The sequence below is a fragment of the Periophthalmus magnuspinnatus genome, chromosome 13 (genome assembly GCF_009829125.3).
Source record: "Periophthalmus magnuspinnatus isolate fPerMag1 chromosome 13, fPerMag1.2.pri, whole genome shotgun sequence".
Classification (NCBI taxonomy): Eukaryota; Metazoa; Chordata; class Actinopteri; order Gobiiformes; family Gobiidae; genus Periophthalmus; species Periophthalmus magnuspinnatus.
In genome coordinates this window covers 4,110,646-4,254,824 of record NC_047138.1, presented here as the reverse complement: position 1 = coordinate 4,254,824, position 144,179 = coordinate 4,110,646, and the positions used below count along the sequence as shown (strand labels likewise).

General features: G+C 41.3%; 4 protein-coding genes across 9 annotated transcripts; 2 read left to right on the top strand and 2 right to left on the bottom strand.

Moving 5' to 3' along the window:
* Positions 1 to 18,880: 18,880 nt before the first annotated feature.
* Positions 18,881 to 47,536, bottom strand: ets1 (v-ets avian erythroblastosis virus E26 oncogene homolog 1). Of its 4 annotated transcripts, none has more exons than XM_033976680.2 (10): positions 47,452 to 47,536; positions 45,938 to 46,036; positions 43,511 to 43,664; positions 29,119 to 29,238; positions 28,656 to 28,856; positions 28,295 to 28,372; positions 27,409 to 27,651; positions 25,298 to 25,558; positions 21,929 to 22,047; positions 18,881 to 21,413 (listed from the first exon to the last, which is right to left on the bottom strand). In XM_033976680.2, the coding sequence occupies exons 2-10, from the start codon at positions 46,013 to 46,015 to the stop codon at positions 21,198 to 21,200; spliced, it is 1,470 nt and encodes a 489-aa protein (XP_033832571.1). In that variant the 5' UTR covers positions 46,016 to 46,036; positions 47,452 to 47,536; the 3' UTR covers positions 18,881 to 21,197. The 4 variants fall into 4 exon arrangements, with proteins under 4 accessions (XP_033832571.1, XP_033832572.1, XP_033832573.1 ...); XM_033976681.2 differs by having other exon boundaries at positions 27,409 to 27,603; XM_033976682.2 differs by lacking the exons at positions 43,511 to 43,664; positions 45,938 to 46,036; positions 47,452 to 47,536 and adding an exon at positions 36,579 to 36,881.
* A 13,865-nt stretch (positions 47,537 to 61,401) lies between these two features.
* On the top strand, positions 61,402 to 97,173 carry fli1 (Fli-1 proto-oncogene, ETS transcription factor). 3 transcript variants are annotated; one of them, XM_033976807.2, is made up of 10 exons: positions 61,402 to 61,625; positions 62,733 to 62,805; positions 70,698 to 70,909; positions 71,979 to 72,130; positions 73,946 to 74,149; positions 86,256 to 86,324; positions 92,501 to 92,560; positions 93,123 to 93,185; positions 94,282 to 94,329; positions 94,415 to 97,173. In XM_033976807.2, the coding sequence occupies exons 2-10, from the start codon at positions 62,767 to 62,769 to the stop codon at positions 94,942 to 94,944; spliced, it is 1,377 nt and encodes a 458-aa protein (XP_033832698.1). In that variant the 5' UTR covers positions 61,402 to 61,625; positions 62,733 to 62,766; the 3' UTR covers positions 94,945 to 97,173. The 3 variants fall into 3 exon arrangements, with proteins under 3 accessions (XP_033832698.1, XP_033832699.1, XP_033832700.1); XM_033976808.2 differs by lacking the exons at positions 61,402 to 61,625; positions 62,733 to 62,805 and adding an exon at positions 65,942 to 66,109; XM_033976809.2 differs by lacking the exons at positions 61,402 to 61,625; positions 62,733 to 62,805 and adding an exon at positions 66,211 to 66,461.
* LOC117380357 (ATP-sensitive inward rectifier potassium channel 1-like) lies at positions 95,387 to 100,023 on the bottom strand. Its single transcript, XM_055226229.1, has 2 exons — positions 99,914 to 100,023; positions 95,387 to 99,378 (listed from the first exon to the last, which is right to left on the bottom strand). Exon 2 carries the CDS (start codon positions 99,362 to 99,364, stop codon positions 98,243 to 98,245), a length of 1,122 nt encoding a protein of 373 aa, XP_055082204.1. The 5' UTR covers positions 99,365 to 99,378; positions 99,914 to 100,023; the 3' UTR covers positions 95,387 to 98,242.
* Positions 100,024 to 110,600: 10,577 nt separating this feature from the next.
* On the top strand, positions 110,601 to 140,542 carry kcnj5 (potassium inwardly rectifying channel subfamily J member 5). The gene is made up of 4 exons (XM_033977605.2): positions 110,601 to 110,748; positions 124,278 to 124,360; positions 126,885 to 127,758; positions 138,583 to 140,542. Exons 2-4 carry the CDS (start codon positions 124,298 to 124,300, stop codon positions 138,969 to 138,971), a joined length of 1,326 nt encoding a protein of 441 aa, XP_033833496.1. The 5' UTR covers positions 110,601 to 110,748; positions 124,278 to 124,297; the 3' UTR covers positions 138,972 to 140,542.
* Positions 140,543 to 144,179: the final 3,637 nt, after the last annotated feature.

Genomic DNA, 144,179 nt, shown 5'->3' with positions numbered 1-144,179 from the left:
TTAAATAGCCTTTATCACGCATTTATTCAGAATGATTCAGGCTTAGTAACTTGTTAATTAAGGGTTTAGGAGGTATGATTAGGGTTATAATTAAAAAATCATGAATAATTTGTAATAAAAAACTGTGAGATCTTCAATTCAACAGGTTTACAAACTACTTCATCTTCCTTGTTTCCATAGCTATGCGTGCACAATATGGTATTTACAGTCGAACTATATTTGGAAGAGTGAGATAATACTTAAAAATGAAATATACTGTGATAATATGTGATTTTTGATTCTCCCTATCCATTTTCTTCCGCTTATCCGAAACCGGGTCACAGGGGCAGTAGTCTGAGCAGGGACTTCCAGACTTCCCTCACCCCAGACATGTCATCCAGCTCCTCCAGTAGGACCCCGAGGCGTTCCCGGGCCAGCCCAGAGACATAGTCCCTCCAGCGAGTCCTGGGTCTTCCCCGGGCCCTCCCATTTTGGCTATTTATATAATATTGGTAGCTTAATTAGCCTTTATCAAGCATTTATTCAGAATGATTCAGACTTAGTAACTCATTAATTAAGTGTTTAGAAGTTGTGATTATGGTTATAATTAAGAATCCTGAATCATTCTTAATAAACGATGTGTGAAAAGTGCCACTCAGATTTGACTTTTTAAATTCTTTCTTTCTTTATTCTTTATTTGACAAGGACCATGTACAAACTGATTCATCTTGTGCAGTCCCTGTGCAGGTGAACACACAATAAAATACACTTTTCATTACAATTACATTATAAGACATCTTTGATATTAGCAGTAAAACACAATAAATGTCCCCATGTCCAGTACAGTGTGTTTCTTACAGTCCAAACCAATTAAAAAAATCAATTATGTCTAAATTAAACTCTTGCTAATGTGAACTGGATAACCCCGAATGTGTTTCTCAGCTGTGCACTTCAGTCCTGATTTGCCTCGTCTGGTGTTTACTGAATGACCTTCTGCATTGCGCGGGACTATCTCCGTGTCCCAGACGGCTCACACCTCAGCGCTGGGTCCGTGGCCTTGCTCCTCTATTGTCTGCCGTCTCACATCGTGACCCCACGCAGCACTCTGCAGGGGGCTGTTCCTATTAATAATGAGGGGGCTTCCGGAGCGGCCATTGTGCGCTCTGCCAGCACTTCCTCCTTTCATTCACTGACCTCTCTTCTACTTCCTGTTTGTGTGGCGGGAGGGCTGGTCAAGACAATCATCTGTGTGTCAGAGACTGCTCCGAGCGGGAGTTTAAATCAAGTCACCTGGAGGGACTGCTGGTTTATTGGCTTTTACCATCATAAGTCATTCTTTTATTAAGGGAACTGTGGGGATCTTTCATTGTCAAACCCTTGCAGTCCACGTGTTCAAGGCAAAATCACAAATCCGTTTGCTTGTTCACAGCAGAATCATCTATTATTATAAAAAGATGAACTTGCAACATCAACGCAACAAACTGAACACAATTTTAAGACTCAATTAGTTCATTAATGTGATCAATTTCAGTGGAAACAGCTTGAAACACAACCATAAAACTGTAGATATCGATGCGTTTTCAAATCCAGATTCTTTTCATTGTTCCCGTCTGGAGTGATAACTTTTCTGATACTTTGTTCTGCCACTAAGGACGTGTTTTATATAGTTGACAGAGTTGCAGGCTGCCGGTGTGCAGTCAGAACAATCTGTGAGTTCCACTTCAGATCTTAAGTCCCCAGAGAATCTGTTTTTATAGTCGAACAGGAACCAGTCCTCCCCTGAGGCCTCGACTCATCTGTGTGAATGACACTTCATTACATTATTTATCTATTTTCTGCATGGTTTCATGTTCCTCATAATATAATATCACAATATGAGCTTCAAAGCACTGAGTGAAACTTTAAAGGGGCAGTATGTGAGGAGGGGGGTCTGCCACCTGCTTGTCTCTATGTATGTTATTGCATTAAACATATTTCTTGAAAACATGGATTTTTACTGTGAGCACGGTCACCTCTCCATAGATCTGACCTGTAACTTGACCTAGTGCAATCACCTGTCTCTATTTAGATCAGGGGTGTCAACCACATTTTCACCAAGGGCCACATCAGCAAAATGGCTGCTCTCAAAGGGCCAGATGTAAAATAAATCTAAGTACTTTTTTAACTTTTTAATTAACTGTTTGTGTATTTATTACTTATTCAAGTTACAACTGTTGCATATGCATTTGCCTAGATGTAAAAATATGGCTGTGTAACTGTGTATCTCCTGATAAAATGATGTTTTAAGGCTATCATACCTTTAATTTACCCTGTTGAGGGCCACATAAAATGATGCGGAGGGCCACATTTTGCCCGCGGCCCTTGAGTTTGACATGTGTGATTTAGATAAATAAGTTTAATGCCATACAGTGGAATATTTTATGCAAATGAGTAATATTTCCATGGAGCCAAGCAGGTGGCAGATTTAAAAAATAAAATAAACACAATTGAAATGCAAACATATTTTTTTTCATATATTTATTTTCCTTGTTGCAAAAAAACACAGATTTACAACAGATTCCCACAGCTGACATCACAATACCCCATAAAACAATCCCAGAATGCACCACGGACCAGCCCATTCAAACACACGCCTGCTGATGCATCGTGCACTTTGTTGACCAGACTGAAGTGGATAAACTTTGGGCGGAAATGATGTCATCGGTGACCCGGAGCGCCTGGTGCATTGTGTGGACGGGGTCTCGGGAGAGTCTGGGTAACAATAGATCAAAATGAGTGTGGGAACAATAGAGTCACAACATTTATAAAGTGGACACATGTCTGCTTGTGAGAAAAAAACAAACACATTTCATTATTTGGACCTTTGCACTGCAGAAGCCAAGGCTACGGCCCACCTGGATGTTAGCGAGCCTCTTCATTTGGGGATGTAGTGCTGCGCTATATGTTGCGTCTTATCTTTCTCCGACATCTGTTTGCACCAGGGCCTCCAGATGTTTCCTGCTTGGCTTCTGCTGGGGCTTAGAGACTGTGCACTTGCTTGTCCTCCCAGTCCAGTGCTAGTGCATAGACCTTTGGGGCCCATCAAGTGTGTTTACCTTAAGCCCCATGCTGATAGTAAGTTGGCGACAAAGCTAAATCATATTCCAAATGTCATCATCAGCTTATGGGAGAGGCCAGTTATTTTTGATACTCTGGCCTTCAGCAGACACGACCGGAATGTTGTTTGTTCTGATTGTTTTATATCTGACTTTATATAATGGAACTTATTAAAAATAGCCAATCAAATGTGATAATCAGCTTGCTGCGCTGAGCGGGGCTACGTGCCATTATTCAGTTTGTGTAGTGCTATCTATTGTTTTAAGAATATGAGCCAAAGTTGTGCAGCGGCTGAAGACAATAGATGTTTACAGGACCTAGACCTAACCTTAAAAGAGCGTATAAATCAGAGAGGTGTAACGTTTTCAACTCACAAGCTTTGGTGGTGGTGCGAGCTGTGTGAACTACCGCTAAAGCTACTCAATCCTTTAACCCTTTGAGGACTGAGCACATTATAGACCGGTATAGCTCGCCAAGACTTTTATTATTTGTTTAGCCATAAAAATCATGTTAAAGAGTATCAGAAAGTACTGCATTGTTCACAAAACTACCTCTATTTCACATATCCATCCGTATTTGTTCTTTGACGCATCGAATAAGTGACATCAAGGGGCATCTGCTTTGAGACGCCATTTGAATTTACATGGGAGCACAACTGGATGCAGAGTTACGGTGATGGAAAGTCCACAACCGCGCTCTGGCCCGTCCAAAACTCTGGAACTCTTTGCCCATTGAGTTACGTTCCATCACTGACCTGCCTTTGCTCAAAGCCAAACTTAAAACCTACTTATTTAGAATGGCTTTTAACACTTAGTGGCCCTGTATCGTGGATCATGTTTCTCGGATTTTACCTTTTTGTGCAGTTTTGCCTGAGTATGACCATGCATTGTGTTCTGCGTCCTGATTGGCTGTTGGACTGTAGACCATTGTCCATCAGTCTCCTCCGTGCCGTGTCTCCTGTACAGTACAGAATGTGTTCAGACAAATTTACATAAATGTCGGATCTCAGTGTGACTCTGAAGTGCTGTACGTTTGCAATTTGCTTTCTCCCCGACAAAACCCACAATGTCGATGAAACGTTCTGCACCGACAAAGACGCCTACGAAGGTTTGAACTTTGAGAGAGTTTAAACAAGAGAGAAATGTGAGAAAATGTTAATGCCTGTGTGAGAAAAGTGTATAAAGTGTGTGGTGAGGGGTTTTACAGCAAAAATATAAAGAATAATTGTAAAAAATGAAGCTGGTACTTCGCGGATTTCACCTATTGTGGGTTATTTTTAGAACATAACCCCCACGATAAACGAGGGACGAGGGTTTGTGGCCATTTTACGCAGTATGGATCAAGCACAAAGGGTAGAATGAGCCATTCCCAAACCTGCATAACCTCAAATTGTTTGGCCACGGTGAAAAAAGCCTACATTTTCATGAACTGGCTGACAGGATCCAGAGCCCCAATCTCGAGTGTTTCTTTACTGAGCCCCTGGCTCGAGATTATTGTTGTCTTGGCAACTGTATCTCATAAAACACAATAAATAAAGTGTGGTGACCTTGTTATTTTACAAGCCATTAATAACGATAGCGAGGCCTTGTGATTGTATCCAAAAGAGAGATCCACTTCCCCCAGATCTATACAGTCTGCAATATGTCTATTTATAGAGTAAAGTTTCCTCTGGTGAAGATGTGCTGATATGAAAAGCTCAGCGGACATGTCTTCACGTTATAAATATGTTGTCATTCATTGTCGTTTGTGAGTTATGTCAGTTTTTGAACACTAACTGCGCCTCCATCACTGGCACTCACATAAACAGGCTTTCAGGCAGGAGGATGTCTTTAATATCCTCCTAAGTTTCATTTGAATTGTAAGGATCAGAGCGCTGAGTGGATGTACTGCCAAGTCCTGTGATTCTTTCCAGACCGTTTGGCACAGTCTGCGGAGTGCCCTGCCGATGGTTCGTTTATTCACCTTATCTGTCTCCTCTTTCTTACTCTTTCATTTTTCTTTCATAAAAATGCTGTGCCTTTACTTTTTTTCATTTGCTTTTTTGGACAACCCAGTAGGAAATCCATCAGATCTACAGTTATGCAGTGTACCTCCTGGCTCATAAATTGTACATGCCTTGAAGTAACAGGAAGTACAGACCTAATAGGGTGTATCCTTTGGGTTTCCTGTTGGGTTAACCCATTGGGTCTGGGGTCCTCGGATGTACCGCTGGAGCTAAAGAAATAAAATGCTATTGTTATGGATATTCTTTGTACATGGTGTAATGGTGTTTATTTAAGCACATAATGAGAAGGAAGGTATTGTGTAACTTTTTATCTCGTAAACATAACAACTTTAGATGGTAATAATAATAATAAAAATAATAAAAAATAAATAAATAAAAAAAAATAATAAAAAAAAAAAATAATCATAATAAAAAATTAACATAAAATAAAATAATAATACGGATAGATAAATAATAATAATAATAATAATAATAATAATAATAATAATAATAATAATAATAATAATAATAATAATAATAATAATAATAATATTCTTCCATTTTGCAGTGGAGCAGAACTACTTTCAAATCACAAAATATATGTTTACACCTGATTTTTTTGATCATTTAAGAATATATTTTATGCTACTTTTCCCAATATTTTCTTGTTGAGTCAACAGGAACAGAAAGAGTTAAAAAGAAGTGCTGAATCCTCCACCTTTGAACATGGAGCAGATGATATGTGCCACATCTGTATCCAATCACAGCCGGTCCAGGACAAAAATAGACTCAGGGCAACAGGTCGTACGCACACGAGCTATCTGGTTTTATTGTGCTCAAATGTACTCTTACAATTAATCCCAAATATATATATATTTTATTTTATTTATCAGAGCAGAGGTTGTAGAAATCAGCATTGACTTTAAACTGTATGTTATAGAGATGCCACTTTGTTTAATTGGATGAGCAGTTCTTAAACACTGGAAACTTTTACTCCAGTTATTCCTGCTCTGATACTTCTGTCCATCTCTTGCAGTGAAGTTCATCAGATAATATACAATAGTAATGTAAAAGTGACCACCACCACAAACAAAATGAACCGTCTGCATTCTGCGTCTCTCTCCGTCTTCACAAATGAGTTACAGGTGTTTCACTACGAGACCTTTGCTATAAGTTGCCCATTGGTTCTGCTGTGGTGGATACGGCCACGGTTTCATCAGTGAATTGAGTTAGGCCTTTGAACTGTGAGGGTCATCTCCCATGTGCCTTCTTTTACAGATAAAACCCCCCGATAAGACTTGTTGAAAGGATATGTTTCCAATTTGACTCGTGCCACCCTGAACCCCCTCTACCCCATCATCTTTCTTCTTATCTACCTCTCGTGTCCGCCTCCCTGTTGGTCGCGGAGCATATGTCAGACAACTGATTAATTCTCCAGAGAAGAGAAGGCGAGTGAACGCAGGAGGGAAGTGGATAAATCTTCTCTTTATTCGTCCACAGGTGAATAGAAAAACATGGGAGTGCTCTGAAAAGCATAGATCTACATTTGACACAAACAGGTGCTTTGTGTTAATATCGTTTGAGGACATGGTAAAGAATTCATAAATTGATCCACCCTTCTGCACTTCGTGTCATGGTTTCAAAAGAAAATGTATTCAGGCTTTCACAGCACCTCTCTTGGAAAGTTTTGGTGTTAAAAGTTTGAACGTTTGTGTCCTCATAGGATTCAATGAGGCAGGTGCTTGGACAACTGCAACAAATGACCCTTCTTCATATTTTTAGCCAAAGAAATAACTCCAACTGACCTGTTATGAGTGTTACAGATGAGGAAAGTCAGGGAAGACCCACCCACTCACTGCAAACTCCACACATACAGCCTTCAGCTCGGATTCAGGTAAGTTATTTGACGTACAAATACCCAAACACCAGTAAATATTGAAAACAGTTGGTCATTTCATTACATTTTAAACAACCGTCTAAAGCTGGTGCGTCTTAAAGGTGCACCTCACATTCACTCTGTCTTATCTCTGCTGATGTACTTGGTTTGGTCCTGTTCTAGTCCTGGTTTAGTGTAGCTTAATCTAATGTGTCAGATTGTAAAATAGTAGTTCTTTCTATGGAGGCTGCATCTAAAACTGCCCCAGTCAACTGTCCTGACATTTGTAAGTTGTCACCTGATGCTCAGATACTATTATCAGCCTCCTAGGAAATGCCACCTGAAGTATCCCTGGAAGACGCATCAGAAAATGATCCTATTCTCGCTCAGGATGTTACAGTTGACAATCAAGAAGTTTCCCTGAATGGCTTTTCTACATCCCAAGACGACAAGCCCCAAACATCTGTCATCTGTAGCTGTTTTCTGCAGATGTGTTGCCCGTGTTGGCTGCAATAGGACTGTTCAATAACAGGACCCTGAAAGGAACTCCTGAAGAAAACCCAGGAAGACACAAAGGAACTGACCAGAATGATCCAGTAGAAATGACTGGTGAACAGGATTCAGACGTTTCCCAGTGTCCAAAATAGAAAAGGAGGTCTGAGAAACATCTGAATTTCCTCAAGATATTCAGTCACCCACAGTACTCCAACATCATTCTCCTGATGTCACCCAGGACAACAAATCACAGGTCAACGCAAATGATGAGCCCAAGGAGGATGTGACCCAGACCACATCAGTGAACTTACAAAATCTGCCAGCGGATATTCTGTCCAAGTTGGCCTTTATTGGGGATATTAAGGAGAACGATGGCATCATAGAGTGGAGTGACCCAAAACCAACCACCACACACCAAGAGGATTCTGAAGAGGACATTAGCCTGAGCTCTGATGGAAACTACTAATGGACCAGAGAGAAGTCAGTCACACACCAAAGGCACACTAACCACCAACTGTCGCTCATCCTGACACAAGCTTTGGTCAAAAACATATTGAAAATGATCAAACCAAAGATGATAGGAATCGTATCACTCTTGAGCTGCACAGAAAAATCGCAGAGAATCTTATTGTTGGAGATAGTGATGTCAGCTTTAAACACTTACAAAAAAAATGGTTAAACAGCAGCCGAGCATCTCAAAGTGGAGTATGGCTCCACTGTCCTCATGGCTCCTCATGCACCAGACGCTGCCGCTTTTGAAGCAGCTGTTGTGGCCCATCTTGATACTGAACTGAGAGCCTTCTATGGTCCTACGTCTGCCCTGTCCCGCCGCCTCTCCAGACTGAGGAGGGCGGTCACATTTAATTAGGCCCACACTTCGACAAGAATTTGCATTGCAACTATTTTAATGAAAAGAACATTTTCTTTGAAATGTATTAAAATGACTTGTTCAAAGAATAAAGAACACATACAGATTATATGGCTTATTCATGTGCCTCAAGAAGTACCTCACACATATTGTGTCGTATTGTATGATTTATGATGAGTGCTGCGGTACACATTTATGTAACCCTACATTTGATGAACTGAGTTAGTTTGCCAAGCTCTGAGCATGCGGTCCACATGTTGCGGAGGCGTGCTGACTTGTTAATACTATGCCGTTGCTTGATGAGTCAAACCAAAGACAGCCTTTTAGTTTAGTTTAGGATTTAGAAATATACAAACAACAAAAAGTCACAAACCACAATCTGATTTAGCCATTTTCTCTTCACCGCCACAATCGGCACATGATTCTCTTTTTGAGGAGGTTGAGCTGCTCTGTGCTGTGTCAGTTTCATCAGGAATCCTCTGTCCATGTAAATGACACTGTGTTGGATTTGTTGAGATTTACTCTAGTGTTAGTTACACTGTATAATATTTAGATTAATCACTGTAGAGTAAACAGGTTTAGTAATCAAGTTGCAGATAAGATCTGTGGAGAGGAAAGATTAAAATACCTGTAATTAAAAAAAGAACGGAAAAGGAAAAAAAACAATAACATCACAGAGATAAGCAGGTGACAGACCCTTCACCAGAGGATTTCTGAAAATGACTTAGATAAGGCTCAACATTTGCTCTACACTCATTATCAGAATGCAAAATGAGTGGAGTAACTGTGGTTATTGGTGCAAATAAACAGACTGGTGACAGGTTCTGTGACTCTGTGGCTGCATTACTCAGCAGCTATATACGTTTACTCATTTATGTGGACAGTGTAGGATTTTTTTTTATCTGCTTAGAGCGAGTTATTCTGAAGTCCACTTTCCAAACACGTCAGCTGTCATGTGACACACTTGGCCTGTCTCTCTCTCTCTTTCTCTCTGTCTCTCTCTGTCTCTCTCGCTCCGTGGGCAGTTGGTGAGAACACTGGGCCAGAGCGGTTCCCAGCCCCAGCCCCCTGGACCCCCTCTCTCCTCGGCCCGGACCCCAGTGATGTGGGAAAGGCCTGGGAGGGGGTCCTCGAAGTGTCCCGGGACCCTCGCCTCCACCACCACCACCACCACTAACACTGCTGCTGCAAGTCTTCAGTCTGCAACATCTGCACAACTCCACTTGTAAAAGACAGCTGACTTCACTATTGTTGTTCTTTTGTGTTTATTGAATTTTTTATTTTTAAACCATGACCAAGGACATACTGAGGGCCACACAAGTTGCGTGGCGTTCGAGTGTTCCATCAGCAGTAACACAAACACTATTGCATGTAGAGTTTTTCTGTCTAAAACACTTGTGACCTTTCTTAATTTAAGTTTTCCTTTGCCCACTTATTTCTGGACATATTTTTATATACAAGCATTTTCCCTCAATCCTTCTCCAGGACAAATAATCAGTTATGAGGAGATGCAAGCATGCAGAGTGAGTTTTTTTCTATGTCTTTTTAGTGCAAAAAATGAAAAATCATGCTTTTAGTTTAGTTTAGCATCCTCCTCGACATTTTTCCACTTGAGAGTTTTTACTATAAACTTAACTTTTCCCCAAAAATGTAGAAATCAATAAAGCTTCTTCCAAATCGTATTTCACCACTGCTTATGACTGTGTTACCAAAGAAACAGCTTTGTATTTGGCTGAACGTCATGCCAGATACTTTTATGAGTTGGCGTTCAATTTTGTCTCTGCTTTGACAGTTGTTTCTCATGGGTTTTAACTCACTGAAATGTATTTCTTTCCCTCAATTTGAGCATTACAACACTATTTAAATGTAATGAGGCCTGACCAGCTGCATGCCTCACAGTGAAGTTCACAGATTACTCAGGAACATGTGGTTCTTGAAAGGGACGAATGGTGGCTTAGTCAGTAATCTCTCAGATAGGCCTTGTTACTGTCCGGCCGATCCTGCACAGTGTCAGAGCCTAAAGCAAGCACGATACTGGATTTGTGCACATCTACACTGGTATAGCTACTGCAAACATCCCACAGAGGAAGCGAAAAACTGGGCTGATGTAAATATTATTGTAGAAAACCATCACGGCATAGCAGTACACTTTAAAAATTGAAGTCTTGGGTACAAAATGTGTTCTCTACTTTTATCACATGTTCGTGTTTGCAGAAAAAAGCTAATATTTGAATTAAGGTTATTGGTAAACACGCTGGTGGACTAATGGAGCTGCATGTCTAGAAGTCTCATAACATAAAACAAATCAGCCAAATCGATATTTTACACATAATTTTAGATTCTATTCAATTTATTTTTGTAGAGCCCAAATCATAACCGCAGTCACTTTCACAAAATGGCTGAAAATCACAACACAAACTTAGAAAATCAAACAATGACAGGGCCATTTGTAAATAAAAGACAAGCAGATTCATTCACCAAAAATGTTTTTCCAGCCAAATCATTCTGCTTCTGTTTTGCAGTGGCTCATTTTACAATGACTCTCTTTTTCTTACTATTATGATGTAACTTTGCTTTGATTGTGCTGTGCCAGGAAAACACTCAGGCTGCAAGTCATAGCATCCACAAGATTATGCAGAAATTATATATTTTCTCCCGTTTTATATGAAAAACTGGTTGTGTGGTGTTTATTTGTACAGTTAAAAATAAAGTGGTCGTGTTGCATATGTGGTCAGTGCTATATCTATTGGACTATTACAGTAAACGTGTCCCTTACACAGTGTCAGGGGAGCTGCCCCTTCCCTCCTCAATCCACGAAGCCCACAGCTCAGAGGAGACTAAACTTGTGTACAACTTTTGTTATTTTAATAGCTCATTTATATTTTATGCATTTTGCTTTGACACAATCCTTGGCTGTATCTGTCCTTTCCCACAAAATCCTAACCTCTGCAGAGTAAAAGGGTCTAAAACTGCTTTATTCAATCATCCAGATAGAATATTTCTTTTCCAAAATATTTATCTTTGTTCTAACAGAGCATTATATAACCAAAACATACAAGAACTGAAGTGAAAAAACAATTCAAACGCATTTGACAGTAATAGATTGTAACTTTGTGTCTTTACTTACTGTTTTCATGCAGATCACTTTTTCCATCTCTTCATTTAAAACTGACCCTACGTTAAATTTAGAGGACAGGACAAACATGCATTTGAATGAGATGATGTGGTTTGAAACTTAAACGTGACCCCTTCTGAGGCGTCACCTTATGGATTTATTAGCCCGACCTGACCCAGGATTTGTGCAGAAACGCAGTCAGCGCTACTGCCTTGTAAATCAAGCTTTTCACAGCAGGAGCAGTGCAGCAAAACCAATGGTGCTGCAGGTCAAAGGTCACCGGAGAGGAAACAAAAATCAGGCAGAGACTCGTTACATCTTTATCTCCTCTCCTCCAGTCGTTGGGTTGTTTTACAGTGTTTTGTGACCATAGATCTATACATCTACATCTGTATCAGAATTAGACGACTTTTTATTGCCATTGTCAGTAAACACAGCTGAAACTAGGAACTCTCTTTGGCGATAAAGTGCAACATAAAAACACTGAATAAGTACAAATAAGGGCATGCATAAAGTAAAAGAGATATGCTTAAAAATAAAATGAAATACTTAGAGGTAGATATATACAACAACAGTCTATATCTATACATCTATATATCTAAATCTCTATATCTCTACATTTTATAAAACAAACAATAGTATTAACTTAAAATCTGAATTGTGACTTAGACGCACATTTATCATATTTTTCTGCCATCATAAATCATGCATCTATTACACATTTGATGATTTCTCTGCGAGGCCAAAGTCCGTGAGGCCAAAACCCGCGAGGCCAAAGTCCGTGAGGCCAAAACCCGCGAGGCCGTCTTGGGCAGAACCTCCCGTCAGCCTGAGTGATAATGGTGCGCTCTGCTATAGGCGACACGCTGCTGCTTACTGAGTCTATTTTCTTTTGGCCTCTTCTGAATCACAGAGGTTATTTCTGAATATGTGTGGAAAGTACCTGCTATAATAAGCAAGGGTTTTATGCAGTTTGTTGACACGGTGAAGTCAAAGTTGTGCGATTGAAAAGGGATAATGGCCACACATGAGAGCTGGGCTGGGGATGAACACTAGAAAAGCAAATAAGAATCAGGAGGAAAAGTTTAGCCAAGGGTTATGCTCTGATAAAATATAAAAGGGAATTGCATAAAGATTCTTGGAAGTGTCAGATAAAACTGTTAACATTTAAACTGAACTCTGAGTGATCTGACAAAATTTGAATATGTTTTTCTGTCATCTTAAGACGCCCATTCAATTCACTAATTTACATTCAACAGACTAATCCAGTTGTCATCGTCTCGTCTTTTCACTTCTGATGATTGGTTTTAACTTCCTGTAATAGTTAAAATAGCTGTAGTAATGTATTTAATTCTTCATGAACTAAAGAAGCAGCGAAACGTTTTCACTCCTTCAACAATTTGTTCAGTTGACAGATTTGAACTTCATCTTTTGCCATTTAATTCTTGTTAAATATCAAACTAATCTAATAAAATGTGCATGTGGTTTGAATATATCTGCATACACATGTGGACAGAACTCGGGGAACAGTTTAACAATGTTTATTTTACAGTTTTTAAATGTGCAAATGAAGGTAGGTTGATCAGATAGTTGAGAGAGGGGTTGTTTTGCAGTAGTCCAGGAGTAGATCGTGGGCAGTAGGATCAGAGACGAGGTGAGAAGTACCGGTAGAGGAGAGCTGGGTCGGAGACAGAGGAGCTGAGCGGGTCCAGGGAGCGAAATCTGACGAGGAGCAAAAACATCCAGCTTAGAATTGACTGGCAAAATGCAAAAACATGAGACTGAGCCGAGTAGAGTTGTACCACTTTGGATACGCGGACGATCTGGCGCCGAGTGTCAGGTCCTGGCTCCTTTTGTCCTCCTCAGGTGCAGCTTGATTAACGATTAGATGCAGGTGTGTGTGGGAGGAGCCTGAGTCTCCACCCAACTCCAGGCTCTGACACAGAAGGGACGAGGAAAACAGCATAAAAACACGAGGCAAACTGGGATCTGGACAGCGTGTCGTTAGTATTAAAGTATAACATAAATCACTTTTACATTTTATAATTTGCAAACTGTAATATTGATCTAAAACGGCTTTGTAATAAAAACAAATCCAGTGTCGTCTTGTTCAAAACTACAAAACTGACTAGCCTGGTCTCTTCAATGCATTTCACAGATAGCGACTGAACAGTTTTTGTTACTTTTAAATCAAATATGTGCAAATCATTAAAGTTTTACACAATTGCAAGTACAGAGCTGTGGGCGGGGACAGGGGGTGTATGAAAGCTGACATTTTATGAGCACTTAAGCCTCAAATGCAAGATGCTTGAATCAATCAAAATGCAACTTTGAGTGAGCTAATGATGAGGAAACAGCATTGCCACACGGTTAAAAGCTCGTAAAAGTCCACTTCCCCTTTAAGTATGAGTTAAGTACTGTAGTTCTCAAATTTTGCACAAAAAAAGAAAAAAAAAGTGTACCCTGTTTACCACAAATGGCTTCTCCACTGTACAAATCAATGAATTTAGGGGAAGACTTGTGTTGCCTTTAGAATAATGTTCACAATACATGTTTAACCTCAGCCACGGTGTAAAAATCACTTGACAGTTACAACTACAGAGCTGCGTGTGTGTGTATGTGCGGAGAAAAAGAAGCAGTCTTTTCACTAACACTGATTGGAAACAGATGCCGTCCAAAGTCAAGACCGGGAAGAAAATGTTTCGGAAAATTCTCAGGGTTCAGCCTTCAACTTTCTGGGCTCTGTCTGCAGCGGCCAATCAGAACGCTGCATCTTCTGGCCCTAATAGTGGATGAGACACTATGATTGGGTGAACTTTTTGAAACGTGGGTGTTGGAGAGCAGATGTCCTGGGAAAGTTGCTGTATCCCACTCGCCTCACTGTAAAATGAAAGCAGAAACATTTTCTTGTTCAACTGGACGGTGCCCAAAATTAGTTTTAGTCCAACTCCCTCCCCAATTTGTGCTAGTCTCAGCGTGTCCCACCTATTCACGATACAATACAGTCTTTTGTAGGTGCACCAGGGCGAACGGAACAAATACTGAAAGCAAAAGCAAATATCAAAATTACAACTCAGTGTTTTGACAAAATCACTGACTCCGCGATCACTTTACTCCGCGACGAAGTAAAAATACGAACCCCAAACCAGCGCGGGACAATACTCTCGAGCAACTGCATAGCCTGGCATCCAGACTGAAACCCTTAGGACCGTTACCATAACAATTAACAATAATATCTGGAAGTGGGGACCCATGAAAGTGATTTACAGTCCCACCGGGTTAAACTCAGACAGAAACAGACTTGTTTATTTCAGTGACGCAGGAGAAATGGATAAGGTCATGGGTCTACTGGTCATCTGGCATTTAGTAGAGCAAAATCAGACTTATTTAACCTCAGATTAAGAGATTCGTCGTTAATTCTGCAGAAATCAGTGTTAGTTTGGTTTTAGTTTTAGTTTTTTTGCCAGTTGTAATCCGTTATTGGTTGATCTGCCTGTCAATCACAGCAAATCGAACTCCGTCAGGCCCAGACTATGCGTTTTTGTAATAAAGAAAGCATGTAGTCTTGTCTGGCCAGGCTATTAATGGTGTACTATGACTAAAAAAACTGATATTCATTTGTACTTATCGTTCAAAAACAGAAGACCCCGCTGCTTCGCCTTTGCCATAGCTTCCTGCAAACCTCTCCTAACCTTCCATTTCATCTTTCATTCCTCAGCCCTTCCTCCTCTGTCCTCTCTCTCTCTTTATCATCAGCTACTTGATTCAGTCACACTCCGGTTCACTCGGAGCATCACCTGCCCATAGATCTCCATCCTGCTCCTTCCATTGTCACGTCTTCTGCCTATTCATCACACCGAACCAACACAAATCAATCATCTCTACTAATGGAAAGTCCACATTAACATGAGAGCACAGTCCATTTCCTGTCCCAGAATGCCAGGTCGGCCCGGTACCAAGGCTGCAGCCAATGGGGCGGCCTGAAAGCGCGCGGGCAGGTGGGGAGGGGGCGCAAGGTTACCCAGTTAGGTGCAAGGGTGCCAACGGGAGTCAATGGTGTATTAACCGGAGATGCGACAACAGCAATAAAAATGCAAATCGTGAGCCAAAGCAGGGATGGCCCGGGTCTGCCCTTCATAAGCCGGGATAATACAGTCACCACGCACCTGCCAAAAAGTGCTTCAACATCTGAGCCGCAGACGACGACGGATGAGATGAATACGGGATGTAAGGAGCTCGTGCGAATCTTATGAACTGATGTTTTAAATTTTACAGGTATTTTTGGCTTTGTAAGATGAGTGTTGTGCAGAATATAGCACTTTATTTGGTGATTATTTTAGTGTTTTGGGTTATTCACAAGTACCGGGGTGACGGCGGCGCAGGTGGAGGGGCGGTTCTCTCGTATAAACAGAAGTTCGGTCACTCTGAGTCGTCATCCGGGGACGTGTTGTTGTGTGTCCTTCAGCAAGACACTTTACCCGTTTTGCGTATTGATGAACGCACAAAGGCTATTGTCACAAACTACAGAGTAATAAGTATCTGCGGGTGGAAAAACAGTACAGTAAATTTAAAATAATAAGATAATACATTCCTATAATTTAATTTAATAAGGAAATACATGACACTTACCATATTTTCTGGAGTATAAGTTGCATCAGCCAAAAAAATACATAATAAAAAATAAATATAATAATAATAACAACAATAATAATAATAATAATAATAATAATAATAATAATAATAATAATAATAATAATAATAATAATAATAATAATAATAATAATAATAATAATAATAATAATATAAATTGCATCTGAGTATAAGTCACACCCCCGGCCAAACTATGAAAAAAAAAATTAAAAATCTGACTTGTAGTCCGGAAAGTACAGTACTCGTAAGAAACTTGTTTGTGAAATGTTGCTTTGTTTGTATTTTACATTACTTAACAAATACAGTGATAATCAGCCTGCATCCCAACCATTTTTTTCTCATGTATTTTTACACTGTCTGGCCAAAAAAATAAATAAATAAAAGTTGCCACCTGGATTTAACCAAGCAAAAATGTTGGTGTTGCTGCAGTTGGTCCGGTCTAGGTTCAGCAACAGTCTGTGCTCAAACCTGAATATACTGAATGACCAGGTTGTTTCATCAATGGATTTTTTATGTTCCAAGACGACAATGCCAGGATTCATCGGGCTCAAATTGTGACAGAGTTGGTTCAGGAGCATGAGACGTCATTTTCACACATGGATTGTCCACCACAGAGTCCAGACCTTAACCCCATTGAGAATCTTTGGGATGAGCTGGAGAAGCTTTGTGCAGCGTCAGACTCGACCAGCATCAATGCAACATGTTGGTGAGAAATTAACGCAACACTGGATGGAAATAAATGTTGTGACGTTGCAGAAATGAAATCGGAACAATGCCACAGCGAATATTACAGTGTGTGATCTTTATTTTTGGTGTATCTTGCTTATTGATGAACGCACAAGGCCATTGTCACAATCTACACAATATTAAGTATCTGTGGGTGCCCAAACAGTGCAGTAAACTTAAAATAATAAGATAATACAGTCCTATAATTAAATTGCTGATTTAAAAGTAAATACATGACAGTTACTCGGAAGAAACTCGATTGTGAAATGTTGCTTTGTTTGCGTTGCTGACCAAGAACACACTTACAACATGTACTTTAGAAATACAGAAATAACCAGTCTTGTGTCCCAACTAATTATTTCTGATGTACTTTAAACGTATTTGTGTATCGTCATATGGTGATGTTAAAATATGTGTGCGAAAATGTGACAAATAATGACTCAAACTTTCAAAATTGTTGTAAACGCCTTCTTCTTTTGCAATGACATTATAAACTTGTGGTGTAACGAAAGTCGACCTGCACATACACACACACACACACACACACAAGACGGACTTCTGGCCTGAGTAAATCCCTGGGGACAGAAGAGCAGGGCCTTCAGGGACAAAGTGCTCATATTTCACAACTCATCTGCGTAATGGAACCACCGGCTCGGTCCTGTGCGTCAGAGGAGCTGCATTTGAAATAGGATGGAAATGTGATGATTGATACTTAAAAGCAAAAGCACATATCTGCGTACACTGATAAACTATTGAGTGTCGCTACTTATCCTACACAATCTAGTCACAGCCTTTAACCTCAAGGTACTGAGCGTAAGTGCGATGATTACCTGGCGATTACCTGTTTAAAAATAACAAATAATTCAGTATATTTTTCATTTTTCCACTTGACTCACCTATTGAGATAATGTAAACAGGTTGTTGAACATTTCCCAGGTCTCTTATAACGTCGCTCTGTAACATTTTATCTCTCTCACGGTTGTGTTAAGACTACACGCGCAGACAGACGTGGTTTAGAACGACCTTTTGGTTAAATATTTAGGTTTGAAATCAGACAAATCACCCACGTTCAAGTGTCCGGGTACAGCCCCCAACAACTTTTCAGGTCGCAGGACAATTTTACTGAGTCGGTTTTAACCTGATGGGCGTTTTTGGGTCTGTCTACTGTCGTTCAAATCCTGGATAAAAGATGTATTTACACGATGTAGCTGTCTTTGTTTGGGTGAGGGGTACGAGAGGTAGACTTTTGGAACAAGAATGGTCTGGAGAAGTATTTAAAAAAAAAAGAGCAGGAGCAGGTCTGGAGTGGATCAGCCCAGATTGGAGAAGTGAAGGTGGGACAGGAAGAGAAACACCTGTGTAACCTCAGTCTGCCCTCTGCACCGAGCACCAGCAGGTCCACGATGGAAAAGTGCTCACTCTTATACATTTGTGTGTTTCAGGAGTCAAATGTCTTGGCTGTATTCAAATGTACATGTTTGTGTCGTACCTCGGAGCCAAACAGCTGTGCAGTCAGGGCAGCCCGCCACAGCGCTGTGTTTTCTATCTACAATGGAATTTATATTGAGCCCGAAGTTTGGAGCACATGAATGAGCCACAGTGTGCTGCTCTGCTGACGTCACCCCATCGCTACGACGCACCGCGGCCGCCGAGACTTTCAAAGACTCCGAACGCCTTTGAAGAAGTGATCTGGTCGTTTGGACAATGAAGGGCTGTTTGGAAAGTGTGACATTGTAGGTCGTATCTGTAAAATTGTTTGTTTCGATTCATTTCGAGACACAATGTGTGAAGTTCCACCACATGTTCTACATTTATGTGAAGATCTGATCTGTAGAAAATATACTTCTGCAGATAAAGCAAATAAAAAGTGTTGACCTCTGAGCTTGGTTCAGTGGGAGTCGTATTTTTGTAGCATAAATTTAGCAGTAGTCATAAATTTAGCCGTAGTGTACAGATAGTGCCAGTACTGCGATTACTCACTGTTGACATCACCTTTTTATAATACTTAGGAACTTATTTATTATGAAAACAAATGCGTCTCTACCACAACTACTTGAGTTTCGTGATGCAGGAAATGAGAAAGACACACAGTTAAAAATTCTTTGTTCACATATATTTCATAACATTTGAAGTACATTAAGTACATTTTAGAAATAGAAGCTACAGTTTATAAAACTTTCCAGCAGAAATCATTGATGGGCCAGCATCAGCCTTTTCTCTAGCAGACAGGTTGAATTTACTATTAAAAAAATGAATAAAAAAACAAATAAAAAAATAACCAAAAAAAAAAGAAAAGTCATCGCTACATTAGGTTGTCCTGCGCTACCTTTATGAAATTCCCATGAAAGCACCAGCTGTCTGCGTCTCGTCTTTTATAAAATATAAATTATTGAACATATTCAAATGTTTGCAAACTAATACAATAAAATGATCTCATAACAAAAATACAAAACACTATAAAATATACAAAAAAAATCTAAAAATACTTCCTTCACAATCCATTCTGAGATATGCATATGCCACAAACTACCAGTAAAGCACAAGACCTGCAAAGGAGCGAGCGCTGTGCCACTCCACATTGTTCTATTTCCTGACATTTTCAAACAGATACAGAATATTGGCGTCTACGTCGTATGCGTGAACTGGATGAGGCCAAACAGACGGCCGCTGTGACATGTGCTTTGTCTCCATGGCATTAGAAACAAGTAAATATGCTAAAGCTCTTACATAAAAACACGTAATAACAAAATAAAAAGGGAAGAAAGACAGTGTGTGGCGTATGCTCAAGTACAGTGATGCCCAATAGTCGCATTAGGATTCAATTAGAAAGGCATTGGTCTGTTTCACTTCTTAATTATAGACAAATGACATATTTACAGGTCAACTTCTCAAACAGTACTCAAAATGAAATGTCAACTTTCCCCGAGACCTCACAAGAATTTTGGTTATTATTCCGCTTTGTGCCTTGCTTATTTGTATAATCTTGGTCTCAATACAGCTTTGTGAAATTCAGTCTGAACAAACACACAAGTTATTTTGACCCATATGGGCAACAGTTAGCCATGGCAAACAATCACACTGTACAATATTCAGCTTTGGAAATTCCCATAAGGCAAGCCATCCCGCTTTTCCTTTATGTATGGAATGAACATTCAGTCACAGACATAACGAATACATGTCTCTGTACTTATATTTTATGTTTTAAAGCTACATCCCTCAGTCAGCAAATCCATTTAATGCAAACTTTCAATAAAATCCAACTTTTCCAACTTTTCTCGCTTTTTGTCATTCGACGCCGGTGTCTTCTCAGTCTTCCACATCCACGCACTAACCATCTCGAGCCCTACTTTATACTATCCTGGGACAACTTAAAAAATACTGCATATACTGAACGGATTCAAAGTCATCTGGCATATCTCAAAAACACATCTAAAACAAGTTTAACATTGACAGTGAAGTGACAATAATAATATAGTTAATTCTGCATATAAAACAAGTCCTACCAAAGGCGTCTGAGTCTCTGCTCTTAGATTGTCTATAGTTTGCTAATACTGATGGTATATGCAAAACAATGCATAAGTTTCAGTCACAATATGTGTCTAACCAGGTGAAAGCTTGTACTGGGCGGTAAGTTTCAAAAGCAACGGCTACTTTCAGTTGTCTGTCGTTCTCTTTTACTATGAGTAATGTGCCCAACGCCTGCGAGCACAATGCCACTGCAGAACTGAGAGGTGCTGAGCAGGTCAGAGCTACAGCCATCCAGAGCGAAGCTGATTTGGTTTGAAAATACCTTCTGTGACAGGTAGATAAGAAAATAAAACACTTTCCAGTATATGCCTGACATTTTACATAAAGACAACATGATACTGGCACAAATCTAGGACAAAAACTGACATTTTTTTGGTCCGAGCTAAAACACTCTCTTTGTCAAACATAAAATTGTGCTTCACTGTATATAAATATGACATTTTTCCTTCTTCACTTCTGTTTAGACATTTTGGCAAACATTCAGAGTGGAAAGTTTCCACCTGCTTTCTGCTGCTACAAGCTTAAGTCCAATTCGTTTGGTTCGCGGCACTTTTTCCTCTATGCACCAAGGTCATTCCACTTTGCCTTGTTGTGCGATTAAGATAAAACAGAACCTGAACTCTACCCGTCTGCTGTGAGCTGCTAAATATCACCAGTTTACAGTATACTTACATTCCCTCGCTCATATGTTTCTCCAATGCAAAGGGTTGTGCATACACACATTCGGCTTGTGCCTTCTCTTTAAAACAAGCTCTGAGATTCAAGTGCTCAGAGTGGACAGTCCAAGTTAGTCGATAAAAACATTTTGGTCCCTAAAAACAGTTTGTTAAGACCACTTAATGAGACCCCAGTCCACTTGGCTCTGTAACTTTGTCTCTTTTCACTCATCTGTATCAGGCTTAACGTCCAACATTGCATGCAGCTCCTCGGGCGTGTAGCCAAGCAGGCTTTTTAAGTCACACACAAAGCGGTAGACGTAGCGTTTCCCAGAAGTCTTGTGGATGATGTTCTTGTCGTAGTAGTAACGCAAACCACGGCTAAGCTTCTCGTAGTTCATCTTGGGTTTGTTTTTCCTCTTGCCCCATCTCCGAGCAACCTGAAAACAACAAACGTCATTAGAGTACAGGAGATACTTAGAATGATCGTCTGCATTTTAGAGACTTAAGACAGAAGATTGCCCGTCGTGTCTAGTTTGTGCGATTCGAGATCAGAGACAATCCAAGATAAATCCCTTTTAGTCCATTTACATAGTCTCCGACGGGCACTCAAAGCACTTTATGGAGGTATGTGTGCATTCACTCGCACAAATACAAACTTATCTCCAAAACACATTCGTTGGAGCAGAGATTTACACACTCGCTGCACATCCAACTTACTTAACGTACATTTAATTTGGTATTTTTTGCATAAACTCTGCACTATTTCGATTATTTTTAAGATTATGGGACACGCATCTACCTTTTTCTGTAACTCAATCTGACAAAGCATTCGAAACGCTAGTACTACATGTCTGTTTTGTTGCTTTTAAAAGGTTATGTCTTTTTCATCTGGCTAAACACTTAAGACCTCCCAGTACGTGTGCCATCACCCCTCAGGGTCGTGACCTCTCACCTCGTCAGGGTCAGAGAGCTTGAATTCCCAGCCGTCTCCTGTCCAGCTGATGAAGGACTGGCACGACTTGTCAGTTAGAAGCTCCAGAAGAAACTGCCACAACTGGATGGGACCACTGCCTGAAGACCAAAAAAGAGACAGATTTGAAGATAAATATTAAAAATCCTGCGATATTTCAACATAAGGAAGGATACAACATATGATTTAATACATTGTCTATAAAATATTCAACGTATTAAACTTAAATACAGTAAAAAAAAAGAAAAAAGTATACCAAAATGACAGATAATTTAGCATTTTTTTCCTTCCGCAGTTGAATTTTATATGGTTTATGTTCAAAATAGTACAGAATTCCCCAAATGTCTTTACGTTTAACAAAAAAATGAAAATATAATTCATCTCCAAAGTGTTTTTCACATCCTACAAACACATTTCATTTACTCAAGAGTACAGATAACTTCCCCAATGCATGTAAATACTGTATTAATAGCAGATATTCAAATTTGAAGCTTAGCGCTCAAACCATATGCCAGTCTAAATATACCAGCACATTTATCATACATTTATCATACTGTGTGAAACTGGAGTCTGTATCTGTACGAGTTCTTTAGCGATGAAATCACTCGCTCAAAATATGTGACTGACTTTTGTATCTGGAACAGAGACTTGTGTGTTTCAGAGAATAAAGCAGTCTGGTCTCTGGCTTGGAGCAGACTAAACAAAAGAGATATGTGAATGGTAAATGTGCAAAATATGAACGAGCCAAACGCAAAATGTAAAGTGGAGGCAGTCTCAGAAGAGGTCGGTTTGGGCTGATCTAAATTCAACGCAGTCTTTTTGATGTTGTGGGTTCTCGGTAAACTAAGACACCCCATTTTTGAATATCACATGTCATAATCACACCTGCACACGCTGCACACCCGCCCGAGCAAAACTGAACCTGAGCAAAACCATAAGCACTTCTCAAACGCCAAAAAAGAGCTTCACGTTACACAATGCAAACAAACGTGAACGCGTGGGTTGTAGACTTGAAAATAAATGGCATTTCTCGCGGAGTAGCACGTCTCTGGAAAAGTGCATGACAAGAGCTAACTCAAATTTGGAAAATGAGCAGTCCCTGAACACTAGATCTCATTCAGCAATAGCTTTGACTTGAATTCCTCCAGTTGGCTATAGCTACTGTAACAACCAGCGCACATAAGGCCAATACAGTGTGCATTGACCAGGCCCACGCTCTCATGCCAGAACTTAAGCCACCCTTCACAAGAGAAAGTTTCCAAAAATATTTTACAAGTCTGCGTGCACAATGGGCTGCATTGAAAAACTATACATAGAGGCGGGTTGGGGTCGTTTGCATGTTAAAGGAGGGAACCAAACCAGAATCAAGATGTCTGAAGAGTTATAAATATGCATGTCATAAATGTGTCATTATATTTTACAGTGCTAAAGTTTAGGGGGGTGTTAAGAAGTTTACATGAACAGACGTGTTAGTGAATTAGCCCTACGTCGACTCAAACGTCTAATCAAAGTCAAGTTTTTTAGATTGTAGGTGAAATCTTTTTTCCAGTGAGACAAAATCCTTCCACAATGATTGAACTTTTGATCTTTTAAAACTACAAAATCTACAAAAACTTAAAGCTGTAGGGCACGTAACTTTCCTGGTGCGATATGTACTGTGGAACATTTCAGGCAAAGCAGTAACATCTCCATAGTGCACCTTTAAGCGAAGTTAAATAATGTAGTTTATCTTGTCATTATTATATTTCCGTGTTACTGTGTCATGGTCCCGGTTATAAATGATTAATATCAGTGCAAACAGAGGTGGAATGTAGTGACTTCTCACAGGAAGCCACAGAGTTGACGAGTGGAGCTTGACTTATCGGTGAGCTGCTTATCGGGCCTGTTGCTGCACGGCCAAGTGTCACCTGTCACTGCCTCTGGGACAGGAAGCTGAGCACAGCACTCTGCGAAGCACTCGGGTCAAAACAACAGCTTGTTACAGTTTGTGTTATTTTACTAACTCGGTCTGTCACGATATGATTGGTATGATTAAGCACGTGTTTTTAGACAATTTTATGATGTTACTGCAACTTATGGCATTGAAATTGGTGGTTTTAGGTCTTAAAAGATGTGCATTATGTTGTTTTATTTGCAGAATCATGCCATTTGTGTTGTTATAATGGCTTTTTAGTAGCTATTTGTGCATTAAAACAGCCAGCTCAGTATACACAATAAGCCTTGCATTGTTCTAGAGCGTCTTTTTAAAGAGCCAAACATACAGATGACCAAATAACATCTGCACACTGACTTTGGGACAGGATCTGATGCAAACACTGAGAACATTCCCAGGATTTCCCCCTTTTCCAGCCCTGCTAATATTAAGATCTTGTGACTATAATTCACACAGAGGTGAAAAGTCCCATTCAGTGGCGTCTGTGCTTTTAGTTGCAACAGTCATTTTGTTTTTATAATCACAGTTTAAGGATTAAGATTGCATCCATCTATGTGTGCTTGTTTTTTATTAATTCATGCAAAATTGAAATGACTATTTATCAAGAATCTACATAAAATAAAGGCATTTTTTCTCAACTCCACATAGCGTCTTCCACGTGTAGGCCTACAAATGTCAAACCTAAAACACCATGTGCTAAAATAGTGCATTTGCAGCTCCTATCTGCACATCTGTTTGAAGACGCCTCACAGCTACTTTCAGCAGGTTCGAAGAGGAGATGCTTTTTAAGATAAAGGGATAATTGTGCTACGGGGTTACGTCGCGAGGCAGAAGCGCATTTTCTGTTTTTGCAGCGTTGCTAGGGCGACCTGGAAAAAAAATCTGGTAAGAGATGCGGCCAGCAGATAATGAGGACGCAGATGAGAGGTAAAGACAGAAAAAAAAGAAAAAAAAAAAAAAAACAGAGTGCAGGAGAGAGGGGAGGGTATGCAGCGTGTACTCTATTTCCGGTAATGTGCATGACTTCGGCTGCCAAAAGGGTGTGTTTTTTCTCACCTCAAGCGAAGCATTTAAGCACCACCACATCTGGGGCTTTTGCAAGACATCAGCAGAATGTGATGCTGTCGAGACCCATTTAACAGTTTTGCAGGGTAACTAAGATCTTTTTTAGGTGGAATCAAAGACTAAAAAGTAATATAAGTTTGTTTTTTTATCCCTAAAGTTAAGCTACACTTTATTACTATATTACTATAAATCTCCTGCATCATAACTAACTAAAACAATACTTTGAGTGTGGGTTCAAACCTTCACCAGCATGTAAGTTTTCGTAGATTTAAGGATTGTGTAGCTCAAGAAAAAAGATCAATTAACCCCATTTAACTTCATGTCTCTTCACTTAACGTTTCACTGCGTCTCACCTGTGTACCCGGCCAGTGCTGCTGCGGGGATGACCGGCTTGTCTTTGCTGAGGTCCGAGCGTTCCCTCACATAGTCCTTGAATGTGCCTTTGGGTTTGTGCCCGTGCAAAGCCGTGGGGTAGTCCTCCGAGTCGAAGCTGTCGTAGGAAGGCACCCGCTGCAGACTGCTGAAGGAGGACTGGCTGCTCCAAGACTGCGTCAACCGGTCACAGCTCTCGAAACTCTCGATGCTTTCGAATGAGTCCTGGCCTCCGAGTTTACCTGGATGAGAGGATGGGAAAAGCAGGTCAATGCAAGAGTAAAAGAAGAATAAAAAGCAAAAGATAAGTGAGGTGCTAGTCTCAAGTAATGATAAATTAAATCCTGCAGAAAACTAATGCAACAAAATCAAAAACTAGAGCACACCATTGCACAACGAAGTGACTTATTAAGTGATCAAAAAACAAACATATTAAACATAAAATAATATCATCTACTAGATAATAGACCATAGGCTAGACTACTGTAAAGCTGGAGAGTATAAATATATTGTGCAAAGAGTGTTTACATTTTACAGGCCAACACATATCTGGCCTACAGACTGTTTTGTGTAGACTGTTAATTTTGATATCTTGATTATAATAAATTGGCCTTGGCCTTACTTTCCTGACAGCTTCAACTATAATCTTCTCAGAACAACTGCTTTTGATTGTAAAAAGAGACCTGCACAAATTGCTTTGCTATTTTTGGCGCTGGAGAGATAAGAGAAGTCAATGGTGAGTCATTAACAAATGACAGATAATGTAGCACTTCAATTGATGCTGAAATCTTCAATGGCGCAAATTGGATCCACATGTGGATAGTGGCAGAGCCGCAAAATACTTTCCCACAACACAACGTGCACATGTCCAGTGTTTAAGAGGAGCTAGGAGGCATACGATTAAGCCCAAATGAGTAGAAGAGACGCGAGATTCATTTATACAGCTGTGCAGAAAGTCCCAAGTTTATGACTGTGAACGTAAACAATGCTACTAATACTTGTGTAAACCGCTGCAAAGAGTGAAAATAAGCCTGTACGCTCAGAAAAGCAACCGGCTGCATGAGAAACCCCCCATGACCGTAGACTATAGACTGATGATGACACCTATACCTTTTTACCCAGAAGTCTCGGGGTGAATTGAGAGAAAGAGGCCAGAGGAGCACGAAAACAAAACTGCGCTTCGAGGTTGCACCACCTAACTCATTTACATAGAGGACAGCTCAGCACGTAGAAAACACAGCACTGTGGCTTTGTACGTGTAACACTCGCAAAAACAAAACCTTTTTTTCCAATCGCGAACTAAAGCGAGACAGACGTGTTGGTTTGCTCTAACCGCAAATCAACTAGAGGCTCTACAACGACTCTCTTTCTAATGTACGTGTTCAAATGTGGCATGACATTCTCTGGTAGCTTAGTACGATCATCACACGCATTTATGTACCCACAAAAAGCCCTCCAAAAAACTCAAACGCTCTAAAATAAACTTACATTCATCAAATAGGTTCATCAGATACAAACCATACCCTAGTTTTCCGTTTATGTTATGAGATTTTGGATAATGACAAGCGAAGAAATACTGGTATAACAGAAACTAAGCAGATTTTCTCACTGATTCAAGTAATAATGTGAGCAGCAGAAACATTAGTTGAAGTTGTGTTATGTATTCTGTGATGGTAGTGAAGAAGCAGGGGGTAGATATAGCAGCAGCATAAGAATAAATATTAATAGAAGCGGTAACAATGTGGTAACAATAGCTGAAAATGCAGAAATGGTAGTTACACTTATTTATGTAGTACGAGTAGTAATAATATTGAGCTTACAGTGTTCCTCAAAGGTTTATACAAGACTATGGTGGCAGTTTTGAAGTAAATATGTCACTTATTGTCCTTTACTGATCTAAAAAGTAGTAAAAATCATGTTTAATACCAATTTACTGCGCATCTTGGTTTAGATTATGGCGAAAAAGATTACAAGGAGCAACCGTAATCTCCTTTATTAATGCGAAAACCAACAAGTTTGCTTTTTTTTTTTTTAATATATATGTACATAAAACAGCGATTGAGTACTGCATTCAAAGCGTGTTCAGTCTAACCTCTGCTGAGACGTCCCACACACATGTTGTCGGGCGAGACCACCTCCTGTTTGATGCAGCAGTAGTCCCCCTGCAGCGGGTTGAGGGGCGTGTCGCGGAGGATGCTGGGGTATTCGCTCTCGTACTTGAGCGTGAGCAGTTCCTCCGAGCTGATGGGGTGCAGCGTCTGGTACGACTCCGTGATGAAGCCGGGCTCTGAGTATTCAGAAGGAGGGACACACTGAGCATGCTCAACACCATAGCCTGGAGACAAAAGTAAACACCAGCATAGAGGGTCATTTAAGTTTTAGGTTATTTTAGGAAGCCATGACTAATTTTAAAAAAGATACTATTTTATGTGGTGGTAATTTTATACACTGAGACTTCCCTTGTATCGAGGTTGTGTGTGAATTGTGAGTATTGCAGATAGTAAATGCAAATCTCACTGTCTATGTTTAAATGCACACCATAAATCTAAACATTATCTGATTTCTGGAGTTAGCAGATTATTGAAATGTCATGTAAACAGTTATATATGATGCGAGTAATCAGATTTTTTGATGTACGTAATCAGATTGTTCACACGTGTGCAGATTTTGAAATTCATTGCACTTTATTGTTATTTTATTGTTGTACACTGTAGTATTTTTGATTAAATGACACATATCACCAGGTGTTTTTGATGCTCAGATTTATTTTGTGCCTATAAATACACCCAAAATCTGCCAATTCTTGCTTCACAGTTTAAATCCAACAGTCCAACTCAGAATTTATAGTTTGTTTTGTTTGATATTTAATAATTACAACATGTTACTTACATTCTACGGTACTTAAACTTGTTTTTTGTGCACTGTAGTAAAATGCTCCCATAATGATGACGGCGGACGTAAATGTAATGGGTACTTACTGACAAAGTAGTCTGAGGTATAACGAGATTCCTGGAAGCTGGAGGTCAGTCCATTGATGGGGTAATGCTTTGTATCCTCTTCATGAAAAATAGATAGAGACAGAGCGTCAGTGACCTGCTCATTGATTTCATGTATCGTGTAACTGCATCCAGCATTATCAAAAATTAATGGCCCGAGCTAAATTGTGTCTTCCTGTTTGGCTCTTGTTACGGGGGCAAATGCCAACAGTGGTATGAGACGATGTGGACACTGAGATATTAATATGCACAGTTTCCATGAAGACATTGTACACATGCAACAAAAATATCTATATACACCGGTACTTTCCTCTAATTTCCACAATTTGAAATGTTGAGTTACCTTTCTGAAGCATTTCCAAATGTTCCCAAAGGATGTCACCAACAAAATCCGGGGCTAAGTCGAGGAAGCGGTCTTTTCCCATGGCACACAGGTTTGCTCCGTTCATGCAGAATTTGTCAAAGTCCACATTTTTAAGGCTGAATTCATTAACTGTCCACGTCAACCATTCTGCTACATGGTTTTCTGTCCACTGTCTGGGATCTGTAGGGAGCACAGATGGTTTGTAGTTTAGTAAAAGGCTAGAAAATGTATAGAAAGTATAGAAAAGTCGTACAAGAGTTTGCTCTACGGAGAAAAATAAATCATTACTTTACATCTCCGTCTGTACTCACTGTGTCCACCTCTTGATATGTTTGCTTTATATAAACATTCTTGGTGTCTAACAGGCACTTTTAAGAAAAATAATTCAAGATGGAAATGAACATGTTCCCGCTAAAAGATTTTACTTGAATGATGGCATTACCTTTGGGAATACCAAGTCGTTGCTGTTCCTTGGTGAAACCACTAAACGTTGCTTTCAAGGCCTGGGACATCATCTCTTTACTACCAGGTGTTAGAAGCGGGACGTCTCCACACTCTGGATCTGCAGAACAAAAGGAAAATTCTGTTAATTTAAGGTTCAACAACAGAGTGCATGTATCTTTCAATGACACTTTTATTATTTGCAGTTTGAGTTTTTTTTATTTTCAGCCATAATGGATCACCAGTATGTTTTGTTTTGTTTTTTTATTCCTACCTAGTGTTAAAAAAACGCCAAATTCTTAAGCAAATCAATACCCACAAAAGAAGGATTGAGCAATATTCCAAGAAGGTCATTTTTAGAGGACATTTTCCTTCACACATCAGATTCTTTGCATGAAAATAACACTTTTAACTCTAGTGAAAAATTAACCTCTTTAAATCAGCGTCTGGTGGCCATAAGTGACACCGTGACCCTCCCGCTCCGCTTTACACAGAGGTTTCACTGTCGCCAGGCTGCACAGGGTCAAACAGTGTGGAGGGTCAAAGGTCAGGGAATGGGGTGATGATGTCACCAGGCTGCCGGCGGGTGGCGAGCAGGATCGAGGGGCGGGCTGTCTCCAGGGTCCCGCTCGCACACAGGCCCCTCTGTTTTGTGTCCACCGCCAATGGGCACCCAGCGGGGAACAGGGCGCCCTTTGATGGCTTTAAACAGCACCCAATGACTCCCACTCATCTAATTAGATTGACCAGGCTGGATATGGGCTAAGGGCATAATGTGAGAGACGATAATGTGACCGAGGGAAAGACCCTGAAGACCAAACTAGAAAAGACGGAAAAACTGACCCGCATAATGCAATTGAAAAGCGTACAATAAAAGGTTTTGTAAAGTTTATCTACAAAATCTGAAAAGAATAATCCCTACTCTGATATTCTTCGCCACATCAATGATATTTTTCTGGCTTTTGAACATTATACATTTGGGGTTTAAATAAAAGGCGTTTTACACTGTACTTTGTCCTCCAGCAGCATTTGTTGAACCCAGATGTTGCGGCATTTCCACTGGCGGAGGTTTCATCTGCCACATACTCTGAGGCAGCGTACAGTTCATGCTTGTTTGCAGCCATTATTGACGTCTCGACCTCGTCTGGAATGCACAACAGCTGTCCCCTTTTTACCCAAGTACCCACTGTCTGTCTGCCCATTTGCAAAATTAGGTCTCCGAGTTTTTTTTTTTTTTCCTGGCTGCAGTTTTTCTTGCTTTTTGTGTGTTAGAAGTCAGCAGATGAATTAATCCTAAACTTACATATTCTCCAGTTTTTGAATGAGTAAACTAAACAAATCGCACATGTGAGGTTGTTCAGAAAAATCGACATGTTGTAAAGAGCCAAAACCACGATGAAGCCGGGATCAGACTGTCTGCTCTTTGAAGCAGAGGCAAAAGCAAATGTGGCAGTTTATTTAAGCTGGATCGAATGGAGTTTGTCTGCATTCTCGAACCATTTACACCCCTCCCCTCCACTGCTTTTATCAAGTAAAACCCAGACTGTACTTGGCCGCACTGAAATGAAACCACTATAGCATTAAATCCTGCATCAAAGACACTGTAGAGTATGGGAAGGCACTCACAGACACTGCAGAAAAGACTGATTAGTGCAAAGATGAACAGCGTTTGAGATAATTCTTGAACAATGACATTCATCACACTTTAGGATAAGATTTCATTGTCTATAGCCCCATTAGGTTGGTCAATGGTCGGAATATAGAATGGCGGTGCATTAGTAAGTTCATTTTCCACATTAACAGTGATGACCTGTCCACTAAGTGCAGCTTTGCCTCTGGCTCCAAGTCGGCCAGTGAATTGAAATTCAAGACAAAACATTATGACAAATTTTAATTCACCCACTTGTATTCCATCTTCAGGAAAAACATTTAGAATTCAAGATGGTGCAGTCGGTGATATAAAATGATCCGGTTTATGTGAAGGAAAATGATAAGTCCATTAGAATTCCTGATATAGTGAGACTAATGTTTTGTCTGGTTGCACAGTAAAAGCTATTGATTGGCCACTCCCCTCTAGCAGAGATAGGAGTAATGGACAAGCAGCTAAAAGTGACGATGTGTGTCCGGAGAGAGATTTACTGACAGAAGCTGCACCTCATGCAGTCCTGCCCCATGGTCTGCCCTATCAGCCCAATATAGTTTATTCAGCACAACCGGTGATGCAAAATAAAATCAATATGAACTACCATACCTATAATCTGTGGGTCATTTCAGATTTGAGACAATTATAAGATGCTTGGTTAGCAGGGTGAGGAGAAAGGAGCACCTTGAGGGGGGGACCGAGCGGAGGATGAGTCACTATCTGTAACATGATCCCATCACAGGACAGAGCAGGCTGGGCATTAGGAAGACCAGAGACAGGCCTGTGAATGGGAGGTCTCACACAGTCTGACATCAGCGCGGGATCGATGCCATCTCCTGCCTCTGGCAGAGAGGCGCTTCATTCATAAAGCTGGGACTGCCGCCCCCACTCCAGATGATGCAATGATAGGAGCAGAACAGGCAACAAGACCCGACAAATAAGGGACAATGCGCCTCTTATAATGTGATGCGGCTATAAATAACTTATAGTTTACTTAGTCGTTGCGTGTGGTGCTGTGAGGAAGTCAATGAAAGAAGACATGACATCCAAACATCATTTTCTATTTATAACTATGTTAAAGTTTCTGGTCTTTTCTGTTGCTCAGGAAAGTTTTGAAGTGAGTTAAAGTTTCCTGTGGCTCAGTGGAATCTTCCTGAGGGATCTAAGGTGAGCAGTGGGTTCAGGTGAGGGTCAAATCCAGAGGCATCATGGCCTTCTCAGTGGTGCTGCTTATGCTCGGGCCTATCACAGAGTCACTGCAGCAGCGGGAAAAACAAGCTGCTGGCTTTGAGCCAGTGGTTTATGATTAGAGCTTTGAGCTGGAGCAGCCTGTAGACCACAGAGCAGAGGTGACATGGTATCTGAGGGGAGCCTTTGATGGAGATCCATATCTGCTCCCCTGGTCTGAGAGCGCGGGTCATAAAGCTCAGCATAAAGAGGTCCTTCAGAGAGGAGGTGATAAAGTGTGTCTGAGGACTGCAAAGGCAGAGGCTGGGTGGCAGTCGCCGCTCAGAGGACTGCTTGTTCAGCCAGCTGTTGGACTGTTTAGATTTCCATTTCACTTCAAGGGCACACAAGAAAAGTGGGCTCGGATAAAGCCAAACCACAAAGCCAGACCAGAGCTCATCCAGAGCAGCACCAAAACACAACAGTGTTAGCTTACAGAGATCCAGAGGCCAATCCCTCCAACATCACTGCTGAGACACTGGTTTTATTCTGAGGGCTCCACCACTGACTCCTGGATGGCCTCACGGAGCACGAGCCTGTGGTAGTGTAAAGCAGCTGAACTCAACAAGCCAAATACAAGTTCTACTGCAACTACTGCTGACATCTGTCTCTGCCCATGAAACTGGAGTGGTCCAGGATCATAAGCATCACAGACTGAGCGGCGAAGGGCAGACAGTAAGTGAGACTAATGCCCCGAAGAACCGTCTAGTTGTCTTTCTCTCTTCCACCGACTCAATCTTTGTAATCACATTAGCCTGAGATGTGAACATCCATAACTTTACTATTTATGTCAGAGAAGAAACCCTGGACAAGATAGTTGATGGATATTAACCAGACGTTTTACAGCAGTGTCTATCCATACTAGCAGCAGACAGAGGAAAATAACCACAATGTAAAACAGCTTCAGTGGGCGAAAGTGCTGGTAATATTATGTGATTTATATGAAATTTTGAATATGATTGTGCAATGTAATCGTGTGTACAGTATAGTGCAGGTGCTGCTGGTCAAACTGTGCATTTTTCTGGCCTCCCTGCTCTCTTCTTGCTGTAAACACACAGGGGATGCTCCAGGGAACTGTTTGGGCGTTAAACCAAACACATGACATTTCTGACAAACAATTTACTCTCACTGCTGGATTTTACCCCAAAAAACACGGTGCTTGGACCATTTTACCAATACTGTACATACCATTGCTCTTATATCATTTAGCTTGTCATCTTCTATAGGCTGTATTTAATTAAACATTTGGCTTGTGTACGAGTTGCTTGTGCTAACGCAGGCTAAGACCAACATATGGATTCTTGATAAATAAATTCCCAGCAGACCACATTGTTTTGAAGTTACATGCTTCACATTCCACTCCTGTTTTACAATCGCTAATGTGCTTCTCGCAACATTCATGCTTTCCACTAATGTGACCAGAAATGTGCCGAGGTCTGGGTGGCAAATGGCTTTAGTCTGAAATCGAAATGTCTTTTTAAAGGGAATAAAAGTAAGACTGTCACACCATACATTTGCGACAATATCAAACGCGTTAGGATGAATGCCACATGTCTTTTTGACGAGCATAAGACAGTCGACAGTAAATAAAGATGAAAAGGATTACCAAAATGTGTATAACTTTGTAGACACGCAACTACACTGTGATCCCCAGACACACAACTCACGCACCGCCATGAGTCACCGGCTCAGGGAATGACTGGACATTTGAGAATTGGGCTTCTCCATTCCACAAATATGACTGTGCACAATGAATGAACTGACCGTACCGTGCGAATCATGACTGACTTTTACGTCACGTATTTAACAAAAGGCATTGTCAAGACATACAATCGGCTACAACAATACAACACCGTTTCACACAGTGTACGGTAAATTCATGGCTAATCTTTGTCGCTATCCCATTTTTCCTAAAGCATTAAAGCACGTTGTGAATTTGTTTTGTTTTGTTTGTCTGTTTTACTTTACTTCATTGACTAAACACTAAACAGACTGGAAGGAACAGAATAACAATTTTAAAACTAATTGATTGTATCTTTATCCAGAAAAACCTGTAGAAAGAGAAACATTTTAGGAAAGAAGTGTTGTTAAACTTGATTACAAAAGCAGAAGCGATGCATGCAAACTTGAAAAGCAGGTGCCTCGAGCAAGTGGATTTAGAGAAACTATCTGGGACATAAAACAGAGCAGTGGCCTTATTATGGACAGCCGCACATCTGTGGTAATACACCGAGATCTGCTATAGGTCGACTAGTTTGAAATGACATTTAGGTTTTTAGGACGATAATTATATTACAGCAGGTGGTTGAGAAGTCACTGACCATTTTTATTTACACATCGTAGTAAAAGGTAAATGAGGAAGTTCCTTGGCCATCAGTTAGGCCACACCTTGGTCCTGTTTCTTTCTAAAGCCCCCCACTCTCCCACTCCACTCGACATGTGCTTACCATTTAGCCAACTGCAGTTTCTGGTGCTAACACGCCTCACTTTATGACTAAGTTTTATAAGCAAAGATTAAGGCGTGTAGTCACCAGGGAAGCAGCGGGATAGGAACCACATAGTATAATGGTTTGGTGGTATACAATAAGGCTCGATGATGGACTGATGATAAAACTTTAAAATGGGGCTTAATTGTTTATACTTCTAGAGCTGTTTAAATTGATTTTAGATGATGATGTCTATTGTGTAATTTATTTATTTTTTTCCATAAGTGAGCACATGTGGGCGAGGAACCACTGGCCTGGTCCAACATAAAGATAATAGAGGTGGAACACTGAGCACTGGAGCGATCATGTCCTGATCGTGTTCTGATCTGCTAAACCCCATCACCCTCAGTTTGACACTAAACCCGTGAGATGAGAAATGGACTCGTTTGTGCTGTTTGGCCCAGTTCATTGACAGACCACATCAAGACTAGACCAGATCACCCAAACACTGTTTGCACAGCTGCCAGGCACCACGCTGCAGCACACTAGCATATATTATACAGCGCTACTGACGGGCCGCTGACATGACCAAAGCACAAACCTGATGCTTATGTAACATGCCAGGTCCTGACACCAGCTCCTCTGCCAGGCCAACAAGGGAGGCACCTCAGGAGAGAAAAACATTAAAAGTCTGTAGTCATCGCCCATGCAGCCTGTGCATGAGTGGGCAGGGAGCTCGCCATATAAGGGCCCTCTTACGAGCATCAGGCATGCTTGTTATAACAAACAGCGCGCCTCTGATCAGATAGTGCTGTGCCTCCCTCCTGTTCCTTTATGCCTCCATGCTCAGTAGGACATGCTCACAAACATTCCTGTCAGTAAGTGAACCCTGACCTACAGGCCCAGGGACAGCACCAGAGCCACGTCGTAAGAGACCTCTCCATCAGCTCCAGACCACTCCATAAATCTGTGTCATGATGCTGTCATTAAAGGCATGTCCTAATGTTAGAGGACAGAGATAACTCCATTGGAACTAGAGCTGTGTGACGTTTATCAGCGTAAACAAACATTAATATTTCTCAAAACATAAGATAAAGTGTGTTTATTTCTATTGGGATCATAGGGGACATTGTCTATTAGTAAACACAGATTCTGAGTCTAATAAAGTTTTGTTTTAAAATGCCATCCTAACAGCAGCAGTCAGGATTGATTCTGGCTCTTGTCACATGTAATGTTACACATGTTAGGTCTGTGAACAACATAAACTAATTGTTTGTGTGCTGTGTGAACTGGACGGCTCCTTGGCAGCCTCTGCTTGACCCGAGTGCCCCCGAGAGCATGAAAGTGGGAGCCTTGCGAAATGCTTTTGCAAGATAGTGCTGCGCCATGTAACTGCAGTTGTCAGCACTTTTGCTTACAAGAAAAATATGTCTAATGGGGTGTATCACTCTTAGTTTGGCCAAACGCTTCACCAACATCTGGAAAGGAAAGTTAAGAATGTTTCAAAGTACATAAATATAACACCCACCATAAGAGCAAAAAGCCAAATATGAATGAGAGGGGAGCAGATGTAAGTTTTGGGGCTTCCATGTCCTGGATAACCCTGAGTGCTGTTCTGTCAGAGACACAAGCCTCAGCAGTGCAGATTCATCCTCCAGCCTGCCCTGCCTGCCCTCTGAGACACATGGGAGGGAGACAAGACCAGGGACCAAGAGGGATGGAGAGGAGAGTGCACAAACACTGTTTATGTTACATAGAACAGAGTGGAGTCTCTGGAGGAAATCTGGTAAAACTTTTAATGATGATCAGTACATTTAATGTGGGCTGCTTCCCCACCCTCTGCTGTAGTCACACACTTTATTGCTTTAACTTGTATTTAACGTCATAGTTAGCAGCGTGATTCACTCTTGATAAGAATCAGAGCGCGCTGCTGCTGCTGTGGCACACTGCGTTACCCTGAGGCGTGATTTCCAGCGTGTTGCGTTGCGTATTGTCCATTATTGAGCAATATCCATCCTGATACTGTAACATGGTCAGAACGCGGTGTGCTGTCACAAGCAAATGCCGAAAACTGTTGTGGACACTGACGTAAAGCATCGATTAAACGCGCCGCACGGAACAGACACAGTGTTTAGATAAAGAGCAGAGTTTGTCCATGTTACTCACCGTCCATCTTCTCAGCCTTTATAATCGTTAACGTCGGCTTCATATCGACAGCTGCCGTCATGATCATCAGAGCACCGTGACAGATCAGCGCTGCGTCCTTCCTTTATTCAGACCAGCGTAGAAAAATGACCAAAATAGAAAAAAAAGAGCGTGTTCCCCCGTTGCGCGCGCGTCCTGGTCTCACTCACGGCGCGTCAAAAGAAACTTATCTGTGTCTGTGCTCTCTACTACACGTCTTTTCCTCGTTCTTTCGTTCTCACTCATAAACTCACTCACTCGTTCGCCGTATCTCTGGGCTTATGGGCGTAGCATTTGCCAAGACCGAGGAGCGACGACATGTGAGAGGGGTGGGGTTTGGAGAGCTGGAGCCGGGGCCGTTGATTCACAATTCAATTACAAGGCTCCGGAGCGCACTTCCACCGGGTCTACAGTCCTACACTACTATCAGAGCCAGGTTCTTTGCCTCAGAGCCTGTTCCTGCGGCTCCCCGGCTCCTCCTGAGCGTCATTACGCAGCCAGAGGTCCGCATGTTCCCGCAAATTACCACGGTTTTACAGAGATGAGAGAGCAGTTAAATGGCTCAAGAAAGAAGCTTAGAAAACACAAGAGTTGCCATAAGCTTATATATAAAAAAACAACAACTCAGTACTGCCAAATTGCACCAAGAATGTGCAGTAATTATTGCACTTATGGATGGAAAATGCGCTTTAATTATGTTGTTTTAAGTTAAACCATGCTCAAAGCTATAGGATATATGGTATGTGCCCTATATTCTACACATGCAGACGCCCTCATAACTTGTAACTCAACCTCATAAACACCTCAGAGTATTTCCTGTTCACCTCATCAATAAAAACAAGCCACCTTTGCACAGCCATGCTACAACACAACTGCAAAACTAAGTGGTTTAAATGGCACAAAAGCACAAAATCATCACCGGGACAATCAATGGAAATGGCATTTAGCCTTGGCACTAATTTGACACGACTGCAGCTGATTTTTTTATTGATTTGCATTGTGGAAAAAGTGGGAATATCATTTGAAAGTGCAAAAAAACAACTCCGTGGAAGAGTAAGGACGTGATAAACACAACCAAAATGCAAAAAAACCCTAAAAACATTTTCGTTTTTGTCTGTTTTTGTTAAAAGGTTGCACACCGTGGCTTTAAATCATTATACAGTTATCATTATTCTCCAAAAGGTTAGGTGCACAGGCGGTTTCAGCTACTCTAGAGCAAAACCAAGCTGTAGACGGGTACACCCTGGCAGTTACTCACAACGGATGTCGCATTTATACTCCAACTCCATAAATGAGTGTAATGCTCCCATATTTAACACTATTATGCAAATATCCTGTTTGTTTTTGTTCGTTAACCAGTTTTTCAGCTCCTCTGCCACGAGCCGCTCCTCCATCTACAGTATGTATTTCTAAATGAGATAATCTTGCAGGAGGCTGGGGAGCCAGAGATATTGATTACCCATGGATTTTCTAAACCTGTGGTACATCACTGGTTCCATTAGCAGACCCTGGATCAGGTTACACGCTGGCCTGATCGGAGCCTCCTCATCTGGGAAGCTACAGCACAGTACCGCCCTACGTGGTGGTGGTTGTTCTGCGGTGGGAGTAGAGCAAATAGAAGAATACACAAAAGCACTTCAGATTTGAGCTCCGTCAGTCTCTCCCACTCGCAGCCTTTTTTTGTTTTATGTAATGAACCTCCTGGTGTTTTTGTTTTTTTTACAAGGACCTGCCCCTGGTCCTCACAGTGAAGGAGCCTCAGGGCTGCACCTTCTAATGACACTGCTGACTAAGAAATGAGCAGCTATGGCGTCAATGTGGCCCTCCTTCTTTCCATATGGAACACCACCCCTTCATAAATAATTACACAAACTCATAAATGAGGAATTAGTTTGGGCAATTTGGTTAGAAATATCAAAATGTGATCTCATCCATGTGATAATGTTATTCTGATTAAAAAAGCTACTAGTTTTATCTTGAATCCAGCTCTTTTCTTCAGCCTCACATCTTACCTCAGCTCAATATAAAGACACTAACCTTTAGGTGCATTGTTTACACTGCTCACCCCTATGAGGAATTATAAAATTGGAGTCTGCTCTAATCTGTTTGAATAAATGTTGCTATGAGACAAATTAAAGTTGCTTCTGCTCTTGTCAGATCAAACACACATATAGGTTTCACAGCCTCTTTTCTTCACTGTTGTTGCCATGGTGTTGACAGTTTGTCGTTTTCTCTCATTTACTTGCTTCTCTGCAGCACTCTCTCGCCGCTCTCTCTCATTCTGCCACATCTGTGTTGTGGGCCTGTCTATAATCTTTAGATGTCACTATCACACCTGCTACTTTTCACTGAGTTAACCCAAAAGGTTAGCCCATTTAGAGTCACTCTCACATCTGTCAAGGTAAATCTTCAGTTTGTGCATAATATGAGCGCAGAAGGTTAAGTTTGCTCGAGCCGATATATAGTGCATGAATTAAATCCTTTACAGTGCACAAGTGGTGGAGGTGTGTGTTATAAGGCCAGTCTTAGAGGCAGACACAGTACAACAGTAAAACAGTGTCTGCAGCAAACGCTGTGAGAAGGTGCCACAGGCTGGATCTGTCCTGCTGAGATCAGAGGCTTCTCTGGGACAGTAGCTCAGTATTCTCCCTCTGTCTGTCTACAATGTAAATGCTCTTTACATAGACAGGCCGCACTCCGGACCAAAGTGCATGTATGTGTGTGCATGTGTGTGTATGATCATGTGTGTGTATGTGTGTGCATGTGTGTGTTATTTGATTGTGTGCATGTAAGTGCACGACTAAAGTAGCGGGCCTCCCTGAACAAAGGCTCAGCTCTTTTCTGAACAATTAGCTTCACTAAAAAGGACATCTCTTCCTCCATTAGCAGCACCACGTGCCCCCCATCACTCCATTGTGCAGATAATTCAATTATCCCCACCCCCCTCAGAGCCACTCAGCCTTTAGACCTCCCTCTGCTCGTCCTGCCCGCCTCGATCACTCCCACTCTGTTAGCACTCACTCACTGATAACACTACAGTCCCTGTGGGTGGAAGCAGCAGCAGCAGCAGTTTATTATAGAATAACTGAACGTACACTGATCATAACCTGGTCTTGTTGCGTTTCATATTATCTTATAATCTCTCCAATGTTCCACTGTAGTGTTTTAAAAGTCTGTAAATCCCACAATGCCAATGTTAAAACAATAGGCTCCCCTCAGAGGACTCATTAAAGCACCACCTTTCCTGATGAGCTGGCATGTGTTGCATCACTGGCCGTCAGTGATTGCATATGTTTCAGGACTCACTGTTCTCCAGCTCAAGTGTGTGTAATTAGTCACTGCACTATCAAGAGGAACTTACCACAGGAACACTTCCTAGAAACTAAGTACTACTTAAAGATGTTTATGGAGGGGAAGGTTAAAATAGCTCTGAGGCAAATCACAAGAATTTAGAGCAAAAAGTCAAAATTGCATTGTGAACAGATTGCATTATCTGAACCACCATGCTCCGGCCCATTCCTTCAGTGTTGTCTGTCTTCTCCATGTTTCCACTCTTGTTTTGTTTTATTGTTGGAGGGGGAAGTGTGCAGAGGCCTGATTAGCATCACTGTTTCCTCCTTTCCCATAACCCCACAGACCCCCGCAGGCTGCCTGTTTACTTTTAGAAATAAAAAATGGGCCTGCACCCGTGAGGACGTGCCCCTCATCAGAGCCCACAACCTCAGCCCGTGTCCCCCCTTCAAGGCTGCTCCGTTTGGGATCCTCCTCCGCCTGTCCCGCTCCCTCAGAACTGTACGCCCGCCCACTCCCCCATTACACCCCTCCTCTTCTCATTGTCCAGCTGTCAAATCACATCAAATAAAACCAATGGTCCCTGAGTGCCAGATCACAGCTGTGTCCGTAAATGGGATTTTTAAATGTACAGTGAACTTATGAGAGCTTGAGAGCAGGTCTGCCAAAGTGAATGGGAGGATGCTGTAACACAATACGCGTCGGAGAGCTGGGTGTGAATTTAGTGAATGGGTTTGCCTTTCTCCATAATGTCCACTGGGGGCTGTGCTATCTCAGGACATGCAACACTTTCACTATTAAACATCCACAGAGGGATTTACAGTCGGAAAGGGGGACAGGGAAGATGGAGGTTAGAGTAAACTTGACCCTGGCATGGTTGTTGTCAGGAAGTTTTGTGTGACATTGGGCTCTGGGCCAAACATGCAACGTCCAGACTGTAGCTGACATCTATTTCACAGCTGTAGTCTTTCTCCGCACACCTCAATCAAGCACATTTTAAACATCTTAAGTTACAGCGTAAGATCGTCATTCTCAAACTGGGATCTCTGTGTTTGGAGAACACCCTCAAAAAACATGAAAACAATGATCATTACATTGCGTTTCTACAATTTATAAGCAACATTCCTAAACATTTCATTTATTTCCTGATTGATAAGGGATCCCCAGCCTGAAAAAATTGAGAACCCCTGGATAAGACATCTTAATAAAATGGATCTTCACTGAATGTCACCCATGCAAAACTGTTTACAATGCATATGAGTTTGTTAAAAAAAAAATAATAATAAAAAAAATAATTTAAAAAAAGCCTATTGGCCATGACTCCAGTTTTACCATTTTATTTATGTATTTATTTATGTATTTATTCATTTATTTATTCATTTATTTTTATTTAACTCGTATCAGGTTGTACATAAATTTCTACCACGACCGAAAAGGTTTAGGCTGAAGTAAAAAAACAAAAAAAAAAACATACTTATAACGCCTAACCCATTTTAATAATAACACGCAAGAATCCAAAGAAAAGCATCGTCAGTTCTACAACATATGACTAAATATGTAAACAAAAGAAAAACTATAAACCACGACAGTTCACGTTAATCATTCCTGAGTCCTGTAGTTTTCAAAAAGTGATGTTTTATACTGTACCTCTTTTTAAATGTTTCTATTGTGGAGGAGCTTTTTAATTTATCATCGAGGTTGTTCCACACACAGAAACACAATGACGTTTTTTATTGGTTCTAGTCTTTTTTTTTTTTTTTTTTAATATACCTGTTCGTTTGAGATGATTTTGACTCTCTCTGTTTGAATAACATCTGTAAACAAGGGGGGAGCTTATGATTATCTGCCTTTTACATCATTATGGCTGTGCTCAAATCAACAAGATCCAGCAATTTTACTAGTTTTAATTCAACAAAAACAGGATTTGTTGGTGCGAGATCGTCTGCTTGGTGAACTATTCTAACGACCTTCTTTTGGAGTAGAGTTTTACGGAGTTTTATGTTAGATTTATAAGTATTACCCTCAGCTTTTTTGGATCACTTGTCCTAGGAGGCATTTAAAACCGTCTTTTTCCTCTGACAGTTCACTCTTCACTGTGATTGGCTGAATCAGCTTGTCAATCAAGTCTGTCTGACCAATGGGATGGGTGCGTGGGAAAAGAGGAGCGTGTGTTTGCGCAGAAAAGCAGTGAATAACGATAACGTGTCCACTTTATATTATTTATTTCGTCCACTTCAAACTGTTGTGACTGAATGAATAAAATGGCATAGTTCATCATTATTATTTTGTGTTTTTTTTGGCAAACAGCACACGTTACTTCTGCTACCTCTGTCACCCGAGTCAAACTAAATCAATCTCACGCTGAACGTCCAAACTCTGCATGTGTTACGAGGCTGAGAAAAGGGTCAGCGCTGGGTCTTTTTTTTCCACAAACCCATGTTTATGCCGACAGTTTTGCACTGGGAGCAACTTTCCAAAAGAAGTGTGTCCGTGGCAACAAACATGAGCAAATCTCATCAAATCCTCACTCGCTTCTTACATCCACACACACGCACACACTTAAAACAAATTTAGGCCCCTTGTATCTCTCCGGGGACCAAACTAGAAGCTTGGGAAAAAGATCGCTGTCTTTTGCATCCAACTTGGGGAGGTGACGGAAGAAATTCTTGTACCCCGTAACTCCCTAACAATGAATTCTATGTGCACCAGTCAATACACAACCGTTTTAGAGGACAAACTATTACACGTCAATGAACAAGAAAGTATGAAGGGAATGGAAGGGCAAGAATGTGTCCCAAAAAGAAGGACAGAAGCAGAGCGTAGGGAGGAGAGGTCTGCTGAAGACATTGGCCTCTGGGTCAGCAGCAGCCCCCATGCAGAAGACACACAATAAGAGTTTGGACTGAGGGCATGTGAGACTGGGTCAAAGGAGGAACTTAAGTATGTGTGTCCATTTAGTTTGAAAGCGTGCATGACTAATAATCCGATGCGTGTTCCCGTAAGTAACTCAATTGTGTTTATTCTTACTCATAAGTCTTTATAAAGAGAAGAGTTACTGTCTGACTTTTTTATACCCTGCCTGTAAGAAGACTGCAAATTATTATCGAGACAAAAGCCTGTTTTACAAATAGGATCCATTGTGTTATAGCGCACAATTGGAGGAAAATTACTACGTGTGAAGGAGCGCGTGTAACTTGTAACTCGTACCACAGTCTGGGATTAAACTTCAGGTGTTGATATTGCTTCGAAAATACCTTTAAAAACATGGATTCTTAGCGAGAGTGGGGTCGTTTCTCAGCTGTTGTGGCTTGAAACTTGGACATTATTACGTTTAATGCTACTGTATGATAAAAGGAACGTTTAAATCTGTCAACTGGACCAAAAGTCGTAGGAGTGAAGACGTTTCGCTCGTCATAAAAAGCTGGAAGCAGTAACATCTCCACGTGAACCTCCATTGTAAAAGTTATACCTTTAAAGATGTCACCACTTCATTTTTGATTCATTTTAGCTTAGACTTTGCAAAATATCGAACTCAGAAGCGACCACAGACTGTACGTTAGCTAGCATTTCGTCAGTACTTTCTACCTGTCCCGCTTTTTATTGTAAAGGCTTGTCTTTCTTACCTGTAGTGCACAAGTCGTGTCCATTCGGCACCTCCTGCGATGGGACGTCTGCCGGGGGGTAGAGGGGCTGTGAGGAGGGGTAATACTGCTGTTGGGGGTGCACCACTGCTGGCATGTGGGTCTGCGGTCCTGCTGCCACTCCTCCACTCTGCCGCTGAGAGAAAACAGGTATTTACTCAGCTTGTGTTCGTGCTTATACTCTGACATAGCTAAATACAGAACGTCGCTATTGCATAAAGCCATAAACGCGAAATAAATGCGAAATAAATGTGAAATAAACGCGTAAAAATCACCGGGATTCCATTCGTCCAACGCTAACAACAGACTGTGTTCATTTTTGCTCTTGTTTTGACTGTGTTTTATTGTCAAACAGATAACTCCTCAAGCTATTTGACGCACTGACTTTATCTCTCTGTATTTTGATTCTGCTTATCACGCGATTGACCACATTAGAGGTCGCAGAGGGGGAATTCTGAAGCCAACACAAGACCTGGACAACAGATACGAAATTGTATATGGATCGGAGCGATACTGCGTGAAACGATAGGGGCATATCCTGCAAAACAATAAACACAGTATTGAATAGATACTGTCGTTTATGTGGGGAGGGAGAAGCGTTTTTCTTATTAGTAAACGGTCTGTATCCGGGATTAAACGTTTGACCCAAATGAGTGATCAAAAATTGGGACGAGGTGGGTTAAAACGGCATTCATCCAACCACCGACCTGTGGGTAAGTGGATCTGATCGCTCTGTACGTCACTTAAGAGATGCACCAAGTTGTAGAACAAACTGTCGCAGGTCGTATTGTAAGTAAAAGATACCAACTGTGGCCACAAGGGGTGAGTATAGAGACAGATTATCATTATTCTTGTATTATTAGGATGTAACAGCGCTCACTAAACTCTTGGTTGTAGGTGTAATTCCTTATCTGGCCACAAGTCTCATGGCCCTTTCCATTGGTGAGATTTGGCCACAGTGAAGATCATTTACCCCTGAACCAGTTGGGTGTAAATCTGAGAACTTTTTGCTATTAGTTTTAACGATTCTCTCCCAACTGAGCGTATTGCGTGAAATGAAAGCTGCTGATTGGAGGACCTTGACTTCACAAAGCACAAAGCACGCATTATATTTCAGTTTCTGCTTTTTGCTGATAACTCATGTAAATTCAAAGAGAACGGCGCCACCAAGCGACCCAACTTCACCTATTGACCGACGTAGCCCTCGTACTTTGTCGTCTCAATTTTAAAGCCAAGCCCGAGCACCTGAGCCAATTAGGGGCTCTGGTGCCAGATCTCTCGGTGTTGTTCCAGGCTGCTGGGGCAGGGTCCGCATTTGCATATAACCCCGGTCTCTTATCCTAATGTGCCGCAGCTCTGCATACAAATGGAGGCATTTATTTTGCCGCTCCTTGGCCTTCACCTTTCGAATGCTCACCTGACAGGAATCCCAATGTTCCCAGCTACGGATGACTCTCTATTCAACCGATTCATTTGGAAGTATTTAACGTGGTGTATGGCGCTGGTGGAAACTGGCTGGTGTGAAGCACAGTGCAGGTGGCAAGGCTGTGAGGAGTATTCACAAGAGACAGTTTGTATCCAGTGGGATCGGCTGGCGCCAAAGATCACTAAATGTTCTTGATGTTTACATTTGTATGAGCAAAAGAGAGGTTGGTAGTTGCGTAACAAATAAAAGTTCAAAAGGGCAATTCCCGCTGCTTTTGGAGAAGCTTGTGTCACCTTTGTTTCTTAACAGGGCGATTACGATGAGGAACATGATGTACGGGGACATGATTTCTCGTAGGCTCATAGGCAAAAATAAAAAAACGTCTTTATATAGATGTCACCGTCTCTCACAAAGGTTGCATCAAGGGGATAGACGGGTAAGTTGACACATAGTTCTGGGTGTGATCACACTTGCACACAGCACATTACAGCACAGCACATACACTAAACCAAGAATTTAGCATGATCTAGACGAGGACTGACGTAGAACTGGACCAGACCAAGTTTACATCAGGAGTAAACTGAGCTAAAACACGACCAAACCAGGATAAAAGTGAATGCACCTCATATAAGCACATAGTTAATCTGTGTCCCTCTAAACCCACTAGAAAAAGTTAAAAAAAGAACAAAAAACAGTCACGTTTATTCACATAACTCAAATTAGGGTCACCAGTTCATCTACCAAATGATTCTGGACTGTGTGAAACCAAAGGACGAGGGGTAACACCTTGAGTTTTTGCAGACTCCTTGACAACAAAGTGTCCACAAACCAGTGACAGACACCAGAGGCTAAAACACGAGAACAGAAGCCTTCCACACAAGCGCACACATCCACACATTTACATGAGGATAAAGAGCTTAGTGCCCTGTGGTAGGTAGTCCAGTCCATGTTAAGATGGAGATAATTTACGAGGAGGGTCTTACCAGTGCACCAAGACGGTCGCAGGGGTGAAGGGCCGGGTAGGAAGAAACTGGATCCATGTAGTAACTCATGGTGGACATGTTGGACAGGAGGAGCAGCGCCTGGCCAAGGGATCAACAAAAGTCAAGTCACCTATAAACTATCAGTCACTCTGTGTTTACACTGAAGACCTGTGTGGCTCACGGTCATTTTAAAAGAGGCAAAATGCAGGTTTATTTGTTTTGTAGGATTCATTTCAAACTGTAATCAATACATAATCTTACAGTTTACTCTAGTTTGCAAATCCACTGTCTATTTCAAAGCATATTTTTATATTCCATTGGATATTTATGTTGAAAATATGTCATTTTGGGCTTAATACACGGTGCTGTTTTGACAAATTGATCATAAAAATGTGTGGAAAAGGGAAGAAATGTTTTTAATCTGGTGTTCCAGGTTTCCCAAAACATAAATAAGTAATGAATAAATAAATAAAAATATAATAAATAAATAAATAAATACACAAATAAAAAATAATTAATAAAAAATATATAAGTACATAAATAAAAATAAAATAAAAAATAAATATATATATAAATATAAATAAAAATATAAATAAATAAATAAATACACAGATAAAAAATAATTAATAAAAATATATAAGTACATAAATAAAAATAAAATAAAAAATAAATATATATACATAAATAAATAAATACACAGATAAAAAATAATTAATAAAAATATATAAGTACATAAATAAAAATAAATAAATAAATATATAAATAAATAAATAAATAAATAAATAAACAAGCAAACAGACACACTTGTAATGCCCTCACTTTCACCTCCCTCCCACAGACAGCTCCATAGCTAAACTTGGCTACTCCTCCCTCCTACACACCTCAGCCTTAAACAGTGTAAAGTAAAAAGACAGTGCCTTGCCTCCTTATAGCTCACAGTTCCTCCTCCTCCTGCCCCATTCATCTTTCATATGTTAAAGTAAAGACTCTGGGCAGTGCCATGCGTCCTTATATCATCCTACAGTTCCTCCTCCTTCTGCCCCATTCATATGTAAAGTCTTTTGGCGCATCAGTCAGTGGCAGCTGTTGACAGGCTGCAGAAATGATATGCCAGCGCCTCAATGCGTGCAGATGTTCAGCTTCTCAAAAACACTCTTACAGACCCGAAAAGCTTTGGCATACAACGTGAATAATGCGCAAATCAGTGTTATCATTCACATGCATGGCTCACGTAGCGGAAAAAGCGCCAAATGGGAACATAGAGTCAACTTATAACTTATAACTAATCATGCAGCAGGTCTCGCTTTACATTAATAGTAAGAAATAGTCAAAAATGAGGCTGTAATTGCGCATTTAACTGCATGTGGTTCAATGCCCTGGTAAATATAAGGCATGAGCGCAGTAAAAAGCGCACTCCAAACTTTATTAACTCCATGCATCTATCCAGCACGCATGCACACACGTATTGTCAGAGCAGTTCATACAAGCTCAAGCTGGAAAAACTCTGAACTTACCGAGTGGACTTGGAGAGAGAAGTTGGAGCGAGCTGGGAGCGCAGGGGGAGTGTGACAGCTGAGGAGAGGAGCAGTGCTGAGATGCGCCTACCTGCTCACAGCGAGTCCCACAAAGGAAGGAATTATTATGCACACTTTTAGTCCCTCCCTCCATCATAGGGCGAGGGTGATCCTTTCCAAATCCCTCTTTCCCCCAGTTATGTTGTCTTTGAGATTTAGGAGAAGTTTAGCAGCTTGTTCACTGCAGGTGTAAGGTTATTTTTAGCATTTTAGGTTCAGAAATACAGCTCCCAGTATAGATTATTCCATTCTGTTGATAGAAATGACACATAGAACTGAGTAAGACAGCAGTTTATTGATTATTATAAGGCTACAGTGTGTTCTGGGTTGAAAAAAACATAACAACAGATCAAAAAAATCCCTGAATCTGATGGGAAACTCAAGCCGGATCACACATTGTCTCTAATACAGACACTTTGGGCCATATGTTTTGTATTGGCTGCCTGTATCTTTCACTGTATGGGTGGTGGAGCAGTGCAATCTGGCTACAACAGGCTTAAAGCAACATACAGCAGCTGTAAACATCAAAATCAATTTACCTCATGTCTTACAAGAATGCACACTGACATCGTTGAATATGTATTTACTCTTTTTTTTTTTTTTTTTTTTACCTGGCTATCATATCATGCCACCAACACCAAAGGCTTAAATCCAACCTGCTGGTGCACGGGGATGACAGAAAAGGCTGAGCGTTCTTCTGCGAAATGAGATGTTCACCACCAGATCTACAAGATGCTGATGTCTATCCGGTGTTTATCTGTTCATTTGCGTTTATACCGCCATGTTTGTTTATTTATTTCCTCACGGTTGACTCAGTAACTCCCATGTGCACTGCAAAAAAACAGACGTACTGAGCAAAGTCGAGGGTGATGTCGACGCAAATGAATGAAACGAGCTAAAATAGATGATTTTTTTTGTTGTTAGCGCATTTGTTTACGCTGTTACTTCCTCGTGGACTGCTCTTACTGCTGTTATTTTTGTGCAATTTGCAACTTTTCAGCGCTAGGTCAAGTCGCAGGTCAGATCTATGATAAGGCAAGCCTGCTCTGAGTACGAATGCGTGTTTTTGAGCATTTAAACCGCCTAATTGAACAAAAACGCAAGCCAGTTATACACTAATATCTCCACTGAAAGAAGCAGTCGACAGAGCGTTAGCGCATCTTTAACCGAACTTTGACCAGTCGTTTTACAGTAAAGGTATTTCTGATGTCAAATATGCAAATTGACTAAGATTCCCCTTGATTTGGTTGAACTTTTTTACAGTGCAAAGAGCAGCGTGCGCCTATCTCCCTCCATATCAGCAGCACTCAACACTTGTGAGTTATCCGAAACACCTTGTGACTCCACGATAATGCTGTGCCCCATTTGTTTGAATTAGAAAGTGCACGGTTCAAACTACCTGTCAGCCACCGCTCTTAACAGTAAATCTTCAGCCCGGGGGTTACGAGTGTGTGCGTTTGTGTGTGAGAGAGTGCATATATATATATAAGAGAGGGTCCAGGCCAAGGTCAGAGGCGTGAAGAAGAACCATAAGGAGGACGGCGGTTGCTCGAGTCCTGGTTCGAGGTTCCTCTTCTGCGAACGTCAAAACCCTCGAGGGGACACAGATGGGCAAAGCGGACAAAAGCTGGGGGCAAGAGGGTCTGAAAGCAGTGACTTATGGACATGTGGTGAGGCGAAATTGAATAAACGCAAGATGAATGCGATCCACATCTGCAGCCGATGCCCTGCCAATGTTGTTTCAATTAGGTGGATCAGCGGTTCAAAGGGTAGACCCCGATACACTCCCCGCGCCACATGAGGCTACTATCATCACTCTGCCCCTTTGCCCTCTCTTTTCTCTGCCGGTGCCACCTTTTTTCCATTTTAAAAGACAAATTCTACGTCTTCATACTTGCGTTTTACATTATACCGATCGTGGGCCATTAGCCACACGTCGTAGGATGATTTAGGGAGTATGAGAATGGTTAGCGCGAGGGAGTCGTTAGTTATTTGTCGACAACGCAGATTTTTATTTTAGGTTGCGTTATGTTATGTTACGTTGCATTTTTTTGTTATTTAAGGACGAGGAACTTTTTGGACAGCCTGGGGAACAACTCTACTACATTTACTTGCCCATAAATAAGCTGTAAAGTACTGTATTTAAGTAGATATTTTAGGTATCTATACTTTACTTAAGTGCATTTTACAGTGGATACTTTACTTTTTCTTCACTATATTTGAGAGCAGAATCTGTACTTTCTACTCCACTACTTTTTTTTAACAGGACTGAAAAGTAAAAAGTACTTTTCATGTGATTTGAGATGATTTTGACCATGTTTGTAGTAACATCCTGACTAAAGTTTTCCAGTTCACGCTTCAGCTTTGAGCAAAAACAAATAAATGCACAAAATTCATAAGAAAAATGAAGTAACTGAGTCGTATTACTATTGTTGACCAACATATGCATCGTTTCTTTTATTTAATATGACTACATTTAACATTTTAACTAATTAACAACACCAACAATACTTTTACTTTCTACTCCTAAAGCAAAAGTACTTAGATACTTTTACTTAAGTTGATTTTGTAGCTTTTTTACCTTTGTATCTGTACTTTTACTTAAGTATCAGTGATTACAGGGCAGAGGATAACTAGATATTTAGAAGAACAGCTTATACTCAGTCGTTTATACCCAAAAACTGTTAAAATGATGGAGCGTTAAGAGGATGATGAGAATACTGAAGAGAGAAGTAATGCCAGGCTTGACTTGTGTTGGTGTTTTACTGTATGCACTACTCTTGTACTTCAAATACATCTGAATAAACTTGTTGAAATGCGGTTTGCAGTTACAGGAACTTTCTGGTCGACCTCTTTTCAACAGTAAAGCCCTTTTTTTTCCCCCATAATCTCAATTTGGACCCTCCAAAGATAGCCCTGACAGGTGAAATTAATGACCTTTTATTAGCATCATCCTGATTGCTGCAGATTTTTGGAAGAGCGAGAGACAGAGACAGAAAGGAGAAAAAAGATGGAATGGGATATAATATGGAAGTCCTCCGCCCACCACTTCTCAAGAGATGGCCTCTTTCTTTGATAGCTTGCCCGAATCTCTTCCCCCCATACAAACTGCCCCGCAGATGTTGTTGCTGTACGCCGACTACAAAGAAGGAGCCTTTATGAGAAGAACATCTATTTTGGGACCCAATGTTTCCGAGATGTGGCGCTGAGCAAGAGGAGCGCGGGCCCAGTCTCGCTGCTGCTGCTGAAAACTCCGTCTTATTCTCTGCCCATCATATTTTTAGATTAAAGCATCACTATTATGAATAAAAAGAACATGTAATAATTTATGACAGTATGAATAAGGGGTCTCAGTGGTGAGTCTGATGGGCCACGTTGATATTGGCACCAGCAGAAAGAGCACCGCTGTGAAATTACGGACTTAAGAAGAACTTTATTCATCCAGAAATGCTTATTATGCCTTAAGAGGGGGTATTTAGTATCAAAATATAACATACACGAATCGATATTTACATTTTATTCATTGTAAACCCCAAATACTGAGCTTAAAATGGTTAGAAATAGAAACAGGAGCGTTGACCCTTTGTCCAAAACTGTACAAGTGACTTTTCATAATGGCATTTTATCAGCAATGAGTTTTTATTGTTGACATTCCTCTCTATAAGTGTCATCCAAAAGTACAGAGTGGACATAGGGGGTAGGTGAGAACTGAAATTTCCTGGCTAAAAGCTCGTAAAAGTCAGTAATTTTACATAATACGCCGCCTTTAAGAACTATGGGACGAGTTAAACAGTGGCTAGTTTGTCTCATAAAAACATTAATGACCAAACACTCACTCACATGAATTCTCCGGCTCGTATTTGAGGTTCTTCGTTTAGGGCTAAGTGACCCATCTCTACCCAAAGAACTGTGACTTTGTTGTGCTGTTGACGATGAAGCAGGGGTCTTGGGGGCCATATTAGCTCTTGATATTATCTTTAATTAAAGCACCAATCCCTCAGCCGAGTTGTCCAAACAGCCCGGAATAGGCCCTGTAAATCAGACAAACATCCTCCATATTTGATGGGTTGAGAGTGCACACTATAGCCTCCAGATGGTTTGTGTTTCTCAAGCCTTTCACTGGGGATGGTATGGGACAGCGCTCTTCTGTTTGAGAGTGCCTCTTGACAGAACGAGCTCCTCCGAATCACATGGTGGGCCGCTGGACTGGTGCCTAGGTCACTCTCTCTGCCTTTTCCTCCTCTTCTCTGCTAAACTCTCCTCGCGAAGTGCACAAAAACATTATTATCTAGAAAAGGGGACATTCATTTGCAGTTTAGTAACACGCCAGAGCAGCAGGATCACCCGGAAACTGTCCAAGTTTAAGGTGCACTGTGCAGAATGTCACTTTTTCTGGTGTTTGCTTGTGTCGATGTGTTATCGCTTTGATTTGGATGTTGCATAGTACGACATTAAACTCACCTATCCCCATGGAGACAAGAAGGAGACACCACAAGACCAAGTTACAGGTCAGAAATGTGGATAGGAGACCACATATCAGTAAAAAAAGAATGTTTTCCAAGGGATTTTAATATTAAACATATGAATCCAATACCAGACTATGAAAAATGCATGTAAATGATGAATTCACATTATAACCTTTGTCATAAATGTTTATCCCCATGTCAAATTATTGTTTTTTGGGGGGTTTTTTTGGTTTGTTTTTACTAGAAACTGGTCAGTACAGATGGGATGGTAGGCTGGAGGGTCTATGTGTCTCAGGGCTTGGGGTCCCACCGGAGGAGCTGGAGGACACGTCTGGGGTGAGGGAAGTCTGGGAGTCCCCGTTTAGACTGCTGTCCCGCGACCCAGCCCCGGATAAGCGTAAGAAAATGGATGGAAAGATGGATGGATGGTGCAGTTTTCAGTTCAATCTTAGGAAATGATTTGTAAATTTGTAATCCGCCAGGTTAAGTAGTGCACAAATGTGGGGGGGAAAAAAAGAAAAAAGAATGAATATCACTTTTTTATGAGCTCAGTCTGAATTAAAACAGTTTCCTGATTGTTCCGTTCTCAGGAGAATGAGGAGATATGACATGACGGTGGAGATATGTGTAACAAAGCGTTTTTTAGATCACACGGACACGGCAACTAAAATGAGAAGATTAATCGCTTATGTTTTGTGTTTTTAAGGGGGAAAAAAATCTACCAAAAAACAACAACATCCTAAAGACGAGCTAATGTCTTTGCCCCAGAGCTGTGCGGTAAAGACAAAGATGAGCGTGCGATCAGATAAAAACGTCTAAACGGGCTGAGGAGGAAGGGAGACGAGATGCGAGGTCCAACGTGCCCTGGTTGATATGCCGTTGGCCCGATGCCAGTATCCTCCCCTCCCTCCGTCCCACAAACACACAAACACCCTCCTCCTATCTGACCCCCACTCCCCAAACACTACTCCAGCCCTCCAGTGGCGTCGGCTTTCCACTATCCCTCTTCATTAGCGACCTGAACAAGACGCTTGTCATGTAATTAGCCGGGAAGGTTTTGTGAATGCTCGTGGAACATGCTCTCATTAAAGAAGTGTTGGAGTGAGACGAACAAGAGGAGGAGGGAGAGGAGCTGGAGACACGGAGACACAGGCCTGGGAGGCAGAAAAGAGCTATCAGCAACACAGATATAGACAGAGTGAACGCAGTAATGGAAAGACGGGACTGGTTTAATGTGCTGGTAACTGGAAGAGTGAACGTAAAACAAAAAAGAAAGTGCGTTTTTAGAGATACCAGTAATGAAGTTTTATTTTTATTCAATGGCATTATGAAGTCTGCGTTTATTATCTGGGATTGTTGACCTTTTACGACTTGTCCCAACATCCTCCTGGTAGATATTTGTTAGTGTTCAAATACTTAAAGTCCAGAAAGAACAGTGAGGGTTCAAATCATCGCCTTGTCCGTCCAAACTGGTCGTCTCCATCAGCTTTTTGTCCATTGATTAAAAACTGAGGTTAAACACGCACAGGTAAAAGGCTTCAGGTGGTTGTGGGAAAAGTTCGCCTTTGTTGCTTTTAATATCAGAATAATTTAGTTTATTCTACATTATTTGTTCATTGCCATTATTTTTTCAATATCCAACTAATCATAACCATCCAGGCTTTGTTTGGTTTAGTCTTTCAGTTTATTTACTTTTAATTTAATCATCACATTTACACCTGTTACTTTAAAGATATTTAGGTACTATTGTTATTTCATTTGCATTTATATAAACTGTTAAACTCACAAAAAAACGTCTTATTTCTTGGGTAACAACCTGCGGCGTCGCCTGGATGACAGCGCGAGGCACAGACACAAACACAAAACATGATAGGTGCAAATATTGAGGTCCAACGCTTCATGATGGAGACAAATATTGGAAGGCTGGAGGACCCTCTTCAACTTCAAATGTCTGTCCTCATTTATGTAAGTTAGCAGTGGCATTCTTGTGTACACCTGCCTCATCTGAGCCCTGTGAGCGTGTGGTTTCCAAAGCAGGAGAAATATTGTCCAAAAAAAAAAAGAAATCGCCTGAGACCTGCCAGAGTGGAGAAACTTAAATAAAAACCAATGATGTTTCCCCTAAAACATAATCACTGTCCAAACCCCAACCCCTCACCTCACTGTAAAGGATCATTTCCATTTTCATCATTTCCAAATAATCATTTTTCATACCGACAGTAATAAACATATACATACAGTACACTGCCATCACTACACTATACATGTTTTTCATACTTTCTGCAAAATGCCACACACTTCAAATTCTTGCCAAATGATATTTTTGTGTCCAGTAGATGTCCCACTAGAGCAAATGAAGTTTCAGGAAGTGTTACGCTGGAGTGAACAAAGTGAAAGGCTTCAATGTTTCATGAAGCTTCATCTGCCCATCACTATCTTTATTTATTTGATTATATTTAGTCCATTCAGTTTAACACGTCCATCTGCTCTTACCTGACTCTCCACATGCTCCGAACAAGGGGGTGTGTCCTATGTCGGCCATTTTTAAAGTCTTAGGCGTGGTCGTGGGCCGGACCATGTGGAGGAGAGAACTGGGGTAAGTTATTATTTATTATTTCATTGTCTTTGCGTATTTGTTTCAATGTTTGTGCTTATAGTTTGGAGTTAAAGGGATTTAGACCCTCATACGTCCTAAAGTTTTACCTGCAGCACCTGAGAAGTAAATGGAGGAGGTGCTTCTGGTTTGAGAGGGTCTATAAGCAGGACAAGTGAGTCTTTTGGGAGGGGGGAAGAATCAGGTGGCTGGGTACATGTGGATTTGTCCTTGGTTTCTTAATTTCCGCTGCTTTTGTTTTAGTTGAGCACTGTTATTTTTTGTAAATATGTATTTTTCTGAGTCTGCCTCCTACTTCCCCACAGTGACATAAGCAAAAAGAATTAAAAAAAGTGTGAAATGAAATCAATAACAAACCTGCGCATCACAACAAAGTGCTTTAGCGAAACAATGTCACTCCTCTGTCCACCGCAGCAGCAGAACAATCACCCATTTCAGCCTTTATAAGAAGAAAAGCGTGTGCTGAGCCTGGTCCTACTGTACATTTATGTATTTCCCTCTTCACTCTGACTCTGACCATGTGATTTGTAAAAAAAAATGGTTGCTTCTGACAACTACTTTTGGCATGTATCCTCAGATCGCTGGACTCATCACACATAACAACTGGAGTGGCACTGGCAGAGTGGTTTGCCCGTCTCGTGTGGTCTTTGATGTGGTGTGGCACAGACCAGCTCCTATCACAGTGTGGAGAGTGAAGAGGAGCTGCTGTCAGAGTTTACCCTCCTCTGTCTTCTGTCCTGCACATGCTTCCCTCTTTTTTACTGCCAAATGTTACTTTCTGATCCAATAAAAGGTATTTTAGGAACAGTGTCTTTCATATCGGACAGATTCATTCAAAACTTACTCGAATGTGAAGGTGGAAAGAAAGAAAATGTGCGTGTCTTTTATAAACTTTTATATTAGCGCTTTAACCTGACATTTCGTTCAGAGATTTTTGTAGTTTTAGGGTAAGTAGCATCATCACAGACCTGTTATTTTACAGTGGAAAATGCACTTTTTTCTTTCTTTCTAAACCATCTCTAGACCTTTGTTTGCTGTAAACTTGGGCCTGGTGGATTGTCCGAGGAGGAGGCCTTTGGGAAGACTTAAGACCTGTAAAGACCCAAATAACTCCACACTTTTATTCCAAACATTGCTGCATGTTTAATTTGTTTGCATTATTATTTGTGCCACAGCTTGTTCTGGAAATAAACCCATCTTCCCAGTCTCAAACCTCACATCTCTGTCTCCCACTCACTGCTGTAACACATGATCACAATCTGCCCTACATTTCTCATCTTTGTTTCGTGTTCAGGAGCTTCTTTTGTTCTAACTTTGAGCTGTGGTCCTGTACCACCAGCTGCCCCCACTCACCCACACCTCAGCCCCTTCCCTCTGCCCTCCTCGCCCTCCTCTTCCTCCCCCCGTCCCACACAGTTATTTTTAGACCCACGTTGATGATTTAAGGATATTTTGCCACAGATTTTTGGTTTCAGGAAACAGTGTTTTTCCTCATTTTGCCCCTAACACTCTTTCCATTTCCTATGCACTACATCCTCACTTTCCGTTTCAGCAAATCCTCATCCTATAGAGTGATTTTGTCAAACACTTTCTCTGAGCTGAAAAGTGAAGAACAGCAGCGAGGTCTCGTCGCTCCTCACGCCCACACACGGCTCGGCGTAGCGGCTCTGCTTCTCAGGCCTCACATGTGTCGCCGTGGTTACACCAGCACCAACAGTCTCATGTTTGGGACGACACGGGTCAATGTGAGTCTCAAATGCACAAAGACTTAAGTCAGTTTTAATATAACCAGACACAAAGCTGTGGAGAAAGGAACATTCCCAAAGTAGTAGCAGATTCACATTACATCTGTGTTCAGATGCAAAGCATAAGTGATTTTTCTTTGTTCTACAAAATACCCATCTCCTTTATTCAGGAGGATGTGGATAAGATTTTTATGTTGCTTTTTATTAAAGGGATGCATCAGATTCCACTGGACTTAGGACAAACAGAATAATAAAAGATGATTAACCATACTGTTAAAACCACTCATCTGGACTCTATAAAATCGTTTGCATTTAAGCATTTATTCCAAAAACAAGGAGCATGCAAAGGAAACTTTAATCTACCTCAAAAATAAAAGCAGCAGTGTTTTGTTATCAACACTGTCTTTGTGGTTTATTGTTGATTTATGCTCATACTCTGCATCCAGGCAAATGTTGTAACAAAACTTGAAGAAGAGTTTGAAACAAACCTTTTAAACCTTTAAGTCAGGCCACAGTCTTTCTTGGCACAATGGCGCCCTCTATCAGCCAGTCTTAGAAATGCAGCCACATCAGGTGTAATTTTAGTTTTTCAGAGAAATGACAAAGTGACGCGTGTAAAAATAATGATGATGGTCAAAGTCGCATCTTATGATCCTAAACAGCCAAGTGAAATCAGAGGACTGTCGCAGCATTGTTGAGGTCTCTGCAGCTCATTAGAGACTTGGCACCTCTGGCTTGTGCGCGTGCGCCTCGTGGTCTCGTGCGTCTCGTGCGTCTGGACCAGTCCTGTCCAGATCCAGATGTTAACACTTTAGTTCCCAAATCCGCGCGATGACAGCGTCGCTCTGTCTCTTTAAGAGCCGGTGGAATGTTGTGGTTTGCCCAGGCGTTTGGGGTAGTGCCCTCACCCACACACAAACACAAACCTTAAAGTCATTCTGAGTCACTCTCCATTTCTCTCCTGGTGCATTCTGGGTGTTCATTTCACCTCTCTGTGCTTTTGAAACCTGATGACTTTTTTAGACTGTCCATTTCACCAAGGAGAATGTTATAATCAGCATCAAACATTTCAAAAACTGTCCCCTTGTTTGTATCAAGATCTTTACAGCCAAATAAAACTGGAGAAAATAAAAATATAATTACAGTAAAACTAATCTTTAATTCTAAAAGTTATGATGCTAAAAGTTCAAGACTAACACATATGGACAAATATATAACCTAAATAGTTGAGTCTATTGTCCCATCACAAAAGGAGCCACTGCAATGTTGAGCCACAGAGCCCCCTAGTGGCCGTGTAACGCAACACCACTCTATATGAACAGGATCAATAGGCGAGCCCCTTTATTAGATCCAGATTTGACCGTCTGAAGGCACAGATGAATGATTTTTGTAGTCTGCTGAGCAGCCCACATCGAGTTCAGCCTGTCAGACATGTCTGGGGGGACGTGGGGGAGGAACGGGAGACACGGGCCTCAAAGAAAAAGCCAGGAGAATGTGGGACAGGGGTAAACCCTAAACCTGAGAGCTCGGGCTGTAGCTGCCTTTCAGGGAACAACACTTTTCTTATGGAGCTGGTGGGCAGACCTAAATGAGAAGTGACAGCATATTCATTTCAGCCAGTATTTTGCTTTAGGAGCTCTTTAAAATGCTGCTGAATGATGAGCGGTCAGTGGATTTATAGAGCAAAGAATCAGCTCCGTTTTTTGCTTGGTGTTGCTTTCCTCTTGCTCTCACTTACCTTGTGTTTTCCACAGAACCAGCCGTTTCCAGAGGATTCATTCAGCCTCATGTTGAGATGACTGCTGCCGGGCTATAAAAACTCATTTAAAATCAGGACAGCGAGCACCTTAGTCGTACATGCCAGTGGAGTCAGGGTGTGTCCACAAAAACAAATGAAAGAATGAAATGAAAGAAGTCCATGCATAGATTATAAAACACAACCGTGGCTAGATATTGACTGGCTGTTTTCCATAAGCAGGACGACATCTGTGGGTGCAGCACATACCAGAGTCTATTGTACAGCGACATGCACTTTGTCTCGACGCCACATGTTGTCCCTCAAACATCCATGATCCACAGACCCATCTCTGCATCGGCCCCTGAGGCGAGAATACCAAGAGGATGATTGGGTGAGGTCATGCGCTGGACAATCACAAGTGACTGGATCCAAAAGTTCAACCGTAGAGGAGACAGTTCTTCTGTAAATAGAGCTGGAGTTTATGACAAAAATAGGTTTCTTTTTAGCTGAGACTTTGCTGAAGCTGTTCCTTTTCAACATTTTGATATAGTGTGTTTGTAAACTGTGTGAAACGCTGTTATAAGGAGTATCGTGGCCAGTATGTTGCAAGCTCCAGCGCGCACGTAAATGAATATTATACAGAAAAATATCTATTATATAAAACAACACAAAGGAGAATTAATTGCTTTGCCAACCTGAGGGAAAGATGAAACTTATAAAACACAGTAAAAGGCTAAAATATACAATAAACTTAAAATAATGGCACCAAAATCAGTCTAGAACAAACATGGGCAAACTACGGCCCAGGGGCAACACACGGCCCTTTAGGTTGATTAATCCGGTCCATCGAGCACGACCAAATTATATTAAAATAGGTAAGCGTAAACCTTGTTCAAAGTGTTTATTTAACTGAAATTCAATACATCAACTATTTGGAAAACAATTTGTACAATGAGTCTTGCGTATTCCTGCTTTGTTACATGTTACAGGCCAAATCTCTAAAACAAATATGTACATATATATATTTTCTGGCCCAGCCTTTTTGTCAAATTTTAGAACCCACTGTGGCCCGTGTGTCAAAACGTTTGCCCACCCCTGGTCTAGAGGTTTTGTAGTTCAAAGCATCCTGTTGTTTCGTTGAGCGTAACACCTCAAGTACCTTACAAAAGTAGCTTACCCCAAGTACTTACAGGTGCCATTTTTGTGGTTGAGGGCCCGCCACCTGCATAGCTCCAGTCAAACATTATTGCTTTGCCAAGAATGTCCCGCAATATATAAAAAATATCTCATTTCATAGGGACAAACGGGTGGGGCGAGCTGGACAAGGTGAACGTATCGAAGCACTGAATAAATATAAGATCGTTTAAAGACATGTGGAGGAAAAGCAGGTGGTGAACTCGAGGTACACAGTGTTCCTTCAAAGAAACTGCAAATAAAATGAAGATCACACATTCCAAATCAAGTGTTTGTGCCTTCTGACGTAAACCCGTTGCATGTTTAGCCGTTGCGAGTTTGAAGTTTGCGTGAAAAGATCTGAGTCGTGCCCTGCCTTCCCTGGTGCCACACTAACATTTTCTTTGTCCCCACGGAGCAGGACGCAGGCTGGAATGGGCTCGGTCTCCATCTCCAGATCTTCTTGGGTAGCCCCCATTTAACAAAATAAATAAGTCATTACAGTTCTGAGTTGGGAGCTTCATTTAGTCAGAGCGATATAATCAAAGATGTCTGTAGGTCGGCCGCAGCATCTCAAATGTGACCGTTTTTGGGTTGAATCCCCCCTGAGACGTCAGTTCTGAAGTGAGGACACACTGGACTGCATATATTACTGCTGATGGGAGATTAGTTGGCATCAGCGGAGACATGAAGGCTGAGAATGTACCTCCAATGGGAACACAGCACACTTTTTAACACATGTAAAGCTAATTAAGGTGAAAAAAAATCATAATAATAAGATCTGCATTACCACAGATGAACCAAAATGCCAAATGTTTCACTTCAACTAATATTTTCACAACCATTTGAGACGGAATAATGTAAAACAACACAGAGCTCTGACAAGAACCAGCTCTCCTGCCCCCAAACATGTGACTTTATTATAAAATCTAACCCATCCCACACTGCAATGAAGGTTAATGTTCAAATTTCAAACAGCAAGTATTAGTTTTTGAACTCATTTTAATAACTGTTGTACATATGTGTTAGAAACCCTCTCCTACTGTATCCTGTGGAAGGCAAAACACCATGCGCCTGAATGCCATTTTTCAGTAAAACGGATGTAACCATTTCCGCCCATTGTTTTAGGCTGGGAACGCTATTATCAGTGCTGTTGTTCTTAATCATTGCATTAGGAAACTGTGCAACAAACAAGCTGTCCAGGGTGATGAAAGGCAAGCATTTCACCAGATGACCCCAGCTTGTATTGTAAAATGACTGGATACTAATTGTGCCAAGGAATAAACAAAGGATTACATTTATAAAGGAACTCATTTTCGGTTAAACACACGGGCAGAAGTCTCACCCTGTTCTGGAAAGCTGCAGTATAATTGAAAAGTTCCTCACTACTTGTAAATTTCAGTTTTCAGAGTGTGAAATTGCGACCTTGATGAGGCTGTAAAGTGCCACGGTTGGGTGACTTTCCCCAAAGTGTGTTGGCCCACATCCTTTTGGGGACTCCTCGTTTACGAAGGAGACAAACATGAAGGAAATGAAGTTAGTGAAGTGAGAGGGGTCACCCGAGCAGGAAAAGACAAACTCTTCAGAGGGACATTTGTTGCTGTTTTATTCCTGCGGGAAAGTGCAAATTAGAAAAGACACGAACATGCGTGCGTAAAAGAGAATTACGCACAGGGGGGATGCATTATTGGGATCTGGCAATGCTTCATTCACAAATTTTAACTGTACTTTTAAATAACTAATAGTAGCAATAAATTAGACCAAAATAAAACAATGTGTGATGTTTATTTATTCGTATTTCTGCGCTGGAACAAAACATATAATTGCGTAAAAGTGGAAATGAACGTGTCCATGGACTAACATTGCCTTATGTCTCTTCTTGTATTAGCAGAGGTTTATTTAATGTCTGAAAAGTGTTAAAACATCCAAATAACTTAAGAACCACCTTCCTCTGTCAGTCTTATTTTACTGTACACGGGGAAATACCTACATGTTAATTATCTGCAGCCGTAAACCAATAAAAATATCTTTACCATTTTTATCGACACTTTCCTTCTCTAAACACTTTATAAAGCAGATTTATGACGCGCTTTCTCTGTCTGCGTCCCCCTTATTTCATGGTTCAGTGGCCTCACAAAGCAAAGCGAGGGGAGGTTTTTCTCTCCGCTCATTGGTCGCCTCTTTCCCATCGCTGTAACATTTCCATTCATACAGCTCTGCGCCTTTTCGCTCCTTCAAAAAATAACTCACTGTCATCATCGTCTTCATCATCGTCTGGAAACGGCTTGAGCTGCACGGGACTAATTACTGCGAGATCTGAGGAGGAGCCGTGCGTAAAAAGGAACGACCGGGATCAAACGAGGCGCGCGTAACGACAGGTGAGTGACGTGACGTGCGTCTGGAGCAGCTCTGCGCGGCGCAAAGTCTGTGCACGTGCATGTGGGCTTTGCGGGACGAGAGTTTGATGAGATTGTAGATTTTTTTGTTAAATGTAAAGTGTTTTGTTGAGGGAAAAACGCTGCAATAAAGACACGTTTGCACATTCCGCCTCCTCTAACAACTAAAAACTGGAGTTCACATTGGCAGAAATCAGTTGGCTCTGGTATGATGGATAACTGCGAGGTAAGATGCTTAAAATGTAACACAAGAGGGGTCCCGGCCCACTGGGCTGTCTCGAAGGAAGGTTCACGCCGTTATTCACAGTCCGCCTCTGCCTAATTGGCCACAGATGCCGCGTCCCGTGCGCTTTTACCCTGCACAAACTGGAGACTTTGGGGAAACTTTATGGAACGAGTCCTGAGTGCGCCTGCAGGACTGGGCAGCGGTCAGTTAGTGCCACGTTCATAAAGACTCTGTGTGTAATTTGTCATTAAACGGGACAGATGCAGGTCTTGAACCCATTTGGCGCATAATTATGACGGAATCCAATTTAATAGTTTGCATCTTCTCTGCACTTACATTTGCGCAGTGAAAAATAATGGAGCTTTGAAATATACCCAACCAATAAAGTTTGTCTTAAATTATTTTGTCTTCCTTCTCTGTTTGTTTTGGTGGCCAGCTCTTTGCGTGATGGCGCACTTTGCGTGATGGCGCACATGCCACAGCCTCCTTAATAATTGCTGAGAGAGGGAAGGGCTAAAGACACCGTCCTCTAAGTGCCCTTTCACCCTAGACTTTGTAAGCTGCACTTATTAAAGCGAAAAGTGTTTCAATATGTGGTAAGCTTCAGGGGAAACGTGATGGGGGTTGGGTTGGGGCCCTCATCTTTTCTGTGCTACTCCAGCGCGACTGTGACTGCACATTTAACCATTTCAAACTTATTATTCCCTCTGGTTAGAACAGTGTGTTATGATGCATGAGGCAAAGGTTCTAAAACTTTATCTCTCATTGGCCCAAAACATTTGCATTTGTGCAGACTCAAACAGCTCAGATGGATCATTCAAAGTTAAAGCATAAACATGTTGCCTGTTCTCGTTCTTTTGCAGGTCCCTGTGGTGACACTTTGGCTGTGCCTCCAACATGTTTCAGACTGTTCCTGACACGTCTTCTTACGTAAAGGTAAAGACTCCACCTTCATTCAGGATTCAGGCCTGTTCTCCAAGAGACACATGTTTTATTTGACTGTTTCTCTCCACATTTACTGTTGTTAATGACCTTAAAGTTATTGCACAGCCAAAGGTTTGAAGTGACTGAGGTGATCTTGTTCCTCATGTCCCTGTTGTCTCACACTGTTCATATTTTAGTCTGTTTAAATTATGTTTGTGTTTTTTCCTGTATGATTTCTTGCCTTTGCGGTGTCACTACACGTTATTTCTCTGATATAAACATTTGTCTGACTCTTTTTTCTCCTTCTGCTCTTTGCTCTTGTTAAACACAACCCTCTGAGCAGCACATCTGCTCTTCACATCTGAACATGGCACAGCTCTCACCTGTAACTGCCACAGAGCCACTGGAACAGGCCCTTATTGTTCCTGACACAAAGCATTGTGGCCCTGCGTCACGCACGCGCACTGACTGGTGCCAGGTGTGTTTGGAGTTTAATAGTGTGGAATAGTGTGTATTAATGTTTTGGGTTTTTTAACAGTTTATTAATAGTGTTTAATAGTTTATTAATAGTTTTAATAGTGTTTATTAATAGTGTTTTAATAGTGCTTAAAGTGCACTTTTGTGGCTCGTGCCTGATGTATTTGTTTTTTTTAAGTATAGTCTAATAAAATGGAGTATTGTGCGTTGAAGAGTTGATCTGTTTGGTCACGGATAAAGTGTTAATGTTTGGAAAAGTGATTTCCTCTTTGAATAAGAGGCCTTTTTATCCAAGGAGGGAACTTGGCGCGTCGAGGCTAAGAACAATTGGCGTTTTGTCCTAAATGTTTGACTTCAAAATATTCATTTTAAATGCAGTCCAGATAAGAAGAGCTGCTTCAGAAATCAATTAAGTTGAAAGGTTGAAACGGGGGCGTTTTATTGCTATTTTTAATCATCTTTGGGCGTCTGTCTGATTGAGTTGGTTTCTCTGTTTTCACAGTCCACAAAACAACTGCACCAAGTGGCGCAGCCACGCGTTAATGCGCGCGCAAAGTGTGGCACGCTCCGAGACAGAATGTACAAAGAATATTCCTTATTGAGGTGGATCTGCGGCCCAGCATTTGGTTTTGTTTGGTTAAGGCCAGGCGAGACTGGAACTCTCCAATAAAAATAAATCTCAAATTAATTATGGCCTGGAGCGAGGGGCCAGACAGTTCTCTATACGCACAGCAGACTCTGTCAGGACTGGCCTGCTCAGAGCTGCACTTACTTTAATACAAATATGAGGTATAATAATAATAGTAATAATAATAGTAATAATAATAATAATAATAATAATAATAATAATAATAATAATAATAATAATAATAATAATAATAATAATAATAATACTAATAATAATAATAATAATAATAATAATAATAATAATCGGGGCAAAATTTTAATTCATAAAAATAGGTTTTATATCATCTCAATGTAAATAATTAAAAATGCTTGTTGTGGCCCAGTGTCATCAATAAATGAGCCCAAAAAAGGCCAAATACTTGAGGCTGCACACAGCAGGTCTAACATCACTCCCCAAAGTCTGTAAAGAAAATATCTGCTGTAAAAATAAACACATGAACAGTGATTAATAGAATCATTTGCTTATTATTGCAGGACATAGTTTGTGTCTCTTTAAAATGGTATAAAATAAAAGTCAGTGACACTTTGGTGCCATGTGGTTGACACATATTGTGATAAACTTTTGTCTGGTGGTTTGGCTGTGAGTGTGTCATCTATACCATCAGCTCCTACACCACTGAGCCTATTAAACCCTCCTGAACATAAAGCTGACGCAGTGTCCGCCCTCCTCTGGCCCTCTGCCCTGACGCGCAGCTACTGGCTCGTGGTGCATCGCAGAAATGTCTGGCTGTCTAGTTCCAGCGTCAATCCAGATGTTTTGTGGTTCACTGTGTAAACCAACCAGCATCTGTTTATTGGACTTCCAAAATGTTTGTTACCACTGGATTCATTATGGACTTGGTAGAACCTGGAGCCGGCTCTTGTAATCCTAAAACGATACGCAGAAGTCTGATTTAAAAGAGGAGACTGGTAAATAAAAGCACAGAGCAGCAGTCCTGACGTGCTCCTGTGTCACTACTGCGCACCACTGAATAAAAGTGCCAGTGAAGACAGATTCAGACATTGGAATGTATAGAAAAACAAAAGTGCACAAAGCAGCCAGTAAAGAGTTAAACAAGGTGTCTCCCTTAATTACACGAGGCTGAACTGGCCTCAGGCAGGAGAAGCCTTGACCCATAGCAGGATCCAGATGTGACGGTCCCAAGGGTGGGGGCCCTCAGCCCGAGTAGACCCCCAAGTTGAGAGCAGACAGGCCGACCCCGCTGTCAGTCGCTGCTGCGCGCTGCAGACTCTCCCCTGGGCTTAATGCTCAGAGTGTTCCTTATAACGGACCTGTACATTTCACACAGGGACCACAGAAAAGTTCGACTGTTTCCCTCAGAACAGTGACTGTGTTGGGTCCCTCAGTCATTTTAAACGTTTGGTTCACTCTTGGATGTTGGATTCCAGTCACGCATCTGTCTTGAAAATATGTTTAAATTGATGAGGGCAATTTCATAGTGGGAAGGAAAGGGGTGAGAAGTTAAGAGAAACACAAAAATAGTTGTAGTGCGCACGTATGGATCAGAAACGTTTGGCTTTTCACATTGTGTGTTAGGAAAACTTAACAGGTTTAGTGAAATGCAACAAACAGGAGTAATACTATGAGAAATATAAACGTTTGGTCATGGATTTATCTTCAGAAAATAACCAGTTTTTACACTGAAAACCCACGAAACTCATTTAAAGTTCTGTGCCAAAAATCCTCTACAAAGCAAGACATGGCACAGTGGTGTAAAACATGAAAAATATAAGAAATACATATTAAAAAGTGTAGCCTAAACTCCTCAACACCATCTGTGCTATTACTGGGAAAGCAAAACACCATTCTGAAAACGGTCCTCAGTGTCTGTGCAGCGCAGGCAGCCATCCTGTAAATATTTCCGAGGAGAAAAACATAACAGCGGAGCGAACACTCAATTGTTTTCCCTGCTTATCTCCCTGGGACAGTATCCTGCTTTTTTGAAGGCAGGGCTTTCGGTGACACACAGCTTCCTTCTCAACAGCGGTGACTTCACTTCCCAAATTTAGAGGAAAGAAAAAAGCCAATCCGGTAAAAGTGTCTCTTTCTGCGCGCCGCATACCGGGGGCTGGAATTAATTCAGGAGCGTGTCATGTTTGGGATATTGTCGGGCTCCGCTGAAATTTGCTCAAAATGGACGGAACTATTAAGGTAAGGGTGGAGAGCGGGGTGTAGGAGTTTGTGGGAGACAGCTTTTTCGGAGTTGCGCCTCCTTTTTTAAGCAATGGGTTGATTTGCTCCCGTGAGGAGTGGAGCCGCGGATCTGACGCCGATGAGCGGCTTTTTTGTTTGTAAATCGGAGCTTTAACAGTTTCCCTTTTCCTCTTTACGATCGCCTTTTCTTTTTTCAATAAACTTCCCGCTCAAATGGACAGTTGTGGATTCTAATCGGGATTTTTGGATTTGGCGGAACCATCCTGAACGAGCTGTTACTTTTACGCGCGTGTGGGAAACAGAAGGACTTGTCTGAGGCGTCATGTGTTGACTGTGCGCGCATAAAGGTGTAAGTAAAGCTTCAGTTTAACGGTTTAGTCTGGGCAGCTGGAGTTGAGCAACAGCGTGAGTGGATGTGCCGCTGGATGAGACGTGCGGAGCTGCGCAACACTGGCGTGGCTCTGCGTCTCACAAAGTCGTGGTTAGAAAAGATTTCACCTGATGTGTTCTCCGTGTATCGATCACATTCAGTCCCATTCCATAGCGAGTCGTTTCTTTTCGTGAAACCATCATTTTGTAACTAAGTTTGCACCATTTTAACCTCAGGGCTGCACAATGAGCGTTACTCAACTGTTTTGAAATGTTTAAGCTCTGTATTAACGTGGCCTCGCTGCGTCCACACGCAGACTCCAGATGCATTATGGCCGCTGTAGCTGCCAGATGTGAACGTGCCCAATGTGCCCATAGTGTGGATCTATATCTGCAGACACTGAAGCAGCCACACTCAGTCAAGTGTCCTCCAGAAGCATCTGCATTTACTCCCGCGGATGCTGAAAAGCTGCGTGTTTTCTTTTGGAGACTTAAAGTAGCGGGTTGTGGCGGCTGGGTGTGGTGTGACTTTTGGAAGAGTGTAAACGTTGGCCAGACAAATATGTGGAGCTGTATATAGAGAGCCGTGTTTTAAACGCTGCCACTCAGCCCTCGTGCACGGGGTTTGTGTTGTGATGAATGGCACGCAGCACAGACCCGCCAGTCTTTGTATTTGTTACTCTGTAGAATGTAATCATAATTGAGTCCTCGGGTGTAGATGACTGGCCGCTGTGGCTGAATTCACATGCTCTAAAAGAAAGGAAGGGCTCTCTAGCCATGAGAGTTTCCTGTTCTACACAATCTTTTCCTGACAGGTTTCCTTTTCCTCCTAAAACAAAGGACAGGAATGTGCCCCCCCGGATGGCTCCTGCCAGGGCTGTGCAGTGTGTGATGGCCAAACAGACACACGTGGAGTCTGGATGCTGCGCACTGCATCCAGCCGTGCGTCGTGACGCATTTGGAGAGATAGACAGAGCCGATGTAAACAGAACAGAAGCAGCTCCCAGCAGGTGTCATACACACACAGAGCTGTGTGGGGCTTTGGCTCATTTCCTTTGTCTCTGACATTGTCACCAGGCTAATCTTTATTAAAATAAAATACAAAATATGTATCATATTCATAAAAAGTCCACATTAGTGTTTTAAATGCAGTATTTTGAACTAAACGTTCATATTGTACAGCAGTACGGAGGCAGCACTATCAGTGCTCACTTGGGTCACCACTTGCCAATCAAGGCTCCAAATGTGGAACCTGATATGTCAATGTAACAGTCAGAATAGTGGAGTGAGCCCTTATCCACCACAGTGAGACATGCCCTCACTCTTCTACATGTTATCGTGTCCAGACGGGGTGTGTGTTCTGCCTCGATAGTTTATTCTGCCACCAGAGCCACACAGCTGATCATCACAGCAGCTATTTTTAGTGAGACAGTACCTGCTCCTAGTTTACCTACAGAGACCTGTCTGAAAGTCATTCAGCTTCTACACTTTTCACATTCAAAGGCCAATATGAAGAATACTTTACTCATGACCTTTACAACCTTTATCACAGCTCACGTAGTATTTTATAACAGTAGGTTTGTGTGAAATGTACCTGGGACCAATAACCAGTGTTTTGTATTTCCTTTTGAATATGTTGAATAGTATTGCTTTTTCATTCAGAAAACACAGACCATTGAACACTTTCTGGTTGCATGATAAGTCTTTGAAAGGAATGGCCCTGCAGTAAAAGTCAGATCAGGAGGATCAGGAGAAAAGACTATATAATAAGTCTAAAGAATGGAAAAGGACTTGGTTGAAATATTGATCTGTGAATATCAAGTAGCCTTTCGCCTGGAGCGGAAATGTGGCATTTTGAAATGAAATAATTCAGTCTTGCGGGATTAGACAGCTCTCAGTCTAAGCTGTGCCATATGATCGTATCAGATCCAGATGTCCTCAGACTCAGACCTGATCCTCCACACAAGCATCACAGTTATCATTTCACTTCATATACAACATATTGTTTTTATTTTCTGTATTTCTCCTCAGTCAGTACGTTCTGTGTGTGTTGTAGTACTGTGGAAAAGTTTGAGCGAGGTAAAAAACTGCTGGTGAAAGTGTGCTTTCACAGATAAATGTCAGCTATTTTACCCCAAGTCTGAGATGAGCCAAGGACAGAGTCACTCATTTTAGAGACATTACTTTTCTGGATGTTAATTATTAATCTTTAAGATATGGACCTAGCGATAAACTGACCATTTCTGAGGAGCATCCAACCCCTAAACTGTTTAGGCAGTGTATATTTTCCATTGCGAGATAGGGACAGTGCCTTGGCAGTGGTAAATACAATCAAGTGATTGTACAGCAAAGTCAAACTTTGTTGTTATCTTCTGTTTCTTTCACATGTTGTACATTTGTTCTATTCACTTTTCTCTTTCATTCAAATGCAAACATTTTACACAAAGCTCCAGTTGTATTTTTATCATCTCAGATTTGAAACTTAAAAAACTGAAACTCTCTTTGTGCCGTGTGCGACACTGAACATGAGTGTGGCGTTTGCTCAGAGCCATAGTAATAGCTCTGCCTGTTTGCAGTGGCCATGTTTGTTTTCTTTAATAAAGTTACATTGCTCTCTGTGTCGGGACGACACAGGAGAGAGAGGGCTGCTTCAGCTGTGACCTGAGAGCTTCTGTTGAGTCTGAAGCTGAGATCAGGGAAAGCCCCAGGCCCAGACATAACACACACGTCAGAGGCTGGACACTACGATTACACATGCATTAATCCACTTTGAGAGTCCATGTGCAAGAAACGGCATAAAATATATGGCCCAGTTGAGTCTGTGCAGTTACATGTGAATAACAGTGTGTCTGCTGTTCACTTATGTGAACTTTATTTAGTGCATTATGGGACTAAACTGACTTTGGGTTCATTTTTCAGCAGCCAGGTGAGAGCAGGAGGGCACATCTGCCATCTACTGGTAAAAAAAAATCTAATAAAGTTACGGACAGCAGCTTTAAATTCTTGTTCTGACATAAATACTGAGAGGCTGTTGTAATTGAACTGAGAGCTGGAAGAAGAAAAGAAAAGAGAACTGTATAGAAATATTTGTCCTGTTTCTCATCAGGAATATTGTAGCATTTGTGAGTATAGTTACTTTATTTTCTTCAGCCATTTCTTAATCAAACCATGTCCCATAACCGCACTTTAATCTGGCGCACACATAAAGGTGCAGAGCCTCGTGTGACGGTCTCTGTGGGGCAGGATGGTTCTTTTAGCATCAACAGGAAGCTCCAGTTGTAATGTGGGTTGTAAACACACAGATGTATTTGGGATGGCAGCTCTGATATGAGCTGTAAGTACACATAATTACTCTAAACAAAAATACACAAGAGAAAATTCAGGGGTCACAAGACTTGGGCTGGGTTACTCACAAGATAGACATTCCTTAGCGCTGTACGAGATCTAATAACAACATCTCATCATATCACGGAAAAAGTCATTTATTAGATTTTATCGAGAGTCTGTCATTTTTCTAATCGTTAATAACCAGTTTGAGTTTTTTTTTTTTTTTTTATCTGTCAGTAAAAGCATGTGGTTTGGAGCAGAGTTGAGTCTTTGGGGGAAGAAATTTGAGTATTTTTGTGTTAAATGGCGATTATTAAAAGAACTGGTGGAATGTAACAAAGTAAAACTAGTAAAGTACTGCAGTTACGTGTACATTTTAAGTATCTGCAGTACACTTGAAGCTTTATTGGATCTCCAAATTTAACTTTTTTACCCTTTAAAGACATTTTCAAACAGGTACTTAAGGATTTTTAAACAGTTACTTTAAAACTCTTACTTAGGTAGAGTTTTTCATGTGTTACTTTTACTACAAAACTGCATACTTCCTCAAAATCTGTATACTTCAAGTTCTGAAATAAAAATAAAATACATGTTTGAGTGAAAAATTACTTTTTTAATTGCACAGCTCTAGGAAAAGGTCATTTATTTTACCCTAAGCTATGTGCAAACCAATAGGGGGCGCAGTATCGTAGTATCTGTTTTTTACCCCACTCAACTCTGTCTGTCGTTGTGTCAATGAGCAAGGCATCCACTTTGTAACAGATCAGGCAGCTAGCATGTGCAAAACGACAACATAACCTCACAAACGCCAGAGTACGGTGACGTTGAACAGCGCAGGAACCACGTAACCATGGTAACGCTGATTAATAATGGTAATATTTGTGTCCAGGAGGCGTTATCAGTGGTGAGTGAAGACCAGTCCTTGTTTGAGCCTCCGTACGCCGCCGCCGCCCCCCTCCCAAAGACGGACATGACCGCGTCTGGAGCACAGGACTACGGTCAGACACACAAGATCAACTCCCTCCCGCCGCAACAAGAGTGGATCAACCAGCCAGTGCGGGTCAACGTCAAGCGTGAATATGAGCACATGAACGGGTCCAGGTGATTAGAGACGAGGCGACTCACTTTACGGTCGATGTTTGCACCTTCATGGACACGATGTGATGGAGAGTTTAATGTTTGACTGTGTTTTATGAGGCTGTTTGAAGTTTACTGCAGGTACATTATGTCAAGGTGTTTTATTTCTCCACAAAAATATCAGTATCGTGACATTAAACAACACGATATCCATAATATAACACAAAAAAACACTTTTTTGTTGGACATATTCTAGTAATGAATATAGAAGGCAAAATATATAATACTTTTTTGTTTGTTTGTTGGTTTAGTCGTCTAAATATGTTACATTTTTTGCTGTAATTTAACTGAACTAATCAGTGATGGGAGAAATACTCAACTGTGAAACTTAAGTGAAAGTACAGATACTGGAGCAAAAAAATACTCAAGTAAAAGTATCACCTGAAAAAACTATATAAGTAAAAGTATTCAAGTGCAGGAGTAAAAAGTAAACAAATTTTGCAGAGACTTTGTGCTGAATTTTATTCACTGGAAACAATTGAATCAGTTGCTTTTTTGAGCTGTTTTTATTTGTACTTTTATTTGTTTTTATTTATTTATTTTTTTGTGTGTTAAAAATAAACCCTCAGACTTTTCTGCAGGTCTCAAACTATCACAAAAAATACTTTCACTTTTCAGTCCTGATCAAAAACAGTAGAGTTGAACATGAAATGCAGTGAAGTAAAAGTAAAAGTATCCACTAGTACAGGTACCTACAATTTTTACTTAAGTACAGTGTTTTACTACATTTACTTAGACATCACTTAAACTAACTTTACACTTTACAAAATATTTAAACATATTGTTGTCGCAGTATTTACACTAGTTTTGTTTCGTTTTTTCCTCGTATTGTGCAGCTCTTAAACAAATATGAGCTGCTTTTAAGTCCCTGCCATGCAACACGAAGGATAAAACCAGGCATTATTTTATTTTATTTAGCATTTTATCGTTTTAACTTGTGTCCTAACTTTCTTGGAGCTGTTTTTTAGGCGTATTTCACCCGCTCGTTGAGTCCACGGCTGCAGTATTCGCTAAACCCTGTGTGTCGTTGCAGGGAGTCTCCAGTGGACTGCAGTGTGGGTAAATGTAATAAGATGGTGGGGGGTAGTGACACAGCTCAGATGAACTATGGAAACTACATGGATGAGAAGAGCGCCCCTCCCCCAAACATGACCACCAATGAGAGGAGAGTCATCGTCCCGGCAGGTCAGTCCGCTCTACCGATGTTTCACTGACCTTTACAACTTCTGACCACGTTACGAAGCTGGAATATTATCAACAACACGCCCTGAGTTGTTTTGTTTGTGCACGGTTGAGTAATCCGGCATAATTAGTCCACCTCCCTCTGCAGAAATCAAAACGCCGCCTCCTTTACTATGATCCGTGAAGCTCCGTTGTGTTTTTCTAGTCCGTACGCCTTCAACAGGATCGTTTAGGTTTAAAAGTATCTCAAAGACGCAACCGTAATCAACTAAAGAAAAACTTGCTCGACTAAAGACCAAAAACTCTATGATCCCACCAAATATTTCACCCACTGCACCGACAAGACAAGAAAAGCACGAGAAAATTGCATATTTGTGGAAAAAGACTGAATAAATCACAATTCCCTCCCAAATTTTAAGCTAGTTCTCTGCGTTTTCTCCGTCTGATGTGGTTCATGTCGGTCCTTATGATCCAAAGAAAAGAACTGTTTGGCTAAGACACAAGTGACCGATTAATCGATTAAACGACAAACACCTGAAGCTTGAATTATCTCATTTAAACGTCATAACGCACCGTACCTGATTGGCGGTTTCAGTGTTTCAGTAACCATGGACTGTCCAGATAAACAGAAGCCAGTTAGTCCAAGTCAGGATAATTCCCCTTGACATAAAACACACAGGTGCAAAATCAGTCTCAGTTTTATATGGCCATTGTTGTAAAAGGTTTACACTTTTTATAGAGCTCACTCGCAGGGTGAAGTATCGTACTTTATGCCGCTCATGGGAGCACACATGATTGCTGGCTTGTAGAAATGTATTCGTGACTGCCAATTTCTTCATAAATGTAAAACTAGACACAAACTGCAGTTCCAGCCCTGTGAAAATGTCTAGGTCCAGACAGTGATCCAGATACGCACGAAGATAAAGAAGAATATTAAACACAAAGCTTGTTATAACATTTTTGCAGGCAGAAAAACACATTTCGATTGTGTTGAGTTTATTGTTTCTTGTCCGAGATTCACTGACATATTCTCACGATTGTAGAAAACTGTAGAGTGTGCTATAAAGTGTCATTAAAGTGCACAATTCTAACTACACGATCGATAGAAAGCAGATCATTTGAACGTTTAAAAGACCCATATTATGCTTTTACGCTCTGAGCTATGTTTTAATGCTGTTTCCTCACCGCAAACTGACCTGGAGTTGCGTTTTCACCAAAGTTTGACGCAAAAAACCTGCATATTTAAGCTGAGTTTTTCTCTCAAACAGAAAACACTCTGTTCCACCTTGTGATGTCATCATGTGTTGATACACGAAGTGCTCCGCTGTGCTTTTAAACTCCATACACCTTCACTAGAATCATTTGGATGATTTCAGCTTCTGGAATTACCAATTTCTACTGAACTAAAGGTAAAAGGAAACTTGAAAACTACCACTTCATGACGTCACAAGGTGGAACAGAGCATTTTGAGCCTTGAAGATGAAGGCGGACTAATAATAAAGTGTTACTCACAAAACAAAACACAACTCTAGGTATGTTTTGAGCGCGGTAACGACATTATAACACGGCTTTAAGCAAACAAGTGCATTTTGTGTAACACAGGACCATTAAAGTGTAGAAAAATGTTGAGTTTTAGCCTTTTAAAGCGAGACACTGGCCTAAAACTAGCCTTTCTTGCTTAACCAAAACTATTATTTATATTTGCATGCCATGTTGCAGTCAGCCTGTGTATCCAGCGGTGTGTGTTGTGTCTAGTCTGTGTGATGAATCAACATTGTAAAACTTTCTAATCCATTCCTTTCCTCTCTCTAATTGCAGACCCATTGTTGTGGTCCCAGGATCATGTGCGCCAGTGGCTGGAGTGGGCCATAAAGGAGTACGGTCTGTTGGAGATCGACACGACTATGTTTCAGAACACAGACGGGAAAGAGCTCTGCAAAATGAGCAAGGACGACTTCCTCCGCCTCACCACCATGTACAACGCCGAAGTGCTCCTGTCTCATCTCAATTACCTCAGGGAAAGTAAGTCCCGCATAAGAAAACCTTTATTTTACGATGTGTAAGTCGTGACAGAAAGAGCATCTGGCTTCAAGGTTCGCAGTGTAACTTTTCTCCCACCTGCTCATATAGTTTTGCCTGTAATATTCCACAGTATGGTATTAATTAAGCTAGCTATCTCCAAAAACGCAAACGATTGAGCCAACAAGGGGACCCTAGTCATCGTACGAACGCAAGTCGCAACTTAAAAGCCCTGAAATCGAACAAAAACTAGACAAATATGAACATTTCAGGCAAAAATAACATCATCAACCCAAATATTTCTTAAAGTTTAGTTAAAAGTTTAGTCCCAATAGATAAACAACATATTAGACCCTGAAATAAAACGTTTAAACTCAATCGAAACACACCACAATATCAGTTTTCCCAATGTTAAGCTTGAATCAATAGAGACAAAGAACATGTGGTATAACAGTTAGGATAAATTATTTTGCTAATCCCCGTGCGCTCGAAGAAGTCAGAGAACAGCCCAGAGAAAGGAGTGTAACTTGGAACAACGCAACCTTTTTTTTAAACCCTGCGATTAAGAAATATTGATCAGTAACGCTATTGTCAGCCCACGACTTTAGCAGTAAAATCAACAAACAAAACTAACTCATTTCCTCGGAAAATGAACATAGCTTTAGTGGTTTCTAGGTTCTAGACAGAGCTGTGGAAATGTTAATGGGTTTTTCTTCTAGCTCTGTGCAGATAACCATCGACTTTATCCCGACACGTACACTTAGTGGTCCCCTGCACCACATGTTGCTCACAGATGAAGGCCAGGTGAACCGCCCCAGGACCAATACTGAGGCTTTCTATGTTCGGTTCAGCAAAGAAAGATGATCTGCAATTTACTATAAAGGCAACACAATTTAGAGCCGTCTCGCCATCAATCATCCTAGTTACCACCAGAGCAGCCAAAACTGAACCGTTCTATCTGTTCCGCATCGATTTGACTGTAGATCTGAACGTGAATTGGACTAATCACAGGACAGTGTTCAGGAAAAAGGAGAAGAAGAAGACGTTTTCTTTCTATCCTTTCAGCTTTGGGTGGTTAATAGCCAGCTGTCTGAGGAAGAACGCAAATTTCACAGCAATATTGGTTGGCAAAAATACATGTTTAGTCAAATAGGGCTCGGCGTACATAGCTGTGAGCGTCATCACCGGGCGTACACGGTGTTGGGAGGTATACTTTGCATTTTTAGTACATTACAGAGCGCTGGATATCTGCATTAAAGTGTATTTTATAACCTGAAACATGGGCTAATCAGAGTATCGTACTGTCTACTAATTCAGCTGCATTATAGCATTAATATATATTGTAAAAAGTGACATAGGATTTGAAAAAAACAACTTAATGCTTAGTTGTGCTTTTATTCAGCACTAATTAGAAAAGGAAAATGTGCACAGACCACAAGACTGACTGTATTTTATGATTGTGTCTTGTATACAAAAAAATTCTGAGTTTGTAAGACGCCATTAAACAAAATACATTAAAATACAACAGTCCAGTTTCCAGACGTGTGTTACAACCACCAAAAAACTCATTTAAACCAACTCATCTGCTGCTTCTTCCAGGTTTTACAAAGAAATAAAGCTTTATAAACCATCAAATGAAAGAGTAACTGTACAAGAATGCACTTATTCAAAATTGTACTTAGAATACGTATTTCTCTGTACATATATTTAGTTACTCTCCAGCTCTGGGCGTGTAGAGGACTGGCCTTGTACAAGAAGGTAACCCACAGCTTGGAGAAAGTCAAAACATGGATTTAACCTGAACTAAACCAGCTCACAGCCCGAAGTATAACCCAGAGTACCAAGATTAGCACAAAAAAAGGAAACAAACAAAAACAGAAATTCAGTGTTATTTAAATGAAGTACCTGACACTAGACTAAACCATATCCAAATAAGACCAGACCTAAACCAGGGCTTAAGCTCGGCTAAAGACGGCATTGTTGACTGTATAATCAGAGTAAGGAGTTGCATTGCTGTGGCTGCAGAGTATCATGACACTGCTGGGTGGAGTGAATGATGGCCTGGACTATATTTAACATTACTCCCAAAAAATCGCGATGGTCCCAGCGTGACGTAATGGGAACTGTGTTTTGTGGGTGTCAACAGTTTTGTCGATGCACCACGACTGGCAGGGAGAGAAGGCTGCCGTGAGTATAACAGCCTCATTGTGCAGAGCTGAATATGTCTAACCGCTGTTGGGCACACTTCGCATAGCAGTTTTTATTATGGCCATTGGCTTTAGGACTCTGCCCCTTTTTCTGATTTAGGCTGTGTATGTTTTGGAGACAGAAGAGATGTCTCGGGAATCCTCTTTACTTGCCAGTTAAAATTGCTTTGGATAGCTTCCCAACATGAATCCAGTTGGTTTTGGACGTTTTTTAGGGGCGATGCGAACAACTGTGATATTGACACTCGCGGCCTACGGGCAAGGAAAGCTATCTATGTCGAAATGAACTGCTAAAAGAGATCTAGACGTGAAAAAGGCAGCGCTATAAGGGTTTAAACTTAGCCTCTAGCATTGATAATTTGGAGACTGAAGCTAGCTGTTCCGCTTTTCCCCCCAAAAGCACAAACAAATACAATACAGAAAAAAAACGACTCCTGGTTTCCATCGCGCCAGCTGCAAACGAACGCCAGAAATAGAGGGAAAGGCGGTTCAAAGTATTAGTGATTGCAGGTCATGTGATGTCTTCCTCTTTTTGTTGCTGGTCATGCTTCATAGAAAAGCCAGATGACCTCCCAATCATTTCATACGCATGTGTTTATCCCATAAGTGTATTGTTTATTGAGCCTCTGATTAACATTCCTCTGAGTCATTAAGCGCTGTATGTGCACGCAGCGTGGGGCAGGGATGCACTTCCACAGCCCCGAGCCGTACAAGAACTTCAACTGCCTTGTCACGCTTTAGATAAACATATGTTAGATAAACAGAGAGAATGTATTACGATGTGAACGATGCTGGAATGGTATTTTTTTCCTCAAGAATAAGACGATAAAGGATTTAACCGGAGCTAAAACAATCCACGTTATTTCAGTTAAACTCAAAAATACATTCAAGTTGAGGAGATGCTATTGCGTACAGTGCATACATACATCTATATCTGTGAGGAGAAGCAAGGAGGAGACGCCACCAGGTCAAAATGCTGGTAAAGTCTGTGGAGAGGCGAGCCCACTCATTGCTTTTTCCAACGTTTAGCAATAAAACTGAAAAATAGATCCAAGATAGACACGTTAAATGTCATAGTGGAGCATTCCAGACGAAGCAGAAACATCTGGGGGACAAGCAGATAGAGGACACTCACTAGAAAAGTTACATAGTGCGTCTTTAACTCTAATAAACCAGCATAAAACAGTCCAGGACTATATATATGTGCACTGTCTGGCCAAAAAAAAGGGTCACACTCTAATATTCGCTGTTGTATTGTTTCGATTTCGCTTCTGCAACGTCACATGATTTATTTTCATCCAGTGTTGCGTTAATTTTTCACCAAGATGTTGCATTGATGATGGTCGAGTCTGACGCTGCACAAAGCTTCTCCAGCACATCCCAAAGATTCTCAATGGGGTTAAGGTCTGGACTCTGTGGTGGACAATCCATGTGTGAAAATGATGTCTCCACCACTCACAATTTGAGCCCGATGAATCCTGGCATTGTCAAAGAAAACCTGGTCATTCAGTATATTCAGGTGTCAGCTGACCTCATTCTTTGAGCACAGACTGTTGCTGAATCTAGACCGGATCAACTGCAGAACGCTCGGACCTATTTGCTTAGTTAAATCCAGGTGGCGACTTCTTTTTTGTCCAGGCAGTGCATATAGGCTTGAACTTTTATAGAATCAGGGCAAAAGCAGAGGCAAAAGTACCAGTAAGTCTCTGCTTGGACTTAAACTAATACTACGTCAGGCTTAATCAGATTTCACTTCAGACTAACCCATAAATAAACCCTGTCTTGTTCTAAAGTAACATTCACCCACCACAACGTTTCAGCGTCTGCCTGCACTCCCAGCTGTGAGCAGTAACAGGGGGAAGTTGCCCGTGCACTTTCTGGCTTCATTGTTGGTCACTTAACCGGATTTTTATAAGTGATGGCCGCCCGCACCACCAATGTGCTTTCAATTTGGGCTGCAATTTGAGAATTTGTTCAAATGAGTCTGTCAGGGAGGGACTGTAGACTGTTTACTTTATCGCACCCATGTAGGTCCGTTTGATACCACATGTGCTGGAGCAGGGCAGCGGCAGAAACCTCAGAAAACAAGACAACTGTGTATCAGCCAGCGCAGCGGTACACAGACAATACAGTTTTGTTACTTAAGGAAAAGTACAGACACAGAAGTAAAAGTATCACATGGAAAAATGGACTCAAGCAAAAGCGTTAGTGTTGTTGATTTGTTAAAGTGTTACGTGTCGTTCAAATTTCAACATTTTTCTCATGAATTTTGCGAGTTTATTTTTGTTTGCTCAAAGTTGAAGCTCAAACTCAAAAAGCTGAGTCAGATGTTGTCAAAAACGTGGTAAAAAATAACCCTCAAATCGTATGAAAAGTGTCAGTCGTGTTCAGAAATGTAGTGGAGTAGAAAGCGTAGAGACCTGCCCTCTAATGTAGTCAAGTCAAAGTAAAAAGTCTCCAAATTTACTTACAGATACATAAAACTTCTACTTGACTACAATACTTTAGTACTTTTACTTTGTTGCAGTACTGCGTGAGAGGGAACGTTGCATATTTATACCCAGAACTGGTCTTGGTGATGGTTTAAAAGTGTTAAAAGCTCAAAATACATCAACAATCAAAGCTGTACCCCACATTTTTCTTCTTTTTTTTCCACTATTTTTACCCCTCCTTTTCCAAACTTTACCAAATTAACAGAGGACTATTCAACTTTTCTCGCAGAGCTCCCCCACCTGCTTGTCTTCACGCAGATATTATCCATGTATTTATTACTTTACCTGGAATATTCCTCAGTGTAGCATTAAACATTTCTGCATTTGTTGAATTACAGGCGTTTCGTAGCTTAAAAAAGACGCGTTCTTACCTGTTTGTCTCCGATATTTGATGACTTTAATGCCGTATTGTGCAGCTTTCTGGTAAAGCAATACCATGTGCACGCAGAAAAGCAGATAATAGGCAATTCAAAAGTTACACAATGCTTCTTAAAATACACATCCATGCTGATTAAAATGTTGCAGAAAAGCGCGGTCGGTCTGCAAGTCTTGGGCCGTTCTCTTTCTTTCAGTAAGGCAGGTACTTTTATATCTTATACCCCTAATACTGCAGTTTTGTCGCTTCAAAATACATGCCAAACCTCCATTTTTGTGTTTATATCTCATTTGGGAAAGATAATGGCAGTTGACCCGCCAGGACGGCTCCAAGAGAACTGTGGCAGCAATGTGTGATCCTTAAAAATATCTTGATTATTCTCTGGAGACGTCGTAGTAATTTGGCCATACCTCATTCCTTATATAATTTCCAGAACACGCTGTAGCTTTAGCCGTCGCGTCTCGAGGCCATCAGCTCTTTTGTGACGTCTACGTAATATCTGGAGGTGCTTATGAGCCAGAGGAGCTGCAGTGTTTCGCTGCAGTGTTTCGCAGCTGTCGCCTGCTCTGAAACGTCTGGATGGATTTACAGTTGGAGGTCTTGTCCCGGAGAGTGATAAGTCTCTGCTCCTGCCTGCTTCAGAGTGGGGGACATACTCAATAGTTTATACAGACCATAAACATCTGTGCTCAAAGGCTGAGTGAGGAGAAAGGACTTCTGGAGAGGCCTTCTCTCTTCACAACATTTTTATGGAGCTACTTTCGCATTGGTTTTTTCTCTATTGGCAGATTATCACTGGTGCACAGGGGCCTCGGCATCTGGCTCCGGGCCCTGTACTGTGCGCTGTGTAGCTCCAAGTCACCATTCCTGTGTTGTCTGAGGAGGGTTACTTATGAAAGACAGACTATCTCAGTGTGGTGGAGTAGGAGTAGAGGTCTATTTAAACATTTGGATCTGTTGTAAAAGAAAAGAATGGTCATTTTGTACAGTTTTCTCCTTGACTTTTTCGCAAAACTTTGAAATCCTGCTAAAGGTTAAACAACGACGTGCAACTAATGACCACGAGACCTATGATTTTAGTCACAATTTGAAACTTTATTAAAGCATTTGGCTACGTTTTGAAGTTATAAATGTGTTTGTTTTGTTCTGACACTCGCGCGATAGACAAAGTTACCACAGAGTTGGTTTGTCTCCATTGTGCTTCCTATAAACTTTTAATATTTGCTTTATTAAAACGAACGGAGAACCTTGAGAAGAACATTGTGCAAGTTGTTATCGGACAATAGGAATAAGCTATTTCATACAGACTGGTATTTATTACACGTTAAGCTGAAATTGTAAGAAAAAAGTCCCATCTGTTGGCTTCATTTGCACCACTTGAGCGAGAAAAAAAAGCAAGTACGTTGACAAGACTTAGCCCCTTCACACAAAATGACACTTCTCTGCCTTTAAAGGCGCGACCCACATTAGCACGTCGCTCTTTAAAAGTCAGTGATTGAGTATGTATCAGGTCAGGCACTCTCAAACTGTGGTACTCTTTAAGTGGTACTCAGGCAGTCTTTGAGATTTGACACTCACTAAATCACTTTTGGTGTCTGCTCTGACCTGGTTAGTAAGTTTTGTTCAAATGCAGTAAAAGTAAAAGCTGTAGTACAATGCTAAACATCCCAGGAACCATCCAGAATCTGCTAAGTATGAATGAAAGTATAAATAGAAACCAAAAGCAACTACTGGCCCATTACGAATGCATGAGACAGTTGTAATAGGCCACTAACTTCTATCTTCACTTTTATCTACACTCTTGACATTGGAATGAATTTACTCCCACTCTTTGGTGGCGTTTTGCCCAAAACTCTAGGACTTTGGATCCAGAGTTTGTTGACAGAGTCCACATGTTTAAAGCAACAGTATCATATAGCCCAAGAGAATAAACAGCAGGGGCCCAGGAGAGGTCTGTCACTCTGTCCAACGAGCCCTAAAAGGTCTCAGATATGTGGCCGTGTCGCAGAATCCCTCAAAGAGCTGTCAGTCATAAAGGCCAGAGAAAAACAAAAGTAGTTTGTAAATGTTATGCAATGTGTCATAGTCTGAAGAGATGTGATAGAGGTGAGAGAGGAGAGAGAGGAGAGAGAGGAGAGAGACGAGGGGGAACACGGGCCAGTCCCCCACTGCGCTGTCAGATTAACAAGACGAGTTTGTTTTCTGGAGGAGGAAGAGGCCATCCAAATAAATAGGCTGAACAGACTGGAATTCTGACGTGTCCAGTGTAGCTGCTGCAGTCTCCCTCCCTCCCTCTCTCCCTCTCTCTCTCCCTCTCTCAGTCTCTTTCAGTCTCTCTTAGTCTCTGACTCTCCCTCTCTCTGCCTCTCTCTGTGTCTCTAAGTCTCTCTCCCTGTCTCCCACTCTCTCTGTTTCTCTCAGTGTCTGTCTCTCACTCTCTCTCCGTCTCTCTTAGTCTCTCACTCTCTCTCAATCTCTCTCAGTCTCTCTCTCTCAGTCTCTCACTCTCACTCCCTCTCCATCTTTCTCTCTCCCTCAGTCTCTCTGTTTCTCTCTCACTCTCTGCTCCTTTCTCTGCAGGCTGGTTTGATATTTTCTCAGTCTCTCTCTCAGTCTCTCTCTCTGCTTCTCTCTCAGTCTCTCTTTCTCTCTCTCCCTCTCTCTCAGTCTTAGTCCCTCTCTTACTTTCTCTCTACGGGCTGATTTGAGGTTTCTCAGTCTCTCTCACTCTCTCTCAATCTCTCTCTCTCTCTCTCTCTCTCTCTCTCACTCTCTCAGTCTCTCTCTCACTCTCTCTCACTCCCTCTCCCTCTCTCTTTCTCTCTCACTCTCTCTCAGTCCCTCTCTCTTTCTCTCTGTGGGCTGCTTTGAGGTTTTCTTAGTCTCTTTCTCCCAGTCTCTCTCACTCTCTCTCACTCCATCTCTCTTTCTCTCTCTCTCAGCCTCAGTCCCTCTCTTACTTTCTCTCTGTGGGCTGGTTTGAGGTTTTCTTAGTCTCTTTCTCTCCCAGTCTCTCTCTCTCTCTCTCTGTCTCTCTCACTCTTTCTCAGTCTCTCTCACTTCCTCTCCATCTCTCTTTCTCTCCCTCTCTCTCAGTCCCTCTCTCTTTCTCTCTGTGGGCTGGTTTGAGGTTTTCTCAGTCTCTCTCACTCTCTCTGTCTCTCTCACTCTCTCTCAGTCTCTCTCTCACTCCCTCTCCCTCTCTCTTTCTATCCCTCTCTCTCAGTCCCTCTCTCTTTCTCTCTGTGGGCTGGTTTGAGGTTTTCTCAGTCTCTCTCACTCTCTCTCAGTCTCTCTCTCTCTCTCTCAGTCTCAGTCCCTCTCTTACTTTCTCTCTGTGGGCTGGTTTGAGGATTTGTCAGTTTCTCGCTCTGTCTCCCTCTCTCAGTCTGTCTGTCTCTCACTCTCTCTCTCTCGCACACTCTTTCACTCTCTCAGTCCCTCTCTCTTTCTCTCTGTGGGCTGGTTTGAGGTTTTCTTAGTCTCTTTCTCTCTCAGTCTCTCTCACTCTCTTTCTTCCAGTCTCTCTCTCACTCCCTCTCCATCTCTCTTTCTCTCTCTCTCAGTCTCAGCCCCTCTCTTTCTTCTCTCTGTGGGCTGGTTTGAGGTTTTCTCAGTCTCTCTCTCTCAGTCTCTCTCTCTCTCTCTCAGTCTCTCTCTCACTCCCTCTCCATCTCTCTTTCTCTCTGTCTCAGTCTCAGTCCCTCTCTCTTTCTCTCTCTCTCAGTCTCAGTCCCTCTCTCTTTCTCTCTGTGGGCTGGTTTGAGGTTTTCTCAGTCTCTCTCACTCTCTCACTCTCTCTCAGTCTCAGTCTCTCTCTCTCTCCCTCTCTCTCAGTCCCTCTCTCTTTCTCTCTGTGGGCTGGTCTGAGGTTTTCTCAGTCTCTCTCACTCTCTCTCTCTGTCTCTCTATCTATCTCTCTCAGTCTCTCTCTCACTCCCTCTCCATCTCTCTCTCCCTCTCTCTCAGTCCCTCTCTCTTTCTCTCTGTGGGCTGGTCTGAGGTTTTCTCAGTCTCTCTCACTCCCTCTCACTCTCTCTCAGTCCCTCTCTCTTTCTCTCTGTGGGCTGGTTTGAGGTTTTCTCAGTCTCTCTCACTCTCTCACTCTCTCTCAGTCTCAGTCTCTCTCTCTCCCTCTCTCTCAGTCCCTCTCTCTTTCTCTCTGTGGGCTGGTCTGAGGTTTTCCCAGTCTCTCTCTCACTCCCTCTCCATCTCTCTTTCTCTCTCCCTCTCTCTCAGTCCCTCTCTCTTTCTCTCTGTGGGCTGGTTTGAGGTTTTCTTAGTCTCTTTCTCTCCCAGTCTCTCTCACTCTCTTCCTCCCAGTCTCTCTCTCAGTCTCTCTCTCACTCCCTCTCCTTCTCTCTTTCTCTCCCTCTCTCTCAGTCCCTCTCTCTTTCTCTCTGTGGGCTGGTTTGAGGTTTTCTCAGTCTCTCTCACTCTCTCTCTCAGTCTCTCTCACTCTCTTTCTCCCAGTCTCTCTCTCACTCCCTCTCACTCCCTCTCCTTCTCTCTTTCTCTCCCTCTCTCTCAGTCCCTCTCTCTTTCTCTCTGTGGGCTGGTTTGAGGTTTTCTCAGCAGCGCGGCCTGTTTGTCTGTCTGGGTCAGCCCACATGTGGCCCACAGTAGGAAAAGGGTTAAAATCCCCTTCCTCCTCTTCCTCCTTCCTCCTCCTCTTCCTCCTGTGCTACCTCCTAGCTCCTCACCTCCTTGAAGGCAACAAGATTAATTACTTAAGCTGCGATTGTATATTTCCTGCACAAACAAAGAAACATCTCGTCTTAGAACTGCCCAACGTCTGTAGAAATATGTCCTGAATGTTTTTATGATTCTTGCATTAGTTTGTTATTTCACACATCAGTCTTTTTGTCATTTCATAAAACATAAATCATGATTTCTATCACAATAGAAAATAGCAAATTGTCCAGCCTTCCTCCTCTTCCTCCTCTTCCTCCTCTTCCTCCTCTTCCTCCTCGTCTTCCTCCTCGCTCTTCATCTCCTCCACACTTCTTCTCATTCCTCACACGGGGCTTTGATGGTGCGGTGCCTTGTGTGCTTACACTCGGTGTGTGGAATTATTTTTGTATGGGGAGCTGCGTTTGATTGCAGAGCAGGGACCCGGCCCTCATACAATGGCTCCCCTGTTCTGGGGCCCCTGGTTTCTAAACTCGACCCAGAGCCTTGGGGGTGCATGGAGAAGGTAATGTGGAGGAGGGGGGTGTGTGTGTGGGGGGGGTGTTTGGAGCGCCCCCTTCTCCCCGGGCCACCCCCTAAAAAAACAGACCCCTAGTCTGTCACCGTGGGCCCCCTCACCCCCTTCACCTGGACGCCATTTTCACCTACGGCCCAGTTTAGTAGCATTTCAAAGCTCCCAGAATAGAAGTCAACTTTTTTTGTTTTTTTTCTTAGGAGTGATTTGTTTTCTCATTAAGCGAATTGTAAAAGCAGAATTTCGGCTGCTGCACAATTTCTTCAACTAATTAGAAAACATTTTATTTATTGCAAAGAGTCACGTGAGTCACTTGGGGATGTGTAAAAGTGTCCGCCCTACTTCACTTAAATCCTAAAAATCTGTTCTAAATCTGCGCAAGTGACAAAAAATAATGTACGTGAAGATTATTTACACAAGTTTATTTGATTTTTTTCACCTGTTGTAGACGTCACAGGTGAAATCGTCCCTTTTCTTCTCTTTTCTCGGACTCACCTGTGCTCTCTGGTCTTCTTCTGTCAGTATAAAGCCGGCACAATATCACACAGCAGTAGCACAGACAGCCTCTAGTGGTGATATGTGAGAATGCAACATCGCCGGGTCGGTCAGTTTAATTACACATGGTAGCTTTAAATACTTAATTCCACCTTTTATGAGTTACAAATCAGTTTCCTTTTATATTCTTGTTTGGGTATTTCACATTTTATAACTTAAAATATATGAGCTACACATGTTTCTATTGTTTATACAGAAAACTGAGACATCCTCTTCACTGCGGATTACTTAAAACTCTGCAGAAAACAAAGTAATAATATGATTCAGAACATGTAAATACACCGAAAAGTGAATTTTGTGTGCGACAGGATGCATTTCTTACACGGGCATCACTCGTCCGTGGCCCTCGCAGTGTTAAACGCGCTCTCCTGGTGTATAGTAGCAGCGAGCCTTGTGTTTTCTCTGTGCATTTTTGGGTCTGTTTTTCCACTCACTGATTTATGCCTGGGGGCAGCTAAAATTAAGAGAGCATTTTGGTGCCGCCCAGGGTGCCTGTGTAAGTGCAGGAATGCAGCGCCGAGTTCTGCTCCATAAGGTGAAATGAATAGGCCGCCATATGCACACTCCAACTTTTGGGCTTATTATTCACCAGTTTGGGTCGGGTTCTGAACGCTGACAGCCTCGAGTGTTTCCAGTCAGGCCTCTGGATCGGGCGCTTGGAAGCACAGTTGTGAAATGAATTATTTTCCTTTCGCTCAAGACAAAACAGTAACACAATTCAAGAAAAATGAAAAGGAGTTTGTTCAGGTTTGGTTAATTGAGCTCGTGCCATCTGCTGCCATCTACTGGACGCCACGCCGAGCACAAAAGACACTGTTGTAATGTTCTTTTGTCATGTTTTTAGGCTTTTTCATAAACAGTCTACAGTCTTTGGTGGAGAAAACCTGTTCAAATCCCGTCATGATTTGTACTCGTGTATTCACAAACGCAAAAACAACTTAAAATAAAACAAGCGACAGTTATTTGAGTTTACAATGTTGTGGTTTTGTTCTAAAGCCAGTTAGCCAATCAGAAAGCAGAACGGGGCTGCAGACGCTATGAATACAACCATTTTGCAATAATCTTAAAAAGGCTCTGTATGAGTTTTGGTCCATCCTAGATTCAGTTGAGTCGAGCTGCATATTTTGACTTGAAGTAGCAGTTTAAAAGTTGGAAAAAATGCTAAATAAATAAGGGGATGTGATACTATACGGCATCGTCTTTTTGTGGTATAAATATCTGTCTGCTCTGCGCTGAAAACATTTCTAATTATGACTATTTTGTGTCATTACAGGTAGCTCGTCATTATCCTACAACACGCCATCTCACACTGATCCTTCCCCGCGCCTCGCTCCCAAAGACGGTAAGAAAAAAAAACAAAAAAAAAACAACTTTCACTTTCTCTGTTTTAAACCTGCAACTTGTGAAACTACACAAATAGAAAGTAGATGAATAGGTGAAGATCTGTCATTACAAACGCAGCCCTAAATTACACATCGCAGCTTCAAAATAAGTGTTTACGCAGAGAAACACAGAGAGCAGTCGCACACAAATGACAAAGCGGGAGGAGGAGACGGGGGACAGGTGCGTTGCGGTTTGATCGGGTTTGATCGAGGCGTTTGACGGAAGGTTTCAGCTCACAGCTCTGCCTCAGAACGGCTCGAGTTAACAACACAAAAGACTGATAAGTGTGTGTGCAAAGGGGCTATGTGGAAAACACCCTGATGCAGAGATTGTGGCGTCAAACTGAACAATGTTGTGATTTTGCTTGTCGTAACGGAGAGCAGGAGCAGGTGTGTGTGACTGTATCGACACAGATGAATGATGTCGTTATTATGTCTCAGTTTAGATGCAGAGACGATTTGTCCATCGTTGAAATACACGTATAGAATAGTTTTCACACTATGATTTTTACTTTGAACCACGGTTACAGCAGTTATCGGAGAGAAGGCAGGTCAAATTTCACTTTTTATCCGTTTGTTTTGTCAGTGAAAGAGACGTGTGTGCGTGAAACGAAAGAAATAATACTGCACTCAAAGGGAGCAGGTGAAATAAGGAACTTAGAGAGTCCCTCAAACACGTACAAAGCTTTTATAATAAACGCACTTCAGTTTCGTGTGTGGAGTTTAGGGAACTTTGAACCGTTACACACGTATACAGATGTCTACAAATGTGTGAAAGTGTTTATGATTGAAAAAAAACACAAGAAAGACAAGAAAACATATAAGGTTTTTCATGAATGAGCTCTTTACTATCAAAAAGAAGCGTTCGTGTGCGTGCATTTATCACAGTTTGAGCATTTCTGTGGGATTTCTTTGCGAGTATCACGTCTTATTGTTCAACACAAACAGATTCGAGCGACTTTTGAGTGACTATCTCTTTCCCTCGTTACCTTTCACTCCAAAAACATTACTTTGCGCTGACACCACACCGGCTAGTCCTCGGCTGCCCTGCCTATCTGTAAAACCAAATACACATCCCTTACGTCGGCTATAAGGTGTCAGCGCAGCAGCCTGGAGAAGGAGCTGCAAAAACAATGATAGCCTCACACACAGGATGAGTGCTGCTATCGAGGCGAGAGGAGAGGAAACAGCCAGCTCGATAAGTGTCTGAAATTGCCCTCTGGCCCTGTCTATCTGCCCCACTCTCTCTCTCCTGCCCCGCTACAATACCAATAGTCTAATGGGCAGCACAGATAAGATTCTGCTCGGTCACCCCATGACCCGCTCTTCCTGGTTCTCAGCAGCAGGTATTTGCACTGGCAGGGATAGAGGGTCGCTCCCTGCAGTAGTATTTCCTCCTGCACAAAAGGGATTTCTATTATACTACTCTGCACTTGTGACCAGGGACGGGCCCAAATGTCATTCATTGTGATGCCATTCATATTTCATTTTCATTTTATTCAGCATTCTTGGGTTGTTTGTCTTGTATTGAGAATGTACGATGGAAAAATCAAGTTATTTTAATAATACACAGTGCGCAGTGGCATGTAGTAGTAATCATTTTATTTTAGGGCTTTTTTTTTTTATTAAATTTTTCCTTTAGAGAGAAAATAGACCCAAGCTGATCATTGACAATTAAAAAATACACCATATCGAGCTTAATTAAAAGTCCTTTAATTGCCCAGCTCCATTTTGTCGCACTGAACGTTTAAAAACTCAGTCTCTTATTCACTGATGTCAGATTAAACAAATGCTTTTCCACGTGAAATTATGAACCTGACGAAGATACAGAATTGGCTTTTCCATTAAAGAAGTCTTGCTTGAGGAGAGCAGATCAGCGTTGCCAGATGTTCAATTTCATTTTGCCCCTTGAGAACAGTACGGTCAAATACCATACAGGCTGTTTGGGGTAGAGTAAGCATGAGCGTACAGCAGGAGACAACCCTTAATCTGCTCCAGACCAACTGGTGTAAAATGCAATGTTATGAATAAAAGACAGCATATAAAACATGGAATGCAGCCGCGATGTGCCGGTGCAGCGTCGATCGGCTTCTGAACTCGGCCTGTAGAGCTCATTGGACTTTAAATACAACTGTGAGACCATTTTTCACTTCGAATTGAGTTTGTATTCAAGTTTTTCTATACAAATGAACTTGTCTTGCGTGTATTTGAAGTAAAGACCTCGGTTAAGGCACTGGTATAGTCACAGTACAGTGTCCAGACCACACTCTAGAGGTAGAACTCCATCTCTATTATTTCCTCAAAGCTTTTATCAACTTTACATACGCCGCTTTATCACATACGCACTATTTTAATAAGGTTTAGATGCCTAACTTTGTGCATAAACGCTCTAAAATCAAACTGTTATAGAGACTCATTTCTTGCGCGTGCTAACAGGAGTAACTTTTTGACTTTTTCGTGTTGTAAAAGTAGCTGCTGAGGTTAAAAGACTGGAGTGCCATGTTTCATTTTTGGAATTTTTCACTGTACTTAAGCAAACTATTATATTATTGGACTAATCAAAACGGTATTTCAGGGTTGGGTTTATTATGGAAAGATGGATTTTCTGATTGGGTAGAAGCTGCTGTCGGATTGTGCTGCAGCTGTATTTCTTAGCGTGTTAAATTTAGCTTTTTGCGTACTCCAAATACAGCTCGGTGTACTGTATTGCGGCATTGTTTTTACTTGAAGCGAGGAAAAGGTGCACAAAGTGTTTTTGCAAGACTCAAACCAGCCAAATCAGCCAGGATAAAGTTCAGATTCAAGCTTAATACCCTTTTTTCTTCTAAAAGTAACAGTTTGAGTTGATTGTCTAAGCAAAAAAAACAAAAAAACAGGTTGACAGAGGCATTTATATATAGTCCTGTCATCATTGTCATCATTGAAAATCATTACTTTTGCCAGCTGACTGTAACCACCGCCTTCTCAGACAGCTGTTTTTTGAGCACCTGCATTATGGGTATTAAAAAGTTTACCCTGTCTGCATTTCTGCGCTTGGCCCCGGCTGCGGGTGACGAAGACTCGCTCCTCATCAGTCTTACTTTCCTTTCCTCCTTCATTTTCCCTCTCTCTCATCTCTCTCCCCATCTTTCTTTCCTTCTTTGCCCATCTCGCTCTCATCTCCCCCCTCGTTTCTCTCTGTCAGTGTCTCTCTCCATGTCTCTTCTCCCTCCTCCTCCACGCCATCGCTCTCTCTCTCCGTCTTTCTCTCCTCTCTCCCACTTTCTCTCTCTTTCCCTCTCTCATTCCGTCTAGCATTCGAGCCTTGTTTTGACTAACTGGTCTCGCAGCCCAACTCTCCCAGGAGCGCGCACCACACCCCAGACCAGAGTGGAAACTGGCTCAAGTCGCAGTCAGAGAGTTAGTCGGAGAGGCCTGGAAAAATGAAGGAGAGAGGAGGAGGTGGGCGGGATTGGGAAGAGAGTGCGCTGTGTGTGCAGATTCTGGGGTCGGGGCTATGTCTGGGCTTCGTACCCCCTACCACGGGCTGCTGGAGCACTTGGGATGTTGTCTGGTGCGGTTGTTTGACTTCGCAGGGCTACGCAGCTGGTTAGGTTTGGTTTTCGGACGGCCAAGAAAAGAGAAATGAGTGTATTATCTCACTAACATGCACAAAGGAAGACAACGTTTAAGCTTTTAGACTACTTTTACGTGGTCCTGTCTCATTAAAGGACTTTGTACAGCCAAAATTGGAGATATTCTAGACAGATAAATGCACCCACTAACCTCAAAATTTGACAGAATTCTCTTAAAACACAACGTAGCACATCTGCATCCTGATTAAAACATTTCAGAGAGTTATTATAGTCGATTATTTGTTCATTCGGCTCGATTATAGTCTGATCTCTTGCTTTGCCTTGCACTAAAAGATAAATAGTTCTAACAAATATCATAAATAACTACACCTGGGACATATAGAGAAGTAAAAATGCTTAAAAAGTGCAAAATTATGTAGCTACTGTACCTTCCAAACAGTAAAGTCAATAGATAAAGATAGAAATCGCATGTGTTCCTTTTCCCTCATCATCCTGATCTTTACACTATATAGTACCTCATTGAAAACCCCAGGCCAAATTCCCCCTCTGCTTTTTAACTCTGCAGTGGGGTTTGAAGGCGGTGGGTCTGTTGTGTTTTTGGGGGTGGTGTGTGCGAGGGCGCGGAGGGGGTGAACGGTTTGGTCCAGGGGAAAAAAGGTTCAGTAAAACAAAGAGGGGTTGTCTGCAGCGGAGCAGGCAGGAAACACAGGTCTCCCAGGACACCCCCACGCGCGCACACACACACACACACGCACGCACACATACACACACACACAAACCCCAGTCCCTGCAGCCGGGACGTCCCGCCAGCCCGCTCCAGATTGGACCTGACAGCAGTACTGAGCCACGGCAGCCCCTCTTACGCACACCTCTACTCCTATGTGCGCGTTTACTTTTTATTATACAGTTTTCAGGTCTGATGATGAGCTGAGATGTGTTTGTTGTGATGAGTGAAGTGAAATTTGTGAGATGAGACAATTTGCATGGACTTTTCTTTAAGTCGTCACAGTAGCACATGTGGACCAGTACTTTTCTGCACATACTTTAAACATTTGAGACGGTTTGTTCAATTCATTTTAACAGGATTACATATTTGATCATTATTTAGCATGTTTAGAAATGTATAACTTAATAATTTTGTGACATGTTAATAGTTAAATTATTGTTTAAACCTTAGTTGTCCACAAGAGGGCAGTGTTGTACCATGATGAAATGCTTCTGTGTTGAATCTGACACTGAATTATCCTTTTATCTGCACAAAAATATACTTTCAGCTAATAAAATACATGGCTATAAGGCTAAAATTATTGGGAGAAATGTATGTTTTTTTGTTGTTACTAAGAAAAAAAACAAATTCTACATCACCTAGGCCTATTTAGACTAATAGAAAAAGTAGCAGTCTTTCTAGAATTATGCTTTTATTGAATGTTTAATACAAAAAAGTTAACAGTTTATCAAGTTTATCATGGCTTAACCGGTTGTGATTCGTTTCTCTTGATGAGGACTCACTGTTCACTTGTCTCGTCCACCGGGGCCTTTTAATTTGTGAGAAAGTAGGTCCATGATGCGCGATAGCATTACTATGACATTTTTGGTACACAGTGTCACATTCCCTTGTACTTTTCCTGCACTCAAGACATTTGAAGTCTTTGTTCCCCACAATAACACAAATCATCAGGGGCTCAGACCAGGTGCATTGTGGTTACGGACCAGCGTTTCAGAGACAATACCAGAAGATACCAGAAGAATAGACATGCCCTGCTTTATCTGCGTGCATCAGTGTGATGTAACCGGGAGCTGTCATTTAGACTTTGTACACGATGAACAGCAGGTAGACTTCACATTTCTGGACCGAGTCGGCGGCTCGTCGAGGTTTCAAAAGCTGCTTCTGTGAGGGAACAGCGAGAGTGGATTTGAACTATATTTGATTTGCGTCTGGCTCATTGTTTGTGGTCATATTTTTGCCTCAGATGCTCAAATAAATGCAGTTTTCAAAGACTGTGCCATCAACAATGAGCCAAAATACACCAGACATCTGTTGAAACCATCAGTAAAATTGCTTAAAATTGGAAATAGATTTAGTTGTAACGTATCATTTTGTTTTGAAAATCTGACTGGCCTCTTGTCTTGAAGTTTAACCTCACAAATATTTAAGTATTCAAAGTTGCATTATGTAGCATTTTGGTTTAGGATCCACTACATGTTTGCATAGCTTGCGTTTCCCTTGAATATTCCACCGTTTCGCATTAAACTTCTTATTTTTCATACATTTACAGATGTTTTTACTGCTGAAAAAGCTTAAAAAAACATGCATTCTTACTATGAACGTGCTCGCCTCTCAAAGATCTGACCTGTAACTTGACTTCGTGATGTCAGCTGCTCGTCTCCGTGAAGTTAGATCCGTTTAGGTAAAGTAACAACATCACATCTCCATGGAGACGAGCAGATGGTAGATGGTTGACCCTATAGCAGAAAAGTTACATAACGCACCCAGGAATCTAACGCAACTGTTATAAGTCAGAAACATTTTGCTTAACCTTTTCCTCGTTTCTTTTTTGCAGATTCTTCGTATGATGCCGTTCGGAGGACAGGGTGGTCGAACAACATGCACAGTGGCAAAGGTGAGACACTTTTAAGGTTTTGTTTTATACTTTATTTACTTTATGACTTTATTCAGAGAGGTTTTCCATCTTTAAGGCACTCAAACATCACTCTACATCAAGAAACTATTCACTCATTCATGCACCAGTTTATGCAGAAACGGGGGGCGAGGGGGGTTAAGTATCTGGCCTTTGTCGAGAGCGGGATTCAAACTGGTAACCTTCAAATCAGGAGACAAACCGAGCTCCTGTCGCCCGGCTGTTCTCCTTTATATTTCCAAATTTCTTCCAACAATAAACTAACTCGAAACTCTTTGACGCACAAATTAAGAATCAGTTTCCACCACTGCCACGCTTCCCTATTTGAGCAAAAATGTCTAACTTTCACCCAGCCCTCGCCTCCTACGTATAAATCCAATATTTTATCCAGCGCAGACCAAAAGACTAGCGCTTCAATCCTGAGTTTGACTAGCCTTTTGCTGCCGTGCCTTCAGGATATGTCTGACTATTTCTAAGCACCTGCTGCTAACCCGTCTTTAATCTGTGTGTGTTTATGTGTGTGTGTGTGTGTGTGTGTGTGTAGCCGTCTCTCCAGTGGTGCCCCAGAATGTGAGCAAGTCGACAGAGCAGCCCCGCGCTCAGCCAGGTACGCCCCGCCCTCTGCTCTCTGCACAGAAACACTGTCATTCATTTGAACACAGCGCGTGTATCTTGGCCTAATTACTCCACAGCTTTATTCAAATGAGCGCCTTGTCATCTTTGCTCACTGGGTTAATTAAAATCTAAAAGTACTTTCCAAAGGCTGTGTATAAGTTCAATAATGGAGTGTTTTTGTTGGTCGGTGACGTGTTAATAATACAAATGATGCTTTATTTGTTACTTTATGTGTGTAATGTGCTGTGTTTGGATCATTTTGGTCACTAGAGTCAGTAATGATGGTTATAATTGACATTTTAAATACTTCTTTACTTTAACTTGAGACACTGAACTTGAATAGGTAAATAAAAATGCTACAGACGTACTTTTTCCTGTAGATTTCTGACATAATATGGGAGTAGACACTGGGCCAAAACTAAAAAACTGAGACAAACTGATGGGCCAAACTCGATATTTATTGAAAAATTTACTGCTTGTTTAACCTTTTCATATGGAAACAACCTTAAACCTTGATATTACAAACAGAAATAACGTCAATTTGAAATAAAAGACACATCAGAAGTATTCATTTCTTCTGTAAATAAATAAAACAAATTATGTCTCTCTCTGTAGTAATTAATTTGGCCGAGGTGACTAGTAGCTTGGTTGCTAATGAGTCTCAACAGAGAAGGAGAGGCACTTCCAGTCTCTACTACACGCCAACGTACGAGCAAAGCATTCTGGGATTTGTAGTATTAGTGTTTCATGCTCTATACACCGGTGGGCCAGCTCTAACGCACATTTAATATGATCTCGCGGCCCAAATATAATGACACCGCGGGCCAAATTGGACCCCCAGGCCTGAGTTTTGCAAAAGTGTCTTATTTAGACTTTGAGTAAAATACAACTGAAATAAAAAAATAAAAAATAAACATGATATTTTGCTTTATTTTGGGGGGTGGAAAGTTCAATTTGAGTCACTCTTCACCCCATTTCATGCTGTACTGTAATGTTGAATAAAGTCGGGGATTCTTACACGTATTATGGTCATTAAAGACATTTCGTGCTGTTTGGGGTTACCGTCTTACTTTTCCTTCTTTCTGCAGATCCATATCAGATTCTGGGCCCCACCAGTAGTCGTCTTGCTAATCCAGGTAAACACACGCACCATTCAGACCGGCGGAGTCATGAGGTCAGCGCTCCGTGGTCCGATGACTCAAATATTTGCTTATTTCATAGGCTCAGGACAGATCCAGTTGTGGCAGTTCTTGCTGGAGCTCCTGTCGGACAGCGCCAACGCCGGCTGCATCACCTGGGAGGGCACCAACGGCGAGTTCAAGATGACCGACCCGGACGAGGTGGCGCGACGCTGGGGGGAGCGGAAGAGCAAACCAAATATGAACTACGATAAGCTGAGCCGTGCACTACGCTACTACTACGACAAAAACATCATGACCAAAGTGCATGGCAAACGCTACGCCTACAAGTTTGACTTTCACGGCATCGCACAGGCATTACAACCGCACCCCACCGAATCCTCCATGTACAAGTACCCGTCTGACCTGGCCTACGTGCCGTCCTACCACGCACACCAACAGAAGGTCAACTTCGTCTCCCCTCACCCGCCTTCTATGCCAGTCACTTCATCTAACTTTTTCGGACCCACTGCCCCGTACTGGAGCTCACCCACTGCAGGCATCTACCCCAACCCCAACGTCCCGCGGCACCCCAACACCCACGTGCCCTCCCATCTGGGCAGTTACTATTAAAACACCACCACTTCTTCTTCTTCTTCTTCTCCTTTATGCTGACCTGCACTCCAGATGATGACAATCCAATGATGTCGACAGGAGAGTTACGTCCTCCTGCCCTAAAGTGAAGGATTTTGAAGTTGTTTTTTACTTGTAAAGAACTTATAACTGGATGCAGCAGTCCAAAATGGAATACTACTTACTTATAAAAGACTGATTTGCCATGCCGCTGTGCCTTTTTCTTAAACCTACTGCACCTACAAGCTAAATCTCAAGCTGAAGCATGTGATGAGGTCTTGCTGTCAGACATAGGCCTGTGTGTTATGGGTCTTAATACATTTTCCATTACTATGTACATTATGCTTAGTACTGCATTAGCTCCTCTCCACTGTGGGCATCATGGATTCTGTTTCCGTCAAAGGCTTTTGACTCTTTTTTTCTCTTGAGGTCTGTCCACCTGTTTTTGTTTTATGTGATTTTTTTTTTTTTTTCATGGAGACATTTGTGTTGTCAATGTCATGAACTTTTCTCAGCACTGAATTTAGAAATTGGCAACTGGAATATGCCATTCATTTGATTTAATTTATCCTCCAAACTGGAAAGCTAGAGAGTCAGATGCTATAAGAAAGCGCTGTATGTGTAGTGGGCCTGGGTGAGCCTGTTGTGGACAGTTGACTCTGGTGCACTTAAAGCAAAGGCAAGATGTAATTGAAGCAATTTGCAACAATAATTCAGCCCAGGTCTGTTGTTTTCAGGGGCCACACACAGGCTCTGGCTGTGTTGCCTTTCAGCCATGCTGTCTCCAGATGTTTGTTTGCTCAGCCATGTCAGTATTAATGTGAATGTCTTCTGGTTTGTGAAACATGTGGCAGAAGTTTGCCCCAAAGTCAGATCAAAACCTGTCAGATGTTTTCATTTGAAGGAGCTAGCTGTATGAACACACAGTATTATAATCTTAATGAAGCTAAAAGCACTGTGTGGTTTTTTGAGATGCAGATGGTGAAGTGCCTTACAGTGCCAGTCCATTCGTGTTCTACCAGTGCCATACACAGGGAACAGGGCCTCGGCATTCAACGTTAGCGGTAATCTTATTAGACGAACAGACTGTGCCTTAGTGTTTGATCTGACAATGTGTGATTTAAAAGTGCACTCTGATGCTCTCGCTGTCCGTGTCTCTGAGTGTCAGCCATCGCAGTCAAACCAAACAGAAGTGTCATTTTTCTGTCGGGCTGGCTCCCAGTTTGCGTTTGAATGTTAGTTTCTCACTGATGTGGAGCCCAGTGAATGCAGATGAATCTGATGAAGGCTTTATCAGGATGTATCAGTATTACAAACATATCCATGTTCAGGTGTTCACAGCTGTATTTCTAAAGCGTATATCCAAGAATAGACACTTGAAAAGAAATGACTTTGGGCAAGGTTTATCAGAGCAAATCCATGAAGTATGAAGTGAAACCATTTCAGATTCGCAAACGCTGTGCGTTTGTCAGAAGTATTTTTATTATTATATGAGCATCAGTCAACTAGGCATTAAAGCAACTTACTGTATAAATTATGCAGAGTTATTTTCATATGTGACACAGTATTAAAAGTCATGAGAATTATTACGAGTTGACCTCGGTCAAAAATGACAACTTTTTGAGTCCATTTTTGCTAAGTTTGAGTAACATTTTAGGCGTTTTATATGTGTACATTTGGGCGACTCGTTTTGAAGTTCTTTTTTTCTCCTTCTAATATAATTTTTTTTTTTTTTTTTTCTGGAATTCCAGTTATTACACCTAAAGTGCATTTAGGAGCACAAGATATTTACTAGCATATTCCATACATGCTCCGAAGCTGAAGCTTTATGCATGATCATAAAGACACACCAGCCCAGAGCTCTGGACCAGGTAGATTATCAGGTATTATGCAACACAATCAATAAATATTCACAACATCTTTGGATTTTACTATAAGTTTAAATATTCTGTAAAATAAATATGTATTTTGTAGCATAAAGGGAAGATGTGCGGCATGTGCCTTTATCTTCCTTTTTCACCTGCAGTATTAATTAAAAGGGACTTGTGCTACTTCATATATGCAATGTAATTTGGATATTAAAGTATATTATGTAAATCTATATGTGTATAATTTACAAATAACCATGGGTAATTATTATTGTCATTCCTGAAATGTATGAAGTGATACCTTTTGAAAAAGGGATTTTGTATAGAAAAAATGTGACAAAATAAATGTTTTTACCTCTAATAGGGCTGTTTTTGTAGTTTTGAATATTCATACAATTCCGTACAGAGACGTGGACACAGACATGTCGGGCAGAGGTCATGTGACAGGTCATGTGACAGGTCATGTGACAGGTCATGTGACAGATCATGTGACAGGTCATGTGACAGGTCATGTGACAGGTCGGCCTGGAGCGTGTCCAGCTGTGCTGCTGCACTTGTTAAAGCAGAGTTCTGGTTTCATGTTGGGAGTGTTTTGGTAAACACACGGACGTGTGCTGTGGCTCTTATCTAATTCTCTGAGTGAGAGCTGTTTGGTGTGACATCTTCTCCTGTTTACAGAGATGAGCCTGGATAAGGGCTAGTACCTGTCACTATGATGCTCTGACCTTTTGCTAAGTCGTATGCAGTTTTAACGATGTGCGCAATGACACGCAACCCATGTTTTAATAAAAAACACTTTATTATAATGTATTTTTCCTGAGAACACATACAGAAACATACACGCAAACCATATTAACTCAAAGTGTTCAAAGTGTTGCTTCTCACAGTGTATTCTTAGAGACAGTCAGAGGCAGATCCCTGAGTCGACCTTCTGCTAGTGCCTCTGAGACTAAAGAGTTCAGTACTGTCCTGGTTCATGTCCCAGTCTCTCTCTGTGAGCACTACATACTACCATACATTATTAAGAAGGCACTTTATTTCCTCTTGCGCCATGGCTAAAGCGAGCTCCATTACTTGCCCTGTCCAGAATTATTCCGAATCAATTTGTTTATCTGTGTTTCCACAGTAACATTCAAGTACAATAGGTAAATATAGGGAATATTTCTTACAACCTTTTTCATTCATTCAAAATCTGCCTTTACCTTCAGCTTGCCTGACCCCTTTAACACAGGTTCTTGGTCAGCCAACAGTAACAGGTGTGGTTTTACATACAAATGCTGCACTACACAAAGACTGACTGAACCCCAGTCTTTTAACTGTGCTCAACACAAAAGAGTATGTATCAGGCATTTACATGTTTATGTAGAGACTCCTGAGGCCCTGCATTCGCAACACTCGCTTCAAAGAAGAGTCCTGGGTCTTCCTTTTTTTCACATTTTGGTGACATTCGGGGGGTCAGTTATATCTATAACCGCAAAGCCAGGGTTGTCATGTCCAGTTTTGGAGAAGTGGTGATGTCCCTTGATGTTGTGGAAGCAGTAGGCGCAGTGTGCGGTGGCCACAGGCACCACTTTGGAGAAGTTGGAGAAGTCCACTTTGTATTTGCTATCTTTGCTCCTTGATATAATGGGCAGGAAGTTGTATCCCCACATGATCTCCTGAGGGATGAAGGAGGTGCGTACCTGACAGGACGAGCTGGTGGACTCCGCTGTCCCGTCCAGGAAAACCACCAGCTCAAACTCCTGTTTGTGGAGTGTGTCCACAGCCATTTCAAAGAAGGGGCTGCTCTTGTCTATGATGTGGTACAGTGTCAGAGGACACACAAAGAACAGGTTGTCTTTGCCTGTTTCCATCATGAAGTCGATGTTGACCTGGTGCATGATGAGCGTCTCTCCATCCGGAGTGTTCCTGGTGCGCAGTAGTTTTCCGTAGATCTGGCTCCCGATCATCAGGGACTTCCGCAGGTTGGCCACTCGGATGGACAGGCACAGAGAGCCGTTCCTAGGGCTGATCACCGCCATCTCACTGAAGGTGATGGTCTTGGCTCTCTTTTTGGGTGAAGAGATCTTGGACATAATGACTCCACACATGAAACAGTTAATGATGGCTCCAATCAGGGACTGGATGATGATAAAAGCCACTGCCCCGGGGCAGTTTGGGGTGATGGCTCTCCCACCATAACCAATAGTGGTCTGTGTTTCCAGTGAGTACAGGAAGGCTGTGGTCAGGCCGACTACATGGTCCACACAGGGGGTGTGGTCTTCAGGAGGATTCTGCCAGGTCAAGTCTCCATTATCACGAGCAATCCAGTACCAGATCAAGCTAAAGATGAACCAACTCAAGGTGAATGAAGCGATGAAGCCGAGCAGAACAAAACGCCACCTGATCTCGACTACGGTGGTCCAAAAATCAGCCAGAAAGGACAAGTGTTTTCTGTACATGATGTTCCCATATTCAATGTTGCAGCGTCCATCTTTAGTTACGAGTCTGGTTCTGCGGATTCTGCGCTCAGCCAGGTAGTCCTGGAGACGCTGGAGCAGTGAGCCACACATCTTAACTCCAACACCTAACAAAACATTTCAGGTTTATAGTCAGTGTGCTTTTTCATCTGTAGCAGAACTGCAAGAAATATAGACACAAGAATGATAGAGGGATAACCCTGTATATCACACGGACCTCCTCCAGGCTTAAAGCTATTTCAAAACTCAGATATACACTTACAAATTCAAATAAAAAGATATTTCTACTTAATCTGCCTTGTTCTTTTATAATCGTCTGCATTATTCCGTTTAAAAGTGTTAATAACGTTCAAGGTTAGAGCAGGTATGTCAGCAAGTGTTCATTGTGTAACAAGATATCTGTGTAAAAACAAGAAACACACAGTGGTAATTAAAGGTGCTGAGTTTCGCTGGATGTTGATTCACTTACTAGTATTTCAGAAAGTAAAAATCTTACAAACTTCTCAAGGAATTAAATGGAATGTTTTATTAATGCGGCACATTCCTGAAATTTGTATTAGGTTATGGGTTCAGTCGCAAGATAAAACTGATTTATCTCCATGATCTGATAAACTTTCTTACAGATAAAAGTAGTGGACTCACCTGTTTATGTCCACAGATGTGAGAATAGAGACAAATCCAGCGTGTGATCAGCGTCCTGTGCCACCTGTGTCACAAATGAGATGATTTTTAGGTGTGTCCTCCTCCCGTCTGCCGTCACGGAGACACCGCGCTGCTTATATATTCTACTACTGCTGCTAGAATTAACCAGGTGATGTTTACACCCACAGACGCATGTAGTACCTCTGCCTTCCCCCTCCCCCGCCACCTCCTCCTCTGTTTACCCCACACGCGCCTGGCACGAGAGGTCGAGCTGACTCTATCCCGTATCTCTATGGGCATTCCTTCAGATCCACTGTTTGGACTTTACACCTGCTTCTATTTTCATGTGCCACTTATAGAAGTTTCCATAAACAGTCAATTTGTCTGAATTAATCGTAGTTATCATTTCGCTTGTGTCTGGGTCTGTGCATGTCGATAACAAATAGTGCAAGTTGTGTATTGTAGACACAGACGATTGTGGGGATGATGTTGTACATAGAAGCAACTGGTGCGTCTAGAAATATTCAGAGACGTTTTTTTTTAAGGCTTCATGCAGTTATTTATTAGATGCATGCTTTTTTGAGCCATTAAAATGCAATTTGTAGTCGGTCTGTAGTCAAATATCTAAAGGTGAGTTTATTAGTTTGACGTAAAATGATATAATTACAACAATGCCGTCTAAGAACATAATAGTTCTCATTTCATTGTCGCCTCCGGTTTGAAAGGCTTTTACTAACGGTATTGACTCTGCACAGACACAAAGATGTTCTAGATCCAAACAGATAGGCCACAACAGAAATACAGAGATGTACAAAGATAAACCGTATAGTGAAGAGTCATGTTTCAAGCCTTTCTCTAAATCCCAGAAAAAACAGAGGGATTAACTTGCACTTTGTTCCTTATTTTACTACAAATGTCACTCAAAGCATTCATATCTGTTGTGAAATGCAGATTGCAGTGGTATGTAAAGGATCTGCCTGTTATTTTATTTACTCAAAACTATAGAAAATGGAAGGGTAGGAAAATATTAGTACTGAATTAGAGTGTTTCAGACAATCAAACGTGCCCACAACAGTCTAGTTAATTTGTATTATTGTGTTTAACTGATAATGTTAATGATAAACTGTTTGTCTCATGATGTAATTGTAATGAAATGTGTGTTTTATTGTGTGTTCACCTGCACATGCAAAGTAGAACTCACTAAATCTGGTACAAATCATCTCGTATTTTGTTAGATTATTGAATTTGTACACGGTCCCTGACAAAAAAAGAGTAAAGAAAGACAGAAATTATGAGGTTTTATGCAAAATACCTTGACAGCAATTTGACCAAATCAGGTCATTAGGTCACAGGTCATAGGAAAAGTAAAGAAAGTGGACATTATGGAAAACTGACCTATTTTAAGTGCACAAAACAATGGTGGTGCAATAGTGCTGCAATGCTGGTAAGAATTGAGTCAGGAAGAAAATATGAGTCTTGCACTCAGCCAAAATTGGATAGAGAAAATGAGTCCCTGAAGTAATCAAATAATCAAAGTAGATTTTAAATAAGTAAAATGTTGACCTTGTTGAAAATGGGAGTTGGAGTGTTGTTGGGTAATTGGTATGCGTTTGAAGTGTTCTACTGAAATACACGTTGAAATGTAAGTGTTTTCTCTTCTTTTTACTGCTAAACACTCAATAATAGTCGTGTAAAAATGAAGTATGGCTTAGCGTCCGAAGAATAAGTCTTTAATAAGCACATATTTAGTGATTAGTGCAGACAAAGGCCGTCTCCCTCTGACGACTGCAGCCCATTCATATTCACGGGAGGTTTCACTGACGGTTTCTGTCACTCAGCTTCAGAGGCCAGGGCCGTGACTGTGGGAGAGAGTTATGACACCGACAGCACAACTACACCAGCATCACAGCGCTGTAATGAAGCAGAGTACGTGCTAAAGCAGTATTATCTGAGCGTTCACAAATGACACATGTATCAGGACTGACTCAGGCGGTTACTACCTAAAAATATGTGAATTTGTGACTGGAGAGATTATTAAGTCACCACCATGAAGCATTTGATTAAGTTCTTTTTGTATTCAGTCTTTTTCATGCTTTATTGAGTCTGATTAAGGTACAGTCATTACAAAGTGCAGTACCAATAAGGGATAGTGCACTAAGTAAATAATGATATTGTTGGGAGGATTGCAGGTGCAGTGGAACATACATGTAGTGCGGAGTCAGTGCAGCTGCTGGGTTCTGCTGGCTCATCCTGTCAAGCGTCATTCATATTCCACATCCATCACTCGGGTGTGAAAATGGCAGCGTCCGAAATGCCAGCCTCTGCAAACATGCTTGTACAGCAGTAACCTTGTGTGAGAGGCAACAGGAAAGACAGGACAAAGAGAGAAGAGGAGCGATCCCTGAATAATGACCCCTGACAAAGAGAAAGTGCTCAAACCCTGACGGAAAAATACAAGAGGCTGTTGGTCTTGACCCCTGCACAGGAATAACCTGAAATGGTAAATCCAGTATTGATGCCTTTATGTGGTTTATGCACATATCAATACATATGTATGAGGACGGGATGTGGGGCTTCAAGAGGGGGGGGGCATTCCACTGTCAACCAAAAATGATGAATAAAAAATACTTCATTATGGAGCGCATTTACTGACATGGAGAAAAAAAATGTATCTCATGACCTGACATACCTTGCTGTACTTAATGAAATGTTAAACATTCAGCAGATGCTTTGTGTGCTGTTGTCTATTAAACTCTTTTACCTGACATGACCCTCTGGCTTCTACAAAGGCACGGCTAAAAACAACAACAGTTTCAAAGAGTCAGGGTTAAAGGCTGAAGGCGTTTCAGCTTTTATCAAAAAGGATCATTTTCACCAACCAACAACATACGGCTGTTTACTATTAAACACAAAAGAAACACATGTGTCACATGGACAGTTTCTCACCAAACTTAACACATACTGTGTTTTCTGACCATACATTGCCCGGAGTATAGGTCGCACCAGCCAAAAATGCATAATAATGAAGAAAAAACATATATAAGTCGCACTGGACTATAAGTCACATTTTGGGGGAAATTTATTTTATAAAATCTGAGCCCAAGAACAGACATTTTATCTTTAAAGTCAAGTTATAATAAAGACAATAAAATGTGGAACAACAGGCTGAATATCAGTACATCACACTAACGTAACACATTTATATTTATTCAGCTGCATGAAGCACAGACAGAACTGAACACGTGTCTGGTTTGTTAACGTAAGATATTAACAGTTAATCAGATAAATAAAGCAGAAAAAACAAGCAACAAGTTTACTCTGGATCTCACTCCAAATCAATAAATACATTGAATTCTTCATCCTCGGTGTCACTTCTGAACAACTTCACCAACTCCAGAGGAAGATGAAGCGCCTCGTCCTCTTCTGTGTGGCTCATCAGACTCAGCACAATATGATTTTCTTTTAGGAGTTATTTTTGTTCAGTCTTTCTCAGATGTCTTTTAAATTATCGTAGTGTTGGTACAGGAGGAGTAGATACTGGTACACAGATTATATATTTTAATAATTTCACATGTAAGTCGCACCTGAGTATAAGTCGCATCACGGACAAACTATGAAAAAAGTGTGACTTATGGTCCAGAAAATATGGTAATAGAATATAATCATGACAGTACTTTTTACTTTCACTTTAACTATCAATCTCTGTATTTTTTGGGGAAAGCAACACATATTCCAGTTTACAGCCTGGAACATGTATTTGACATTGATGCTACGACATTACACGTTTAAACAGTCAAATGTACAATAAACAAAGACAACATTATATCAAAAAAGGTATATTTGACATACATATATATCTGAACAATGTCACAACTTCCAGCTGCAATTCCACTTTCGACCTTTCAGTATCTTTGTTTTTCTGTGGGTAAAAAACACGTAATTTTCAACAAATTTTGCAGCTATGGCTTAGAAACGTGTGTAGTTTATTCACCCACTTCTTCCAGCTGGATACACCTCCTCCCATGTTCATCCAGTCTTAGTATATTGTCAATATTTAATCATAGGCGTATCTTTAATGGCTGCCTTAACATACATATTGGGATTTCCTTTGACATTTGAGTGCAAAGGAAGAAAGAAATGTGTGACTGTGGACGTAAATTATGCATCCCCACATAACAAGGCCAGGGATGAGTGTACTGTAGATTTTTACACTCTCAATTCATAATTTAAAGTGTAATAAATGGTTTCCTCTCTGCTTAAAAACTAAAATTTCAGGACAAAATTAAATCAACCTTCCAATCTTACGTGAATGTCTGTGAGAAAATGTGTCGTACCGTTTACTTGACTAGCTTTCTCAGATACACAGATTTGAATAATTTATATGGGGTTTTTTTTTCCACTACTAGCAGTTTTTCATAGTTTTACACCTTGTTAAACATTCGGTTGGTTGAATGTTTTACGCTGCAGGACTCAGAGTACTACACAAGGAGCTGCTCTACCTCCGTCAGTGTGCGTTTGTGTCGTTCTGCTGCGTCTTGTGACATGGGCTATTACAACGCAGTTTATCACAATGCCATAAGTGGTGACAAGGAGATCAGTCAGGACTAATGAAGGCTGGGAGGAGCTCAGATAAAGAGATTTGGGTGAAAATGAGGATATGAGCTGAGGGTGGAGCATCACGCTAAAGATGAAACCGTTTTGAATACTTTTTTTTTTCTCAAGTTGGTGATTTAATGCTCATTATCTTTGTCGTGCAAGTTCCTGCTGCTATTTTTTAAAGAAAATTGGAAAATGCAATTGTCAAGATCCCAGTTTGTGTTTTCTGTCCTGTCTTCGGCCCTCCCTTCTGTGCCTGGAACTGGGAGGAGACTCTTGCACCACCCGCTAACGTACTTGCCTCCACCTCTGAAGTACAAAGCGACCGAGGATCCTACACACATCGGCCTTGTCCCAGTTCAACAAATGCACACTTCTAAGTACAGTTTGAAGTATCCGGCTGACGAAGGGTACTCCTCCTACACCACGGACTGTACTTCAACCGCTGTCTGTGCGCTTACATTACGTCGCTTACGTTACATCGCCTAGCAACTTTGACGGCTGCTGACTCATGACCAAACTGTGTAAAATGGACACTGAAATAACTACAGTTTAATTTTTTTAATTCTTTATTATTTCATAGAAGAAGAGTCAAGGTGTCATGTTAGCAGCCATTTATTTCTGTTTATATTAAATGAACTAAGGAATTAATCTTTCCCTTTGAATATCAATAGGCAAATATAACATTCTAGGTGTTTTCTTTCCAATTGTAGTTAGTATTACATAAGTTTAAGAAAATATACCTTGTTTCTCCCGTAGAAGAAGTCACGCGCGGTGCATGATGGGATACAGCAGTGCGCGAAGTCTGCTCAAATGAAACGCAGGGCACATTTGTCACGTGCAGGAAATGGGACAGGCCTTGTTGTGCCGAAAGTTACGTAAGCGCCCTTCAGTGCACCCAACGAAGTGTGGATTTGGCGAATCGGGACACGATCGTCGCCAGATCGTCAGTGTATCCTCCGTGGTACAGTTTCTGCTTGGCCTGTCTGTTTTTTTGTTTTGTTTTTGTGGTTATGGTCATCGTACTCAGTTGTTGTTTCTCGTTTTCCTTGAACTCACCTTGCACCTCCACCTCCGACCCGGCTTTCCTACTACCCGCTCCTCCAACCAGCATTTACATCCTTTTGTTTTGTAATAAACTCTGTTAAACCTTACTCCAAGTCTGTATCTTTGATCTCCCAGATGTTACGACAACAATGTACAGTACTTCCAAGTGCAGGTAAGGTAGTACTGATGGAAAAATACTGGAAGCTGTAGGTTGAGCTCCATGGGATATCCTGAAATGGTAATACCTTTGTGCGGTATGTGCATATCAATACATATGAATGGGATCTGGGCTCTAGCGAAAGGTCATGGGGAAATTCCAGTGCTAAATCTGAATCTGAACTCCCTCAAATTCTAAAATCTATCTCAGTTACTGACATTCAAAATATATCCAGTGCACCTGTATGTATTTCTTGGCGTACTTAAGTGTTTACCAGACGTATTTTGTCTAAAACCTTATACCATAGATGACCCAGGACACATTAAATACCAACCATTACATAATAAATATTCATAACGTGCTAAAAATCTGTGTTGCTGCACTCCAAAGCCTACATTGGCCCCTGCGTTACCTTGTACATGTAAGGACAGCATACCCCCAGTAAGTATTAATAAAAAGGACATTTGCTGTTAACCCTTCACCTCTCCACGCCCCCATAGGACAGGCCAGTGCGCTCTTTTTCATTACTGACCTCTGAATCAGCCGTGCTTCACCACACTATTGACCGCAGGATGCTCTGGACAGCCACTGCAGCACTGGTCTCTTCTCATTACTCCCCGCCGTTACAAATCAATCAATTATTCACCACATATATTTCCGTTACAGTGTGTACACATGGATTTTGTACTTTTAAGACAGTGGGGTACAGAGAAATGCATATGCTACTTGTTAATGTGAAGAAAAAGACTAAGAATAGCTGGTTCCTGCTGTGATGGGAACATACAGATCTCTTTAGTTCATATGGAAATGCCTCGAGTGTTGAATAATAAATCAGCCCCTAAGCATGCTGTTGGATCCTCCATACTGGAAAGATTAAGAGGAGGTTTTGTGTTGGTTTAGATATTCTATCCAAGGCGATGTCCTGGTAAAGCTCCATTTGTGTAATCTCAAATAAAAAAAAAAAAAAAAAAAAAAAAAAAAATCTAAACAAAAGTCCAAAACAAAAATAAAGGTATTAAATATATACAATATTTTCTGGGCTATAAGTTGTACTTTTTATAGTTTGGCCTGGGGTGCTACTTATACTCAGATGTTATTTATATGTGAATTTTTATTTTATTTTTTTCTTAATTATCATGCATTTTTTCACTGGTGCAACTTATACTCAGATGCAATTTATATGTGATTTTTATTTATTATTATTTTTTCATTATTATGCATTTTTTGGCTAGTGCAACTTATACTCAGATTCGATTTATAATCCGGAAAATACGGTAAATAAATATGCATTTTAAATAATTTACAATTTTATGGATACTTTCATTAAATATATTGTGTCTTTTTTACACCTAAATATGTCAAATGAAATATTTTTTTTAGTGGATTAAACAATGTGTAATTTTGGGCCAGAAACAGGAAGATAATTTATTCACTACACAAAAATATTAGCCGATATTATTATTCTTGAATGCCATTGAAGTCACATGACACTTTTAAACCGTTTTAACACAAACTCCAGTGTTACTTCTGTTTGTAATGAGCCCTTTTTGAAATAATTCCTGTGTTATTATTGCATTTATTATTGTATGAGATTATTATGCGACACGTGGTAGCACAGTGGAGCATCTCTGATCAATAATGATGTAATCTCCAGGGGAACAGCGCGACAAAAGGAGTCTATATAGTGCACACCGGACGCAGGGACTTTCATAATGAACCCCGTCATGTCAGGAGCATGGTCTGGGATTAGCACCAGCGTCCCGGGAATGTGTCTCTAAACCTCGCCTGCTTGCGGTCACGTCCCAGGTTCCTCATTACAGAAGCCTGGGGTCTTCATGTTTCATAATGTCCCATCTCAGGTCTGGACGGCACAGAGGCCTCGCTCTGCCCACATAATCTCTCAGGAGAGTTTTTTTTTTTTTCTATCGCTCTCTTTCCTCACTGGGTTAGAATGTGTAGACTATGTTATACTTTTTGTATTTCAATAAACGTTCACTGTGTAACGTTTCTGGTTGAGGGTCTGTTGCCTGCTTGTTTCCACGGAGATGTTATTGCTTTGACAATATGGCATTAAGCTTATTTATCTCTGTAGCCACCAGGCCTAATCAGGAGTCAGATCTGTGGAGAGGTGGTCCCTGCATGTTTCTAAAGCTTTTACTAAATGTTATTGAATGAATGCAAGTGAAATATATTAATGCCATACTGCGGACAGTTTTTGGCAAAGATATAACATCTCCATGGAGACAAGCAGGTGGCAGTAACACTTTATAATAGCTGCACTTTAATTAACCTTCAGAATTAACGAATTGCTTATTTAAAAGATATTCATGCATTGTAAGTAGTTAATTAATACCCTAACTCCAAACCCGGATTCTTCTGACCCGGACCCTCCTAACCCAGACCGTCCTAACCCAAACCTTTCTAACCCCGATCCTTCTAACCCGGACCCTCCTAACATGGACCCTCCTAACCCGAACCCTCTTCAACCAGACCCTCTTAACCTGGACCCTCATAACCCAAAGCCTTCCAACTTGGACCCTCCAAACCCGGACCAGCTTAACCCCGACCCTCCTAATCCGAACCCTTCTAATCCGGACCCTCCTAATACTAACCCTCCTAACCCGGAACCTCGTAACCTTAACCCGGACCCACCTAACTTGGATCCTCCAAACCCGCACCCTTTTAACCCAGACCCTCGTAACCCGGACCTTCCTAACCCTAACTCCAAACCCGGACCCTCCTAACTCACACCCGGACTCTCATAACCCAGACCCTCTTAACTCGGACCCCTCTAGCCTGAATCCTTCTTAATAAACCATTCAATCATAACACATAAAGTCTTAGTTCATGCTTTATTAAGACAAATTCAGGTGTAGTATCATAAAGTACACAAAAACATCTGAGCTAGCTGCATGTAACATCAACATTAGCTACATGTATCTGCACCATTAGCCACAAAACAATCCATAGATTTCAGTAATGTGGAAGTGCAGCCCCGTCATGATGAAGACGTATCACAGCGAGCGCAGAGGAGCACATCTGAGCTCTCCTCCCCCTCTTATCACTGCACTCATCCCTCTGAGTCGTGTGCCAGCTCTCACGGCCCCTCCCCTTTCCGCGTAAAGGAGTCTCCAGTCGATTCCTCTCAGATAATATCTCAAAGCCATGAAGAAGAAGCGGCTCATCGTCGCCTCCTCTGTCCGCTTGTGTAAGAGCACTTATCGCATGCATTGATCCCACACTAATCGCTGTTACTAAAGAGGAGGCGTGCTCTGCTGAAAACAAACACTTCTAAAGAAAAGGATATTACAATGATGGATAATGATATTGTTAAATCATATTAGGTAGCGTGTCCCACTTGTTATTGATGCCGCACGAATAGTATAAAAACTTTGAGTAACGTGAAAAAAAAACATGTTTTTTTGGGGTTGTAATGTCAACACGTTTTGTTATTCCAACCCTTCTCTGTGCGACATAATTGATAAAAATCGAAAACCGTTTGACTGTTATCTACACGCTCGCTGTCTCTCGCTCCGTCTCAACCCGTGACCTCTGTTGTTGTGTCCTTGAGCAAGACACTGTACATGTTTGATCACTTTAAATGTGGTTTTCTACACAGCAACAAGGCGGAAAGCGCGTCCACCCGCCAATACAATCAGTGCGCGTTTCATTGTGGCCTTGAGCAAGACACTTTCACCGATCGTTCCCACGTGTGAGTGATTAGCGTTGGTCAGAGGGGTTGACGGTGCAGATCAGTCAGTCGACCCACCACCGCGATAGATAAATGAATATTGCAACAGAAAGTAGTTTCAGTGTAGACCGGCGCTAAATCTAAGGACTTATTTCTGTTTTGGCTTTTTTGTTGCCACTTTTAACCGTATTTCTCCAAGAGCGCAGTGATTTTCATATTGATTTTGTCGTTCGTTTTGGGCCAGATGAAGCAGCCATCTTTTGTTTCTTGGAGTGTGGCCTTTGCATATTAAAGGCACATTTCACTTTGAACTATTGGACTAATTAACTTTTTCAACCGCGCGCTAACGTGTTCACGGACGGCGGTTTTGACTGACGTAGTGTTATTATAACGCTGTACTACTACCCGTTCATTATACTACAAATGTTACATAAACCAATCACTGCCGCCCATTATTAAACTACATCACAGAACCTTTTCGCGAAGCGGCTCTTGACTTTTTTCCAACTCTTCACAGAAATAGAACGCCAGGTCAAAATGTCTCTCTGTGTTCCTGTCCTTATCTCGTCGCTCATCTTTTATACACACACTTTGTAGTATCTTGATTTTGCCTTGCTGTCCTCCTCCCCTCCAGCCTTATCTTGCTATCTCTTGCTTTTCACACCCCAGGGCTTTCTCTTCAACTGCAGTTTTAGTGCAATTGATTGTAGTACAGTGCACCTTACAATCCTTCTTCCCGTGTTTGCACCAGAGCATAAATCACCACATACCCCCTTGCATCCTGCTTCCCATTGGCTCTTTGGATATTTCTTCTTACTCTACCCTTTTGCTGCAATAGTAAAACAAGCCATGCGGTTAGACGTTTAAATTACACTTGCGTACACCGTTCACGCGCTCATGAACTGTCCAGATACTCGTACTTGAATTTATGTGTCTTAACAAACGGGCAAATGCTGGAAAAGACAAAAGCTCTGATGCATGTTTGAAAATGAGAAGAAACCAAGAGACAGCAGATGCAAATTTACATCCCTCTCTCTCTCTGCTCTCCTCTCCTCTTTCTCTCTCCTCTCTCTCTCTTTCCTCCTCCTCCTCCTCCTCAGACTCACATACACAGACATGCATTGGCAGACCCCCCTCTTGCTGGAGTGCATCGGGAGCTGTGCTGGTGACTATAGCAGCAGCAGCAGCAGCAGCAGAAAGGGAAGACGCTGTGTGGCTAAAGGATAGAGAGAGGAGAGCTGGAGGAGGAGGAGGATTGTTGTTGAACGAACCACGCGGGGGGAAAAGAGTGCGCAGTCCTGGGCAATGCCTCGGAGGGAGCCTGCAAGCTACACTGAACTGAAGGTAGGCAGTAAGCACAGAGAGGAGGGACAGATAGACGGCTAAAATATAAGAGGTTTTGCGAGGGATGCTGTGTTCAAATGCTTCAAACGATGCTGCATGCTGTGGTTGTGTTTATATTATCCAATTTCCATCTCGATTACCTAATACCTAACTGAGATGTGCGTTCAAACTGGAATCTTTAAAATGACCGAATCAAACTTCCAAGCTTGGTATTGTTCTAATAATAGGTATAGAACATTGTCTAGCATCTCCAGTGAGGCTTGAGTTGGAAAATCCGTTGAATTGGCGTTGTAAATCCCGACAAACACTAGTGCCGTTAATGCCATGTGGCGCGCTTTAGTTCTCACGGCAATGCAGGAGTTTTCACAAGCGCAGCGTGAGTAAAGTCATCAATACAAGTGAGGATCATCAAAGTGCTAAGCCGAAAAAGCCACGCAGGGATGTCAAGGTGCTGACGAAAGCGCGAGATAGTACGTGTTTTACCCTTTGGACACATGAATATTACAGCACATACCAAAGCATTGAGAGAAAATCACTTCTATCGATTCCCTTGACACAGTCTCTGCTGGGTGAGGATTAGGTTTGCTTGGTTTACCGCCTGATGTACAGTAGCGTTAGTAGCTCCGGTTCATCGCACACTGCAGGATCTTAAGAGGAGCTGCTTTAAAACTTTGATGACAATGCAGTGGGTTTAAACTTTACATCGGTCGGGTCAATTCAAGTGTTTCCCCGTCACATTGTAAGATTCTGACTTAAAACAACAACAGATATGACTATTTACTACTTGCATTGCATAACAAACACTATTACATAATTTGAACAGCGTCTCGTCTTGTTGGTGGGAAATTATCGCCCTGCGTTAGAAGCGAAGTACGTCTGTGAGGAACCAAGACGTGTAACTTTTTAATTAAACATCTTGCGTTACATAACAAAGGGATGACTGACATTGAAATACTGGACTAATATTAGGCTTGAAGGAAAAGATGAGTTTGTATTTTACCTGTATGATTATTCACTGTTTTATTTTGCACCACATCTACAAAGCGACTTCCTAGTTTGTGTGTGTTGTCAACTTTTTTTTTCTGATTTTGATATGGTCTAATTTAGATCTGAAATGCTTTGAGCACCTGGCAACGTAGCAATTTGAAACACTTTGTAATAGTCGGCAGTCGCACACTCGTAAAGCTTCTGCGGCAGGAGAAAGCACAAACAGACGAACACAAAGATGTCCTTTCCGACGGACGCCCTTTGACCTTATCTATAGCTCCACATTGTTTCTGTATAAGTATCCATTGATATCTCCTTCAGGCTGCCGTACTATCCGCTGTCATCTTCCTAACAAGTGGCCAGCGCTCGGGGCAAAGGGCAGATGTAGCGCTCAGCTCCCTCTAAGGAGCCTCTCTGAAGAAGACACTCTGCAAATAATTAATTGGATGTGTTTATTTAGTCAAAGAGCGCGTGTCTCCAGGGGCGTTCGGAGAGCTCCCGTTTTCAAGCACATCCACGTTCTGTGATACCGCAGAGCCACAGTTGTGTCAAAAGTGAAGTCAGGCATGAAGTTTTTTTTTTTTACCCTGGTATTTATTGCCCTAGAAAATGAATGTGTATGTCTGATAGAAGGGAAAAAAACAGATAAAAGCCATGTTTAAATGTCATTGAAGGCTTGCGGTTTACTCAGCGCTTTCAAAACTTAAATGTATTGTTAGATTTCCCCTTGATAAAATTTCAATTATCTCTCAAAACTCTACCTTTGTAAAGCAGCTGATCAGCCTCTTCACTTGACTTACTCACCACGCTACTGTAGTGCATTCTACTAATACCTTTTGTATAATTCAGAGTCCTCGTTCTCCGGCAGATACGCACATGAATACAATTGAATCGCTCCATAGCATTTGCATATAAGGGTGAGCAGCATACGCAATTTTCCAAACCCTCAGTGGATTTTTTTCAGTTTATGCCCCTGTAAATCTTTAGCCGTGCGTTTTTTTCCACCCCGGAGTAACGCTTAATGTATATCAAAGTGTAAGCTACAGTGTTGAGCTATCAGATTCATTTGTGTGGCCACGCGATGCCTGTAGTAGTAGTAGTAATAGTAGTAGTGTTTTTTTTTGTTTTTTTTTCCTGTGTCATCGATTAAGTTGATGCCAGAGCCTTGCACATATGTCGCACAGCCCTAGCGTTTGTGTACCGTAGACCAGTCTTTTAAATCTAACCCCTTTGTTCTTTGTTTGTCCACTGCACCTATGCTCGCACAAAACATGAAAGCCCACAGGCGCCTGCACAAACATCTAACATGAGCCATCCTGAATAAGAGATAAAGAGGGGAACAATACCCCTCATACCCTCTGTTGTTTCACGTGAGAGCGACGCACACTTCAGGATCAGCGGGAACAAAGGGTCTGATTGTGGCACCGAAGACTATTGTTACCGGGAAAAAATACAGCATGCGTATACTTTCCCAAACGTTTAACACTATAGCTTACAGTTTTTTCTTTTAATTCCCTCGTGCAACAATTGTACAGTGATTTACAACACAAGTAGCGTATTGTATGTCATTATAAGAATAGAAATAATAATAACAATCACTTTATTTGGCTGTAAAATTAGTATTAGCTTGGAGTGAAAAAGGGTAGGACTCGATTTTAACTAACCCAAAGTAAAGTAAATCCGATACAAGATGAATTACACGATGTAGGACACACAAAAATGATTGAAAACATAGCTGTGTGTTGTGTTACGGAGAGTTCTATAGGATCTACACTACTCACTATGAAAATGATCAGCTTTCGGATACTGTATGTCGCAGGAAAATAGAATAAAATCAATAAGGACAACTGATTCGTTTCCCTCATCTGGGAATGTGACACCACAACACTACAAATATAAATATGGAAAGTGCGGTAAGTCGTAGCTAAACCAGGTCAAAACCAGAAAAAAAAACTGTCTGCTTAGCCTTTTTAATTGGAGAGTAACAGTATTTCCCATGCCATAAAGCTACAATATAAAACGCAGCTCGTATTCAGATGGAGTGACAGAGAACGGGGATCTACATAATGGCCTGTATCCTTATCTGTCGGCTGCACCTTACTGTACATGAAATGAAAGTTGAACTGTGGCTGCTGCTCCGGGCTTAGCCTCTAGTGCTGGAGCTGCGTTCATGTTAAAGTCATTTCTGTAGAACAGGATCTTTCCCACAGTGAGGATCCCCTTTGTTAGCCATAGGTGCCACGAAATGCATTTATTCATGAGGAAGTTATACAAAATGACCTCTCGTATTTGTGTCAAAGTGTATATTTAGTAACGCATATCATCATAGCGCTCAGGTTTACAATAAAATGCGTATTTATTTAGTAAAAGTTAGACTTGGGTGAAGCAACTTTTGTTTTTCCAGGAATGGGACTAGGACAAATGTAAGGAAGTAACATTCTCTGCTCCGATATTGTTTAATACAAATAGGGGAAGCTAAATTAAAATAGTTAAAATCCTCCTTTCTTAGTTGTAGCACAGTGACTTATTGAGTAAAGTAAATAAAAGAATAGATCAACAGTTGTGTAAAGTTAAGGAAAAAACTGTCTCTTGCCAATCATCTGAGCAAGGCCAGCCGTAGCTTTCAGGAGGCCCTAAGCTGAATTTGTGTCTTCATTTCTGATGGATTTTAATGTGTTCCAGTTGCGACAGTGGGCTTACATTTCCATTATAAATTGTCCTTGCACTGGTGTAAACATATAGCTGCCCTCACCTCTGCCTGGCTATAGATAGATAGATATAAAACAAATGTAATTGTTTTAGAGGAATATTTAGCCTGCTGTAAACACACAAGCTCTGTGTCCAATAAAACTTGATATATTACTGCCATAACGACTGACAAGGGGACCAAAGAGACAGGACTCAGGGAACAGTTTAACAATGTTTATTTTACAGTTTTTAAATGTGCGAACGATGGTAGATTGATCAGATAATTGAGAGCGGGGTTGTTTTGCAGTAGTCCAGGAGTAGATCGTGGGCAGCGGGGTCAGAGACGAGGTGAGCTGGGTTGGAAGGTGGAAGGTTTGTAAGGGTTGTGGAGAGCTAGGTCGGAGTGGGGTCAGGTAGCGGGATCTAATGAGGAGCAAAAACAACTTAGAAACTTAGAAACGAGTAGCAAAATACAAAAACAAGAGACTGAGCCAACTACAGCTGTACCACTGTGGATACTCCGACAATCTGGTGCTGAGTGTCAGGTCCTGGCTCCTTTTGTCCTCCCCAGGTGCAGCTTGATTGGCAATTAGATGCAGGTGTGTGTGGGAGGAGCCTGAATCTCCACCCAGCTCCAGGCTCTGAAACAGAAGGGAGGAGGAAAACAGCACAAAAACACGAGGCAAACTGGGCTCTTGACAATTACATTTTCAGTCTAAATGTATGCGCTCTTGGGGGCCCTCTAGTGGCCTCTGGGCCCCTAAGCACCTGCTCAATCTGCTTATAGTCTGAACCGGCCCTGCATCTGAGAGTATGACATTATCTAACACCATATGGACATTTTTATTTAGCATTTCATTTAAATATACCCCACAAATGGACTTATAACACCTTATTAGTGTTAAATTTGTGTTATATTGTGGATTATAATGGCAGATATTTACATCATAAAACAAAATATCTGCGTTTTTACAATTAAACTGCAAATTTAAGCCTAGAATTCAGATTTGCCCACTTAAAATATATAATCAGGGAATTTTAACAACCCATTACCATTTTTAATTTTGAAATCCTGAGCCGAACGCCCTTCTGGACACTCAACACAATTGCCAATATGATTTCAAAATGCTTCTTTGTTAATTTGCCATTGAAGGCGTATGGACAGTGATAAAAGGAGCGTGACCCTGGGAGTGAAATTAATCTAGTCTGTTAAGTGGATTGCTCACATCACAGGAGGTGAAGGTGAAACTATAGTACCGCCGCTGCTTTATTATAGATGAAGGCACGGTCTGCGGATTACAAATCATACCGATTCGCAAAAGCAGGTCCATTTGTCACTGAACCTTTTAAAATTCACATTAACATCTGAATTATATTTGCATACATCTTTGTGTAAATAGACCGATCCCCTGCTGCAAAACTTCTCACATAAATGATTAGTGCATGGGATACAGTAAGATGAATAGCACCTTATGTTATGTTTGGATCTGAGATGTTTTAAGCTCTCACTGATCACACATCAAGCCTACACATCACCTCTGGGACGCACAACCTGGAACATTCACTGCTCATTATCTTATATAAACATGCACTGTAAAACCAGCTCCTAAAGTGTTACAGTATATCAGGGCTTGACACTCGAATAAAACTTTATCTGTGCTGCACTTTCATCACATTAACAACCTAACCCGTCTGAATACATTAACAAACAAACATTGTATTTCTTGTATATGGGGCTGCGGTGTCCTTGGGCAAGACACTTCAGCCGTGTTTGTGAATGATTGGGAGTCTAGCTTCTGTCAGTCTGCCCCAAAGCATCTTATTTCTCCATTTTAGGCTCTTTAGTAACATGTTTTTGTTAAGAATATTAAATGTATGATCAGGGCCGGCCTTAGCTTTCAGCAGAATGTGTCTCTGGGCCCCTCGGCAGTGGATGTACCTGGACTTAGCTATTGATAACTCACATTTGACAACGTTATGACTCTGCTTTCATCACTTTGACCAATTGTATTTGTATTTATATGAGCAAAAGACTGAAATATTTTAATCTAACTTATAAAACAGCCATTCAAAAATACCTCAGCACACTTCGGGGGTGTAAACACATTGATATTTTGTTATTATATATTACAAAAACACCCGAGCACTGTTTCTAGTATAATTGTACATATTATATTAATGTTTGGACTCTTGGGGGCCCTCTAGTGGCCTTGGGGCCCTGAGCAGCTGCTTAGTCTACTTATAGTCTGAACCCTGTGTATGATGATCAGAGGACGACAGTAGCTTAATTGTGCGTTTGTCCACTGACGCACAGGTTGGCGGCGCTATTCCAGCTTCTACAGATGAATCTTGTCGTACTGTCCATGGGCAAGACACTTAACCCACCTTGCCCCCAGCGTCTGCGTACACTATGTCTGTGAAAGGGTTTGAGTGTCTTGAAGATGGAAAAGCTCTAAATCAAAATGACCACTGACCATTTACCAAAATATAAAGAAAAACGTATGAAAATATGACGAAAAACAGCACTATGTAGCTCGTCTTCACGGAGATGTTATCGTTATGTTTGTTTGTCCTACAGTTTGGCACGTCCGACCTCCTCCCGACCACCACCACAAAAGTTCCAAAGTGCACTTTTAAAATGTATTTAGTTACAAAACTGGAAAGCGGCCAGTGCGCATAAACACCAAGCCCCGGTTATGTTATGTAATGGTGAAAATGTCATTGTCGGATATCCTACCGCAGAACGCTAATAACCTATTGAGTAAACAACCCCGAGGTGAGTTTTTTTAAAGCCTTTAATCTGATATAAAACTGCCCCCCCAATATGCTGACTCTGAGGAAGGCTCTCCTATGGGTGAGTCGGAGCACCCGGAGGAACATGTCCGGAATTCCAATCAAACCCATTTGACCTTTGCCTCTTCTCTATTGCGTTCTGTATGCATGTCCCCATCCTGCAGCCCCGCCCTCATCCTGCAACACTACTCCTCCTCCCATCCTCCATGCTCTCTGTCCTTTACAGTAAGGTGAACCCTGGCTTTAAAACGCCTCAGCATCTCCAAGCTTTGAGCATCTGTTGAGCAGTTTGCCTATGCAGGTTTAGTGCATGTACGTTAGGCAAAACTAGACTCCTGTCATATATTTTGCACATAATATAAAAGTGCAAGAAAATCATAACTTGTCTCTATGAAAACATGCTGGATTTCATCTTATTTTATGCTGTGTTACATAATTATCCAAGTTGTCCTGGTTTGCGCCCAGTTTAGTCCTAAAATAGACTTGGTTTGCTCCTAGATTAGTCCTGGTTTAGTCCTGATCTAGCGCAGGATCCGTTTCATATCAAGCTGAAGTTTAGTCCCAGATTATAAGTGTGTGGGAGTAAGTGTGACCGTGTGCTTAGTCATTGAGTTTTTTCCTTTACATTGTTTGCAGGAATCAAGCGCTTCCTCACACTGGTCTTATTTTATGAAGCTGCATTGAGCACAAAAGACAGAAGTTCAAACTTGCTGTCCCTGGACTTTTTTATAGCTGTTCAGATGAAGAAGTTGGTGAGATCAGGGCTGTAAATCACAGGCTGACAGTGACGGCTGATAGGACGAGGACGTGTCGGAGAGCGTGGCCACCCAGCCTCACACTCCTCCCCCCTCTGCTCTCTCCCTCTCTCTCTTCATTCCTCTATATCCTCTCTCTTTGCCTCTCTTCCACCTTTTCTCTTACCCCTCTCTCATCTTACACTCCAGCCCCTTTTCCCTTCTCTCTTTCTCTTTCTCTACCAGTTTCATCTATTCTCTTCTATCCTCTATCCACCCCTTCTTTCCTCGCTTTCTCCACCACTTTCTCTCTTCACCTCACTTTCTATTACAACTCTCTTTTCTCCTCCCCTGCTTCCCTTTCTCTCTCCTCTCTTTGATCCTTTTTCCACTTCTTCTTTGCACTCTCCACCTCTCTCTCTGTTCTCTGTTCTCCCTCCTTCCCTCTCTTTCATATCTCTCTCCCACTTTCCTCTTACCCCTCTCTCATCTTACACTCCAGCTCCTTTTCCCCTCTCTCTTTCTTTCTCTCTCTCTACCGGTCTCATCTATTCCCTTCTATCCTCAGTTACTTCTTCCCGCCCTTTCTTTCCACGCTCTCCCCACCACTTTCTGGTGTCTCCCCTCTCTTTCTATTACAACCCTCTCTCTTTTCTCCTCCCCTGCTTCCCTTTCTCTCTCCTTTCATTGATCCTTTTTTGCACCTCTTCTTTGCACTCTCCACCTCTCTCTCTGTTCTCTATTCTCCCTCCTTTCCTCTCTCTCCTCTCCCATTTTCTCTTTTCCTTTCCTCTTTTCTGCTTTCACCTCTCCTCTTTCCCTTCTTTCCGTCCACCTCTTCTTAGCACTCTCCACCTCTCTCTCTGCTCTCTGTTCTCCCTCCTTTCCTCTCTCTCTCACTTTCTCTTTTCCTTCCCTCTCTTCTGCTTTCACCCTCCCCACTCTTCTCCTCTTTCCCTTCTCTCTCTCTCCTCTCTGTGTTCTTTTCAGTCCAGCCCAGTTTGAAGAGGGTGTTATTTGGCATCAGTAGGTGTTGGGTTTTAATCCCAAACACTCATCTGCTTCTTTCTTTAGCACAAACGACATCGGTTTGCGCTTCGATTGTGCACATTTTCCCAAACCGATACTGATATCTGACATTTACACGTCCGAAAGAGCCGATATATCCAGGCAGTATAAGTGAATGTTTTGCGGTAACGTTGCAGAAAAAGACTGAACCGAGTATCTGGTGTTAAATAGTTACTTTCTTCATTTTACAAACCACATTGAGGCGCAGTTTCAAATGGCTCCTGTACTGGATAGTGACTGAAATTACAGTGTAGAGAAGAAGGACGCAGGAGGAGGCGTATCATTAGTGGAGCGGGAGTACAAGACTTAGAGATGCAGTGTCACTCTAGAGAAGGTTATCCAAGAGAAAAGGACATGACTGGATACACTCAGCTCACTATCGGCCATAATGGGAAAGGCTAGTTTAGTGTGTGCGTGTGTGTGTGCGCGCGTACGTGTGCATTACTGTGCTAAACGGGCCTCAAGCCAAACTCAGTGACAATGTTTTTAGCCATTTGCCCCTTCCCCAGACCTCAAAGTGTCATAAGTGAGAAGAGATAGAGTGTAGAATCCATGCTATTTCATGGGTCAGCCTCAGCCAGGGACATAATCGAGACATGTCCAGTAACCACGGCCTTTCAGTTTCACTCAACGCATAAAAAAGCAACTACGAGAAACAGAAAATGTGTTATTATTATTTTTATATTAACGATTGTTCGCATTTGCACCTCAAAACTTGGATTTTCTTTAAAGATTTGCTTGATAGTTCGATATTTGTCGCTCAGTCATCCAGTTTTCAGCTCAGTCAATGGCTTAAACACTCAACTTAAACACTTGGATGCACTGATGTAAAGGTACGTGTAGTAGTAATAGTAGTAGTAGTAGTAGTAGTAGTAGTAGTAGTTAACCTTGCTGCATCATTTATTATCTGATGAACCCCTTGACCTCAAACCGCATGGATCAGTGCTCTATAATGGACTCATTTGTATCGAAAAAGTGAAGATTTTGCTGAATGCGCTACGTCCTGTCGCCATATCTAACCCAGTCACGCTCAGACGCAGCAGCAGCATCAACAAATTGCGTGAATTATATAGAAGGCATTTGCCAAGTGAATGTCTCAGCTTTTCAAAGGTCACCGCTCTGCACAAAGCTCTCAATTATCTACTATGGAAAAACGGAATATTATCAATCTTATGTACGCAGCAATTTTGCATCTGAAAGACAAACTTGTTTACCATAATTGGAAAGCGCAAATAGTGGTATGTTTATTACAATAATGCATTTGTTATTTCATTTTCCCAAGCAGTGGAGTTTCTGATGTTAAAATGCATACATCGAGGAGCAATGGAGGAGTGTAAAATATAACTTGCTCATAGTTGAACCGATAACCTTTTTCTGTGACTTCCTGTTACTTTAAAGAACGAAAGCCCAGAGAAAAGTTTGTCCTCTGCATTTGACTCAAACTGACAGAAGCAGTGGGTGACTGTAGTGCAAGGCTCCGAGACTGTTCCCAGATCTTGAGTCAGGATATAGCTGGAGGATTAGTCTGCACGAGCTAAATTGGTGCGGCCAAACCTGACACAAGGAGAGCGAGACTAGGATGCAAGGAACTAGAGCTGGGAGAAATTGTCAAAAACGATTGTGGATGTTTTGAAAATTCAACAGATGCGTGGGGAAATATGTGTTTAAATGTAAAGCTTGAGGTTTAAGTATGAGATGAATCACTGTAAAATGACCTACAATGTACACATTTTCAAAATTATAAACGATATAAACGATATTCCCAGTATTCACCTTTTGCATATGGACTGTCTGGCCAAAAAAAAAAAAGTCACCACCTGGATTTAACAAAGCAAATAGGTCTGAGCCTCCTGCAGTTGGTCCGGTCTAGGTTCAGCAACAGTCTGTGCTCAAACCTGAATATACTGAATGACCAGGTTATTCCATCAATTTCCATCGATTTTTTCTTCCCTGATGGCACGGGCGTATTCCAAGACGTCAATGCCAGGATTCATCGGGCTCAAATTGGTTCAGGGAGCATGAGACGTCATTTTCACACATGGATTGTCCACCACAGAGTCCAGACCTTAACCCCATTGAGAATCTTTGGGATGTGCTGGAGAAGCTTTGTGCAGTGTCAGACTCCACCATCATCAATGTGAGATCTTGATGGAACTTCTGTCACATTGCAGAAGCGAAATCGAAACAACGCCACAGCGAATGAACGACATCATCAAAGCTAAAGATGGTTCAATAAAATATTAGAGTGTGTGACCTTTTTGTTTGGCCACGCAGTGTAGTTTTAGTTCATTTACTCGTCACAATTTTGCAAAACGAGCTCTACTCTCATCTTTACCTTATACCTATGCATTTCAAAACCATTTTGTTAAACGAGAACCACATAGAAGCAGCCACATGTGTTGTTAGATAAGAACTATGGAGAAACAACTGCCTGCTTATCCCAGTTTTTTTCTGTCATGGAGCAACAGCAAAGAGAGAAGGGACACTTGATGGAAATGAATCTTGTGACGTTGCAGAAGCGAAATCGAATCAATGCCTCAAAGCTAAAGGAGGTCCAACCAAATATTACAGTGTGTGACCTTTTTTTTTGGTGTATTAATTAATTATTAATTTGATATTTTGTCCACCTATACAATCCACCGCGCTTTGTAGGTGGCTAATTTCTCCCTGATATCACCAGTTTTATCTGTACAAACTCAAACCAAGTGAACTCTGTGAAGACATTTAACACATTGGCGTGGGATGGATGCCATACTCAGAGATGGGAATAGTTTAAGAATATATTGAAGCGGTTTCTTGCTCTTATCCTTGAGGTATTTCATAAAACTGGGGAGAGAAATCTGATTTCAACAAGGCAAAACAAAGCACCAAAACATCTTGCCATTGCGCAGTGATGATTGGTTATTGCCCGTAGCGTCAGCAAACACAGAAACATATCATGTGCTTCGATACCTCAGGGGTAGCAAGCCTCCACTTTCCAGCTCGAACTCTAGATGAGTGCTGTGTTATCAGGACCGGCACAATTCACAACCTAGGCATTCTGTCACTCTCGTGGTAACAAGATAAATGCTTGTTACCCTCTTAAAGCGCCAAGATAAAACTTCCCCTCCTAGTATCAGAGCCACATTCTCAGGGCGCCTTGTGTTCCTAAAAAAACACTCAAAAACCTCTGGAGTTTGCAGATCTTGTGGTTGGTAGCCATATTTAATTCATGAAGAAAAACATGAGTCAGAAAGCGAGACCTTAGTTACTCTTTGTAATGTATTCGCTGTGTGTTCTTCACCTAAACGGGAGGTTTTTGTTCCTTGTTCTAACACTGGGATGCTTGTCACGTCAGTCTGCCCTTTGCTTAGACCATCACTGTCAACACTACAGTCCTGTGTGGCTCTGGTTTCTGACGGACGCCTTTGCATCTCCACACTTGGCTGCAGACGCTTCAAACCCCGGTGACGAACAACTGTCACATGCCTTTAAGGTCAGATAGAGGAGGAATTGATCTAGAAAGTTATTTTCCAAGAGGAACTTTAACAATTTTAAGTGGTCACAGTGGTTCTATAGGTTAATTGCTCTAAAGTCTTGTAATTTTTCAACCATAACTCTTTATAAATTAGTTAATATCGACAATTATGCAGGAGACGGTGTTGCTTTTTGGGGATCTGGCTGTAAAAAAACAACTTTTATTAACTTCTGATGAGGATTCTCAACGTTTTTGTCTCCATGAAGATATATTTGATCTGTCTATCCACCCTCTCAACGTGCAAATACTCGTTTTTTTTTGCCGATTCATTTGTTTCTCCACAGAATCTGTAACTTGGCCTGACCAGTTTGACTCCATGAAGATAGATAACTTCATCACATCCTATGAACATCTTAGACAAAACAATATCTCCACAGAGACAAGTAGGAGGCAGACGCAGCACTGGAAATGTTGCATAATGCTGTTAATTAAAGCAGCACAAAATCATTTCCAAATAAAGATTTATTTTATTGAACGCTGCAAGAAAAAAACCTAATAATAAAGCTTTTTCCCACAAAGTTATTTCCTCCTAAATGACGATTCATTGAGTCGGTCGTGTCCTAAGCCAGTGTGTACTGCAGGTCCCATAAAGACGCTCTCAAATCAATATGTGAATCACTGCACACTGGGAGGCAAATGATCCACTATTATTACATCAGAAGGGAAAAGCCAAACACAAGGGAAGATGTGTGTGTCGCCGAGTGAATACATCGTTGTTTCTTGAAAGCGAGAGTATAAGCTGCATATTTCCTCGTGCAGCAGTTGGTTTGATGAAAGTATCTGTATCTAATTTTTACCCGTGTAGTTGAGCAATATTTGTTTTGCGGCAGTACAGATATATTACAAAAGCAGCTCTTAGGGACAAAATAACTCAGCTGTGTGTCGACTGTATTTATAAAGCACATCTGAGAACGAGGAAGGGCACTGTTAGCATGATAGTTGCAGCTTTACCGTGACGATTCTGGTCTCTTAAAGTTGCGAAAAGCGCTTATAAACTCATAACAGTGAATAATTTGAATGCGTTTAGAAAGTGAAGAATAACCATGACCTGCTGCAAAGTGTTTCAAATGAATTAATCCACCATGCATCACTTTTTCTCCTCTCTCTTTGTCAGTTCTCTCTTCTTTCTCTCCTCTTTCTCTGTGAATTCGTTAAGTGGATGACCAGACCTCCCTGTTGCCACTAAAACGGGACCTGTGCTGTTAAACCAATGCAGTCGAGGCAAATAAGCCCCGGATCTACTCTAGGTCATGTCCCAAGTGTCGTTATTAGTCCTGATCCTCATCTTAGGTCCACAAGATATTAATATCAGTATCATTAGGTGGGAGGTTATCTTTATATTATGCAATGAAATGGATTGAAAGATTACCGTTGCGTGGCTCATAAGATTCATTTTCTCCTTTGCAGTGACAATCCTAGGTCTTTTACGGCCGAAGCAAACGTCTACATATCAGATTATTGACGATCTGACCTTTTCACACACAAAGTTCAAGTGGTGTGTGTCAGCAGGTGCTAATTACACCAGATGCCCAACATTGGCATATTGACAAATTGTTGCAATTTAAGAGACACAATGAAAACAGCAGGATTATGGGAGCGGCCTACAACTGCAACTACAACCCTATTGTCTTGTGCGTGAACATGGATAAGTAATACACAAGGATTTTCAACTGGTCATTTTGCAATTCTGTACAAATGATTCTAAATATATTCCAAATCTTAATATTTCTGTTTTGTTGCAGGTGCTGAGCAGCAGTTGAGGATGGCAGGAGATTCTCGAGTCCTCATGGACCACAACATGGAGATAGGAGTCACACCTGCACAGGTAAAGTGTGACTCCGGACTCATTTTGTCCTGTGTATTCGTACATTCAGACACACTTGAGTAACGCTTCATTATCAGGCTGTCTACATCTGCAAAACTCGAAATGCTCTGTTCACATTTTTGCATTTCCTGAACATGACATCACCAGGTGGGACAGAGTGTTTTGTTTGAGAGAAAAACACAGCGTAAATCTGCAGGGTTTGTGCGTTAAACATGTGTGAATGAAACAAAACACAACTCCAGGTATATTTGTGATGAGGAAACGACATTATAACGTGGATCAGAAAATATAATATGGGCCCTTTAAAAATAGTATGACAATTTCATCAAGGAAGCAACATAACCTCAAAAAGTCCTGAAGTAAAACACTGGTAAGATGAAACTATTACAAAGAAGCAGAGCCTATTACTACATTATTTATTTACCTTAAGATGCAGAATACATCTCATCTACATGACTTCACATGTATGTTGTGTGTTTGTACTTATCAACATTTAATGAAGGCTACAGTACGATGTTTTATGCATGTCTGTGTAGTGCATATGTACACTCATGGCTTTTCCCCCTTAAGCAAGGTCTTGAAATCCATGTATTTCCAGTCACTGATTCCCCACATGTATCTTTAGTTACATTAGTTATATTTAGTAGACATCACTATAGGTATCCACATTTTTACAGGGTTTACGCAGTGTTAGCTATTACAGATTTGTGCAACGACGTCTCAGATAAACCCAAATATGCTTCAAATACGAAACATACAGAATGTCTTTAAAAGGCTGATGAGGCTTATGCACTGATACAGAAAGTCTAAAAATGGTTGTATCCAATTTGCCTGTCAACTAAGTGCAGAGGACAAATGGGTCTTTTATCTCACTTTAGTTTGATAAGTGCGGGACAAGCCATTTAAGGATGGTACCCAGCTGAAACTGATATCTGTCTAGACCCGCGGGGCTGATTGGAGCTTACGCTGTGTCCATTTGAGCCGTACAAAGACAGGGAACCTCAACGAGATAAAACACCCAGCACTTACCTCGGCCATGCGGAGTGGACTAATGAATTTGTTTATGGTCCATTGCACTGGAGGAAAACATTGACAGTACGAAGACCAAAGCGCGGTGACACGGCTTGTGACGACTTCATGTATCACTCAATTAGCTCAACGTAAATGTGAGGAAATGGATGGGAAAGTCTATGCGTTCTTCTATTGTCCACCACTAATTAACAGCACTTCAAACGTCACCTTCTACCGTGATATTTGGAATCAATTTGGCTGTATTTGGTTTAAAAGTTTACTCTAGTGTTAATGAGGAAGGGTTTATTTCATGTCACTGATTGTGATTCTAATCAATACAACTGATTTTCAATATTTCTTCGCCGGAAATATACCCTGAAAGACGCCCCCTCTCAAATCGATACTGGTTACGTCAATAAAGCCAGGCAGTACTAGCTAAACCACTTTTAAGAATGAAGAATAGTAGCATTTGTGACTTTTCATTGAAACGTACAGCACATTAGACAAGCAGCTGCAGTCATGAGGACAATAGTGTTTGTCCTTCACATAAAACGACACAGCATTACTCCAGGCACAATAGGTACGTCTCTTAGTGACACACATGACTAGTTGCACACAGGTGTCCTATTAGCCAAACAATCATCTGTTCTCATGCTTTAACACAATGAAACTCCAAAAGCTGAGTGTCAATTCACTGACAACACGCCCTTGGTTTGCCATCAAGGTGCCTTGGCACGTTTGTCCTTTGTGTTGTCCTTGCACCTGTCACTAGAAAAACTCAGGAAACCAAGTCACGCAGGTAATTTAAAGGAAATTCACTTATGTTTTTTTTAGAGAAAGTTGATCCGGATTGCGCAGACTTAATTTAGTGATTGATTTAGTCGTCTATATTGAGGGAGGATGGATGAGGGTAGAGTTGCCAAAGTGCGATAGAGGGAGGGGACATGAGGACAAAAGGGACAGTGCTCTGGAGCACGGCCAACAGTGACAGACCTGCTGCCCTTGTGTCCTTGTATATCAAACACACCAGTGCAACGGTGCTCACTCTTTTTATTCAGGAGGCATTTTGAAGGCTTTATTTTTAACGATTTATCTTTAAAACTCATGAGGGACTTGCATATTCTTCCCAAGACCATACGCAGTAGGCTAATTCCTTTGGTAGTCCTGACTCCTGACCAAAAGTATTGAAAAAGGGTCTTGTCTCTGCTCTTCAGGACGTCTGGGTCTCAAGCAGATGCCACATTTCTTTACAATTTTCCAAAAACACAAACATTCTAGAAGACCATGTTACGATCAATAATCTAATTTGTATATGGATTGTTTATTAAGAATGATTCAGGCTCGGTAACTACTTGATTCAAGGGTTAGGAGCTAGAATTTGGTTTGAACTGAATGAAATAAATCTTTTCTCGTGTTTAATTAAGGCTATAGTGTCGCTATTATAAAGAGTGACCATCTAATCAGTCTGTTTACCACTATAATCTTTACTACACTACTTTGTTTTTCCTGACAGGTGAAGAAACTACCCAAACACTTACGAGAGCCTCAGATCCCGACGGACCGCACTCACCTGATCACAGACCCCGCCAAGAAACCACGGCAACGCTACGTCCAGAAAGATGGAAAGTGCAACGTCCACCATGGCAACGTCCAAGAGACTTACCGGTACCTCAGCGACCTGTTCACTACGCTCGTGGACTTACGCTGGCGACTTAGTTTCTTCATTTTTACGCTGGTCTATGTCGTCAACTGGCTTTTCTTCGGCTTCCTGTGGTGGCTGATTGCGCTTATTCGTGGGGACTTGTTACACGCCGGCGAGGAGGACTGGACCCCTTGCGTGGAGAACCTCAACAGTTTTGTCTCTGCGTTCTTGTTCTCCATCGAAACAGAGACGACCATTGGGTACGGGTATCGGGTAATCACGGAAAAATGCCCCGAAGGTATCATTTTGCTTTTAGTGCAGGCCATTTTGGGATCCATCGTGAACGCCATGATGGTGGGCTGCATGTTTGTCAAAATATCCCAGCCAAAGAACCGCGCAGAAACTCTAATGTTCTCGCACAATGCTGTTATATCCGTACGGGACAATAAGATGTGCCTGATGTTCCGGGTGGGAGATCTGAGGAATTCCCATATCGTAGAGGCGTCGATCCGGGCGAAGCTGATCCGATCTCAGCAAACTAAAGAAGGAGAGTTCATTCCGCTGAACCAGACCGATATTAACATTGGATTTGACACCGGGGATGATCGGCTATTCTTGGTGTCTCCGCTCATCATATCCCACGAGATCAACGAGAAGAGCCCGTTTTGGGAGCTGTCCATGGCTCAGATGGAGAAGGAGGAGTTTGAGATCGTGGTCATCCTGGAAGGAATGGTGGAAGCGACGGGTACGTACATTTTTGTAGCTGTGAAAGTTTGGTCATTGTGCTTTCTAGCCACGCATTTGTCTGTCTACTTTTTAATTCAAATGACGACTGGTCTAGAACTAGATCGTAAAGTGCATCAAACTGTCGTTCCTTGGGATAGCTGCCAGTTTGTAGCACGTACCTCTCTCAAATGTGCAAGTCATATTCTCCTGCATTTTATTTTATTTTTTTTACCTTAGATACAAGAGTTTACAACGTCAATTCCGTGTTGTTTTGTTTTTTCCTTGTAAGCTGCCATGTTTGTTTTGACCCAAACCGACTATGCATTTCCCTAATTGCTCCGCTTGTCAATCACATCCATCGTAAATCGGGAAGACAGGATTTAGTTCCAGACCCACACGTTTTGTAGAAGTGTGTTTTTTGATTCGGAATGTGAGGTCAAAAATTATATGGCAATTGTTAAAATACCACATCTTTAAAGGGGTGTTGATAAATTACTGCATAATTTCGTGTTGGGCTCGGAAAACCTTTACAGACTTGAAAGTAGCTGAGGAATATTTTTAAATGGATTAAGAAAAATAGATGCACAAACTGTTACATAAACAGAGGAGAAATGTGCATTGAATCCTGTGAATCACTTTGTACATCATGTATAATTGAAGGGCGATAAATATGAGATGGACAAACAGGAAATGTGCGGAAGTGTTTGCCTGAATGGAAAGAAAGAACTTGTTGATAAAAGTACACCACTTTAAGAGTTTGGTGAGTCTCTGAGAGCGACACTGTAAATTATATTGTTATTGTATTGAGACAATGGCCTCTTTTTGACACAGTTTATATGGCAGATTATTTAACTTAAACACTGGGTTATTAATTTCCAATGTTTTTCCCCCTTCACATTTCCAATAATCAATTTCATAATGCTGGAGTGGTGAAGTGTCTCGCTGCTACATTTGAGAGTGATTCGTCGTACTCGCATGCAGCCCACATCCACACTGTTGCCATTCCAAGGTTACGTCTTTGATATTGTTTATTTCGAAATGGATGGATGTGGAGCTACCCTCTTCATCTGTGTTTTGAGTACATGACAGATGGTCCTGAAAAGTGCCGAAGGCTGGTTACATTTATCATGCACACACGGACGGACAATTATTTATCTAGATATGGCCAGAAATCTATTTGGTTTTCTATTACAAAGGGTTTTGAAGAGTGTGTTTTGTAAGTAAACTAAAGCGTTTTATATTGTAATATAATGTTTATAGTGTAAGCTCCTGTTAAGAAAAGAAGAAAAGTGTGATTGAAGTGCAAATTATCTCAAAACATATTCTTACATACCTAGAGCTTTTAAAGGTACAGTATGTTATTTTCTGGAGATGGCACCTCACCTGCTTGATTCCATAGAAGGTTAAAATCTAACTTTGGAACATTCTCCATGGAGATTTTTTTTATTTTATGGCATGTGGAAAATTATAGCCAAAGGAACAACATTAAAATGGAAACAAGCAGGAAGAGGGACTCCTCCAGGCCAAATAAAAGTCAGATTTGTGGAGCTCCGAGCCTGCTCAGAGTAAGGACGCATTTTATTTATCTGTTTTTGTCCTTAGAACCAAAATGAAAAGAAAACGTGCTTTTATTTGTGTTTTTTAGGCCACAAATGACATACTGTGGCTTTAAGTAATAGTTTGAAATTGTCTAGACTTTTAAAGTAATTTCAGTAAATATTTTTGACATTGTATTTTTATAGAGCTGTATCTGGTGTTGATTATTACTCTCATCGCACAAATGAAATGTGTTTTATGCTCCATCCCCGTGCTGTGGCACATAGTGAGTCGTTAGAGACCGTCAGGTGTGCTACATAAGGCATTTCATAAACTGTCAATAATGTAGAGCCTTGAGCAAACTTCTCAATCAGAGGAAATGGTGATGAAAAGAAACGCACCTGCCTCCTTTCCCAAAGAAACAGACACAGGGCCGGTTCTACGCATTTAGTGGCTCTAAACAGGAAACAAGGCTGTGGCCCCCTAATGGATACAGGGTTTTAAAAAGGCAAGACACGGCAGGTGAATAGGAAAAAATCTAGAGGTTCCAAGTTGAAACTTCTGCTGCAGTTTACACACACATGAACACAAAAAAAAAATTATTTCAAATTTTTCGTCTTGTGATGTTTTTTATTGCCTGGCAAATCCAGACTGATGTCTGTCTGTCTTTTTTATACAGACTGATCAGATTGATCAGTCTGATCCCCACGTCCTCTGTTGCGTCTCAAGCCCCGTCAAACCTGATCGTGCAATCAGGGTTTTTTTTGTTTTCTTTTTTTCCAATGACACATGTGAAACAAAGGAGCTCATTGATCACCTACAATTTATAAATAAAATAAATTTTATCTCACCTTAGATTTACATAGTTTAGTGCTCCCATTGCTTCTGCAGAAATCTGCAATGTTTTTCAGCCCCTTGTGATTGTTTCCGATACAGACAGACCATGCATGTCCCCGATCATCCACCTGTCAATCACACCCATTTGAAAACAGATTCACCTGTGACCAGACTCATATCTTCTTAAAGTATTAAAGAAGTGTGTATTCTGGATCCCAGGCAAATGTTGTTGTTTTTTTATTTTAAAGGCATTTTAGGTGTAAAAATGCCAAAAAAAAAATGCCAAAAAAAAAAAAATTGCAAAAAAACAACAACAAACAAACATTAAAGAGCTGGGTTGTGTCTTGTGTTTTTTTTTGTTTTTTTTTTGGGGGGGGGGATATACAGTGGGAATTTGGGATATTTTATTTAGTATTTGACTGAACTAGATCTGACTGAAAATGTGCCTAAAAATACAAATTTTGCCTCATTTTAAATGAATAAACTTGAATAAATCAGACATATATAAAAAATATCTTCTGTACGTTTCATCAAACTCTCGTTGAACACTAGAGTGCAGACTTTGTTGTGTAAGTGCTACTTTAAGAAGGGATCCTAATGTCCCATGGGGAGAAAATGCATTTTGAGAAAACCTTTGAAAAAAAGCCTTTGAAGTTAAGATGTATGGATGTAAGATGATTAAATTAAATATTAAAACATCTTTCAGTGTAGAGTGGAGAATTTTGATGTTTCCACATGAAAGCTTATACGCTAGAAAACTGAACTGACCAGAGGTTGTAGTGTCTTCTCTTAAAAAAAAAAAAAAAGTCTATCTACCATTCATAATAAAATAAAGACAAAGTGACTAGATAAAGAAATGGATGGTCGTGTAAGAAAAGCATATTGTATTAATCAGAAACCAAAACATTACATCTTTGAGGGTTAGCTCTAGCTATGTCCAGGGGCAGAGTGGGGCTCTGAAATCTCTTCCATCTACACCCATCACCAAGGAAGTGGGACAGACCTGGCAGACTCAAGTGTATCATGAGGGTTTGTTGGAATCGTTAACTCACACCTCGGGGAGCACTTCTCCCAGATCCCAGGGGACACCGGTAGTAATCGATGCCGTCAGGCCGAAAAAAAACAGTTCTATTGAGCTTTATTGGCTTGTGACACTCCTGAGGCAGCAGATGGGTACCTGCTGGCCAAGAGTTTGCTTGCCTTTGCAAAATCGCGTGATGGTCGGGAACAATGCCTCTGGATTGGCAAACTGAGGTGGTGTTTAAGATGGTGGACCATAGGGTGTGTTCCAACTACGGGGATATCACACTCCCCAGCCTAAGGTCTATTCCAGGATACTGAAGAGGAAAATCTGACCAATGATCAAACCTCAGACTCAGGAGAAGCAGTGTAGGTTTTCGTCCCGGTTGAGGAACACTGGAACATCTCCGTACTCACCATCGGCTGCTTGTCCAACTAGTCCACATGTGCTTTGTGGATCTGGAGAAGGCATTCAGTCGTTTCTCTCACGCTGTCCTGTGGGGGATGCTCTTAGACTATGGGTTCCACGGCCCTTACCTAAGGGCTGTCTCGCCCTTGTATGACTGGAGCAGGAGCATTGTGGTAATAAGTCAGACCTGTTCCCAGTGCATGTTGGACTCCACCAGGGTTGTCCTTTGTCACCGGTTCGGGGACTACAGGATCAAATTTTTGCTGTTTGCAGATGATGTTGTCCTGATGGCTTCACCGAGCCAGGACCTGCAGCAGGCACTGGAACGGTTTGCAGCCGAGTGTGAAGCGGCTGGGATGAGAATCAGCTCCTCCAAATCTGAGGCCATGGTTCTCGACCGGAAAAAGGCCCTTTCCAGGGGGGTGGAGAGTCCCTACCTCAAGTGGAGGAGTTCAAGTATCTCGGTCTTGTTCATGAGCGAGGGAAGGAGTGTGAGATTGGCAGGTGGATCGGTGCTGTGGTATAGAAGGAGCTGAGTCAAAAGGCAAAGCTCACGATTGACAGGTCAGTCTGTGCTCAAACCTCACCTATGGATACAAGAGGGCAAAATGGGTTTCTTTCAAGGTGTGCTCCCTTAGAGATAGAGTGAGGAGCTTTAAGTAGAGCCCCTTCTTCTCCACGTCAAGAGGAGCCAACTGAGGTGGCTCGGGCATCTGTTCCAGATTTCTCCCTGAGAAGGTGTTCCGGGCATGTCCCACCAGGGGAGGCCCCGGGAGAGACCCAGGCCTTGAGGTCCCACCAGAGGAGCTGGAGGAAATGTCTGGGGGAAGTTTGGGAATCTCTTCTTAAACTGCTTTATTTCAAGTAAAATGTTCCATTCAATGCATAAATTACGAGTTAATGCATTGTCATTTTAAAATCTTTTCACAATAAGGCCCATTCTGCAGTGTGTAAAAGCAGATTGTTTTATTTGGAAAGGGCCACTCTAAAGGTTTGGCTGATGTTAGCAGCACCTTGACATAACTGAATGTGCTGAAGGAACTTTCCAAAGGTTTTGGCCTACAAGGGAATAAACACACAACTTGGCAACGCTTTGCGGCCCACGATGCAGCTCCTCTCGCATGGTTCCTGTCTGGCATTAATAAACAAGCCTCAACACCGGCCCACATATCCTGTCGGCCTACCGGGAAATCTCCCATGTTTCCGATTGCCACTCCACCACTGGCTATAACTCATACCCTCACCTGACATGACATTATTAGTAAAAATAATAAAACTTATTCACCTGTAACCAGAAGAAGTTACTTTAATATAAACAGGCAGGTCTGGAAAATCAAAGAACAATGACAGCATAATGTGCAAAGGTTATTTATTTAGAGAATCACGTTAAAAAGCTTTTTTTCAATGTCACTTACATTTTATGGTGTGGCACAAAAATAAAATAAATTCACAACACACAATAAAGTCAAATAAATTCACAACAAATTAGGATTGAAATACAGAATTTAACTCAATTTAAATCACGCAATCACAATTACTATAAAGGCACAAACCACATAAATAAGGTCAATTCTATATTTGTGCTGTGCAAGACACAATTTAAAGTGCTGTAGTTGTTCTGTAAGGTACAAAGCGTAACTGGATTAAAGTGTGTTAAGTTTTAAATGTTTAAAGCGCACGGTGCTAGGAGGTCTAAAGTGTCTAACTCTAACCCTGAAACAGGACATCCCGCATTGGACTAACCCTCTATTGCACTACTAATCCCGGACCAAGTTATAAACAAACAAAACTACAGTAACAAACCATGTAAAAGTAATAAAACTACAGCAAGTACAAATCTAACAATAAATCTGAAGTTGTATATCAGTGAGGGAGAAATGAGAGCAAAATCCAACACAGCAGAGGCCTTCAACCAGGGACATGGGGACTAGGGGGGGGGTAAAGGGTACTGTTTACCCAGGGCCCAGTGCATGGAGGGGGCCCTCACAAAGTCTGTAATATGCATTTTTACCTAGGGCCCAGATTTACTCCACCCATGACCACAACAACATTAGCAAAGTATTCAAACAGACCTGGCTCCTTTAGCTCCTTTGCGATCGATTCTTTATTTACACGAGATAATTCAATAATCACTAGACTAAAAACCTACGTACTTTGACTGTTAGCTAACACAACTTACGAACTGACGGACTTCCAACACTGCACTACACATTTAGACACAAGCACATCCCGTTACACACCCTTAATCCTGCACTGTTTTTTCTTACTCTATTATTTTCTTTTCCATTATTTGATTTCACTGATACGATTTCCAAATCAGGAGGAAAAAAAAAAAATGACAAAACCAACCAAGCTTCACTAACGTAACCAGGCACCGTTTTTCATGTATGTGAACATTTCTGCTCTATTTCATTTACATTTTATTTTTCCTCCAAAGCACCAGTAGTCATCACGTTTCCTGCTCGCGCTGCTGGACTCTCCGCTCACATATTAAATCACAGTTGGCGTCACAGTACAGTCAGCCGGAGTCCTGCCGGTGTCGTGGCGTCAGTGTCCTTGAACAAAAATGACCAATCCTCACCGTGTTCCCGCGGTTACGAAGCGAAAAGGGTGGATGTTCAACTGGATGGTTTTATATGGTTTATACAAGACGCAGTTTTACGCTTCGTGCGATCTAGAGAAATAAAACGACTTCTTAAACAGTTACCCTACTAAAAGCGCATTATGTCTTTTTTCTGATGCAGTGTCCATCATATTACAAATGTATTACCTTAACTCGACGACTGACATTGCTCTGCTGTTGCTAAAACAATTCATATTTTCACTAGTTGTTCTGTGTTTATATATGACTTAGCATGACGTCGCTTCTTAGAATCCAGAAAACCTTGCATTATTTTGTTGCCCTACAAACAAAACTGCTGAGTGGTTCCTGGAAGTCTCTATATAAAACTTTGTGGCAGGTCAAGTGTGTAGTTGGTTAATAATTAGTCTTTATTTACTCAGTACACTTGGGTTTCACCGACAATGAAGATTTAACAGTCTGCTGAATATTGAACCCGATCTCCGCATTTGCCAATTTGTTTATTTTCTTGCCTTTACTCAAGTCCCACAGCATTAGCATTAGCAATAGGAAAAAATACCATGACACTAGTGGAAAGTGAAACTATATCTGCAGATGCTATCCAATTAATGTCACGCTGGTAAACTGGACTCAAATGCAACAAAAAGAGCAGTCAAACGTCTTAGAAACTACAACAGAACGTGTCCTTTTAACAGGTAATTCAGAATATGGTAAATCGGGCAAATAAACAACAGAGGGAAGAGGTCTTATTTAATATCAACAAAAAATTCATCCAACACTGGAATTCAAAAACAGGCTGGAGAAATAAACTCAGAAACACGTAGCTCAAACAGGGATAAATGCACGTTCAGGATTTCAGAAATGCAACAGGGTATTTCAGACACAGGGCTTGAGAGTTGCTTTTGACTGTTCAACAATCCAGCAAGAACTGACAGAACAGAAGCAGTTTATATAGACGACCCTGGGCTGATTAACAAATGAGATGCAGCTGCAGCGAAAGCAGAGAGGTAACAAAAGAAGGGCCGGAACGGGCTGAAAAATAAAGCCGGACTGAGGAAAAAACATGCAGAACTGTGACAATTAAATCTGCAAAAATAGCTGATATTTAGTGACCAACATTTGTGAGACAGCCTGGACGAACTGAACCGCAACAACAGCAACAATTATTAGCGCAGGGACCTGGTGAGTCATAGCAGGTGACCGTCGTAAAGGCGTGAATGGTAGCAACAGTCAAACAAATAGACCTGCAGGAAAACTCTGACATCTAAACCCTTCCACTGGCTTCGAGCAACACTAAACACAATTATTTTTAAGTTGTTTTTTCCATGTCAGACTTGCCGCCAGCATTTACTATACGTATTCTGACAGATGGAAAAGTTTACTACAGATTTATAACAGCATGTACGTGTATATAGGCAATAAAACCGTTTTGGAGTAAATATTGTCAGGAAGTTCTGCAGTAAAACGTGACCAGAGCTTTCAAAATGGGTCTTCAGGCAGCAATTATTTTCGCAACACAATTTTCTCTGTAAAGAAATATCTTGTCTGCTAATACTGGAGTTTAGACTTCTACAAACATGTTCTGAAATGCATGAGAATTGTGTGTTAGTTTAGCTGATGTGATTTCCGCCTTCTCTCAAATGCACTTTGTGATCTGAATCCTGATTTCATAACAAATCTAATCATAGTAGTACAGTGGGCGACAGAGCTGAATTGGGAGAGCGTTTGTCCACTGATCCCGAGGTTGGCAGATCGAATCTCGCTCTCGGATGAAAGCTGTTGTTGTGTCGTTGGGCAAGACGCTTAACCCGCCTCGTCCCAGTGTCTGTGTAAACTGGTGTTTGTTTTTGAGAGCCTTGAAGGTGGAAAATCGCCATATCGCGCGGGTTACGTTCTAAAAATAACTCACAATACTCGAAATCCGAAGTATTAGCTTTATTTTTACAGTTATTCTCTATGTTTTTGTCTGTAAAACCCCTCACCGCACACTTTATACACTTTTCTCACACAGGGATTAACATTTTCTCACATTTCTCTCTCGTTTAAACTCTCTCAAAGTTCAAACCTTCGTAGGCGTCTTTGTCGGTGCAGAACGTTTCATCGACATTGTGGGTTTTGTTGGGGAGAAAACAAATCGCAAACACACAGCACTTCAGAGTCACACTGCGATCCAACATTTTTGTAAATTTGTCTGAACACATTCTGTACTGGACAGGAGACACGGCACGGAGGAGACTGATGGACAATGGTCTACAGTCCAACAGCCAATCAGGACGCAGAACACAATGGTCTACAGTCCAACAGCCAATCAGGACGCAGAACACAATGCACGCTGTAAAAAAAATATGAAAAATTGCACACAAAAAATCCGCAAAACAGCGAAACCATGAAAGCTGAACAACGATATAATGAGGGACAACTGTAGACAAATTTACCATTTACATGCACAACACAAAACACACAAATCTTTTTCTTCTTCTTCTTTTACGTAACTTTTTTGGGCATCCCCCGCCTGCCTTTCTGCATAGAGATGTCATCACTTCGCCTGAAATGCTCCACAGTATGACATTCAGCACGTCTACCTTTCATTTATTGGATTACGGCTGTTTTTATTGCTCAAAAATATGCACTATTCCTCCTCTCTCCATACTGTGAAACATTAAAAGCGATTCAAAGTTGCCAGACCCACCACCAGGAAAGAAACGTTACAAAGTGCACCTTTAACCACTACTTCAAAATATAAAGGGTAGCTGTCGAAAAAGTACATTTAGTAAGTGTTTATTTCCAAAAGCTGGTCTTAGTCATGGTGTGTCAAAGCTCCAAATCGCACTACAGGCCAAGTGTCTCTAACAGAGCAGCCTGCAGCAGAGTTATAATACGAGTACGAAATAGACTTCTGCAATACAGTGGGAGAAAACAAGCCTATTCACGCTCCTGAGAATAACAACGCTATATGGGAACAGTCCCGGGTCTACAGGGGTGCAAAAGACAACACTGCACCCTCGATTTATCCAGGTAAAATAATGACACTTAATGAACCTCGGTCAGTTTGGTCCGTGCACGAAACGCAACAACTATTCCAATATATTCAGCCGATAACAACACATTCGGCACATTCCTGACACTATTTCCGTACACTATTTTAAACAATATTCAATTCTTGTCACTTGGGATCTATATAGTTGCTAAAATAAACACTTTGCAAGCTAAATGTGGAAACTAGGCCACTCAAAAGCTGAAGAAGAGATGCAAAAGAGAGAGACTTTCTTCACAATGTATTTAGCGTCCGTGAAGACCGTTCGAAGTAGCAAAGCTTTAAATCATTAGTTAGTAGTGCATTCAAAGGAAGCCATGTTACATAATGAAACAGCTGGAGAGACGGTCCGGTGGTGAGTCAGATGTTACTTGTAAAGATGGCACTGACGAGGTTGTGGTTACGAAAGCAGAGCAAAAATACATTGTTATTCTAATAAGGAAGAAGACTGTATGCAAACTAATACAGAAATATCATGTTTTGCAGTTTACATCATTGCATAGTTTGTTCTTAATCTTATACAGGATTATTTCTTGTTGAGAATGACCTAATTCTATCAATTTATGTTTTAAAAAAGCTCAGGATGAAACACGTCGTTCAGTTTGAGTTGGGCTTTACCTAAAAAGTCCAGATAAATCGTTAAGTCGTTGTTTACATTCACATCTATCCCCTGACAGTTAAAGTGAGGGCTGAATGAGTATTTTCAGGCTGTAATGCACAAAACTGTAGCATATATATTAAAAAAAAAACAATTGTAATACATCTTTTGTGCCACAAGCAAACAAAAGCAACTGACAAAACACAATTTATTTTATGTCCGAATGGGAGGAGTGGGAGGAAGTAAATAGTGATGTACAGAAAAAGTGTTGTCTCAGCGTGTTTTGGATGAGAAAGAAACTGCTTTGAACATCTATAAATGATTATTCTATAGGAATCTAGTAGGAATCAAAGTGGGCAGGACAGAAAACTGATTTTTAGTTAATATAAAAATGCAAATCTTTGACAATGAACCCAAGACTTTTCCTGAATAGCTTTTAAAATTAAAGTTAAAATAATACAGTTGTTTTTTGATCATTCTGTTGACAAAAACAGACAAAACAAAACATAATTATGATTTTGAGCATTATAATTATCGTCATGATCTTTGGTTGATTCTAAATTATGCCGCATACAAATGGAAGAAATTATGAACATTTTAATAGTTTTTTTTAGTAGCAGTGTTATGACTGATTATTTTGATGATTACTTTTCTACCAAGAATTTATAATTATTAGCGTGTATTTTGAATTAGGAGGTTAAAAACATGCAAATGAAATACATAGAAGTCATATATTTATTGTATTATTGTGGATTTAATAAGGTGTATTGTTTTTCAAGCAGGGTTTTACAATAACACGCATCGTTCTTTGTGTTTTCTCCGCTGTAGGCATGACCTGTCAGGCCCGCAGCTCGTACCTGGACACGGAGGTGCTGTGGGGGTACCGCTTCACCCCCGTCCTGTCTCTGGAGAACGGCTTCTACGAGGTGGACTACAACAACTTCCACGACGTCTACGAAACCAACACCCCCGCATGCAGCGCCAAGGAGCTAGCCGCTAAGCTACGTGAGGGCCCGCTATTACCTCAGCTATCTCTGCTCAGCCCTGAACCCAAAACACATACATTTGACCCCTTGAATCTGCTGTCCAATCAGGATCCACTAAACCAGGAAGAGGGGAAGGCGGAGACGGAGATCGGGGCGGAGAGAGGGGGTAGCAATGGCTCGGCTGCAGCTTTGGAGCAAGTGTCCGCTCTGCCAGATGGACTGAACAAGTGAGAGACATAAAAAAAACAAACGAGGAAACGCGAGAGACAGAGGACAAAAGGACACTGGACACAGGATACACTGCTTAATTTAATCAGCTTGTTTCATTGCAGTGCTTTGGAAGACATCTTTGTTCTACCCCATGCAATACGCCACACAACTAGCCAATCTATAGTTCTGTAGATTGCTCACACACACTAGCACATACTTAGATATCTACCATATGTACTGTTTAATGAAAGACTGCTGATTCAGATTTTATAATTGCAAAGACCACTTACTGCTAAATCACTCCAAGTTTTATTATGTAAACTTGAGTGGAGACTAGTAGCCATATCTGAGTAATATAAGGACTTACTATCAGTATCGTCTATGTGTTTGGTTCTTTCATTTTTGTATCTCGTTTTGTCTAAATCTCGAAGGGGGCGGTGCCTCTTGTCCCTTGACTTGTGGAAACTCATCTTTTCCTTGATTATACGAAGTACGACATTTTGTTACATGTTTATTGACGATATTTACTCAACTTGAACCACGCTGCTGTCAGAAAACGGATACGAAAGTCAGATTTTTTTTTAAAGATCACGTTATTATGTGTAATGGCCTGTATGTTCGACGTGTTTCTCATGTTTTTCACTTTGTTTTTTTATGTTTTTAGTCTAGTCTTCCACCCGGTTGGCATGTTTGACTGAAAAGATAGAGGTTTATTCTTAATCTTGACTTGGATTTGAAAACATTTATGGATTTGGACAGTGTTGGATGAGACGACCCGATCACGAGCTTCAGTGTTTATGAGTTCGTCAGTGTAATTTTGCATAGAATAATATCGGATGAACTTGGTCATAGGGCTATTTGTTTATATATTTCTGTTTATACCTGCAGCTAGTACACAGATACAAACAGCTGTGTGTCATATTGGCACCTAAAGCACACTTTACTGAGAAAATAATATTCCACAGTGACAAAGCACTGGTCCCCGCTGATGCATGTCACTTCTCATTCAAATGACATTTAAATGCAGATGTTCATATTTTATATATTAAAAAACTACTTGAACTCTTCCTCATTTTTCTACATTGCTCAAAAGAATATTTAATTACAAATGAAACGATATATGTATGTTTTATTGTTATAATTATTATTCAATGTAAGAATTGAAGAAGAATCGCTATTGCCAATAATCAGTCCTGAGATTATTTTATTTTTTGGACTCACAGACGGCATTTTAGGATTTAACAATTACATTTCGGGTTATTTTTTGTTTTGTTTTTCAGATAAAAACAGAAAAACTTGCATGCATGAACCCTTAACGCCCCTATTGCATAAACGTTTTAATACGAGAAGAACAGGGTATTTTTAGGCATGCAGTTATTAATGTAAAATAATCACATATTAAGAAAAACACATTTAACTTACCCAGTTAGTTTGTTTATTTTAATAGTATCATTTGGGAAAAGATGCTTGGCCAATGTTATAATTTCACTGTGCATCTTGCTAAACGATGTGAGAGAGAAAGGTTTTATTACCATTGCTGATGTATGTTTGTTTTTTCGTGTGTTCTCATGGGATTAAACATAATATGTCCAAGAACAACGTGGTCGTGTTAAATGCTGTGAGTTTTGCATGAGCGATGAGTAACTGCGCACGGATCATGTCTTTTAGTCTGAGTCAAGGCAGAGATTAGTGACGCAAACCTGTCATGAGTTTGCCTGGGATCCAAAATACACACTGTCTGTCACCGGTGAATCTCTCCGTTTTCAGATTGCGTGACTGACAGGTGGATTAGCCAATCACGGACAGGCATGATCTGTCCATATTTGAAAAGATAAAGGAAGAAAATATCACAGGGGGCTGAAAAACGTTGTGGATTTCTGCAGAATCAAATTAAACTCTGCGTTAAACTGTTAATCTGAGGTGAGATATAGCAAGAGACGAAGTTATAATCTGTCAACTGGACTAATTGTTGTAGGAGTGAAGACGTTTCGCTGCTCATCCAACCCGCTTCTTCTTCAGTTCTGGTCAAAAAGCTGGTGGACACTGCCTTATATCTATGTGAAGGGAGATATAGAACTGAAGAACTGAAGAAGCGGCTTGGAAGAGCAGCAAAACGTCCTCACTCTTTTGCTTTTGGATTAGACCTGGACGACTGAGGGATTACACAGACATCCTGAGGTGAGATACATTTGATTTTATTTGTAAATCACAGGTGACCAATGAGCACCTTCGTTTCACATGTGCCACGGAAAAAAGACAGACGTTTAATCGAGTTTGAGACAGAGAACGTGGAAACATATACCGGTAAGTCATATCAATCTGTACAAAAAAGACAGAGATATCAGTCTGGATTTGGAAATAAACTAAATATTGTTCCCATGCAGCCCAAAAAAATGTAAAAATAAATAGATAAATGGGTTTAACGTTTGAACAAATCGTTAAAAAGCAAGAACAGTCTGGGTGAAGTCTTGAAACTCCAATGCATCCTCCAACAGATGAGGTCAAATAAAGTTGAAGTTGTGTTGTGTGGGTGTGTTTAAGACATTAGCTAAATACATTAGAGCTGGTTAAGCAACAGTACACGCTAGTTGCTACGGACAATCCTACGCTTAATGATGCCGAAACAGCCAATTAAAGGTCTCTACTTTTATTATAACTTAGCCTTAGTTGCGCAATGTTCAAGTTTCCAAAAAAAAACAGCTTGCCGCGCTTACATAAACATTTAGAGTGCCCTTTCTGTGAGTGGACCACCATGCACAGCCCAGATGGACACGCACGAGGAGGCACAATCACAGGAAACAGCTGCTCGTCTGATTAGGAAGGCCACCTTGGATATTAACTGTGTTGAGACAGACGCCATCACGAGATACTGAGTCAGCTTTCGACAGCAGAACGAACTCGCTGTTACATTCTTGTCACAAAACTCACTAGATCTCACCAAAAGTCCTGTCACAGCTATTCTGGTCCGCAATATTAAATCCCGAGATGTGCAAGCTGACAGCCCTTGATTCAAATCTGAATAATGTACGATGAGGAATATAATGCAGCCCATGAATAGAGCTTAGAAATAGGTATCCCAGACAGGTGCGTGACATGTTTGCATATGTGTGGAAAAGGGAAGCACCAGGGCAATTAGCAATCCCAATCCCAATCCCGACGGACACAAAACAACTCACAAATTCATGTATTAAATGATTCAGCGGTTGCCAAGTTGGATGACCTCTACAAAACGGGAATGAGTAGACAGAAGAGGGAAACAATAGTAGTGCTACAGGGTTGATGAACGACACTGCAGTGGCAAGCCATTTTGTTCGGGTTTGTTAGTAATGATTTTCTTTCTTTTAAATAATGCAAGTTTGGAGCTAAACAACATAAAACTGTGCGCTGTTCTTTGTGTTTCCAGCTTCGTACTCGCAGGGTCTCCACAGCACAGCGTTTATTGTTTCTCCTGCAACATCGTACACAGCTCTGCTCTGTAATCTACTTATGCAATCTCTCTTGTTCACCGATAAGCCTCTCATTTACATATGCAGGCTGAATTAATGTCCAAGAATTTACACAAATAATTATACAGAGATTACCATAGAGATTAGCTGTTCTGGACTCCTACGAAGGAAATGATGGTGTGTTAACATTCATAAGTTTAAAAGTGCACTGTGTAATTGTGTCCATCATCTGCTTGTCTCCATGGACATGTTAAACTTGTATTAAACTTGTGTTATTTATCTTCATGGACATAAGACAGGACAGCCAGGCCAAAGTACACGTCAGATCTTTGGAGAGCCAAGCGTGCTCACAGTAAAGATCTATATGTTTCAAGATATTTTTGAGAAATGAAAGCACATGTGATTAAATAGATGCTGAATAAAGGCGAGGCAAGTTTATTTGTACAGCACAATACGTACACAAAGTCATTCTAAGTACTTTACAGGATGAGAAAGACATTAAGCCTGGATTTAAACATTGTCAGAGTAGACGCCCGTCTCACATCTTCAGACAGATTGTTCCAGGCTTTAGCTGCAGAAAACTGAAATGCTAATTCTCCATGTTTAGTCCTGACTCTGGGCACACACTGTCCTCAGAGTGTAGATGGTTCATGTGGCTCATGTGGGAGATGTTCTTTGGTGCTGGTCCATGAAGAGACTTGTTCACACAGAGCTGCTTTAAAGTCTATTCTCTGAGAACAAGACACATGTGTGAAGTACTTCCTGGTTCTACTGTATGTCCAGTATATAGACCTACTGGGAGATAGACAGGGTTAATGCCATACTGTGGAACATTCCAGACAATGCAATAACAGGAAGACAAGCAGGTGCCAGACCTTCAGATGCGTTTCATAGTGCACCATCAACAGCTAAGACAAACACAATACATTTTCTGACAAAAACAGTTTACAAAACAAATAAAATAATTTTTTGGTAACAGTGGTTGAGGAGGTTATCCAGGGGTGAGGGCTGATAGTTTGTTCCTCACTTTGTTGCTGTCCTGGGGTAACTGCACCGTCACTGCTTTACAATAATGATGCAACAGCATCTGGTATAAAAACTGGCTAACGTTCCAATTTGTTCTCACTATGTTCCTTCAATAGGAAGCAAGTCTTATTTCAAGCTGTGGTGAGAGGCAATTTGTCGAATGCACAAAAATACACCATGGCTTTGTGGAATTCAGCATTTCCCATTACAAAGCATCTGTAGCATTCTTCAGCCAAATGGTCTGGGCAAACAAACTACATCCTCCATCCGACTTGAACAAGACAAAATCATTTATCGAGGGACTTTACTGTTCCTGTCAGACTGCTGAAGAACGCCTCCCAAGTTTGGACACGAGTAAAACAAACTCTTCTAAACTCACTGTCTTTGGCTCTTTGGACACAGCTCTGGACTTTGATGCGTTGGTCTGATGAAAGCCTTTGAACAATGTTTATATTGAACCCCTGAGTCAAAGACGAGGTGCAGTCAATGCTCCAGATATGTACTCAAGTTAAAGGTACTGCTACAAACAAATATAATCTCTCAAAAGTGAATCATTTTCCATTGGTCACCTACAGTACTGCATGTAATACCAGTACATATACAACTATCACCATTCACTCTAATATTACAACTAGTATGACTAATCTGTTTTGCTGAGTGTAGGCGGTAATAGTATGTGGGATTGAATGTTTTTGAAAGATATATCTAAAGAGAAAAGCACAAATGTTGAGCCTTATCAATATTAGTTTTACAATAC

Excerpts from the sequence above, each read along its gene's own strand:
- kcnj5 (XM_033977605.2), top strand. The coding sequence starts at position 124,298 with ATGGCAGGAGATTCTCGAGTCCTCATGGACCACAACATGGAGATAGGA. Across the intron at positions 124,361-126,884 it reads TAGGAGTCACACCTGCACAG|GTGAAGAAACTACCCAAACA; the intron begins GTAAAGTGTGAC and ends TTTTCCTGACAG. Across the intron at positions 127,759-138,582 it reads AGGAATGGTGGAAGCGACGG|GCATGACCTGTCAGGCCCGC; the intron begins GTACGTACATTT and ends TCTCCGCTGTAG.
- ets1 (XM_033976680.2), bottom strand. The coding sequence starts at position 46,015 with ATGTCCACCATGAGTTACTACATGGATCCAGTTTCTTCCTACCCGGCC. Across the intron at positions 29,239-43,510 it reads ACACGACTTGTGCACTACAG|ATCCAGAGTGTGGAGACGTC; the intron begins GTAAGAAAGACA and ends TTTGTTCTGCAG. Across the intron at positions 21,414-21,928 it reads AGCTCTCTGACCCTGACGAG|GTTGCTCGGAGATGGGGCAA; the intron begins GTGAGAGGTCAC and ends TGTTGTTTTCAG.
- fli1 (XM_033976807.2), top strand. The coding sequence starts at position 62,767 with ATGTTTCAGACTGTTCCTGACACGTCTTCTTACGTAAAG. Across the intron at positions 62,806-70,697 it reads ACACGTCTTCTTACGTAAAG|GAGGCGTTATCAGTGGTGAG; the intron begins GTAAAGACTCCA and ends ATTTGTGTCCAG. Across the intron at positions 86,325-92,500 it reads GCGCCTCGCTCCCAAAGACG|ATTCTTCGTATGATGCCGTT; the intron begins GTAAGAAAAAAA and ends TCTTTTTTGCAG.
- LOC117380357 (XM_055226229.1), bottom strand. The coding sequence starts at position 99,364 with ATGTGTGGCTCACTGCTCCAGCGTCTCCAGGACTACCTGGCTGAGCGC.